This window comes from Rhinolophus ferrumequinum, chromosome 2 (genome assembly GCF_004115265.2).
Source record: "Rhinolophus ferrumequinum isolate MPI-CBG mRhiFer1 chromosome 2, mRhiFer1_v1.p, whole genome shotgun sequence".
In the NCBI taxonomy this organism is placed as follows: Eukaryota; Metazoa; Chordata; class Mammalia; order Chiroptera; family Rhinolophidae; genus Rhinolophus; species Rhinolophus ferrumequinum.
In genome coordinates this window covers 61,018,584-61,124,515 of record NC_046285.1, presented here as the reverse complement: position 1 = coordinate 61,124,515, position 105,932 = coordinate 61,018,584, and the positions used below count along the sequence as shown (strand labels likewise).

The 105,932-nt window shown below is 42.6% G+C and overlaps 2 protein-coding genes across 8 annotated transcripts; one reads left to right on the top strand and one right to left on the bottom strand.

Annotated features, from left to right (window-relative positions):
- Window positions 1-9,171: 9,171 nt before the first annotated feature.
- On the bottom strand, window positions 9,172-88,884 carry ABCC5 (ATP binding cassette subfamily C member 5). Of its 5 annotated transcripts, XM_033091054.1 has the most exons (33): window positions 88,782-88,884; window positions 85,381-85,564; window positions 67,013-67,170; window positions 66,647-66,802; window positions 65,834-65,981; window positions 63,378-63,453; window positions 61,655-61,742; window positions 61,485-61,527; window positions 60,820-61,053; window positions 60,502-60,675; window positions 59,746-59,893; window positions 57,415-57,563; window positions 56,880-56,987; window positions 53,103-53,459; window positions 49,194-49,265; window positions 48,085-48,209; window positions 47,891-47,963; window positions 47,307-47,510; window positions 46,318-46,461; window positions 42,491-42,593; window positions 40,103-40,287; window positions 39,580-39,726; window positions 39,181-39,310; window positions 37,631-37,784; window positions 37,411-37,539; window positions 34,882-35,068; window positions 33,103-33,192; window positions 30,210-30,399; window positions 26,842-27,001; window positions 21,537-21,615; window positions 12,469-12,582; window positions 11,777-11,941; window positions 9,178-10,626 (listed from the first exon to the last, which is right to left on the bottom strand). In XM_033091054.1, exons 2-33 carry the CDS (start codon window positions 85,507-85,509, stop codon window positions 10,525-10,527), a joined length of 4,521 nt encoding a protein of 1,506 aa, XP_032946945.1. In that variant the 5' UTR covers window positions 85,510-85,564; window positions 88,782-88,884; the 3' UTR covers window positions 9,178-10,524. The 5 variants fall into 5 exon arrangements, with proteins under 5 accessions (XP_032946913.1, XP_032946945.1, XP_032946938.1 ...); XM_033091022.1 differs by lacking the exons at window positions 61,485-61,527; window positions 61,655-61,742; window positions 63,378-63,453 and having other exon boundaries at window positions 9,172-10,626; XM_033091047.1 differs by lacking the exons at window positions 61,485-61,527; window positions 61,655-61,742; window positions 63,378-63,453 and having other exon boundaries at window positions 53,103-53,573; window positions 88,782-88,831.
- Window positions 88,885-98,176: 9,292 nt separating this feature from the next.
- LOC117012163 (5-hydroxytryptamine receptor 3C-like) lies at window positions 98,177-103,236 on the top strand. Of its 3 annotated transcripts, none has more exons than XM_033088139.1 (9): window positions 98,177-98,243; window positions 99,412-99,578; window positions 99,954-99,998; window positions 100,452-100,561; window positions 100,833-101,002; window positions 101,180-101,340; window positions 102,140-102,344; window positions 102,494-102,709; window positions 102,845-103,236. In XM_033088139.1, exons 1-9 carry the CDS (start codon window positions 98,177-98,179, stop codon window positions 103,072-103,074), a joined length of 1,371 nt encoding a protein of 456 aa, XP_032944030.1. In that variant the 3' UTR covers window positions 103,075-103,236. The 3 variants fall into 3 exon arrangements, with proteins under 3 accessions (XP_032944030.1, XP_032944022.1, XP_032944037.1); XM_033088131.1 differs by having other exon boundaries at window positions 102,494-102,717; window positions 102,853-103,236; XM_033088146.1 differs by lacking the exon at window positions 99,954-99,998.
- Window positions 103,237-105,932: the final 2,696 nt, after the last annotated feature.

The following is a 105,932-nucleotide window of genomic DNA, read 5'->3' as shown; positions in this document are numbered from 1 at the left end:
ACAGCATTGGCATAAAAGTGGAGCCCAAGCAGGGTGGGAGAGAAAGGTGGCTAGAGAGAGCTAAAGAAAAGGCTGGAGGGCTCTTGAAGCCCTGGGACCAGGAAGCGAACGGGTGAGGGGAGGCCCAGAACTGTTCTCCCGGCTCAGCGGGCTAGCTTTCCTGGCTGTCTCCTTCCTCCTCTTGAAATTCGGCACCTTCTCCTGGGCTGTTTGAAGGTGCGCTGAGACAGGTACAGGAAAGTGCTGTGGATGATGTACCATGCTAGCGCAAACGTTGTTGCTGCTGCAATTTCCACAAAACGGATCCCTTCTGTTTTTTATAAGTTGCCCTCCTCTCCCCAACAAGTCTTGTTCCTTCTTCCTCAAACTGTTGCTTAAGAAACTACATTTCTCTGAGAGCTTCTCTAGCCAACTCCATCAATCTCTAACCACTACCTCCAAATACCCCAACCATCTCCCATAGTGGTCCTTGCCTTGTTCTGGGTTGAATCCTTGGCTCTGTTAACTACGCTGGGTGTCCACCCCATCTTTTCCACAGTATGACAAGCTCCTAAGGGCAGATGGCAGGTCTCCCTTTCTTTGGATTTCTCTGTCACCCAATTGTTTGGAGTCCCAAGATGCCATTGAGTAGTGTAGACTTACAGATAGGAGAACCTGATGGGCCCCCAAGGCCCCGTCCCCCAGTTCTCAATATTCTTCTTGATGGGAGCTCCTGTATGGCACTCCTTTCACTCATGCCCAGACTCTCTTTCATACATGTCACCTCCTTTCCCCACTGCAATGTGAGCTACTCAACGTCAGGGATCATTCTCAACGGAAATATCTCACACATAACCTAGTGTGATGTTCCAGCCTTCTATTTAATTCAGATGGTTTTGAATGTGAGAATGGTCGTTTTTGGGGATGCTGGGATGGGTGGTGCTGATGGTAATGAGGATTTAGAACAGGTGAAAGTAGTTGGGCAGTGGCTATGATGGTGACTGTGGTTTTGGAGTTGATGGTGACATAGAAAGATGGGTCTTTCATCTGACTTGTGACCCACTGACCATATTTCATTTGGCTCCAGCTGTCATTCAGGGTATCTTGGCCAGGTGTGCTTCTCAGATATAAGGCACCTGAGGCCTTTTCTTTAAGACACAGAAATGTGTTACCCTAGTGGGACACTTCCTGCTCAACATTCCTAAGTGAGTTGAATGTTGACAAACTTCCTCTCCTCTCTCCCTTGCCCAAGAGTCACAGTGCTCTGGCCGCTGAGGGTGGGATATGGCTCCGGGAACAAGACACACTCAGCACACAGGGTCAGGCTGTAGTTGGAGTCCAGGAATGGCAGGTCCAGGACACAGACCTGGAAAGGAGGCCCCAGGGCCATCTTCATTGCTTAACCAAGGTCCTCAGTGTCTGATGGTGAGATGCAGGCAATGAGGGAGATGGTGGAGGCAGGCCACAAGGTTTCCACTTAAAGCGAAGTCCCCAGGCAGAGTATGTCTACGAGTACCTGTGGGAGCCCAGTCTCAAGCTGTACTTTCATAGGTGGTCTTCCTGATTCCAGCCATCAATGCCACCCAGGCCATGGGGCTCCCTCTTTAGACTTCTAGGCCAAGGATGGACAAAACTGTGACCTGTCTCTTGCTCCTCTCAGAACAACTCAAATCAACTACGATACCCTTGCTGAGGTATTTTTACATCAAACTTCTCAGCCAACCCTCTCTACAATACTGTGAAGGATGTTACTGCTTCCACTTTACAGACGAAGAAAGCAAGGCTCAGAAGCCTGAAAAGATTTGGTCAAGAAAGTAGTAGGGATACAGTTCTAAGTCTTCTGTCTCCGAGCTCAGTTTTCTCTCTTCTCTTTCAACAGCTGCCTCCAGCTGGGACAAGCCAGTATACTCAAAAGGAAGTTTACTAAAAGCTAATAGAAAACAGATGTGAGAAACCCCGAGCTAGTCATGCTTCCAGAGGTTCTCGTGCAGCTGTAGAGGCCTCCTTAGAAAGGCCCACACTGGTCCCAGATCTGCCCATTGCATCCAGTCTGATGCCGCACCCAGAAACCTCATCTTCAGATCTGACATGCCCTTTACTCTTCCTTCTCTGCCTGTAGACCCCCATCCAGAGGAAGGGAGCCTTCTGTGGCTCTGAGAGAAACAGTAGATAAGGAGTACTTATCACAGCTTCCGCCAAGGGGGCTGTGTCCGGGCAGGAGCCATTTCCTCGGAACACATTGCCCCTCATTGTAGATCCCTCCACCCTGCCCCCAGCCCCTGCAATGGATGGATATCATCAGATGAAAAGACTGCCTTCTCCCACCTCCAGACCTACCCAAATCGTGCCTAATCCATGCTCAGTGCCTGCAGGGTTTGGGGCTACCTGTAGCACTCCGCCTCTCCACGTCTCCCTCCAGGATGAAGGGGAGAGGAGATAAAAATAAGGAGATACAAAGACCACTAGAGATGGAAGAAATGAGGAGATGTGAGGCACACACCTGAACAAAGAGAGAGATTTTTATTTCTTACGTTTGTGTTTAATTTGCACATTGTGCTCCAGTGTCTCATAGGAGTGAATGGAACAAACACAGGAGGCATGACTGCCCCTACACAGTTAGGTGAAGTCCCCAAAGGACTGTAGCTATTTCTGGGGGAGGGTACGAGCCCAGGGAGGGGAGGGTCAGTCTCAGAGACCACAACCAGGCAGCAAGGGCAAGAGCCCGGGTGAGAGGACGTGGCCCTGCTTTGCACATTTTAGTACTAATCACGCCTTCTTTCACTCTCCAGAGCATCCCATTTTGATTGTTCCCCATCAACACTCTATAACCACTGACTCTGTAAGTCTCCAGGCTTTGTAGGTGGGGAAATGATGATGTTATGTCTGACAGTTTGCAATGAACTCGGCATCTAGAATGCTGCTGAGTGTTCCAGTGAAGTTCCCACAGATACCTGCTTCCTTTCAACCTCTGCTTTGAAGAAGGGGAGTGGGGCAGCAGAAGACACTCCATGCCATTGCTGGGCCCCAGGGAGTATTAACCCGGGGCTCAGTAGGAGGCTTGGTGTCTGAAGACTGTGGCAAAGGCCATCCAACACCCTCTCCACGCACACGCAGGCACACCCACACACCAACGCATCAACCTTCAAAGAGCTCCAGGCAGTAGACTTATTCATCAAACCAGAACGATGTCTTTATTCTGCTCAGCCGAGTCCTCTTATCTAAACAAGATTTATGCAGCTTTTATTAAAAAATATTAGCTATATTGAAGACAGTCAAAAGGCCCAAAATCTTATGAAGGATAAGGAAAATAAACAGATAAACGTACTTATCTAGTGCAAGTGCCCAAGCTTCCTGTCAGCTAAAATAAGAAGGGAGAAACGACATGTTCCAGAACGCTCGCTGAGAAGCAGTGAATTTTCCCAATACCACATTCTGAAAGGGATTTGTTGTGTGGACTGTTATCTAGTCGACATTGTTGTCAACAGATTTTCTGGGAGATGGAGCAGGAGCTTTCTTCACGCATCCTTTTCTGAGTGACTCCAGTACTGGCCAAGGACGAAGCACTGAAACCAAAGGGGCGGGGGTCTTTCTGTGACTGTAACATGGCTCTACTGGGGTGGGGTGATTATGGGCAGAACCCTATCATACTTAGGAATGGGCAGATGGTATGTACCTCCCGAGGTATCACTTCTCAGCCAAACACTGCTTTGCTTATCTAAAGATGAACGCCAGGGGCTGTATCACATGGCATGCGGCCAGGACACAGCCCTTGTGATCTTGACCAGCTCCTGGGCTCTCAAAGGAAATGAATACCGAGGCTGCTCTGGGCAAAACCCTGTCACTGATTTCTTCAAGGCTTTGGCCATTCCTCCCTGAGGACAGTCTGATGCCTGAGGACTCCTATCTTTGGTCTGGGGGAGGCCCAAGGCCCCGAGACCTTTTTGGCAGCAGCCCCTGGGCCCACATCTTTATATTACACCTTTAGATCTTACCACAATCAAGATGAGAACGAGTGACACCCCCTTCCCCCCCAGGCAGAGAACACCACACACAGGAGGAAAGGGTGTCTCTATGACCTGGGGCAGAGCTGGTCCAATCACCTCCCCAGTAATGAGAGGTCCTGGCTGCTCTCAGCATGCTGGTTGCATGGAATGAGAGATAGACAGTCATGGAGGAGGAGGGAGGGAAAGAGACAGACGCAGAGAGCAAATGTTTCAAGTCTCTTCTTCAGCCATAAGCTCCATGTCTGCTTTTGGTCTCCAGTGCCCAGCATAGTGCCTGACACCTAACAGATGCTCCATAAATATTGTTTTGGGGGAGGATAAGATAAAAACATGAGGGGACTCAGGTCCAGGTATCGGGAAGCTGGGAGACAAGAGATGGCTTGGCTCAATAAGACGTGAAGGAGAAGTGGGTGGCCAAAGTTTCTAGAGGGCTTGGAGGGAAAGCCTCTCTCACAGGCCCATGGGGGTTATGGGATGAAGGTGGCAGAGGACCCAAGGGGGGCCTTTTGACACATTTTCTCTCACCAGTGGTCCGACTTGCCCGAGGACCGCAGCCCACAAGATTCTTTGTCAAGGACACAAAAGGTAGGTCAGAGCCGTGTTCCATAGTCCCTAGAACCAACTGTTTCCAAGGTGAGTCTCTTTCCCCCAACAACTGTGTGCCCACAGTCCTGCCTGGGCGGGTGATGGGGTTCCCTTCAGGAAGATGGCTGTGCCACAGCTGTGTGAGACCAGTTACTAGCTCTGACAGTTCTCACTTGGGCAGCAGCTGGCTTCGTCTTCCTAAGCCGAATCCACCTGAGGAGGTGGGAGGGAGCTTGCCTGAGCCCAGGAAGAATGCTGAGCCTGGCCAGAGGGAGAAGATTCCAGGAGAAGGGGTAAACCAGCCCCTCCCCACCCTACCCCACTATCACCCCAATACATACCATCTCCCTAATGGGAGGTGGAAGGAACGGGCATTGTTCTGGAGCTATGCTTCTAATGAGCTTATCAGGAGCCAAGTTTTTCAGGTCATATTTATCAATCTACGTAAGTCCTAGAACTGGAGCTGGAAGATCCTGAGAGACTACTTGGTTCGGCACATGCATTTACTTCTGAAGCAACTGAAGCTAAAGACATGAGATGAGAGAGAACCGCTAGAAGTCTGGAATCAGGCTGTCTAGGTTTGGATTCTATGTGCTTTACTACATACTTCATACACGCCTGTTATCCCAATAGAATGTAAACTCCATGAGGACAGGGATGTTTTCTGTTTCACTGTCACCGTGGTACTGTCAGTTCCTAGAACAGTGCATGTCATTTTCTAGATGCTCAGTAAATATTTGTTGAATGAAACAAATAAGTGAATCTCTACAAGAGAATATTATAAAACGATTAAAATCATGTTTTTAAAGAATATTTGACATGAGAAAATATTCATATGTTGAGATCATACAAATTGTATATATGTTATCCCAATTTTATTTTTAATGAATATTTTAAATGTTGTTACGTGTTTAGAAGAAAAGCCTGGAGAAATATAGATCAAATTGTTAACAGCAGTTGCCTCCTTTGTAGGGTGTGATTAAGATGCATTTCCACTCTCCAGATTTTCTACATTTAAGTGCTATTTGGATTTCTAACAAAAAAAAAGCATGAATAATGTTTTTGATAACTAAAAAAACATATGCTTAGAAAAAGCTAGAAAGAATATAGCGATATAACTTCAGCTACTTGAGGGTAATAAGTGCTTCGGTGGTGTTGTGTAACTACCCTAAAATGTAGTGGCTTCAAAAAACACCATTTTATTTTGCTCAGGGATTTGGAAAGGGCTCAGCTGGTGGTTCATCTCTGATTTATGTGACATCAGCTGGGATGGCTGAGGCTGGAGGTTCTAAAAAGGCTTCTCCACTCACACATCTGATGCCTTGGTACTCCGTGGCCTCCCTCTATCTCCATATTGTATCTCATCCTCCAGGAACTCTCAACGTGGCTTGTAAATCTTAGTATGGTGGTCTCAGGATAATTTTACTGCTTACATAGTGGCTGGCTTCTGAGAGGCAGGAAGTGTGAACTGCTCCACAAAAGGGCTTTCGGCAGAAGTGGCACCGTGTCACCATATTTTACTGGTCAAAGTAGTCACAGAGTCCACTCAAATTCAAGGGGGTAGAGAAACAGACTCCACCTCTAGATGGGAGTGTCAAGGTCACACTGTAGGAAAGCAGGTAGGGTGGGAGATCCTGTTGTAGCCATGTTTGGAAAATACACCGCCACAATACAGTGCAGGCAGGTTTTGGTTTCTTTATTGTACCTTTCTGCGTGCATTATTTTTATAATCAGAAAAAAAAAGTTATTAAAAGAAATATGATGCACAACAGTGCAGGCAACCATTAGTGCAAGATAAGGTTTCAGTCAGCTGAGCCTTTCTGTGCCCCCGGACTCATTTATTTTCAATGTTAGGTCCTATTTCTAGGTGACCAGTCAGGAAGAGGGTAGGAAAGGAGCTGTCACATCACTAAGCCATTCCCCAAATTCTGGGCATTCTTATTTTCAAGCTTTCCTAAAGTCATTTCACATAAAGGTTTCTTCTCAATGCCATTTTTTTGTCTTTTGGAAGCGATCAAATTTCTTTTCGCCATGACCTCAATGAAATAAGTCTACAACACTGATTTCTCCAAATATTCATTGAGCTTCATGTATAAGGCACTATCCAAGGGTCGACTGAGTAGTGTGATACTTATTAAGCACCTACGCTACGTAAAACATAATACTTAGGCCAGGAATGATCAAGTATACAAAAATTAGATGATTTATTTCTTTCAAGACATTTATATTCATAGGCAGAAATATAAGAAAATAATCAAATATAACATGCAAAGCAAAAGGAAATAAACCCTAAAATAGATGTGTAAGCAAAGGGCTGTAGGAATGCAGAGGACTTTGCAGAGAAAGGCTTTGCCGAAAGGATAGCATCTGAACTGAGTTTAACAAGAAAAACATGGCTTTGTTTGACAAGAGAGGACCAAGGGATTCCAGGCTGAGAAAAAAGCAAAGATTTAAAGGTGTGAACATATTGACCTGTTTTTAGGAAGACTGAGTAGAAAAAGAGGGCTGGGGTGGGATGGTGCGTCACCCCAACTGAGGACCTGGGGGCACCGTTGTTCCCGCCTGGAATGCTTTACAGCAAAGCCTGCTTCTGCGATGACCATCCCGTGTCTGCTCCCCACTCCACCCCGATTCTCACAGAAGTGGGAGCCCTTCATCACGGACCGGACCTGAACACACACCTGGCCTGGAGGTTGCAGGAGCTGGAGAAGGAGCTTGCTGAAGGTGGAGCAGGTGCAGTCTCCGTCACCGCCTCACGACTATGAGGTATGTATGCCGATGACTCGTAAGGACAGTTCTGGGCCTTTTAGGATACACGCTGTGGCTATTACATGGACTGACAGAGTTCTCCCCTCATGAACATGGCTTATTCCTTTTGGTATTTCTGCCTTGTTATTTAGCAACCTTCTAATTCATGTATTTCAGCCACGAGTAACATATATTGCAGGCTGAGAGGGCCAGCTGCCTGTGTTATTTAATATGCTTCACATTCACTCCTCTTCATTTATATCTGTGCTACTACTGCTGGTCACAATGGCATCTATTGGGGATTTCTCAGCAAACCTAACTGATGTGATAAACTATTTTTATTTTGTAGTTTCTATTTGGTCTGCATTATCAATGATAGGACTACTAAAACCGAGATACCAGGAGTCCAATCTACCTAGACCTTATAAGGTAAAAGGGAGTTCTCTAATTTTTTCTGGGTGAAATAAAATGTATTGAATATAAAAAAAGAAAGAAAAGAAAAAGAAGAGGGCTGGAGCCAGATAATGACCACCCTGATGGCCAAGTGAAGGAATACGGGTCCCTCTATAGGCACCTGTCCCCTGAAGATTTTGAGAGGGTAAAGTACTTGACCAGCTTGCATTTTTGGTCTGCACATTGGCAGTAGTATATACAGTGGTTCAGAGAGGGACACCAAGGCAGGGAGACCAGTTATGAGGCTGTGAACTACAATATGAACGACAAAGGGAGGTGGCCCTTAATGAGGGCAGAGGGAGGGCGAGGGGGTCATGGTGTGATACATGGGACCTAGAAGTGACTGCGTTTATCGGGAAGTGGAGGAGAGTTACAATACTTCAAGTTTCTAGCCTAAAAGACTAAGGAGTACAGTGGTACCACTAGTTAACACAAGGAGCGCTGTGTGATTTTTGAGAAGCTGTTTGAGGCGCCTGGTAGATACCCGGTGAAGGCATTCAGCAGGCAGCTGGAGACTGGAACTAAGGAGAGGCCCAGCTCACAGTCGATTTGTCACTATACCTGGGGGAGTGGGAGAGAAAAGCGAGTGGGCAGAAGGCAGGAAAATGCCTCCTTACAAGAGGGCAAGCAGGTTGAGAGAGGCGGGAGGGGACCCAAGAGATAGGAAAACAGAACTGAAAGGAGAGGAAGTGAAGCATCACTTGGACTGTAAATCCAGGACATCAATAAAAGCGGTTGTTTACATCAGTTTTGTCCAACGGAACTTCCTGCAATGATGGGAGTGTTCTATATCTATGCTGTTCAATACGGTAGCTACAGGCCCCATGTGGCTACCGAGCACCTGAAATGTGACAACGGAGGAACTGAATTTTTAACCTTAAAGCCAAACCCCTGTGTTTTCAAGACAGTAGTTTAATAAAAGGCTGGATTTAAGATAATGAATTCATAGGCAGAAATGGTCAGCAGAATCAGTACCAAAGAGTTGAAAAGCTTTTGAATGGGTACTTAATTCTCAATGCGTTAATCTGAATGAATTGGCTGAGAGGGCAATTATATTGTTTGAATTGTGGCAAACCTTCAACAAACTGTTCATTTGAAATATATTTACCGCAACTGCCCATTTCATCACAACCATTCACCCTTCCCATACCCGACCCTCTTATTTGCAGCACAGGAGCTTTATTTGGTGACCATGCCCGAGAACACAGGCTTTAAGGACCAGGACCCACCACAGATAATCTAGGCATATTGGGCTCCATGCCCCTTGCAACCAACCAGCTCTGCTCTTGGCCGTTCTCAGATGTAACGCCATCGCTGTATATTCAGATCCAGGCTCCGGTGTTCCAAAGTCATTCAAAGACACCTTGCTCCCTTCCCAGAGAACTATTTTATACACCAAGAGTTTTTACAAAATCCAAAATAATTTTATTCACTTTTTCAGATTTTTGCTTCCACAAGGTGTTCAGCAAACATGCTAAGGCGACAGAATGTCTAGTTGGTCACGACATGCAACGCTGACCATTCAACTGATGACAGCAGCGACCACGCCCACCTGAGCTACTGGCCCCACAGCACAAAGGGGGTTTGCGGGAACACACCGAACCACACAGCAATCAGCAACCTGAGGTAGGTCTCTTTACAGTACAAAAGACTTCTACACCAGTGTCAGACACTGATTAGCAAGAGCTGCTTAAAGTCGCAGACTTTGGAGAGAGAAAGAGACTGTGCGACAACTGCAGTGAGAAAGGAAAACAGACCCACAAAATCCTGAACCCTGTCACTGAACTGTGGAGGTGTGGGACCAGGCAAATGAAAAAGTACCACCGAAAAAAGCAGCAGTTGGCTTCCAGGTTTGGAACCAACAGGTCTAGGAGCCGGAGAGCTCTGTGCAGTGGCCGGCGTCAGGAACCTGAGGCAGTGGGATACTCGGACTGGATTCTTGTTTAGAAACAACAGCAAAAAAAGGAAGGCAGGAAAGAAACTCCCCCTCGCCGAGGAATGTTTCTGATTCTCATTCCTGACAAAGGGAATGAAAAATGGTCTGGGGCGTTGCCCCACTGCTCTCCTGACAGAAACAGGGAAGTGACACCAGGACAGAAAGCAGGAGCCCTGAGAATTCACGGCACTCTGCATGGCCTCTAACGGCCCCTCTTCTACTCCACCCTGCCCTGGAGTGATTGTGGGGAGGTGACAGAGGGGGCCGACAGAGGGCCCCCTATTGCCACACATCTTCCTTTTGGACACCCAGAAAACCTGGCACCGTGAAACAACCAGCTAGTAAGGAACAATATGCTACCCCTTCCTATAGTCTAATAGCAAAACCAGACCTCTAGTACAGCAAACTGTACAAAAATGATAGAAAGGAATTGCACTGTTATTAGCACAGTGCTTATTTTAATATAAAATAAACAGCTTACATTTTCACTGTAAATATAGGCTATGTACAGAATTATATATAGATATAGCTACACGTATAAAGCTTCATTATAGGCCTCTGATACATTTATAATAACGGTTCCCTGAACCTTTTAGAGTGCAATTAAGAACAAAAACTAAATTCTGTTTACATGAATATGGAATAAATACAATAATCAAAATATGACTCTCCCTAAAAGTGAAACACACAAGCCAATCCTGAACTGCTGTGCGAAAGATAAAATCGGGAAAGGCAAGGTTTCGGCAGGACAGGAAGAGCGGCCCGCCCTGGGCAGGGAATGGCAATGCTCCCAAGGAAAGACGCCGGGGGCAAGAGGAGTTAGCCCTTGACAGCTATTTTGTTCTCTGTAGCAGCAAACATGGCATAGAACCGGGAGCTGTCGTTGGACAGAAGGACCGATGGGGTGTCAAACTCCACCACCTGCAAAGGAAGGAGACGTCATCAGCATGTGACTCAGGGACACTCAGGGTGATTCAGAGGAATCCACTGCTCAGGAAGGGGGGCAAGCCCAAAAGGCCCCTGAGGACGGAATCAGGGTGACAATTCAACTAGCCCTGCCATGCCCAAATGGGTTCCTTTTCTTTTTTTTTTTTTTTTTAACTAACCAGGGTAAAAGGGAAAGGTTCTACAGAGAGACCTCCAGACCTCCTCCACATAATTCTTTCAGCCTTAGGTATAAAGGAATCAATCAACAAGACACTATAAGCTGCAGGGGGAAAAATTGCAGCTCAAGTCAAAAGCATAGCAGGCAAACGTCATCTTGTTGTGCAAGCTGATCTAAACCTATAGATGGAAAAGGAACAGCTCAGGATACCAGTTGGCAGGGAAAAAAAGGAAGTGAGTAAGGGATGGACTCAGTCAATTTTCCATGCCTAGGATGGATTTCTATGCAGTCAATGAAAATCATATTGCAGTAGAAAAGTGAACGATATGCTGGCAGAACCTGCCTCCCATGATGGTGGCTGACAACGCCACATACTTTCCCAGCCTCCCTTGCTGCCAAGGTTGTGTCCCATGCCTTTGCCCTGCAAGGGGATGGAATAAATACAATAATCAAAATGTGATCATTGCAAGATTGTCTATAGCTAACAGCACCTGCAAGGAAAGAGAGGGAAATGAAGAAGGCTAGCCTGGGCCAGATTGTAGGAAAGCTTGGAACAGCAGGATATGAAATTTGTCACCACATGGTTGTAAAAAGCAAGCAACACATGGTGGCTAGTCTCAATACACCTCGGGCAGTTCTAGTCTCAATACACCTCGGGCAATTCTAGTCTCAATACACCTCGGGTAATTCTTGTGTATGTGAATGAATTACTCCGTACACATGCTCTCTGACCTAAGTCAAAGTGCAACTGTTCACAAGCAACATGAGAACCCAAGAGTGATTCTGACTCTGTCCCTTGATTGGGAGGGCTGTATCCCTGCCAATAGCAACCAGACTAGAGCCGCTATGGTTGCTTATCTGGATGCTTAGAACCACGCTAAGATGCCAATCAGCCAAGTCCTGCCAGGGGCCACTCTTCGTCCCAGACAAGGTCACATAGAGCCCAGGTCCCTCGGGGCTCAGTACCTGTCCCTGGGCCAGCACCATAATCCTATCAGAGCCCAGGACTGTATGCAGGCGATGGGCAATTGTCAGCATAGTGCAGTCAGCAAAAGCTTCTCTGACGGTCTCTTGAATCAGTAAGTCTGTCTCCGTGTCCATGGCAGCTGTGGCTTCATCTAGAATCAGAATCTGCCAGGGAAGAGAGGAAAAATGGGATCTAACCAACTCCTTAAGCATTCTGGTTAATTTAGGCTTTACTAAAATGTATTTTAGTATTTGAGTTTAACACCATATATTGTTTTTTCTAAGTAGGTTACACACATATGTAAAACTACTGTTTTGCTTAGAATTGATGTAACTTCAAACCCATGTTTGCCTTGATGCCTATAAATAAAAGGATATGCATGTAATACTCATCTAACAAAATGCTCACCCTATTTGCTCTAACTCTGAACAGTATGATAATCTCATTGGCCAGAAACAAAAGTCGCCCTTGGACACTGAAGGTCCAGGGAAGTTAAAAACAAAAAACATCCATATACCCAAATTGTGTCAGGGTTAATCCAGAAACATCTCTGGGCATTCTCTTAAAAAAGTGCCACTGGGCTCAGAGCCAGGAATGCCTTTGGACCTCCTACCACAAGGAAGGGCTGTTCGTCTACCTTCCCGCTCTTTTCTGCTGCTCCCCTTCCCCAGCACCCCCCCGACTACCTTACCTTACAGTGACGGAGCAAAGCTCTGGCTATACACAAGAGCTGCCGTTCCCCCACCGAGAAGTTCTCCCCATTCTCCAGCACTTCAGATTCAAGTTTCAGAGGTAGCTGAGCAATCTGGGGAGAAAGAAAGCAGAAATTAGAAGGGTAAAAAAGTAAATTTTGAAAAAAGATCCATTACATTTTGTCAAAAATCCAGTAGTTAAGGTAAATTATTCTGAAACAGATGAAGGAAGTACTAGCCAAGAACCTGGCTCGTCTGGAAAGAAGGTACAGGTGGGATGAGCATGTGTAGCCGGACCACATTTCCCAGGACAGTCGCTTCTTCAAATATACTATTCTGTTAGCCTCATACCGCCAAAATGTCCTGAAAATTCCAATTATTTTCTGTTTTGTTTTTTTTTATTGATTTCAGGTGCACAAGACAAAGTAATACTTGGACGTTTATCATTTATATCCCTCACACTGTGTGAACCCCCCTCCCCCCATCCACTATCCCTCTGACATCGCACACAGCCATTACATTTCCACTGTCTCTATTCCTAATGCTGTACTCCGCTTCTTGTAAGTATATACATACATATATATACATATATATATATATATACATATACATATATGTATATATAAAATTATAGTTGACATTCACTATTGTTCAGCTTCAGGTGTACAGTGCAGTGATCAGGCATCTACATCATCCCTGAGGTGGTCTCCCAAATAGGACACATGTCCATCGGATACCCTACAAAATCTTTACAACATTGTTGATTACGTTCCCCAAATTAATTTTCAAAACCCCGTGACCATCTTGTGGTTACTGATTGTTTTCTAATCCCCTCATCTTCCCCCTTACCCCCACCCCCCCGCCCATCTAGCAACCCTCAGTTTTCCCTCTATGTCTCCAAAACTGTTTCTGATTAGTCCATTCACTTATTCTTTTCTTTAGATTCCACATATAAGTGAGATCATATGGTATTTGTCTTTCTCTGACTTATTTCACTTAACATAATGTTCTCTAGGTCCATCCATGCTGTTGCAAATGTTAAGATTTCTTTCTTCTTTATGGCTGCGTAATACTCCGTTGTATAAATGTACCACAGTTTCTTAATCCAGTCGTCTACCGATGGGCATTTCGGTTGTTTCCATGTCTTGGCTATTGTGTATAGTGCTGCAATAAACATAGGGGTGCATAAAGATTTTTGAATTAGAGTTTTCGATTTCTCCGGATAGATACCTAGGAGTGGAATTGCTGGATCATAAGGTAGCTCCATTTTCAGATTTTTGAGATACCTCCATACTGTTTTCCATAGTGGCTGCACCAATCTGCAATCCCACCAACAGTGCACAAGCGTTCCCTTTTCTCCACATCCTCGCCAGCACTTGTTTGTTGATTTATGGATGATAGCCATTTTGACTGGGGTGAGGTGGTATCTCATTGTGGTTTTTATTTGCATTTCTCTGATGGTTAGTGAGGTTGAGCGTTTCTTCATATGTCTGTTTGCCATCTGTATGTCCTTTTTAGAAAAATGTCTCTTCATGTCCTCTGCCCATTTTTTAATTGGGTTGTTTGTTTTTTTGGAGTTGAGTTGAGTGAGTTTTTTATAAATTTGTGATATTAACCCCTTATCAGATATATCATTGTCAAATATCTTTTCCCATTCAGTAGGATCCCTTTTTGTTTTATTGATGGTTTCCTTTGCTGTGAAAAAACTTTTTAGTTTGATGTAATCCCACATGTTTATTTTTTCTCTTACTTCCCTCACGTGAGGGGATATATCAGTAAAAATCTTACTCCGGGTAATGTCTGTGAAGTTTCTTCCTATATTTTCTTCTAGGAATTTTATTGTTTCAGATCTTACATTTAAGTCTTTAAGCCATTTTGAATTTATTTTTGTGTATGGTGTAAGGAGGTGGTTCAGCTTCATTTTTTTGCATGTGTCTGTCCAGGTTTCCCAGCACCATTTATTGAATAGACTGTCTTTACCCCACCATACATTCTTGCTTCCATTGTCGTAGATTAAATGGCCATATAGGCATGGATTTATTTCTGGACTCTCTATTCTTTTCCATTGATCTATGTGTCTGTTTTTATGCCAGTACCATGCTGTTTTCATTACTGTAGCCTTGTAGTATAATTTGATGTCAGGTATTGTTATACCTCCCACTTTGTTCTTATTTCTCAAGATCGCTGAGGTTATCCAGGGTCTTTTATGGTCCCATATAAATTTTAGGATTATATGTTCCATTTCTGTGAAAAACGTCGTTGGTAGTTTGATAGGAATTGCGTTGAATATGTATATTGCCTTAGGCAGTATGGACATTTTAACTATATTAATTCTTCCTATCCATGAACATGGTATGTGTTTCCATCTATTTGTATTTTCTTTCATTTCTTTCTTCAGTGTCTATAATTTTCTGAGTACAGATCTTTTACTTCTTTGGTTAAATTTATTCCCAGGTATTTTATAGTCTTTGGAGCAATTGTAAATGGGATTGTTTTTTTAATTTCTCCTTCTGATGTTTTATTATTGGTATATACAAATACAACTGATTTCTGAATATTAATTTTGTATCCTGCTACTTTACTAAATTCATCTATCAGCTCTAATAGTTTCTTGGTGGAGTCTTTAGGGTTCTCTATATATAGTATCATGTCATCTGCATATAATGACAATTTTACTTCCTCCTTACGAATTTGGATGCTTTTTATTTATTTTTCTTGTCTGATTGCTGTGGCTAGAACTTCCAGCACTATGTTGAATAGAAGTGGAGAAAGTGGGCAACCTTGCCTTGTTCCTGATCTTAAGGGGAATGGTTTTAGCTTTTCCCCATTGAGTATGATGTTAGCTGTGGGCTTATCATATATGGCCTTTATTATGTTGAGATATGATCCTTCTATTCCCACTCTCTTAAGGGTTTTTATCATAAATGGCTGCTGGATTTTGTCAAATGCTTTTTCTGCATCTATTGATATGATCATGTGATTTTTATTTTTCATTTTGTTAATGTGGTGTATCACATTAATTGATTTGCGGATGTTGGACCACCCTTGCATACCAGTGATGAATCCCATTTGATCATAGTGTATGATCTTTTTAATGTATTGCTGAATTCTGTTCGTTAATATTTTGTTGAGGATTTTTGCATCTATATTCATTAGAGATATCGGCCTGTAGTTTTCTTTTTTTGTGGTGTCTTTGTCTGATTTGGAGATCAGGGAGATAGTGGCTTCGTAAAAAGTGTTTGGGAGTCTTCCCTCCTTCTGGATTTTTTGGAAGAGCTTGAGGAGAATAGGTGATAATTCTGTTTTGAACGTTTTGTAAAATTCACTTTTAAAGCCATCTGGTCCAAGGCTTTTGTTTGTTGAGAGATTGTTGATTACTGATTCAATTTCCCTGGTGGTAATCAGTCTATTCAGGTTTTCTGTTTCTTCTTGAGTTAGCCTTGGAAGGTTGTACACCCCTAGAAAATTGTCCATTTCTTCCAGATTGTCAAATTTGTTGGCATATAATTGCTCATAGTACTTTCTTAAGATTTTTTGTATTTCTGCGGTGTCTGTTGTCACTTCTCCTCTTTCATTTCTGATTTTATTAATTTGGGTCCTCTCTCTCTGTTTTTTAATGAGTCGGCTAAAGGTTTGTCAATTTTGTTTATCTTCTCTAAGAACCAACTCTTGCATTCATTGATCTTTTGTATTGTTTTTCTGGTTTCCATTTCATTTGTTTCTGCTCTGATCTTTATTATCTCCTTTCTTGTACTCCCTTTGGGCTTATTTTGCTGTTCTTTTTCCAGAGCCCTTAAGTGTGAAGATAAACTGTTGATTAGTGATGTTTCTTGTTTCTTTAGGTAGGCCTGCAATGCTATGAATTTCCCTCTTAGGACTGTTTTCGCGACATCCCATAGATTTTGGGTCGTCGTGTTTTCATTTTCGTTTGTCTCGAGATATCTTTTGATTTCTTCCTTGATCTCCTGCTTGACCCATTCATTATTTAGTAACATGTTACTCAGCCTCCATGAATTGGTGTGTCTTCCAGTTTTTTTTCTGTAGTTCACTTCTAATTTCATAGCACTGTGATCAGAGAAGACAATTGGTATGATTTCAATTTTCTTAAATTTATCAAGACTTGTTTTGTGGCCTAACATATGGTCTATCTTGGAAAATGTTCCATGTGCGCTTGAGAAGAACGTGTATTCTGCAGCTTTGGGGTGAAATGCTCTGAAAATATCGATTAAATCCAAGTGGTCCAATGTGTCATTTAAGTCTGTTGTTTCCATATTGATTTTCTGTCTGGAAGACCTGTCCCTTGTTGTCAGAGGTGTGTTGAAGTCCCCTACTATGATAGTGTTACTATTGATCTCTGTCTTTATGTCAGTCAATATCTGTTTTATATATTTAGGTGCTCCTATGTTGGGTGCATAGATGTTTACTAGGGTTATGTCCTCTTGTCGGATCGATCCCCTTATTATTATATAGTGCCCATTTTTGTCTTTTAATATGTTCTTCATTTTAAAGTCTATTTTGTCAGATATAAGTTTTGCAACTCCAGCTTTTTTCTCATTTCCATTTGCATGAAATATCTTATTCCAACCCTTCACTTTCAGCCTGTGTGTGTCTTTTGATCTGAGGTGAGTCTCTTGTATACAGCATATACAAGGGTCTTGCTTTCTTATCCACTCAGCCACCCTATGTCTCTTGATTGGGGCATTTAATCCGTTTACATTTAAAGTGATTATTGATAGGTACATAGTTATTGCCATTTTTAAATTTGTAGTTAGATTGTTTTCATCTTTCTTCTATTTACAGAAGTCCTTTTAGTATTTCTTGCAATGATGGCTTGGTGGTAATAAATTCCTTTAGCTTATTCTTTTCTGGGAGCTCTTTATCTCTCCATCAACTTTAAATATTAGCCTTGCTGGATAAAGCAATCTAGGTTGTAGGCCTTTGTTTTCCATCACTTTGAGTATCTCCGCCACTCCCTCCTGGCCTTCAATGTTTCTGTAGAAAAGTCATTTGATGTAATCCTCTGTAACCCCTTGTATGTAACCCTCTGTCTTTCTCTTGCTGCTTTTAGGATTCTCTCTTTGTCTTTAAGCTTTGCCATTTTAACTATAATGTGCCTTGGTGTGGACCTGTTTGGGTTTATCCTGGTTGGAACTCTCTGCACTTCCTGGGCTTGTATGTTGGTTTCCTTCATCAGGTTAGGGAAGTTTTCGGACATTATTACTTCAAATATGTTCTCAATCCCTTGCTTCCTCTCTTCACTTTCTGGTATTCCTATGATGCACATGTTGTTGTGCTTGATATTATCCCAGAGGTCTCTTAAACCATCTTCATTGTTTTTAATTCTTTTTTCTTTCTGTTGTTCTGTTTGGGTGATCTCTGCTAACTTGTCTTCTAAGTCGCTGATTCGATCCTCTGCTTCATCTAACCTGCTGTTAATTCCTTCAAGTGAGTTCTTTATTTCAATAATTGTGTTCTTTAGTTCTAACTGGTTGTTCATTAAAATTTATACATCCTTCTTTATGTCCTCTCTAAGCTTCTTAAACATTCTTATCATCAGTTTTCTGAACTCTGTCTCTGATAGGTTGGTTACCTGTTTTATTTGGTTCCATTTCTGGAGGTTTCTTCTGTTCTTTTATTTGGGACATGTTTCTTTGTTTCCCCATTCTGGCTGACTCTCTGTGTTTGCTTCAATGTATTAGGTAGACCCGTAGAGTTCTTAGTTCTTGCTGGGTTATCTTATGTAGTATATGTCCTTTGTATTTGACTTGCACTACTTCGTTCTTCTCCTCTGTTTGTGCTCCAAAGGTGACTCTTGTGTTGTGTATATTGTCCTGTTAAAGAAGATCTTTAATTGCTTTTCACTTGTGAGTAGGTGGGGTTAACTCCTAGGCTGACTAGTTGTGAGACTTGGCTCTGCCCACCGCAGGGTGTTCTGCTGTGTGAGGGTTGACCTGCTAAATGTAGTTTGGCATCTATGGGCTCTTGTGCCTGTAGAGAATTCCCTCTGGGTGTGTCACTTGTAGGTCAAACCCGGTAGTACTCTGGTTTGGTCGGGAGTTGGCCTCTGGGTGTGTTGAATCTTGTGCCTCTTAAGCTGGGCCCTGGTAGGGCAATTTCAGAACAAAGCAAATCACCAAGCACAACAACAAAGAAAAACCCAAATACCTCCACATGTAAAAACAACCGACAACCCCCACTCAACACAGGCAAAGATATCAAAGATATAAAGACAAAACAAAACAAAACAAAAAGCAGTGCCAGTTTTGGCTTAAGCCCATCAAGTAATCTCCAGGTTGTCCTCTGCTGTACCAAAGAGTCCTCTGCGTATTGTGCAGGCAGAGCTGGTCATCTGGTGCCCAGAGTGGCACTGGAACTGCAGACGTAGATGCGTGGGGCTGAAGGGTCTGGATGGTAGTTTCTACAAAGTCAGTGCAGTTTCTGCTCTTGCCTGCACATATGCACACTGAGAGTAGCACCACGAGCCCTGTGTCCAGTTCTCCTGAGTCTTAGGGCACTTCTTCTGTGTGTGTGTGTGTGTGTGTGTATGTGTGTGTGTGTGTGGCGGGCGGGAGATTTCTGAGCTGCTGAAAGCCCAGAGCTGCGTCTGCCGCTTACTGCTGATCCCTGGGAGTGCCTTCGCAGTTGTATTTGCCCCGCCCTAGGCAGGCCAGAAAGCGTGGGGGCTGGGGATGGAGGGGTCTTCTCTCTCCTAGCCCAGCCATGTCACACTCTTCCCGCAGGCCAGAAAAGGTGGTGGCTAGGGGTGGAGGAGTCTCTTCTCTCCTAGCCCAGCCAAAATCACACTCTTCCCATCCTCTTCCCTGGGTCAGAGCTGCACGCCAGTCTTCCCAGAGCCTGATCACTAAGGCTCCTCTGTAATCTGACACTACTCCTCAATTCAGGGGCCAGTTTAAGTCTCTGGAAGGGCGGGGGTAGGATTGGAAGAACGGGGCAGGGGGGGCCCAGGTATGGAGTTTGTTTGTCCTTTGTCCGGCCTAGGGCCCAACTGGAGGTCTCACTGAGGTTATTGCCTCAAATGCTGGATATGCTGCCCCCTCGGCAGGAGAGATCAGCTGTGGGATGCAGGGAAAGAGCCCACCTCCTGGCTTTTGTGTTCTCTGTTCCATCCTGGGATCCCCTGCGTCTCTGCAGCTGCGGATGCCAGCAGTGTTTCCACCGCTGCAGATGCGGGTCGCGTCTCCAAGACTTGGGCTCCAGCGGAGGGACAGTGACTCTGGGGGCCTTGGGGGTATACAGGGGGCAGACTGAGGAGTGTGGCATCAGTGGGAAGACTGGAGGACAGTTGGCATTTTCCCGTGAGGGATCCTCTATCCAATTATTTTCATGTCTCCAAATCCTAGCAGAGAGTGGCCCTAATTTTTGGGTCACTGGAGATGGGGTAAACAAGACTGCTGTCTTTCTGATGTGTAAATCTTGACAGGCCCATGGCTGTCAAACTTCTCTTTTCGTAAGCTATGGAACCTATTCTTCAAATGTAATTGTTTGAGGACGCCCAATCTGAAAGAGGTAAAACAAGGGACCCTGAGCTTCACTTAGCACAAGGGCGTGAGAGCACCTCCTCCAGGGGAGGGGTACTGATCTGTAGACTGGCCCCTGGAGGGCACCGGCTGAGCTACCCTAAGAGGTCTCTGAATCCATATGCATACTGCATGTTTTCCGCAGACTCAATCAGTGATATATCTTTTGCACATATATAGATGCTTCAAAAGCCTGCTATACTGTTATGATTAATGAAATACAAATTAATGTACAAGCACTAGTGAGTGCTGAGTGGTTGTCATTTATATCTTCGCAATCAATGGATAGTAAAAAGGGCAATTTGATCATGGGCTTGGGCGGAGAGGCGAGGACCAGGAAATATCAATGTTTATGTCCTTTCTGAAACGCCTAGGAAACCCTGCTCTAAAGTGCTCCTCCACAGACATCCTGGAAGCAGAGGGTCATGCCAGGCTGGACAGAGGCAGCCCAAGAGGGCTCACGAATGACCACAGCATCGCTGCATTTCCACCCTTGAAATTCCAGCAAAGCTTGCCCTCAGTTCTTTACTTACACATTCTTCTTCGTGTTTTGTTGTTGTTGTTGTTGTTGATGTTTTACTTATTTTTATTTGCTTAAAGTAAGAAGAGGTCCCAGACTTTTAAATGCCTCAGGTCCCAGAATAGCTACCTCCAGCCAGGTTTCAGGGCTATGAAGTAGCCACTGGCCTAAACAGGAAAATTCCACCAAAAGGAAAAGATTGAATTTTTTCCCTCAACATACATTTTTGCTTTAAGGTTGTCAAAATGATGCCATCTAAGAGGAGTGGTTTAAATACAAGCAGAAGCTGATATGGATTAACTCTCACAGGATCATCTTTTTTGCTTTCTAAGAAGCCTTGAACCTTTGCATCTTATTTCTCTTCAACTGTGATGGCAGTATCTTAGGAGAGATTTCTTAGCTTACAGCCACAGGATAGGAAAAATAAGGAGTAACATGGTGTGGGCATCCTGGTATTTCTAGTCTTGTACATGAAGTCTTTATATGTACACACATCCTGGGACAGAGAATACTTGGGGAGAAACAGCTTGCCATTGATAACTCGCGTCATACAATATCCAGCACAGATGGTGGTGTTGATGGTTAGGCAATAAGCATATTCTTTCCTTTTGACGTGTAACATATTCTCAGTTGGAATACAAAGAGACACTGCTTGCCCACATGCAGGGCCACAAAGCACGGCCATCAGGAAGATAGCACTCGTGCCCACAGTACACGAGATCACATAGTAAAGCTCCTCATTCCAAGTGTCACTTAGCTCCACTGGGCAGTGAAATGGCAAGCTCGCTGACAGACTCACGGGCTCTGAGGTCCAGCGCTGGGGCAGCAGCCCGAAAGGTGCCAGGGACACACAGAGAGAAACCGAACCATCCGGCTTCAGGGTGAGGGCTGGAGGGGCAGCCCTCTCCCAGACAGGGCAGAAGCCATTGCCCCTTTGCCAACACCCCTCCGTCCCCACATGTTGACACAGGCGATAGCCATATCTGAGTCTCCATCAACCTCTACTTACACATTCTTTCATGTGTGTCCTTTCCAGGGCATCCCAAATCTGGTCTTCAGTGTACTGGTTGAAGGGATCCAAATTTGATCTAGGGAGAAACATAACAGGAATTTCTCAGTGACCAACATGTAAGCGACCATACTGCAAAGGCTGTCTGAGATAAAAGTTTAAACACGCATGGAAAAAGGAGGGCTTAACTCCCGTTAAGTTCACAGATGGCTCATTCCCCAAATAGCCAGAGATGGAAGCACTGCTTCTGAGAACAGACAGGGTCTCCCTTGCTTTTTTATAAAGCTTTGTTTTATTTTAACTTTTATAACAGTTATATAGAAAACATTAAGAAATATAGATATGCAAAACACAAAACAAAAACCAATACGTTTTAATCTTTAATTAACCTCTAATCACACCCCTAAAAACAAACACTGTTAGCATTTTGGCATATATTCTAGATTTTTTCCTATGCATATACATATTAAAAATACATCTCTACGTACAAACTTAGGAAAATGCCCTTTTTCTTTCTGATATACCAGAGTGAGAACAGGGACCCGATAACAGCTAGCTGACCAGGAAAAGAAGCAGATCCAGGAGAAAGGCAGAGGGAAATTAGAATAAAGGGCAAATGAAGAGGAAGGATTTCACTGGTTCAGAAAACCAGCTTGGGAACTCTTCTTGCTTACTGTCCCCACAGTATCTGCTACACAGAAATCAAGGACACCGAAAGAATAGGACTAGACATTTTTGGAAATGTTACAGACAGGAGAAAAAGATCTTGGTCATGAAGGATGAGGGTGGAGAGGTAGTAGTGGAACAGGTATTTGGTGGAAATTGGGATGTTACATTAATTTGGGGTGTCTTGTCTCAATCTAAACATGATATTTATGACGCTAGTACTCTGAAAGGTATTTGGTATAATTTGCTTTGCTCATAAATTATGCTTGGCATATGGGAAAATCTTTTTAGCTCTGTGCCTCATTTATCCCCATGTCTGGGGTTACTAATTGCAGGCATGCACAGACAAGCAGGTCACCATCACAGAGGGGCTCACCTGAGTCCAGGAGGAAGGCTGACACCTGCTTCGCCACGTCCTCTGGGCCATCTCTGGAGACTCAACCTGACCCTGCTCTCTTGTGCCTCTTGCCCTTGGCACATGTGCTTCCCCCCAACATGGAACATGCACACTTCTCCCCACCCTTGTACTTGAGAGACAATGGTAAAAGCAAGGGCTCTGGAGCCAGGCTGGCTGATTCCTCTACAGCTTGTATCAATGACAACTGTGTGAGCCTGCCCCAGGAGCCTACCCATGCTTCCGTTCCTCATGTGCAAGACAGGATAAAAGAGGACCTCATCAAAAGGCTGTTGTGAGGACTACACATCACGTGTATAAAGCACTTGTAAGAGCACCTGCTTCTGGGTGAGCACTGTGAACATGAGAGTGATTGCAAGGCTGTTATCATTACCATCATTGTTATTCCTCGGCCGTGATTCCTCCTTGTCCTTCGGGGCTCATCTTAGATGCTTCTTTAGGAAGCGTCTCCTGACCCTCCAAGCCTGGATGAGCTGTCCCTCTGTCACCCTGACTATGGCACTCATCACTCTGTTCCTTCGTCTCTCTGCCCCATTGGATCAGGATCGCTATCTGGATTTTATTCACGGCTGTATCCCATGTACACCATCTAGTATTTTTTGTATGAATACAAGAACTTATTTCTCTCATCCTCATTTGACTTCCTGATAAGAGGTCACCACTTAAGTATTTGGGTAATAACAGAAGCAAAGAGCCGTACAGTGGAGAGAAAGTGTTACACACACAGGATCTGAGCAGACTGGGCTCAAATCTCTGCTCTGCCTCTTATCACCTACATGCCTTTGGACAAATTACGGCTCAGCTGTAAAATGGGGATGCAGTGAGATGGCATGGTAGGTTGCTGTAAACAGTAGATAGTGTATGTACAGTGCCGGGAACACGGTGGACACTCGATAACTGGCAGCTGTTAAACTGACAAGGGACATCTGGACATGTTAGATGTCTGGTTCCAACGCTTGGTGGTTTTCTGACTCATGTATTCATGCATTTTCCAAGTGGACACGATAACCCAGGATCCTGAATAACCAGGATCAGAAATTGTTCTGATGAAGTCCTATCTGTGACAGGTCTGAATGGGGAAGACTGATCTTCAAAGGCCTGACATTTAGGAAGAGCCCTCTTTTTTAAAGAAGAAGGTGGTCTGATTTGTTGATGACCTAAAAATTCCTTAGAGCTCTTTACAAGAGTCTTTTGGAAGTTCTTACCAGTTCCACTAAGACAAAGAAAGAAAGAGGAGAGAGAGAGAGAGAGAGAGAGAGAGAGAGAGAGAGAGAGAGAGGGGGAGGGAGGGAGGGAGGGAGGGAGGGAGGGAGGGAAAGAAGGAAGGAAGGAAGGAAGGAAGGAAGGAAGGAAGGAAGGAAGGAAGGAAGGAAGGAAGGGAGGGAGGGAGGGAGGGAGGGAAGGCTCCCCAAAGCAATAGAATAATTTAGAGACAACTGAAAGACCTTTGGACTCTAAAGAACTTGCTTCAAATTTGGAGCAACTTCCATTCCATCTGGAGTGCTAGCTGCTTCTGTCTGAAGGTGCTTGGGCCCGGAATAAACCAAAACAGAAAGAGTCACTTGTGGGCTCAGTCATTGTTGCTGTGACCATGAGCTGAGAGCTAGAGATATTCCTTTAAAATAATAATAATAATGGGCAGATCAAAAAGGAGTGAGGGCATCGGGAAAGGAAGAAATGAGGACACTGCTTCTTGCTAACAAATGGACACTAGGCAGAGGTGCTCCAGGGGATGAGAAGGTGCTCGTCTCCCCACAAGGAGACTGAAGAAGACTCAGACACAGACTGCAGTGACAGCTGCGGTCAGCTAGTCTCACTGAGCTAGGCCGCGGACAGTCTACAAGGATGGAAAGCGCTCCAGCAGGGGCTGCTTAGGGCAGAGTCAGAGACAGGCTTCCTGACACCAGGAAGCACAGGGCCCTCTGGAGGAAGAAAAGGATTGCCAAGGCCATGAACGAAGGAAAGTCGTGTGTTTAGTGCTGGATGAAAAGGGACCTCTCTTCTTGGAGCCAACTATCAGGGCAAAAGGCAGAGGAAAGGCACTGGCCACAGCTATTGGAGTGGACTGAGATTCTGGCTAATCTGGGGTGGAGTGTGCCCCCATATGGTCTGGTCTATCATTTATATTATAGGCTGTCTGTATGCAGAACTATTCCGGCACTTTTATCTTGTGGCTTTTTCTGAGTTTTGTTTGTTTCATTTTGGTTTTTACCTTGCTTTCCCACTAAGAGGTCCTTGTATGTTTTAATTGCATGTTGGTATCCCAAGAAGATATGCCCATCCTCAGTGCTGGTTAGTGGTGATGGAGACAGTCTCCAAATCTGGAGTATCTAGGAGGAAGCTGAGGAAACAGCTGATCTATCCCGCCCTTGCTTTGGGAAACTCATTATATAGGCTTTCTAATTTTCTAAGAAAAGCAAAAGAACTCCAAAAGCTGAATGTTCTTTGGGATCTCTAAGAAAACTGAGAGTATATAGGAGGATAGAAGGTCTGGGACTTTGTCTTCAGTGTCTACCACTGGCTTAAAAAGCCAAAATTACAGCTGGCAGAAAATGAAACTTACATAATTTCCTAAATTTGCACAGCTGAGCCCAAATAGCACTCTGAGCTCCATAACTAAAAACCCAGGGCATTGGCACACCAGAGACTGAGCTTGTTCACCAAGTGGCAACATGTCTATGGAGCTGATAACAAAAGGCCCAACTCCCACAAAAGCTGTGCTTCCATGTTCTACAAAGCCCAGCGGCACATGCCAGCAGGTCAATTCTTTACCATTAACTCCAGAAGCTCCTGGTTCACAGACCCATAGGAAGCACTGTAAACTTTTGAAATGAACACTGAGGCTTCTTGGTGGCAGCATATTCAAGGGAAGTCTAACGTTTAACATGCCCTTACTTCCTCACTTCCAAATGATGTTTTAAAAAAATGAAGAAAAATATGGTTCTTTTGTCCTGAGCCAAAAATGACGAGGCCAATTTTATTCTCAGAGGTGTTCCTGTGGCATCTAAAAATAGAGCTCTATAGGAAAGAAGAACAGATTTGGTACTCTTTCCATTTCTTAATTTTAGACCTGAATCTTCAATAAATTCTAATTCTCTTCTGATGTTGCTTATTTGACCTTGTTATCTCAGTACCCAAAGGGAATGACTTGTTATCAACAAGTCCAGGTGATGCTGTCCAAATTCATTAGTGTTTTAAAGAAATGCCACAATAAACACACCCAAGAGTGCTGTCCCTACATGAATGTATGTGAGAATTCAGTTATCTACCAAACTTCTCTGAATCAGGGAGTTCAAATGCCATTTCTAAAGCGAAGGGATGGGGCTGGGGGAGGACCTAGTTTTAAAGACAAGTGTAAACACTGCCCATGGTTATTGGAAATTAAGTTGGTACCAATTGTTTTTGGAAACTGCTAAAAATTAAAGAGGAAATGGTAATATTACTTTTAGAGTGATTTTAAAAAAAGAAGTCCTATTTAGATCAAGTATACAGTTAAAGCTGTTTTTATTCTGACAGAGGCAACTTGAATAGGAATGGACACAAATTATGGAGACCCATTGTTTTTAGGAGGGGAAAGCTTAAGGATAAAGTATAAGGAAAGATAATGGGATTAAATATACTTCCTTCTTAGTTACTATTTTAACAGGTCAGGAAGAGACATTTTATCTTTGGCTTGCTGACAGATTTCAGAGAGAGGCGTCATTCAAGGTATCAAAGATGGGGGAAGATACAGGAAAATGGAAAAACGTGAGTGGTAACAATGCCTGAAAACCACCTTAGGAAGGCGACTTTGAGTGTACCTAGGAGAGACGACAGCGTGGAGTGGGAGGACGACGGAGGATGACGGTGATGAGGCTGAAGAGGGCTGTTACCGTTTACCGAACGCTCCCCATTTCCCAGGCTCTGTGTGTGCATGATTTGTATAAATGTATTCAATCCTCACAACAACAGGTCTTAATGAGATCCCCATTTTATCTTAGGCGTGGTCATGCACTTGTTCGAAGTCACAGAGCAGAGATCTGAGCTCAAATCACCACACTGCAGACCCCATTCCATTACTGAGGCGCCCTATACAGGGGAGCGCCCCCTACCTATGCAATGAGAAGCATGCAGAACAGTGGGAAAAGCATCAGACTAGAGTCCACTCAATCTCAGGCCCACATGGAGGCTCTACCAAGCCCATCTGGCCTCGAAATGAGGCATGAAGCTCACTCAGGTCCTCACCTGACAGTGCCGCTGAATAACACTGGCTCTTGAGGAATGATGGAGAGTTTGCTTCGGAGGTCAGCAAGGCCAATATCACTGATTCTCAGTCCATCAATCTTGATGCAGCCTCCAGATAACTCCACCAGGCGGAAGAGAGCCATCCCCAGAGAGGACTTCCCTAATGAGTCAGAAGACATGCCGAAAAGTAGCTCATTAGCAAATTCTGTGAAGACAAAACTGGTTTATTCTTGGGGCCAAATCATCTACTTTTCCATTTCTATTCAATCATTATTTCAACGGATCCACTCAGATAATGTATAAAATGACAGCAAGAAACAGAAAAAGAAGAACTTTACTGAGCTACTGAGCATATACATTTAAGTCACACCGTTTCAACCTGAGAAGGAATGAGAGGGATCGTGACACCTCAAGAGAGTAAAATGGAAAAATGCTTCCTTTGCCCTTAGGAACAGGTACACAGCATTTAACACTTCTCAGGTAAAGTGAGGAAAACAGAGGTCTTATAGCACGGAGCTAATGGCAAACTAGAGGACAACATGTCTTCTCTCTCTTTGGTTCCCTTAACGTAGCTGAGAGAAAAACGAGACAAGGCCTCCCATTGCCGCAGCAACAGCTGGGGAAGGGAAGAAGTTCCTGAGTAAATGAGTGGCTGAGGGTGACTGCACCATGACAGGGAACTGTCGTAGAAAAGCAGGTTCGGGGGATAAAATAATGAGTTCAGTAGCATGGTGATAAGCCCAGCAGCTTATCTTAATTGAATCTTCACGTTAAGAGTCACATGCGTAATTCAGGGAGATGGCATCAATCTGCCATAATCTCACTGTTACTTTGGACACATTTCCTTTTAGACTTTTTCTCAGAGTTGAGATCATGCCAGAGATATGATGTTTTAACTGCTTTTCCCACTTAACATTACATCATAAGCATGCAGCCATATTATTAACGTTTCAAAATAAAATTTCGGTGGCTGCGATATATATTCCATCACGTGGATGTACTCTCGCTCATCCAGTCCTCTAATGCTGGGACACGTAGTTTATTTAAAACTTACTATAACAATGTTAGGGCGTTTTTCTCTGAAAGTAGAAAAGGTTGCTAAATCTATGAACTCAAGGTTAACAACTGTATAACTGTGGTATTGAATAAATGGCAAAATAATAATAATAATAATAATAATAATAATAGTGTGACAGCATACGTCAGTGCTCAAACTTTGCTTCTACCTTAGATGATCTCCTTGGGATAGATTCTCAGAAATGAAACTACTATGTCAAAAGATATAAACATTTAAAAAGCTCTATCTAGTGCCTCTACTCCCCTAAAAAAGTCTGACATAGTCCTATCTATCTACCTTTCTGCAATTCAGACCCATGGTTTAGATTTAGAACTACAGGATTTTAGCTGTTAGACCACATTTCCTTGGCTGGATGCTGGGTGCCTCCCTCCTCCTGCTTCCCTGTTCCGAAAGACCTCTCATGAGAGAGCTTCATGACTACGTCTATTCAGTGGTCACTGAGCGTGCAAATATCCTGCCTTGCTCCAGGGTCTCTAGCCATACATAGGTCTGCTGTTGGAATTTGTCCCCTGGGCCGACCCCGATCAAAGAACCTAATGGGAACCTAGAGAAACGTCCACCTTCCTAAGGCAGGATTCTTCAAATCCATCTACCAGAAATGAGTTGGGAAACACCCAAGTCCACACAGCAGGACAGTTCTTAATGAGGACTTCCCCTCCTAGAAGTGACTGGCTTTATTCAGGATTGGGTGATCTGGTTAGTGGTCCCGTATCTAGATATAAGGAAGGGGAGGGAGACTCTCCCTCAATGGTGAGGCCGTTGTTTAAGATCCAAGCTAAGAAAGGAATGGTGGTCAAATAAACAGGTCGAGTTGCTCCACCTTAATAAAAGATGCCTAGGTTTGGAACACCTGGATTAGAAGACTTTATAGTTCTCTGAATCTAGACTACCTTTGCACTGATAGAATATGCTGGTAAAAAAGGCAATGAAGCCCTCACAGCCATGGCAGAGCCAGGGTCTATGAGCCTCAGAAGAAGCTTATTAGGGTCAGAGTTTAGACTTTGTAATTATTTTATTTTTCTTATTTATTTCTCTTCTGTCAGTACTTACAGTTTAGTCAAGTCTTGGTGAAAATTTCGGTCTGTCTTACCCATGTGAAAGGGAGGTCACAGGAAGGGACATTAGTCAGAGCTTCCAGGAAAGCAGGGTACCCCTGGGGGCCAGTGTAGCAGAGGGAATTTGAGGGAGAGAGCCAAGTAAGAGTCTTGAGGACAGTTACCCTCCTTGGCTGAGCATTCTCTTTCCAGTGCCAAAAAAAGAGGCAGTATCTTGTTTTGACATGAAATAATTCCTTCAAAGAGGGAGCAGGAAATGACTGTCTTTTCTTCTTGGCAAGTTCTTTAAAGTAAATTGGCCAGGAATGATAAAAGGCTTTTTTTTTTTTTTTTTTTTAATGACAAGAAAAAAAGAAGAGTTTCAGTGAAAAGAGAGCATGGAGCCCAGAAAAGAGGGAAAGAAAGAAATTACTGAAGTCTTGACCCTAGAAACCTAAAGGGAATATACAATACACTTCCAAGAAGGAGTGAAGTAAAATGCCTAAAACGAAGGTCTATTCTCTAGTTCTTTGCAACTGACATCAGATCAAGAAAATAATTTGTCTTCAAAGGAACATAGATTCCTTATTTAGAGCTGTGTTAGCTTCTAATAAACGTGAGGCTACACTGGCCATGTATCACAGACTTTAGATATTTTGACTTCCTAGAAATAAGAATGTGCATTGCAGTGCTCTTCATAACAGGAAAACATTGACAGCAACCTCAGTGCCCTATGATCGGAGCTTATTAAATATAAATTATGGTGCATCCGTAAAATAGAATTTTATATCATGCTGCATAGAAATCATATCAGAGAATATTAACTGACATGGAAAATACCTGCTGGTTTTAAAAGCAGGCCATGAAACTGTGTGTGTAAAATGATCTCATTTTTGTAAACATATCTGTTGATAGAAAACAGCTGATAAGACATCCACCAAAATGTTAAGAGTAATTAGCTCTGGGTAGTGGGGTTATGGGTGCTTTTCCCCTTTGTACTTTGCCACATGTTCCATGCGTTTTGCACTGAGGACGTATACTTTTATGATTAGAAAAAGCATGATATGTTATAAAAGCAGGGTTGAAAATAAACCTAGAAAACTGGTTCCACTGAGACCTGAGACACTAGTCACTCACCGACAGGGACTCAGTTTGAAGGGATGAGGGTAATATTCAATAAACAGCCAATCGTGGGCCCCAAACTTAAATCCAGTGGGTTCAAACGTTTCTCTGCGGAGGCCTTGGCATAGCCTTACCTGATCCCGTCCGCCCCACAATGCCAATCTTCTCCTTGGGTTTGATGGTAAAGGACACTTTCTTCAGGACCAGAGGCAGGTTTTCCTGGTACCTCATCTCTGCATTCTCAAAGGTCACCTCTCCTTCCTGGGGCCAGTCAGGGGAGGGAGCTTTGTTCTTAATTCTGGCAGGTGCTTCCAGAGAGAGAGTCTGGGGACACAGACGTGGCTTTGTCATAGAGAAGAAAAACCAGGAGAACCGTAGCACCACCCAGAAGTAGCTGCCGCCCTGGTCCCTTGCTGGGAAAGATCCATTAGCAGTAAACGCTTATTACCACTGAGCTAGACAGAGACAGAGTACAAAGGCTGCTGAGTTGACGACACTTAGCAGTTTACAATGGCTACCAAGCAGCGGCTTGGGGAGCTCAGCGACTTTCAAACTACCTTCTGTCTTAAGGAATTCTTCCACAAAATTGCCTCGGAAGCCAAGGGTGGGGCACAAGCCCTTCAACCTCTCTTCAACCCAGCAGTTTTTACTGGAAATCTCTGAAAATATTCCACTCAGAACAGGATTCCACCACTTGAAAATCATTGGCCTGAACCCAAAGGAAGGCCACTAACATTGATTGAACATTTAATGAGATCCTGGCATTCTGACGTATCTCAATCAATCCAGGAGACTCGGACTCAAATCCCAGTTCTCCAACCAACAGCTGTGTGAACTCGATGTCTCCCTTCTTCACTCTAGGTCTTAGTTCTCATCTGCAAATTGTGGGGACTGGACCAAACAATCTTGGGAAATCATTCGAGCTTTAAAATTCTGTGTTTAATATAACTGCTTGTAATTGTTATCAATAGTCGCACCTCTCAATGTCTTAAAACTCTCTGGCAACTAGTCATAGGGCTTATAGCCTTATAGGGAAGAAAGGGCCAAAGACTGTAGGGGTCTGAGGGGTCGAGACTGAAGTCTAAAACTCCGTGCTGGAAGGACTCCATTCTGGGACAGGCATCCAAGTTGGGGACTGGCAATGGGGAGCCAGTCCGCAGAACTGTGGCTGGTTTGGGCAGGGTCCACTCTACCTCGGCTGACCACACATCTGACCTCTCTAGGAAGAGACTCTCACCAACAGTGATACTAAATCAAACACTGCACACCCCTATATACACCCTTGTATCATCCACAGACCAGACCACTGGGCAAAGAGACTAATGTAGAAACATAAAGAACGGCTATTGGGGCATCCCAGTTTCAGGTACCCCCTCTTCTAAGAAAGTGGTACTTCCGCTTTAATAAAATAAAATCTTTGCTCCTCTACCTCTCATAGAAAAAAACAAAACAAAACAGCTATTAGCAGATACATTAGATCACGATCTGCCATTTCTCAGAATAATCATTGTAAGTCTGAGAAATATCCTATGAGTAATGAAATTCATTGTCAAAACAAATCAGGGAAACAAGTCTCTGCTAGAAAATGCAGTTTACATAATACACTAGTTCTCAACTGAAAGGGTAGTTTTTCAACACTATGCGTGTAAGTCAATTATTTGGAACTTGGAATCTATTCTTCCCATGTAAACAACGATACAAATGCTGATGGAGTCCCTGGGCATTTCACAAAATAGGTAACTTCTGAGAACTGAGTTACATTTGAGAATCCTAACTACTCATGAATCTACTTTTCTCTATAAAAAGCTGCTTTCAGAGTTCCAGCTAGGACATCAGCAAGATGTTTCCCCATGGCAAGACTGCAGGGGTAATGGGGGAAGGTGGGAAGAGCTCGGTACCATTAGCAGTGGCAACTAAATTAACTGGTTTTTAAACTGTGAATGGAGGTTACAATTAGCGATGGAGCTCTTAAAACCTCAGAAGCCTGGCGCCCACCCCAGACCTACTGCATCAGAATCTCCAGAGAGAGAGACTCATGTTAGTCTTTGCCTAACGCTCAATAAGGAGTCTTAATGTGCATCCCTGGTTAAAAACAAGTGAACTAGACTAAGATTTAAAACAGTACATGGTGTGGGGCGGCCGGTCTGCTCAGTGGGTAGAGTGCAGTGCTCATAACACCAAGGTCGCCGGTTCGATTACTATATGGGTCAGTGAGCTGCGCCCTCCACAACTATTAGATTAAAAACAATGACTTGACATGGAGCTGATGGGTCGTGGAAAAACACTGTTCCCCAATAATTCCCAATAAAAATTTTTAAAAAAAACAATACATGGTGTCAAACAGTTGAAGAAAAATGTTACATTAGTCAGACTAACTGAGCTAACATGATTCTGAACATTTTGGAAATTAGCTGATGAACATAATGTTAGGTCAACTACGGGCATGGTCAAAGCGGCCGGGAGCCAAGTCAGACCCCTCTGCCAAGTCAGACCTCTCCTCACATGACAGAGACTGAGGCCCCTGGCGTTTCCCAGAAAAGGCAGCAGACCGCTGGTACGATAAGCAATTCCGGACACAGCCGCTCGCACCTGACTTGCACTAGGGGGGCCTGCTCATCTGCCACCTCACTCAGCCAACCCCCACCCCAAAAATCGCATATATGCCTCCTTCCCTCTACCCTGGGCGTGACTTTGCCAGCCCCCATCTGCGGGACCGGTGAACCTCGCCCGGGAGCGCAGAATAAAGCACTCACTTTCCTCAACCCGCCTGACTCTCAGAGCCTCGTTATCTCTCCTCAAGTCTTACACATAAGTTCTCGATCACACAATTCCCAAACACACTTAGAAACTCTTATGATATTCTCCTCTCTATTCCACATGCTAGAGAGACTGCTGGTCCTCTCCTGTGGAGTAAGAGAAGGCAGAGAAAAACATGCGTCCTCCCCCTGCACATCTACCTGAGGCAGTAAAAGGGTAAAAGGACTCCAGGGAGGGTCGGATTGCAGTAAAAGGGTGTAGCAGCCTGACCTTGATGTAGTGGTTGATCCTTTCCACTGAGGTGAAGCGAGCTTCTGTCTCGGATGCCAGTCTGACAGTAAACTGGAACAGCCCTGTTAACTGATCATGGAAAGCAAAAAATCCAAGAGAGAGTTCATTGTCAATATGTGCCAGGCCAACGCTAGAAAACCTCTTTCATCTAGGGGACCACAACTCCATCATACGAATGAACTGGGCACCTGCAGAAGCTGGTTTTAGGAACTGAGTCATTCTCTGAACATTTAAGGCCATGCCTATTACCACCCAATCCTCTATAATTTTCAGCGAATGCAGGTAGCATCACGGTACTGCTGACACTAACTTCCCGTATCCAAAGGCTTTCCAGCTGTCTTTACATTTCCAAGAACACATATGTATAACTAATTAACTCCTGGCTTCATACTTGTATTTACATCTGATGTGGCAGTCACAACAAATGAAGATATATGCATGTCAACCTGTGAGCAACTTGTGAGAATGCTTTTAGAAAAGTCAACTATGAGACATAAGGCCGGGCAAAAAGCGCTTGCAGAGCCCCTGTGCGTGGCAGACTGAGGATGCTGAAACACAGCATATATAAGGCATGTTTTTGCCCATCCAATAATCATGTAAGTTTGCACAATGTGGACAGACATCTTTGGGAATCTGTGAAGATACGTATCTCTTCTCGGGTTTCCTTTGACCAATTATTATCTTTCCAATATGGAAAAATGCCACGCATATACAAGAGGAGAGAGGACAGTATAATACACTCCCATGCACCAAACATCCATTTGAAAAATTGTCAACTCCCAGACAATATTGTTTCATCTCTGCACGCCACCCCTCTGTATTATTTGGAAGCAAATCGCAGGTATCCTATCATTTTATCCATAAATATCCTAGCTTTTCTCTCTCTAAAATATATATTCTTTAAAAACACAATGCCATGATGACACCTAAAAACATTAATATTAATTCCTTAACATCTTCAAATACCTAATCAGAGCTCAAGTTGCCAGTTTTCTTCGAGCTATTTATTTCCTTCCTTCCTTCCTTCCTTCCTTCCTTCCTTCCTTCCTTCCTTCCTTCCTTCCTTCCTTCCTTCCTTCCATTAAAGTTTTCTTTGAGCTATTTAAAGACCTTAAACCAATAGGTTTACTAGAGGGTAACAGTGTTGGGAAAAGCAGGAGCCTGAAAATAAAATGCACATAAAAAGCATACTAAGGATATACCTAGTATTTTTTAGAAGACGAGGAAGAGGCCAGAGATGACAGGGTGGTGAATACAGAAACCTACAACTAAGAAACTACGTATTTTCAAAATCATTACTTATGAAGAAAATAGAACCTGTTTCTTTTTTTGTTTGTTTTGTTTTGTTTTTTAAGCAAAAAATCCAGGCTTTATTGACATTTTTAAAAATCATTCTTTTAAATTGTGATAAAATACATGTAACATAAAATATACCATTTTAACCACTTTTAAGTGTCCAGTTCAGTGGCATTAAGTACACTGACACTGTTGTGTAACCGTCACCACCATCCATCACCAGAACTCTTCATCTAGGAAAACTGAAACTCTATACCCATTAAATGATAACTACTCATTCCTCTCTCCCCCAGCCCCTGAGAACCTGTTTCTTAAACACACGCAACAGACAGATTCCCTTATTCTTGTGTACCACTTCTACCTCTCTCCTGTCCCCCGGCCCCAGCTGAGCTCAGCCTCCTCTCGGCCACCATACAAAGGACTCGAATGAGCAAAGGTGATGCCTCCATCCCAGAGACTGACCTGGACAGCGTAAGAGATGGCCAGACCCGCGTAGGCCGGTGGAATCTGGCCGTGCATGAGAACGACCATCAGCCCGGTGGTGGTGATCAGGGCAATGCTGATGAGGTCCAGCCGCACAGCCAGCCACCGCATTGCGCAGGTGAACAAGAAGAAAGGACTCTGGTTGTTATCCAGGAGCTCCTGGTACCTGTGAGGAAGGCAGAACAATAAGAGGCAAAGGAAGTACCACACAACCCTGGTCACGGAGGACGTCAAAGTTCTGGTAAATTATGGACAGAGGGCTAATATTTAAGTAGTTCTTGTTTGTCACTGGGAGAACGATATGGAAACTTAAAGAGTGCAGAGTATTCCAGGCTCCACACATAGGAGGACATGGGGTTTTCTAGTTTTACCCTTTCAAAGAAACATACTAAAGATGTTAGGGAACAATATCCACTTTAAGAGCACAGGGAAAGCATGGGGCAAGAAGACCAAATAAAGAGGCTGTGCTAAACTTTAGAAAAACGTCTTAGGTTAGGGGTCATTTGCTCAAACAAAGAGAGGTTACAAAGGCAAACTGCAGAAAGGGCCCAAGGTCAGGAAAAAGAAACTCTCAGACTGAATACGGAAAAGTGGAAATTGTCTGTTGACATACCACCGTTGGGCAGAATGGTACCCGTTTCCCAAGGCCATGGGGCAATGAACCAGGAGCCAAACCATAGCAAAACGGATGTTGACAACTTTGCCACTGAAGGAGGGAGACACTGTCACTAGAGAGCAGACCAGAACCCATGTGAAGGCGCGGGTGCCACACATAACTGGGACTCCAGAACAGGAAGTCTTGCCCAGCCAATGTGCTCTGCTTTAAAATTACAATCACTTTTCCTCCTTACAATAAGAGACGTGCTCTTTAGAGAAAACTTAGAAAATCAATAGAGAGGAAAATGTAACAGTCCCGTAATCTTACCAGCCAAAACCAAAATTAATATTCTGCTGCATTTCCTCCCAGCATTTTTCTTCAATGTATGTATGTATGTATCATTGTATATTTTATTTTTTTTCACTATTTTAAAGTTAGGATTATTTTTCTGAGTTGTTTAACCTAACCTTTCTAGTCTAGATTTTCTCTTTAAAATGAATTACTTCATGTTTGGAATAGACAATATATGCACAGGACAGAGTATGTAAAAGTTACAAAAGTTTTTACCATGAAAAGTCAGTCTTTCTCCTGCCCATCCTCCAGCTACTCAGTTCCCCTCTCCAGTGGCAACTATTAGTTTCTTGTGTATCCTTTCAGAGATATGCTAAATGTCATATATACAAACACACACTAAAAAGGTAGAATAGCATACACATACATCTGTACCTTGCTCTTTCACTAATATATCTTTTTTTTTTTTTAATTTATTGGGGTGACAATTGTTAGTAAAATTACATAGATTTCAGGTGTACAATTCTGTATTGCATCATCTATAAATCCCATTGTGTGTTTACCACCTGGAGTCAGTTCTCCTTCCATCACCATATATTTGGTCCTCCTTATCCTCATCTCCCACCCCCTACCCCCGTTACCCTCTGGTAACCACTAAACTATTGTCTGTGTCTATGAGTTCTTGTTTCTCATTTGTTTGTCTTGTTCTTTTGTTGTTTTTGGTTTATATACCACATATCAGTGAAATCATATGGTTCTCTGCTTTTTCTGTCTGACTTATTTCGCTTAGCATTATACTCTCAAGATCCATCCATGTTGTCACAAATGTTCCTATATCATCTTTTCTTACCGCCGAATAATATTCCATTGTGTATATATACCACAACTTCTTTATCCATTCATCTATCGAAGGACATTGTGGTTGTTTCCATGTCTTGGCCACCGTAAACAAAGCTGCAATGAACATTGGAGCACACGTGTCTTTATGTGTAGATGTTTTCAGATTTTTTGGGTAGATACCCAGGAGAGGGATTGCTGGGTCATATGGTAATTCTATTTGTAATTTTTTGAGGAACCTCCATACTGCCTTCCATAACGGCTGCACCAATCTGCATTCCCGCCAACAGTGTATGAGGGTTCCTTTTTCTCCACAGCCTCTCCAACACTTGTTACTATTTGTCTTGTTGATGATAGCCATTCTAACTGGGGTGAGGTGATAGCTCATTGTGGTTTTTATTTGCATTTCTCTGATGATTAGTGATGTTGAGCATTTTTTCATATGTCTATTTGCCATTTGTATGTCCTCTTTAGAGAAATGTTTCTTCAGGTCCTCTGCCCATTTTTCAATTGGGTTGTTTTTTTGTTGTTGAGTTTCATGAGTTCCTTGCATATTTTGGATATTTCACTAATATATCTTGGAGATCATTCTATTATCAGACTCCAAACCTGTGTTTTTATCTTCTCATTTGTTCACAAGGGAGTTCCACCAAGCAAGTGAGTTTTAACCAGAGACGAGTAAATCACTAACACTCTTAGTAATGAGTTTTATAATCCCCCATTCTCACTACATTCACGGATGGTGGCTCCCCTTTGAGCCCTCTGGCGCCCTGGCCACTAACCTGTGCAGGAACTCCTGCCCTTTGTTGTAGGCATGGATGGTGGCAAGGCCCTGTATGCTGGATGTGATGTGGGAGAGGAAAGGTGACTGTGTGATATTGTCCAGACGCTTCAGCTCTCGAATCAGGACCCTGGAGAGAGAACGAGCTCTATGTCAAGAGGGCAGACGAGCAACTCTGGCTCCATCCTCTGCCCAAGAAGACATGAATCCTTCCTTTTCACCTGGACACCATGTGGAGAATTGCAAAGAGGAGGACGAGCGGCCCCACCGCCACCAGGAACCACGGGAAAACTCCTGCGATCATTCCGACACAGAAGAAGACCAGGATCACATTTTGGATGAACATCTCAGCCTGGAACGGCAGGCGCACATCGACTAGGGAAATCATGGAGGGACAAATGTCAGGCTGCGGGGGTCCACAAACAGGGAAAATGGAACCAAATATTTTAAAAAAAACAAAAAAGAGGGTCCCTAAAATCCCTATCTGAAATTGGGTGTTGCCTTTTAAACAATCTGATCCAAAAAAAAAAAAAAAATATCTAGAAACCTGGTTGCTCTAACTTTCCTGTCCCAAGAAAATTTAACTATGCTTTTTCCTTGTACTCTCTTTTTGGTTCAACCACTTTTAAACATTTCCCCCCATTTAGAAGATAATATAGGCTTGCTGTAAAATAAATATGCAAAAAAGAAAATACACATCATCTTTATCCTTAGCAAAGCCAATGAACTGCTGCTAACATTTAAGAAATTTTTCATCATGGAAAGTTTTAAACATACACAAAAGTCAAAAGAGCATAGATCCTCCAACAATTGTCAACATTTTCTTAATCTCTTTTTTAGCTATCTCATCCCCCTATCCTTTTTTTTGAAAAGGTTGAAGTATTTTCATGCAAATCTCAGACATGTCGATGGCACTGATTTTTTTTTTCTTTCAGTCTTTTCTCCATTTGTGCGTGTGTGAGTGTGTGTGTTTAGCAGAGATGGGATCATGTCATGTGTCAGTTCCGTGTATCAGTGATAATTTTGAGTCCTTGATACCTCTGGCCATGGCTCTACACTGCTTATCAACATCTAAAATGAACTCCTTCTATGGAGCCAGCACTGCGCAGTCAAAACAGTAGCATTGGGATCAAAGAGATCTGGGCTCAATTCCAGCCTTGTTATCTAAGAGCTGTGTGATCTTGGGCAAGTTACTTAACTTTTCTAGACATCAGCTTTCTCATATGTTCAGTGGGTGAAACAATACCCTCCTCACAGGGCTGCCCTGAAGATTAGGACAAGGCAGGCAGAAACTCCGCACACAGCAGCCCTCAAAAAATGCCAAGTGGCACTAGTAATATTCTGGGCTCCGGGAAGTATTTAAGTCCGGTGCTGGCACAGCCTGTGCAACATCCAGAAAACCTGGCAGAGGTTGTGGGTGTCCAGAAATCAATGCACTACCTCCAAAGTAAATATATGTGTTGCAATCTCAGATGCCCCTGTCCAAAGCCCGTGCTAACTCAGTCCTCTGCACTTGTTTTCAGGTTAAATAAGATCGAATGAAAACTTGGATGAAAGGTGAGAAATCAGATGGGCCCTCAGCCTAAATATAAGTTGCGACCTGAGGAAAAATGCCAAAACTCAAATGTTCTTGGTATGAACACCCACAGCCACTGTGCTCTCAGAATCAGGCTGGACAGATACGCGTTATCTAGTGAGTCATCTAGAAGACTGGAGGGCACAGCCAGCTCTGGCTTGTGTTCCAGGACATAAAAGAAGCAGTGAGAAATACCTTCATCCATGTCTCTGGAAAACCTGTTGAGAATCCTTCCTGTGGGGGTAGTGTCAAAAAACTTCATAGGGCTTCGAAGGATCCTTCGGAAAAGCTCATCGTGGAGCCGGGAGGAGGCTCGCAGCGTGCCCTAAGGAGCAGAGTGGTAAGGGCCCAGACGCCCAGGGACTCAGGCAGGCTCAGTTCTTACCCTGTAAGTCACAACTCCACAGGACATCTATTCCCAAAACTGGAGAAGGGCAAATGGCCATGGAGGAAGGAGGTGGGGAAAGAGCTAATACGAAAAGGCTGAGGCTACGGGGATTCTGGCCATTTCAGCACGGGCCGGCATGCTGCAGAGGAGCCGCCCTCCTCAGAATGAACCCGAGGCCATACGGAAGCCTGACCTCCACCGCGTACCTTGACGAAGACCACTCCTCGAACGGCTTTCAGGATCAGCATGACAGCCATGGAGAGGGCGTAGATGCTGGCATAGTACCGCATGTGAGGATTGTCCTTCATGCTGCTGCTCACAGAGGTCTTGTTCCCTTGAGTCACTGTGGTGTTCTGTGTGAAGGCAAGGCTCAATGGGCAAGACTCCTAAGAACTGCCAAGAACCCTAATTCAGGGACATTCTCAGCTCAAGGGAACGTGCAGGATAACGACTCTGGGGTCTGGTGTGAAAGGTCCTTCTCTCTTTTCTAACGGACAAGGGAAGACAGCCTACAGGTGTGCTACTGATAAGCTCTACCACCCCATGACTTGGTCGGGGAGTAACCATCTTGTGAGGTTATGTTAGGGACTCTTCTTTTCCATCCTGGGTGACCCTTGTTCGTTGTGTCTTTTAATAACAAACGAGAGCAGTTTCCTTAAGAGTGGCCAGGGAACATGGCGAGATGACCACACGGTTAGACCTAATTTTCCCATCAATGAGTAAGCTTACCCCACTTCCTTCCTTGATCCAGTAACTTAACCACCAGTTGCTGAAGGCGGTACTGCCCACGTTCAGCATGAAAAGAGATATAATGACCAGGAAAGCCAAGGGGCCCCCAGCAGCCTGGATGTAGACACCATACACTGACCAGGGCACTGAACCCTGCCCCTTCTCTTCCACTTGCACGAGCTGCCCTAGGTAAGAAAAAAAGAAACACGAACTTAGAAGGAAAAAGCTACTTTTCCAAAACGAAGTCACTTATAGAAGAGCAAAATCAAAGAGAGCCTAGTTTCACAGGACTCTAGATGAGAATTATTTCCGCTCTATCACTCATCCATTTCACATTTACTAAGCACCGCCTATGGACCGGGCCCAGGACGAGGCCTGGGAGCAGTAAAGAGGATGAAGACCACGTCCCTGCCCTTGAGATCCAGCTGAGGATGCTTCCACAGTCTACGAGGATAGACAGATAAATACACCCATGATTACAATAAAATGTGTTAAATGCAATGCCACAGCTATATGCAGGGCAGCATGGGAACATCCAGGAGGTGTATCTAACCTACTTAGGGGAGCTGTGGGGTACTCCGCAGAGAGGTTTCAGGGAAGACTTTCTGTGTAGTCCATACTGCATCTCGAAGGTAAGCCAGAGTCGGCCAGGTGGGAGAACAATGAGCAGAGGAGGTAAAGTGAGCACCAGCACAGGGGTGGAGAAACAGCAAGACGGTAAGTACAGACAACCAAGGGAGCACGGCTGGGGCAGTATGTGAGCCCGCAGAGCAGCAAGGGCTCAGAGGATAAAGGGCTCTGAACATCATCCTTCAGACGAGAACATCTCAAGAGTACGGGCTGCAGGTGTGTGGAGATCTGACTCCTGGCCCTACTGGGCTGAGATGGGCCTGAGATGGCCAGTCCGGTCACCTCTGGCAGTGAACAGCCTCTTCCATGCATCACAGTGTCCCACACGAAGCACGGCCTTTCCTCTGTGTGCCATGTCAGGGAAGTGATTAGAAAACACTGCTTTGAAAATGGGAGGAGGCCACTGAAAGGCTCCCTGCAGGAAGGTGAGTTGGTTGGTCTCCTGTTTTCAACTATATGTCTCAGCTGTCTGCATGAAGGGCGGACAGCTGTAACGCAAGGTGTCAGATGATAAAGGACAGAACCAGGGTCATGGCAACGGGATTGAAGTTTTAGACAGGAAATTCAGTAGGACACAGTGATTACTGTAGGAGGAGAGGAAAGATTCAAGGATAGCTCCTAGGGGCTCCCTGGTGTGGCCAGGTGATTGATGCTGCCAGGAGAATACAGAGAAAGGCCCCTCAGGAAGCCTCTGCCTCTTCATCCCATATGTTTAGTTATCTGGCAACAAGCCACACAGGCCATGAGCGCTTTAACAATTGTGAGTCTCCAGGTTAGAGACTCCTGTAGATAAGAACAAATGTTCCCTAAGGATATTGGTTTTTTGATTTTTACTGCCTCTGGCAGTAACTGACAGCTGTCTCAGCCTTCTGTGCCATGTTTGTTTAGTGTGTGTGAGTAAGCTATCTTAAATCATACCTGAATTCAAAATTGCTTTGTGGTTTACTAAAAGAAAGAAAAGAGGCAAGGAGTGGTAAATCAGGATTGTTGACTCCTAACACCACATATCTGCTGCAGGTTTAAGAACAAGGAAGTGAAAACGGTGGCAAACCCAGAAGAGGTCCTTGATTCAAAACCTCAGGTGAGGTGGTGACACAACAGAAAGCAAGCTTTAAAACAGGACAGCATTCTTTTTGGGAGGCAACCTGACATGCAGCTTAAAATTCACCAAGGTCACCCAAAGTCTTGTAAATAGCTTTCCTAACTACCAAGATTTGTTTCAGTTGATAAGATAAAGGGTTTAAAAAACAGGACCGAGGACTCCGGGTAAGGAAAGTCAACTAGGAAAAACCCTGGCTGTAACTCTTTGCCCCGGTTCTGCAGCAGTCTCTGAGGAGCGTACCTTCTAACAGGGAGCTACTGAGATCACAGGCATTCTTGGAGCTGCAACACCTCAGCCTTGCGGGGCACTGACTTGTAAAGAGCAGAGGTGAGTCACAGGAAGGAAAGGTATACCTCTACCACCACTCAATTTTTGCTTCCTCAGGATGACTCAGCTGTGATTACCCACCTACAGCCGACACCACCTTGCACAAGAAGAAATAAGATCAAAGGCCAATCTTATTGCCTCAGTCTGTTTAAGCAAACAGAAGGTGCCTTATGGTCTCCCGATATCATACAAGAATTTTGTTATTCCTGGAATGTTAAGGCCAGATACTCTGCAACATGCAAATATTAGCAAACATCATGAAGTAGCACATGGCTGAATTTCTGTTATACTTTAAAGACAAAATCTAAAATCTCAAAAAAGGTCATTACCTTCCTCTGGCTTCACTGCTTTCTCCTTCTTTACTGATCCTGTCTTAGGACCTTTGTCTTGTGATTTCTTCTGGGAACCACTGGTTTCCTTTTTTGAATTAATCTAATATTAACAACAAAAAAAGTGTCTCCAGTTATGATATGGCCATTCAGACAAATGTCCACAGGACACACTAGAGAATCACCTATGAACCTGCCGCTATTATGTAAGAGACATATCCAACTTTACTCCGATGAGTAAAAGGGCCACCTCTCCTCTTGTCTTGTACTTCCTCAACTCCTGCGGTCTTTGAGACCTGGGTTCCCAGCCTGTTAGTCCGCTGACAGCGCTCTCCCAGAAGTCACTGAAGACCTAACATAGTCGCCTTCATGTTGTTCGCATCCACTCCAACTGGTCCAAAGTTTTAGGGCTGGGGTCACTTCCATGCCTCCCGCCTGTAACCCCCAAATCACTCAATCAAATCACAGCACTGATCATTTCCCACGGCTACCACAGGACACCTAGTTTTGTAAGACCTCCACCTTCCGGCCCTTGCCTCACTCTGCAAGTTCGTCTGTTCCTGTGGCCCTACCCTCCTGCCACACTGGATTTCCTGACAGTCCTCGTACCACACTGATTTCCCACTTCTGTACCTTTGTTCAGACTGGTTCTTCACTTGGAATGCCCCTCCCCTTGTCCCAACTCAGTCACAGTGGTCCCCATTCAAACAGCTTCAAATCTTACACCCTGAGGCGACTCAGATTCCTCTAGAACACAGCTCGCCCCTCCCCTGTCCTCCCAGACACTTTGTTAGCAGTGCTCCATTATCGCAGGTTGCTCTAAATGTGACCCGGTGGAAGCGCACAGTGCCCTGGTCTTCCCCAGGAGATGGTGAGTCCCTCAAGGACGGAGATGATGTCTCCCTCAAGGTTACAACCCACACAGGGCCTGACACCCAGAACTGCCCTTAACAGGCCACAGAGGGACTTAGTAAACATTCATCAAATTGAAACTGATATATTAGAAACTACTTAATGCTCTCCTTTCCAAGTTCCTCTTATATCTTCATATAGGAAATTCTCTTTATATAGTTTATCACATTTAATTTTATGTCATAGTCAGCCTCATGACCCCAATTTGCTCTCCAGCTAGACTTTTTAAATTGACAGTAAAAATAATATAACACATCTGGAACATAAGAAAGGACCCTAAATTGATGGATGCAGTACATCAATAAATGCACCGTCTAAAGAGAAAATTACCGTTTGCTGACTACTTGTTAGGGTAAGAACATTACATATTATTTAATTTAATTGATGCAACAACTCTAAGAGGCACGTACCATCCCCATTTTTTTTTTTAAGTTCTCCGCCACCCCTCTCCCCGCAACTCCAGTTCAAGCCGTTGTTCTCAGTCTAGTTGTGTAGGATGCAGCTCCCTGGCCCATGTTGGTATTAGGAGCCTTGCATTCCACGTGGCTGAGGTAGTCAGTTGCCGGCCACTCACTCTGGCTGCCGGCTGCTCACGCCGGCCACTGGCCACCAGCCACTCACAGCCTCTGGCTGCTCACCGCAGTCCAGCTCCAGGTCGAGCTGTTGTTCATAACCTTAGCTGTAGAGGGCGCAGCTCACTGGTCCATGTGGAAATCAAACCGGTGACCTTGGCATTAGGAGCACAGGGCTCCAACCACCTGATCCACCGGGGCCACCCCTACCATCCCCATTTTTAACAGGAGGAAACTGAAGCTGAGGAAAGTTAAATGACAAACTGAAAGTATGCTCCTCCACTAAACTCACTGACTCTCAAAGTCTTTTTATTCCTTGGACAGTTCATATCTTAGCTTCTCTCCCTCTCATTTTCCCCTGCGGTGAGGAGGAAATAATCTGAAGAGTACTGAGAGTCATAGGGAGAGAGGTCATAAACCCAAATCTGTATCAGGGTATTTCTATGGAACATATTGATGGCACTTGGAATATTTGAGTTATCCCAAAAGGCCAAAAACATGTTGATCATGTACCTGAAACCACAGAGGATGACACCCAAAGACTCCCAGAAACAGGTCCCAATAACTTTCTGTGTTTATCCCTCTCGGACATAAAAATGAACTGGTAGCGAAGAAGTAGCTTTTAGCCCAGCCTGAGTGCACCCCCAGAACCCAAGGTGACCACAGAATAAGTTCATACGTGAGCAGGTTGGCAAGAAAGAAGGAAAAAGAAGCTCTTTGGCTAGCTCTAAGTAAGTATGCACTTGTGTTTACTTAACTGAAAACTCAGAGTAAAGCCATGGAAAGCTGCCATCTTTCTGTGTTGCCACAGGAGGCAGGGCAGCACAGCAGATAGAACACTTTGGAGTCGAAGTGCCCTTGTTAGCATTAAAAAGAAGGAACAGACCCAAAATGGAGTCACTTTTGCTAAACCACACCAAAATTTAGTACCTAACCTAACTGCAGTTTCAGACTCTCTTAGGAGTATAATTTTAAACCACTCAATTCTGGAATTTCCTGATCAACACTAGTGAGGTAATCTGCCTGGTAAAACCTGCTTTACCCTAAGGAAATGTGACTTTGCCAGAAATAATCCGCTCTTTTAAGCTTCTTCTCCCACCCTCCTGCTGCCTATAATAATCTTCCATTTTATACAGCTGTTGGAGCTCCCTTCTATTTGCTAGATGGGATGCTGCCTGATTCATAAATAAATTGTCTCAATAAGGCCAATTAGATCTCCAAATTTACTCAGCTAAATTTTGTTCTTTAACATTAGCAAGCTGCTTAACTTTTCTGAGCTTCCATTTCCTCAGCTGTAAAAGAGCGATAATCATATTTTGCCACAGAGCTCTGTTAAAATGATTAATAGGATGACTTCTATGAAGTGCCTAATCCAGTAATTGGGACACAACAGGTGTTAGTTAATGAGTACCAAGTCAGCAGCCAAGATACCGGGGTCATTTTTCAATGTATGCAATATTTAATTTCTCTTCCTTGGCTCCTTAATCACTTGTTTATTTATAAAAGTAGCTTCATATGCTTCAATCAGGATTGAAGGAGTTTTTGGAACTAAGCTATGACTGAACCACACTGTGGGTGGACAAAAAGGAAGAACTGTAATAAATCTAACCTGCAAAGCAGACAGCAACATCCTTGAGCTGCTCTCCAAAGTGGCTGCTTGTCACGGAATGACAGAGGGAGAATTGACGGAGGTGATCTGATCATAAATTCCTAACTGGGCAGGTCATGGTGGGTAGTCACGGCCAGGTCTACAGCTTCTTTAGTAAAAGGTTTAAGCAAGCCCTGTCCATTGTGTTTGTGCATCTAGCTTAACACACCTTTGAAATGCCAAAGTAGTCCTCTTTTCTGGACCCCTGGAAAGCGTAACTACCCTCCGGAGAACACATAATCTTGTGAACTATCCTGTAATCCAATCCCCTCCTTGCTTTCTCCCACCTCCATGTAATCTTCCTTTCGTCCCCTCCTTAATTACAAATGTATAAAAGAAACTGCAAAACTTTCATTCTCTGAGCATTTGGTATCTTGCTTCCCAGCAATGTCAACAGTTTGGCTCAAATACATGCTTATAAAAATTCTCCACAAGTTAGGGTGTTTCTTATGTTGACAACATACTGAGCTCATATCCTTCTCCCTGTCGTTGCCTTATTAATAAGTTCTCAGTGACAGAAGTCCTTGGCTCACCAGCCCCACAATCCTGACCTAGAGCAGAACGAGTATGTGAACTAAAACTCTGCAGATAACATGCAGACACGGAATTGAGCTGAGATCTCGTCATCACTCACTCTGGTCATGCCTCCCTTGCTAGAGAGGAGGAAATGCATGCAAACGCCACATGAATCTTACCTCAACTGGCGGAGTCTCTCCCAGCAACAGGTTATTAAAAATGGTAGCATAGTCACCGTTTAGATTCATCAGTTCCTCATGGGTGCCTCTTTCTGTAACACAGCCCTCTTTCATGAAGATCACTTCATCACAGTCAGCCAGGTACTAGCAATAAAGGCAGGGAGAGCACAGGGTTGCTGATATTTGTGTAGCTACATCCAATCACCCATACCTTAGCTCAGCAGTTCTCATCTGGAAGGGACTGAGCACCCCCAAGGGGCATTTGTCAATATCTGGAGACACTATTGGTTGTTATAATTGGGGGGAGGGGCACTAGTGCCATCCAGTGGATAGAGGCCAGGGATGCCTAGGACAGCTCCCCATAATAAAGAGCTATCTGGACTGAGAACCTCTGCTTAAGTTCTTTGTGCCTTGTGATGTAGTTCAGTTCCTCCAGTTTTTGACATAAATCTGCTGGTGGAGCCACAGGAGCCTTGCATAATTTCATACCCGTTCACATTGTACTCAGAAGTACACACAATTACTGACTTTCCGTGGCAGCATGAGGGCTTCACCCTCTAAACTCCACAATGTAGGCAAAGCAGATGGCAACATCCTTGAACAGCTCTCCAAAGTGGCTGCTTGTCATGGGATGACAGAGGGAGAAGACCGTGTCTTCCCCAAACAGTTCCTACTTGTATATAGATGCTAACATAATGCTTTCCAAACTATCTCAGACCCAAACGCCATTTTCAGCCTGCCCCTTTTAGTCACTGATTTATATGCAGAAGCTAACACGCTCCAAGGACCTCGGATTCAGATGGCAATCGGGTACATGGCTACAACGAGCTTTATTGGAACAAGTGCTGGGGGGCTATGTGCTGAGAACACGAACAGTGAGGTTTCCAGGAATCTCTAGGAGCCCGTGAAGGTAACTAGAAGGACCAAGCCCACCTCCCTGCCTGACTTCTCAGGCCCCAGCGGGCAGCCTGGGGAAGAGAGCACCGTACCTGTAACTGGTGGGTAATGAACAGAACTGTCTTGGACTTGAGGTGCTTCTGGATAGCACTGTTGAAGATGTGGTTGCCCACATGGGCATCTAAGGCACTGAGGGGGTCATCCAGGATGTAGATGTCCCGGTCACTGTACAAGGCCCGGGCAAGGCTGATCCTTTGGCGCTGCCCACCACTCAGGTTGGTTCCTCGCTCACCAATCTACAGGAGCCCAGAAAGCACAGTGAGAAGGTTGACAGAAAGGGTTGAGGAAAGAAGCTCAATGTGCGTATGCTGGACTGATGGTTTCAAAAATGGAGAGTGTAGAAAACATTAACTCTGAACCAACAATGGGATTTTGTTTAAAATCCACCTGACATGAAATATTTATATGCTTAAAACAGGTAGGATTGATATCCCTGCCCTAAGGCACAAGTGCTTTCTAACATGGATTCCTGGTGAAAGTGAATCTCGCTGGGTAGGTTTTTCTCCCGTGCATTTAAGATGGACTCCTAGGAGGTGGCTCTGGCACAGCCCTGCCACCCATCTTCCAGAATCCTCTCTGCTAAACACATTCGCCATCAGGGGCAGAAGGCTTATACCTCAGTCAGGTCACTGTTGGGGAGAATGGCCAGATCAGGCCTCAGGCAGCAGCTGTTCAGCACAGAGTTGTATCTGAAGGACATAAAGAGACCCAGCATCAGGGACATGGTTGGAGTAGAGCCTGCTGACGTGGGCTGCCTTGCATCTCACGTGGTCAAGATGGAAAGCATGACAGAAACCAAACATTCCTTGCCTTTCTTCATCAAGTTCCTTCCCAAAGAGGATGTTGTCTCTCAGAGTGGCATTGAGGATCCAGGCCTGCTGGGCCACATAAGCGAAGGTTCCACTGGCTGCAATACTGCCCTCTAGAAGTGTCATCTAAGAAGACAGACACCATCCAATGGCATCATAACGCAAAACCATCACGCTAAGCCAACAGAATCCCCCACATTCCACAATGGAGTTGAAAGTTTTGGCAATTTCTTCAGATGCTTTTTGGACCCAAATCCAGACCTCACCTTTGTTCCACAGAGAGCTATAGCAACAAAAAAAGTCAAAGTTCTCCTGGCTTATGCGTGATGGGAGTCCAGCACAACCCATGACTTGAATGAACAAACACTTCATTCAGCGACCTATAAGCTACTTTATATCCTTTCTTCCTAATTGCAAACTGTTTTATTTAAGGGAAACACAAGTGGAAGGCCCTTTCAGAGTCCCCTGGGGAGGATGCTGTAAGGATTTAGAGCTAGTCCCCGCCTCAATTTGAGGGCAGGTCAACTCATCTGCAGAAATCCAGGCTGTTGGCTAGACCAGCTGCTTCTGTAAAATGAGGATTAAGGGGGGAAAATTCCAGTTAGACATCAACGAGTATTATAGAGTGTCCATACAATGATGGCGGACCCTCCACTCCAACATGAAGAGATTACACGATGAGCCACGTACTTTGAATTGTGTTTCAGGTTACAGTGACTGACATGTATTGATTTATCCATTTTATCCTCTTTCAGGGTTCTTTTTGGGGCTGACGGTTGACAATTTGTCTTAGGTAAGGGATGCTATAGTTTAGAACAAAGTTTCATTAACCAGCCTGTTAGTACTTGCACACACAAGCTTGTACTCTCAAACACCACAACACACAGTGTACACACACAAGTGTCCATTACGCCCCCTTCCGGACACAATTCTATTAAGGGGTGGATATGCAGTGGGGATGGGGGAGAAAGGAGATGTTAGTGAAGGGTTCATTTTGTTTCCACCTTTCCTGACTCTCTCTAGGAAATAAGTTCATTTTTCCTGAGACCCTTGCTAAGCCGAGTTCAGAGAAAGAAGCAGAAAATGTAAAGGACAATAACAAAATCTTACCTGGCCTAAAATGGCTGAAATTAGAGAGGTTTTTCCACTTCCCACACTGCCACAGATTCCAACCAGTTTACCCTGGAAAAAACACAGAGCGAGAGGGAAGCTCACTAACGGGTGACTGACCACTCATCTCTAGAGACTTCCTATTTCTTTGAGGAAAAAACAACACATTAACTACAGTCCATCAATATGGGAATAGCGTTCCTCATCACCCAGAAAGTCACTTACTTCTTTTCTCCTTTGTCAGCCACCTACTTCATAGGATTTCTGTGGAGATACACTGAGGTAACAGATGTATAAGCTTTTGGAAAAATTAAATATGCCACACATGTTAAGGTATCCCACATCACTTTTAGAGAGAACCAGCCGCTTTCCTACTTTGTTGGTAATCTGTGTTTTTTGATTATTTGTTCATTTTGTTGTTGTTTTGGAAGAGAGAACAGCAGTCAAAAAATTATTATGAGTTTTTTCTCCAGGGTCTATAAGTTATTTTCAGCAAAAACCATATATACTATTGCTTCCATTTTTGTACAAAACATTCCCAAGGATCTGAGGAATATCCATACCATCAATTCCACATACAAGTGGAAAACCAAGTCTGTGATTAACTGAAATGTCCTCAGGCAAAATAATGAGTTCTCAATGGACAGTGTTAAAAGTTTTCAAGGACAGACAGATGATTTTTTAACAAGGCCACTTGTTTAGTAATCTTGTACCAGCTCAATTCTTGCAACAAAGGAGGGAATAAAGAGTAGTGCGGAAGGAGCATGGATTCCAGAGGCAGGTTGGTCTTGATTTGAATCCCATCTCCAATAGCACTTCCCAATTGTTCGATCTTGGCCTTGTTACTTAAACTAATACTGTCTCTCTCACTGGGCTTTGAGCAACTCAAGGGAAGGAATTATCCTTGTAGAACCAAGTACAGTATGTAGTACTTAATAAAAGTATGTTGGACAAACAGTTTTTTACATGGCCCAGGAGTTTGAAAGATTATAGCATGGTGGTAATGAAGAGACCGAGTTCGTTTCAATCTCTGCTCAGGTCAGTTAGGTTTACAGAGAGAAAACTCTGTTCTGGTGACTTAAAAGAGGTATCAGCAATGAAGCAAGTGAAGACATCAAGAAACATTAACTTCCCTTCCCTTCCATAAAGACAGGGGCTGGGAGAATTATGGTCTCTTCAAATAGCTCAAGTTCTGTCATGTGAATATGGGCTGTAAAGGGCAGAATGAGGATTATAGCTAGAAAGTAAAAGGTAAATTTCCACTGACTTTGAGGATGAATCCTCTAAGAGAGCTGATTAGCAGTGTGATAGAGCTTCCTCAATCATCAAGATAATCGTGATTAAATATGAAGTCTGTTGTTATGAGTGAACTGAAGTAAAAAACTGACTTGAATGCCCTCCAATAATAAAAACACTAGTTGTTTCTGGTGGTCTCACCAAGGATCATCTCTCCCTCTTGGTTATAGCTTTCAAGAGCTGGGAGCTTCCTGTTCTCTCTACAGTCTAGCCATGGATCTGTGTAACGTGCCTTTCGTCGGTTGCAGACTTGATTATCTACCACATTAGAATCCAATACTCCATACTTCTAGTTATGTAGGTAAATATTTCTTACCACCACCCTTGGTCCAAGGTACCCTAATGTTTCTCCTTGGTTAACTGTTCTCCTTATTTCCTTCCTTGTGTCCCTAAAATAATCTTCTCAGTCCAGAAGCTAGAATATTTCCCTTCATACATAAGTCAGATCACAACAGTCTTCTGCTCCAAACCCTCAATGGCTCCTCTTTCCACTCAGTGTAGAGCCAAAGTCATTACAGAAGGCTCTGGCACCTGACTCCCTCTCTGCCCTCGGCTTCTGCTACTCTCTCTCCCATGCTCATTCAGTTCCAGTAACAGGCCTCAGGGTCTTTGAGCTTCTCTGTTCCTTCTCTTCTTCCCCCAGATATCCACATGACTCATTCCCTTACCTCCTTCAGGATTTTGCTCAAATATTACTTTTTAAACGAGCCTTGCCCTCAGGCAACCTATTTAAATTACAACCGTACCTGCTCCCTGACCCAGTACTCTCTACTTCCTTTTCTTCATGGCCCTTATCACCACCTGACATACAACGTACAGTAAGTACCCCCATCCACAGTTTTGCTTTCTGCGGTTTCAGTTATTACCTGCAGTCAACCGTGGTCTGCAAACACTAAATGGAAAATTCCAGAAATAAACAATTCATAAGTTTTAAACAGTGTGCCTCTCTGAGTAGTGCGATGAAATCCATGCCATCCTGCTCAGTCTTGCCCTGAACATGAATCATCCTCTTGTCACTATACGCTCCCTGCCCATTAGTCACTTAGCCGCCATCTTGGTTATCAGATTGCCTGTCTCTACATCATAGTACTTGTGTTCAAGGAACCCTTATTTTACTTAAAAATGGTGCCAGAGGGCAAGAATAGTGATGCTGGCAATTTAGATATGCCAAACAGAAGCTATAAAGTGCTCCCTTAAGTGAAAAGGTGAAAGTTCTTGACTTAATAAGGAAGGAAAAAAAGTGTACTCTGAGGTTCCTGAGATCTATGGTAAGAAGGAATCTTCCGTCCTTGAAATTGTGAAGAAAGGAAAAGAAATTCATGCTAGGTTTGCCGTCACACCTCAAACTGTAAAAGTTACTGCCACAGTGCATGATAATGTGTAGTTAAGATGGAAAAGACATTAAATTTGCGTGTGGAAGAGACGAACAGAAAACGTACTCTAATCAGTATTGTAGGCAATGTGTGAGCCAGAAAGCAATGAGCCTATAATGAAAACTTGAGCAAGGGATCTCCTGAAACAAGTGATACCAACCCATTTCCTGCAAGTAAAGATGGTTACACAAATTCAGGAATAGGTTTAGACTGAAAAAGATAAAAATTACTGGAGAGAGACCCCATTCATACAACTTTTATTATAGTATATTGCTATAATTGCTCATTTTATTATTAGTTATTGTTGTTCATCTCTTACTGTGCCTAACTTATAAATTAAACTTTATCATAAGTATGTACATACTTACGAAAAACATAGTATATATGTTTATACATAGTATATATATGGTTCAGCGCTATCCATGGTTTCAGGCATTTACTGCGGGTCTTGGACATATACCCATGGATAAGCGGGGACTATTCTATTTTACTTGTTTACTGTCTGTCTAGAATGTAAGTAAGCTCCACGAGGGCAGGGATTTTTGTCTGTTTGTGGTTTTTTGCTGCTATGCCCTAGCCCAACAACAGTGCTTGGCATAGAGTTGGCATTCAAAAAATGGCTGTTAAATGAATGACTATATTACTACACCTAGGACCCGCTGGACCATATAGCTCTCAGCATGGTGCTGGGTCCGACTCATAGTCTGTACTTTAAAAGCCTTGAACCTGGAGCCAATCGCTAAAGGAGGGCTTCTGAGAGCCCGAAGTCCTGTGCTACCTGGGATGTGTGACATCATAACGATACCATAACGATCCTTCACTTACATTAAAAATAAACAATTACAACAAATCTGTCAATAATAAATAGCAACATTAAGAATACTTGTTACGTGCCAGGTTCTGTGCTGTGTATAGCCTAGTGATAATGAGACGTCTATACAGAATTATTATAACCAGAAATAATTATTACAACTCTAATAAACAGAAATCTATGCAGGGCAAAATTTTGGAAAGTCCACTCGAATGCTTATAAAATGAGTGTCTCATGGGATCAGTTGTTATTCTTTTCTATTGTTAAATGCCTAAATATCCTTTGTAGAGGTGGAGCTGGCCAGATTTGCTCCTTAGTTTAAAATCACTCCCAGCCACAAAGTACTTTGCTAAAAGGAACGGCAGTATCCTGCTCTTGCCAGAATGGCACCTGGTGGACAGACGGGGAGCGGGGAGGCGGAGGGGTTACCTCTTCGATTTCCAGGTCGATGTTGTACAGCGTCCTCTGTAAGCGGAGGTTCCCCAGGTGGATGTGCTTGCCCTCTTCCTCCTCAGGACTGGGCCGTTCGTCGCTGTCCAGGAGGAGGTGGCCCTTCTGCTCTGCCAGCACCGCCTGATGCTCAGTGTGCTCCAGCTGCCTCACCTTCTCTTTCTTGCCCCTGGCAGCCCTCTTGTCTTTTTTCGTTTTGGGGGTCAGCTTGGGTGAGTTCTGGATACTGGAGTGGGAGGAGTCCCATGCCAAGGTGGCATTTTTCATCTCTATCTTGATGTGAGGACTGGCTGGTTTTTTCTTTATCATGTGAACCTCTTCCATCAGAAACAAACTCTGATAGGAGTTGTGAGAGAGGTGCAAAGATGAGACACTGGATCAAGACCAGTGAGACTAGCCTAGGGCGCACCCTCACGTAGCAAAACACGTCAGCTATACAGTGGAAGGAAGCTGACGGGCAAAGGTAACTCATGAGTGTAGCCCCGCCTCAGGCCCAGGGAGAGGTCGCGGGGGTGTGGGGACACCCTCAGGAGGGACAAGGGCCTTGTCAGTGGCCCCGCGTCTACACCACCAGCTACATGCCAAACTAGCTTTCCTTTTCCACCAGTCTCATGTGACCATTTAACTAACCCATATACAGCGCCTTGTTCTCACCCATGAGTTGCTGAGTAGCTGTGGCAAAATGCAAACAGAAAAGCCAAAGGGCAAGCCACTCTCCTCTACAGACCCTCATCACTCTGCTTCCCTCCCAGCCCACTCCTGCAGAACCTCAAAGCCCGTACACTTCCTTCACCCACGACGTGGCACATGTCTGGGGGGAAGAGGCTGAGCTGAGACTGTGACTAGCCCTAGCTGGCTCAGGTTAGAAAGGCGTACCCAAGGTTTTCTCGACAGGAGAATACATCTTGCCGATAGGTTCTCATGTCTTCAAAGTCCTGCCTTAGAACTTGGGAGAATTCAAACAACCCAACGAACAGACTTGCGTGGAAGTGAAGGGTATCTCCCTCAGAAACATCCTTGGGAAGAAAATAAGACTCTTTCCTCCCACTCTTTCCCAGAGTCCCACTGAATTACGCGAGGGAAAGAAAACTGGAACGCTCGAAAAGCGAAGTGTTTCTGAAATTAGATCTGAAACACTGACCAAAATAAATCTCATCCCAGGACTTATATGTGCCCATGACTTTGAACGCACTTCTGACAATTCTCTTAAACCAGTGATCTTCTCTATAGAATGCTGTCCCAGCTGCAATCTCTATATGACAAAAAGGTTTTTTTAAATAAAAACATTTTAAAACATTAGAAAGTCTTTAGAGAAAAGATGACTTTTAGGGTCAGAACTCTTCACAGTTACTGAGAACCCCCAACTATTTTAAAGTTTGCAGGTGCTATTAAATATAACATATAATCCTTTTCCCCAAGGGTAGGCTCTTTTCTGCTGGATCCTACACTTCTAAGCTTGCTCTTTTCCTCCCTTAAATCACCATGCCTCCTATCCATTCCTAATCCCCAATCTTCCCAGAGTGTCATAATTCTAAATCTCCTAGATAATCTTCACTCTTGGTTAATCTTAGATTTAGTTTCTGAAAACAGCTGTTGGTTTCATTTGTTCAGGGCCTTTCTGAAAGATTGAGCTAAGAATAGCATGCCAAAGATTCTGACCACCTTCACAAAGTAAAGACATGCTGACAGAATTCCCTCATTTCTCTCTCCTAAAGGACCTTTTAAGCCTCAGTGGATTGTTTAAAAATGTGCGCATGCTCTAGTTTGCACAGCTTCTTCCCCACAGGCTCCCTGCAGCCCTGCACTCCTCCCAGGAGGATTTTAGCTTCGGTTCATTCTGCCATGACTTGCTCAGAGGCATACGAGGGCTTCCCAACACTTGAATTTACGTGACCTTGGATTTGTACCTGCCAGGACAACAGAATCTTAGAAATGCATAAACCATAAACCTCAACTTTACCACAGGACACTGGCCCTCAAAACGTGATTCTCATTCACTGCAAACATCAATATAATCAGAATGTATCTGTTGAGCAGAAGAAGGGACTGACTACTCATAGGGTAGCCAGATAAAATACAGGGTGCCCAGTTACATTTTGATTCCAGATAAACAAAGAGTAATATTTGCATGTAAGTATGTCCCACGCAATTGTTAAATGGGAGTCCTGTGTTTTTATTTGCTAAGCTGGCAACCCTGTTGACAATCTTATCAGAAAAGTCACAAGCTGATTTTTCACTGCCTTCCTACAGGTGATCATCCTCAAAGCAGGAGGAGGAGGAGGGGGAGAGGGAAGTGGAGGTGAGAGAGAGGAAGAAGGAGGATGGGGGGTGGGGGGGCGGAGCAGATTGCCAAGAGGAATAAGAGAATGAGACTGAAGTCTCATGGGCATGCATTAGAGCTGTGATTAATTTTGCTTCCATTGTTAACTCTGAAGCTTCCTGGATCAAGGAAGGAGCTATGATGAGAAAAGCCACCTGCTAATAATATAAGTCCTCGCTAGCAAGTGAAGAGAAGAGAGCTCTCGAGAAACAAGGGGAGAACAAGTCTATACTATAAATTCCTATTTCTTCATCCAAAATGCCAACAATTCTGTTCACTAACAAGAACAGGGGGACAAATTTAGAGTCAAAACGTTTGCTTTCTTCCATGATTGGATACTGTGGGTTCAGCAAAATAAGTCTGTGGTTACAATTAGATCATTTCTTTTTACATGGTTCTGGCTGTTAGCCTTCCAGCAGCCAGGTTGGGGTGAAGGAAGGCTGGGAGTGCATTCTTCAGGACTAGCTTTGTTGACCAAACAAAATTCACCTAGTTAATTGTAAATGAGTAGAATACAAATAAATCTGGGAAAGCTATTGTCCATTCTTCTTAAGAGGAAAACCCAGTTTGTTTTTCTCCAGAACATCTAAGGTGATGATATTAATCCCTCAAACACCTGAGCCGCAAGCCTTCAAGCCACCGGCATTGCTTTGGTTTTGCTCCAGGTAGGCAGGAGATACTCTATGCAGTGGCTTTGTCAAGGAGTCCCAGCCCATACAGGTGTTTTTGTTTGTTTGTTTGTTTGAAGTAGTGACCACTTTCAGATATCTATTTCCCTCCACCCCCCCCCCAATATATCTCCCTCTTGTAACATGTATGTGTATTATTCTGGAGAAACAAAGAACAGTCACGACATGATAAACGAACCACCTTAAAAAAAAAAAACCAAAAACCTGATACTTAACTGCACTTCTCAAATGTGGTCTAATTTTATGACTATCCCATGTCACTGCCATCCCTGCATCATGAGTGGCAACCACAGGCCAGGAAAAAGAAAGTATCAAAAAGGCTTAATATATTGACCAATCAAAATGAGGATAGCATTTTGGTAGAGGTGGACGATAGATCAAGGTGAAGAAAAGCTGATGGTCATCTGACAGTTCTGATCTTCTGGGTTTGAATCACTTGAAGGCCCAGTAAGTTACACCACGTATCCACATCAGGCCCCGGCAGAAGGGCCTAGATCTAAAGGGAAGCACTAAAATCCTGCAAGCCCAGAACTAAGTAGGCTGTCTACAAAAGGTAAGAATTCACGTTTATTTGAAAAGGTAACTAGTTCTATCCCTTAATTCAGTCTCCTCCACAGCCCCTTTCTTACCAACTTGCCAAATGGCTCAAGGTGAACAAAAGCCAAGTGTGTGGCCCATTGGAATTAAGGGAACAGTTAGTTTTGCCAGGGATGGCTCCTGACAGGGGAGGACAAGCGAGCCACTTACCTTAAACCGGTCGACAGCAACCGATGCTTCTGAGAGGGATTTTACTGAGAACGGAGTTACTTTCAAAGCAAAAGTCATAGAATTGAAGACAGTCACCACTGTAAAGGCCTGAAAATAAGAAAAGAGAAGAAACTGAGCCTGACTAGGTTACGCCACCCAAATAACAAGACATCATCAACTTCCTTTCAGGTTTAAGGAAGGCTGCAACTTGACTGTCAAATGTTGGTATGAGTCAGATACATTGTTTTTAAAGGTATAAAGATACGGGACATTCAATTAAAATTCTCAGTACATCTGAACCACAGGATGATCTGTATTTTCAGAATCAACCCCAAAGTCGGGCTGACTAAAAACCACCCATACATTATTTGCATATTAGGGCTGCATCCTCCCTCTTCCACTTTTCAGCTTAATCACGTGAATGAAAAAATAGCTTCCGAGTATTGGGAGAACCTCCAAATCCAGAAACAAGAGGACCAGAGCATCACTGTGTGTGGTTTTCCTAAATCTCCCCAAGTCCTGAGGGCGCACTCACCTGTGCGGCTGTCAGATCAAAGCCAAGGATCATGTGAACAGAGAATGTCACCACGCTGGCAATCACCATCACGATGGGAGCCACACCGACAGTGATGCTCTGAAAGTACCCAGCTTTTTCTAAAATCCGCCGTTCCTCCTCTCGGGTTTCTAAAAATAAAAGGCAAGCCAATTTCTAAAAAGCAAGCCAAAAGAAACCTGTGATATTGCTCCTCTGCTACCAACCAAGACTTGGTAAGTTGTCAGCGACACATGGGTTTTAAAACAACCCTTTAACACCTGTGATGCTAAGACTCAGTCACTATGACTATCAACTCCTATCGTTAGAGCTGGTACACAAGCCTGAGGTTTGACACGGATCGAATCACAGGAATGAATCTAAGCAAGCAGCACTACGTACACAGTATGACGCACATCTTCTGCCTTAGTCTGATTCATCTTGCAAGTGTCTTACGTTTAGAAGATACACCAATTGTATCTGCAATTGGCAGGTATTTTTGCTTATCTGGCTGTTGTTTATTTCTTGCCTAGATACTTATAGGAAAGACTGTACAACTGTAATTAGAATTAAAAAGGAGCTAAGATTTATTTATTGTATGTTGGCACTAGCATAGAGCCTTCACACAAAAAGCAGGAAGGGTGATCGGAAGAAGATGAGCGAAACACAATTTCTATAGGCAGAATAATTTTCTTAAATATTTGCAAAACTGACACACTTATTAACAGAGCAACCCTACAGGAATTAGACCATGACATAGGAAATGTGATAATAAAGTGGTGACATGTTTTCAAACAAATGTTTAAACATAAAAGAAATTCTTCTGAGAGGCTATGCACTGATCTTAAAGGTATTACCACTGCTCAAGACATTGGGAACTACCTTCAGTTAGCTCATTTGTCATATTAAAAAAAAAAAAAAATCCAAGCCATTGCTGTAACATTTATCATACACTTTGTCCAAGGCTATAATGAAGAAGAAGGCTCTTTTCAAACTAAAACAGGTAAAGACACCAAAGTCAGGGGATGAAGGATGAATGGAATCTCAGAGAAGATTATAAAAACTACAGAAGCTAGAGCCAAAAGGGACCACCAGCTAACAACCACCTACACTTGGCAGATGTCCAGTTAGTATCTATTTGTTCCACACTGTTGGCAACGAACTCACTACTTAAGGAAGCAGCCTCACCCACTGCTGGATACCTCTGAGTGGTCACGTTCTCTGGATGACCAGTCACACATAATGTTTATGAACTAGAGACAATGTTCCTGCAGGTTTAATTGACAAGCCGAGCAGTGAAAATGAAACAGCTTCCTTGATCTGAACACTGTAGTTCTACTCCACCTAAAATTGCATGAACTTTTTAGGTGCCATATATTCAGGTCAGCTCATTATGAGGTTATGGTCAATTAACAGCCCATATCTTTTATACTGAAATTAAGTTTATATAAACAGCCCTGTCGTGCAGACAGGCCAGGATGTACACATGCCTCCTGTCTTTCTCTCGTCAGCAACAGGGTTCTCACCCTGGCTGCACAGCTCCAGAGCTTCTTTTGGAAACTCTAAAGTGTCTTCTAATATATCCTTCTTAAATTTCACCTGTTTTTTAAGGCCTATCATTCCAACTTTTGTGGAGATCTTTTTGAATGACCAGTCTGTGCTAATTAATTATCCTTCCAAGCTTTGTGGCATTAACATATCACAGGACTGCACTGAATTTGCAGATCACGATAGGGCCAGGCACTGAAAACCTTACGACTCAACATAAATCAATGTTTTGAAAAGATTAAAAAAAAAACAAAAAGCAAAACAACAAGCCATGAAAACCCTTATAAGCGAGTAATGGAGCTAGGTCCAGAGTCCAGCTGTCTTGATCCCCAGACCAGCGCTTCTCCCAGCAGCCCCCCGCCCCCCGCCCCTGGGATCTCACAGCTAACTACCTCTGGTACACACACACCCACAGAGTGCAGAGGGGAGAACTTGACCACTGGACTGTTTTCTGTGATGTCCTCATGGCCAGACCAGAAAATTATGGGCAGGGTAAATATAGATAGGGATCTTTGCAACTAAATGAATCACTCATAACCAGCTGAGTTATCTTGGGGGTAAAAAAAAAAAAATCACAATTTTCTCAGGTCTAAATTTCCTCATCTCTGAGATGAGGTCATAGGTTCAAGTCTCTAAGATCCCTATCAATGTTAAGCTCGTAAAATTGTATTATGAGAATATAAATTATGCTCCTACGACATGGAGATTCCCGGTAGCTAATATGCTTAGGAAGCAAAGAAGCCAAAGTCCTTCTACCACGTACACGAAGGAAGTCTGTACACTTACTTTGAACACTTTGAGAAAATGCTTTGACCCAGGCATACATTTTAATAAATTTAATGTAGGTGAGGACTTCATTCATCTTCTGGACACGGTCATCTGTAGTGGTTACACATTTTCTCCTGAAATAGGCAGTGATCCGTGAAACAAACATCTGAAAGGAAGAGGAGACGCCATGCCAACTCACAGCTTACCAAACTTAAGAACTGTCTAGTCTTTCTGGGAAATAAATTTGCTTAAGATTATAATAAATAAAATGAGCACAGTGTAGTTGTACTGTTTTTAATGAAAAAGTTGTCTATGAAATTATAATCAAATATTATTTAATTCTTATCCCCTTGTACAGAAGTTAAGACAAATAAATATTTGCTCTCAATAGAAGCGCAGATAATGAATGTGACCAAAGGAAACCACGACAGCTGTGTCAGTTAGCAACAACTTAGATGGACTGACTCAAAAGCTCCCATTACCTGGAGGCAGGGTCTACCTGCTGGCCTTCTCTTTCACTCAGACTCTCTTTTTTAATCTCATGAGGAGCTACTGCCTTTATTCAAGTGATACCTTATTTTCTCTCAAGTCAAAATTCTGCCTGTATAGACTGAACACTGTCTAGCAATTCTAGACTTCTCCAAACCAGGCAACTGCTTTGAGGAAATTTCCAGTAAGAGATGTGATACCTCAGTGGTACCTACTATATATAACCCAAGAAAAGTAACTCATCTGAAGAGAAGCTGCCAAAATACAGCAAGGAGGCTTACTCACCATTGCTGGATAAAAGAGGATAAAAACAGCTGATCCTAGGAAGCCCGTTGGTCCCAGAATAATTACATTATAAATCATGCCCAAGATGGCAACAATGGGTCCTCCAGCCAATAAGCTGCCAACGGCGGCTGCCTCAAACATCCTCTGCCCATCGTTGGAGCACAGGTTGATGAGCTACAAGACACAAAGAGCGGTGAGAAGACCCTGTAAGAACACAGGCCACTTGTCTCAGGAGGAAGATAAAGGACAAAGCAGGCACCCAGAGGAAAGAAAGCTGGGAGCATCCTCTTTGCCCTGAAGCAAATAGCCCTTACTTACCTCACCCACGGACTTCTCTTTAATGTTCTTTAACTTAAGGATCTTCTTAAATGCCATGGTGAGGATGGCCCCCCGCAAGCGGACACCAGTTCGGTAATTCAATGCCCAAGTCAGTGCAAGTGACCAAGAGCGCACAATTTCTGTCAGGAGGAGGCCCAGGACTAACAGCAAGCTGTACTTGAGGTTAGAATCTGTGGCCTGGGAGTACTCCAGGAGGTGTTTCACCATGAAGGCCTACAGGGAGAAACACACACCACTCTCAACATCTCCACGGCACCCACACACCACACCACAGTTTTATGTTAAGTTAGAAAGAGGAGGCAGCTTCACTGTTCAGTGCTAAGTACATAAGCAGAGAAAAACCTCGGTGGACCAAATATTACTGACAACTTGCCTGCGGTCATTTTCTCAGGGCATTTTGCAGGAGGTAGGACTAATTTGAAACTTTCTTCCTTAAGGACACCACCAAAACAATTACTCTTTCTAATGTAACATAAACCTGTCCATGAGCTGAAATTAATTCTAAACACGTGGTCATTAAAAAGTATATATTTGACCTTATTCCAGTATCTCCACACATGGATACGTTTCTTTAAATGAAATTAAGACCTTTTTTTGGATCGTTTCAAACGTGCTTATTTGATAAAAAGGAACAGTGTACCTACAGTTGGACTGGGGAAGAGTGAGAAGTGCATTTGCAAAACATTCCTGAAAATAAACATCAGCAGTTTAATAGCACAGAAGGGAGCAAACAAAGCAGACTATCACAAATCCAGAGACCCTCCCACGGGCCCTCCCCTCTCCCCGCTCCCTCCCAAAAACAAAAACATGTTACCTCAGGTAGCATATGTCTAACACCACCTGCAGTGAGGAAGGCAGCCAGCCCCCAAGAACCACCGAGTGCCACCTCCAGCTCTGAGGTCCTGCAACGCCGGAGCACACACTCACACAAGGCACATTCAGCAACAGGATTAAATACCAGGAAGTGGGAGGTAATGTACTTTTATTGAAAATGAAAAAAAAAGTACCATCTTCAAAGAGCATCGCACAGACACTGTACAACAGGAGGAGCATTGTGGTAACATACATGGGAACATACAGAGTCGAGTTATACAAGGCTAGCCATCTAACAGGTCATCTGGCCTCCGACCGTTGTTTTAGCTACACAAAGTGGAAATACAGAATAGAACCAATATCTGTTTCCAGAGTCCGGAGTAGTACATCAAGCTGACAGCACTTAATCGGTTAGGGCTCCTGACGTTGCAGTGAGTCTGCAATGGAGTAGATTCTCCAGGAATAAAGACCTTGCTGCTAAGGAAAGAGAATTAAAAAAAAAAAAAAAAAACACCAAAAACTTCCCAAAGAGGTAACTGCATAAAATCGCTGATGCTATTGGTTCCCTAGGCGGTGAGGAATAACTTCTGCTCAGGACAGAATATAAAAATCTAGGCCTCAAGGAAAAACAGGTGGCATCCTTCAGAGTCTTTTCAAGTCCTTGCAGCTAAAACTGATCTTGCCAAAAATGAAACAAAACAAACCACAACAAAAGAAAGCCAAACCAATCCCCCACCCTGAAGGAAGGAAAAAAAAAAAAGAATGAAAACCCATCCACCCATCTATCCCAGGTCCTTCTAGCAAAGGGTACTGTAGCTGGAAGCCAGCTCTGAATGACAGACAAAAATGGAGGCCACACACAATTGTCCTGAGGCAGCTATCGCTGAATTCCAGAACCCAGGCCCTCTCTGGGTTAACTGGTATTTCTCATTTTTCCTGAGAGGAAATTAATACCAGATAGCCACTAGATCCTAAGAGATCCCCACCAATCAGATTTATGTCAAGTCTCAGTAAATAACCTGATCAAATAAATAGGAGATTTCAGATTCCAAGAACTATTGTATTCCACCTCACCCTTCCCTTAGATTTTTAGGTTTATATCCATTGTTTGGGTCACCACTGCATACAGCTGGGTTGTTGGTTTACTAGCAAGAAGATTGGCTTCTTTTCCAGTATGCAATCCAAAATGTGGAACTGAGTCACTGAGTGGCAGGGTCAAAACCCCATTTTCCTCACGTGAAGCAACTCAGTAAGATGGCGGTGCAGTAAAGCATTTTCTCACACACCTCGGCACCGATGGAACAGTCTCCAAAGGAAGGCGTGAAAGGACAGCAGGTTGTAGTGTGGGGTTCCTTCCTTCCCATACCTTTAGAGTGCCATTTTTCAGCACAGATAATAGCATTAATATCTCCCACAGGGGAGGAGCAGAGGGAAGGTAAAAGACATAATAAATGCTTACACTATGCAAAACTTTCAAAGGGGGGAGAAAGAGGAAACAGATTAAAGAATTTCCAACACATAGGGTTTTTAAAAAACAATTACATTTCAAACCATTTCGCATGGGATAAAGAAAAAAAGGTTTTCATGGTAAATCCAACCAAAATTTAGTTTTATAAAGTTACAAATTTATCATGTAAATTTATACAAACTGGGAGAAAACTTGAGATTGTCAGCATAGCTGTCTGGCTGTGGAAAGCATTCCCAGTGAATAAACATTACCTTACCTGAACTCTTGGCGAGAGATTCTGCCCAGCTTGACTCTCTCATTCTGACCGCAGAATACAGCCAATCCTGAAAATTCTAAAGAACAGCTTCTGTCACTGGTTCCACTACAGAGAGACTCCCCCCAAATCCAGATTCTGACAGCACCAAGCAAGCTGCAGCTGGAGAGAGGTTGGAAGGGTGGAAAACTTACCTCTCTAGAGGTTTTTCACTGTCCTTTCCCCAAAAAGCCCTTGAGCAGAGTTAGCATTCACCAAGAGATAGCACTGCAGGAGGTACCCTTCTCTTGCAGATCTACAGGGCGGATGCTAATTCTTTACACACCAATCATAGGTCAGGCCTGGTCTTTTAAAACTGTTTTAATCCAAGAAGGCCACAAATCATATCTGTAGGTTTGGCAATTTGGCCCCTCCTCTTAGCTCAGGACCGTACCCTTAGAGATTCTGGTATTCCATGGACATCATGGTGACCCTTGGACATCCTGCACAGAGAGCTGGTCCACTGGCATCACTGAAACCTTGGATCATCTTGATCATAAACTGCTGTCCTTGGCTGGTCAGCAGTTTAAAAACAAAATACAATAACTCAATTGTGTTTTACTAGTTCTGCATACCAAGGTTCAGTGACGTCTGAGGGAAGATAAGAAATATGCCATATTTGGGGAGTGGGTTCTTATATAGATTTCTGTAAGAACAGACAAAGCCAGTTTTAAAGTTGTGCCATATTAGCAAATGTGCAAATATCTAAAAGGGGTGTTCCTCAAAAGGATTTAAATCCACAAACAAGGTAGGCTCATTGCTAGTAATAATCTCAAAACCAGCCTGATTCTTCAATTTCCAATTGAAAAGAAATTTATTAGAATGGGAGCTTCAAAAAAACAAAAGAAGTTTGCATTGCTTACAATTTTAAATCTTTGTATTAATTAGAGAGACTGTGGACAGGACCAATGTTTTCTCGACTATTCTAGGATGCACTAATACAGGTCTTAAGGTGCTCTTCCCCAATAGGGTAGAGAGAAGGAAAAGCGTGCTGCTGTTTCCCATTAAAGGAAGACCCTGTCAGCTTTCCCTGGCATTTAGAAGAGTTTACTAAAGATTAGCATTCCAGTGGGCTGTGCCTTAAGAGAGATTAAGGAATATACAGATGCTCAAGGGAGAGAGGCCCCCGAAGTGAACATGCATAGGTAATTTTTTTCCCAAGTAAAAAGTTAAAATCCCAACAATCTGTGGAATAAATTTTTGGTTTTTGGGTGGGGGGGGAGCCAATGAAGTTCTTGCATTGGCCAAATGCAATCAAGAAAGCCTGCGCAGTGTGCTACCCAGTTTAAAGAATTCTATGAAAGATCAGAGCAGCCACCAGCTCTGTAGTGAAACAATGACAGAAGCTCTTCTTGGGGGAAGCTGGCCCTATGAAAACGTTTGCCATTTTGGTCAGTGACATAATATTCAGTTACATGGTCCCCCTTACTTAAAACTTACACAAAAATGTGTTAGTTGGTCAATTAATGTAGAAACCCAATACCAGAAAAGTAGAGTTCTCTGCTTCAGAAAAGAGATCAAAATTTTTAAAAAGGCATCAAACATTAAAAGAAAAAGAAAAACAAACACACAAAAAAAAACCCAACGGAAAAATTACAAATTAGTTTTACCTAATCACCATGCATCTGAGGCACGTACTTACCACACCATGAACCTCCAGCTTACCCACACACGGAAAACGCACAGTATAGTAGCACTACTGCTCCGATGCCTCAAGGCAAATATGTAGAGAATAGATTTAATCAAAGTCTCAAGTGTAAGGCAGCACAGCGGGTGTAAGAAACAGATGTCCAGAAAACAGTGTGAACGTCACTCTCTTAACCTACTCTGCTTAGGTACACACTAGCAAAACAACCACGGCTGCCACCCCAACACTTGCCACACACTGTACACTATAAACCAAACTTAAAATGGACTCCAGGTTATGCTCTAAAAACCTCAACAGTCCTCTAGTTTCTTCAGCATTCATTTGCCACAGAACCATCAAACATGTGACAACTGCCTCCAGGCGTTTGGTACCGTCCCCAGCAGTAGTTCAACAGCCTATGTCACACAAGGCTGCTCTCGCCCACTCACAGCACTGAGAGACACACCTTTCTGAACCAAGACTGTCCTTTCACGTCACCACACAGCAAAGGAGCACAGTCCTGTGCAGAACCAGAATCATTCAGTTTCACCCCCACCCCAGGAAAGCAAGCCAGTTCCATTGCACACTGGCAATGCGGCCCCTTCATCCTTCCAACTTCTGACAAGCCACCATTCACTCCAAAATCAACTGTTCCCTTTCAACAGACCTGAAGGCATCTCTAAGGCTGCTAACTAGCCCAAAGGTGAGCACAACCCCTGCAACAGAACAAGAGTGTTAGAGCTGGCCATGGCTGGGCCCCTGGAGACTGCCAGAAAGGATGGTTAGAACTTACTGGTCCACTGAAGCCAGCCAGCTGCGTGATCATCAGGCACACGATGGAGAGGACGAGCCTGGTGCGGCAGAAGATCCACACAACCCTTCGGAGGGAAGCAGCGTCTGGCCCAACTTCATTCAGTTCTTCTTGCCACAGTCTCTCTAGTCTTAACAAGGGCACATGTCCTACGTTACACATCTCCTCAGAGAATATACACATCCTAGCTTCCCTCCTGACATCACTTTTTGTCTCCAGCCTTTGATACCACTTGCGCAAGTCTTTCCTTTAAAATTAAGTCCATAGTCTTCAGCTTCTGAAAAAAATACCCTTCCTAGGTGACTACATATTTACCCTGCATAGCGAGCCTCTCAGGATACAGAAACTGATGAGAACAAAAGTCCACCCAGAAAGATTACCCCCGAATAGAATTTGTTTGTGGATAAGAACTTCCTTTCTCAAGGGTCCCCAACCCTTTCTCAAGGATCCTGTGGTGAAATGTAAAGTTGTAAACTAGATTTTAATCATGATAATCAGCTACCACAAAAATGTATTCTGTCACAAGGCAGCAACATAATCTCCCTGCAGACTCAGGAAAAGAAGCGGGGCTGAGAGAGAGAGAGAAAGCCCGTGGTTAAAACAGGATTAAAGGTGAAATAGGAGATAAAGCAGAAGAGCAAAGAGAAAGTCATCCCCAGGCTACCCGCCCTCCATCAGCTAGCTCAGATCCTAAAAGGACACAGAGGTGAGAACTTCACACTGCTGGACCCACGCTCTAGCTCAGGCCCTACGCATCCGGTATGTGGGAAGCCAGGGTGGACCAGAGACGCCTACCTTCTGCTGTTCACGTCGGAAGACTCGTACTTGGACAAAGACCACACGTCCTCCATTGAAAGCTCCCGCTTCTTGTGGGCCAGGCGGGCCAGGGGAGAAAGCCAAGAAAAAGTCATACAGGAAAAGAGCCCTGCATTGTCCACTGGGTGCTGGTGTCTAAGGAGAGAAAACCCAAAGCACAAAACTGTCAACACACATGGAGAGGCCAGCTGGCATTTATAGTACACTGTTTAGTAAACAGAGCTCCTGACTAAAAACCGGGCTCCCCAAATGGTCTCATCTTAGCCTGAACTTTCGAAACTGCTTATGGTGCTTCACAGGAAGTCATTAACCAGCAGAGCTTGGAAGTAGTCCGAATGGGCTTACTTGGAAGTGGTCCGAATGGGCTTCAGAGCACCTAAGCTGTGATGGTACTTTCCTTTGGGGTGTTCCTCATCCAGGATTCTGAGCTGAGAATGCGTGGAGACATCCAGAGAAAGGCCCTCAGCTCGGGCTGCTGTTTCCAAGGCATCTTGGCATTCCAACTGTTTCAACATGTGGGGAGAGAAGGCCAAGCACAGTTAGTGAACATCAGAAAACAGACAGGAGCAAAGAAATCTACCTGACACAACAGCTCAAACTGCAAGCCAGATTCATCTTAACTGAGAAACCTCAAGGATCAGGAGTTAAGCACTAATGTGTATGATGTGAACTTGCTAAGAACATTACACCAGATACTTAAAACTTCTAAGCTAATACTTTTGTGTGTGTGTGAGCATTTTAAGGTTCAGAAAAATGGAGCAGAAAGTACAGAGTGTGCCCACATACCTCCTCACCTGCCCTCTCTCCGCCCTGTCCGTTTCCCTTTATGAACACCTTGCATTAATGTGGTACATGTGCCACTGCTGAGCCAATACCAGCCCATATTAACTGAAATCCACAGTTCACCTTTAGAATTCACAATTTGTGTTGTACATTTCAAAATTTATATTTAATCGCCAAAGTGTTTTATCTTACACTTCCCAATGTGGCCTGATCGTCAATTACTTCACCACTAACTACAATGTCTTTTGCCCATTTTCTATGACAAAAAATTCAAGATCGCCACCAATTAAACAGCCCTGTCATGCGGATAGGCCAGGATGTACACAGGCCTCCTGTCTTTCTCTCTTGTCAGCAACATGGTTCTCACACTGGCTGCACAGCTAAAGAACTCCAATTCCCAGATATCTGCAGCACGAAGCAGAGGGTCTACAAAGTTGTACATATTTGCTACAAAGCTTATAAATACCAATTAACCAGATTAACAAAAATGCATGTAATTCAATGTCTGACTGTGGCAGAAGAGGGTAGGCCAAGAACCAGGATACGTCTATCCTCATTTACTCTAAATGTAACTCAAAGTATATGCCTTCCTGGTGCAGAAGCAGAAGCATTATTTTCCTCAAGAAAGGATTATAAATTCATCATCCTTTTCTTGCATTATCACAAATATTTCCAGCAATTATTGTGAAACAGAAAGTAAGCCTAGATCCCCAAATCAAGAAGGAGTTGAGAGCTGCAGTACCTAACACACCGTGCCTTACACAAAGTAGAGTCTCTATTGTGGCCTACCACCCAGAACAGAGGCAACTCAAATATGAGCTGAACTGAAAGGGCAGAATTCATGCATGGCGTCATAGACGTCCGTGCCTAGAGGGATCGCTCCTCAAATATGACAGCTTTAGCTCACAGCATAGTTACAGCTAGGCGCCCTGCTTAGTATCGGGGAAACTGGGAAGCACATTCCTTTCCTTCTGTCAAAGGCAGGGCAGACTAACACAGTAAACACAATGACAAATGAGTCAACATCAAGAAAAAAATTAACTTGTACAAAGTCCTTAGGTATAAGGTGAACATTTATCTAGTGGTTAAGGACATTGGTACCTAATAATGAACTAAATAAATAAAGACTGCTGAGATTCAAGTACTCGACAAAGGTGTCTTGTTGCGTTTTTAACCTTTAGCTCCCTATAACCACAGGGAAGAAAAGAAAACCATTGTGTTGGGGGCAGCCGGTTAGCCTAGTTGGTTAGAGCGCGGTGATCTTAACAACAAGGTTGCTGGTTCCATCCCCACAAGGGTCACTGTGAGCTGCGCCCTCCACAACTAGATTGAAACTACTTGACTTGGAGCTGATGGGTCCTGGAAAAACACACTTAAAAAATAAATAAAAGTTTTAAAAAAAGAAAACCAGTGGGTTGATAAAGGAGAAAGTTACACTAAAAATACAAACACCTACTATAATAAGGAAGGAGAAACTGGGAATATGTACAAAATAGGCACAGAATGTTACAACGACCAGCCTCATTTGGATATCCAAAGCTTCAGAGGTGACAAAAAAAATTAAAGTAATACCACTTCAAGGGCACATTGGATATCTGCCAAAATGGATTACATGCTGGGCTATAAAGCAAACCTCAACCAATTTCAAAAGACTGACATTATACAGTGTATGGTCTCTGACCACGTTGGAATTTAATTAGAATTCAGTAACAAAAATAACCAAATATTCCAAATATAACCAAAAATAACCAAAAATATTCAGAAATTATGCAACACACTTCTAAATAACACAAATTAAAGACATCAAATGGAAATCAGTAAATATTCTGAGCTAAATGGTAAGAAATTATAACACCATCAAAATTCGTGGGACACAGCTAAAGCAGAGCATAGAATGAAATTATGGATGCTTTAAAAACATATATTAGGAAAAAAAAGAAAGTGAAAAATCAGTACTCAGCTAGGGCTTAGCAAAATTTTCTAAAATGGGCCAGATAGTAAATATTTTAGGTTTTGTGGGCCATGGATATTATGTAGGTACTTACATTACAAAAGAAAACAAATTTCCACAAAATGTTTACTGACAAAATTCAAAATATAGTAATAATAACTGACTACTTTTTTGTGTGTGTAATACGGGTCTACTAATGAGAAGAATTCTATTCTTTTACACAGGGAATAACATTTCATTTAATTGAAGTTTAAAATGGTTTTCCCTTTCATCAAAATCGATTGCAAATCTTCATCGGTTAATGCCGATTTATAACGAGATTTTACAATTTCATCTTTGAAAATGTCTTTTCACATGGATAGGTACTGCCGAATACTGAAAAGCACTCCATGAGTATATGAGTTAGTTGAGCATATTCATCTCTTTGAAAGCATTCTAGAATTCTATTAGATTTTTCTCTTGACATTTACCTTTATCATGATATTACTCGGCAGATTAATCGCTTCCAATTGAAAGTTGGGTGGAAGCCACTGAATGCCTCAATTAAATGGATTTTTTTATCATGGCAAATATATATAACATAAAATTAACCATTTTTACCATTTTTAAGTGTACAATTCAGGGGCATTAATTATATTCACAATGTGTACAACCATCATCATTATCTACTTCCAAAATAAATGAATATTAAAATATGCAAATTTCCTTTGTACTTCACTGAAAAACACTGCTAGAACTGTAATTTAAGTTCTTATACACAGAGGATGCCAAAAAAATGTATACACATTTTAAGAAAGAAAAACTATATTAAAATTGTAATAATATATACCGATAAAAAAAGATGAATGTTAAGTCACGTTTGATTTATACAATTAGAAGAGGTGCTCAAAGTGGTTACCATCAGCATAATTTTAATACAGTTTTTTCCCTTCTTAAAATGTGTATACATTTTTTTGGCACCCTCTGTATATATCCACTACAAATTTACATAGGAATGGAGATCTCACTTCTTGTTTTAACTTTCCTGTACAATAAATATATAAGGTAGCTTGGCATTACTTATGCTTCAAACATTAGCTGTCATGGAATTTACTTTATCACAGTACCAATTTATATTCCCACCAGCAAATGTATGGGAGGCCCCGTTTCTCCATATCCTCGTCCTCACCTCTGATTGTCCTTCTTTTTTATATTAGCTATTGGAGTAGGTATGGCTTGGTATCTCATCCTGATTTTAATTTGCAGGATTTTAATTTAATTTAATAAGATGTTAATGATGATTAACATCTTTTCCTGCGTGTATTTGCCACCCATGCATACTTTTTGGTGAAGTGCCTGTTCAAATCTTTTGCCCGTTTTCTTTTTTTTGTTTGTTTTTTTGTGCCTGTTTTCTAAGTGAATTATTTTCTTAATGTTGAGTTTAGAGAGTTCTTTTCTATTACAGATTCAAGTCCTTTGTCAGATGATTTGCAAATATGTTCTCCCATTTTATGGCATGTATTTATCCTCTTACTTAATAGGGGCAATCACAGAGCAAAAGTTTTGAACAAGCTTAATTTATTGACTTTTTTTTTTTTAATGGATTGTGCTTTTAGGGTCACGTCTAAGACCTCTTCATCTAATCCTAGGTCATGAATAATTTCTCATGCTTTCTTCTAGAAGTTTTATAACTTTACATTTAGATCTATGATTCACCTTGAGTTAATTTTTGTATATGTAAGATTTAGGTAAAGGGTTAAATTTTTGCCTGTAAGTGTCCAATTGTTCCAACTCCATTTGTTGAAGACTACCATTTCTCCATTAAAATGCCTTTGCACCTGTTAAAGTCAGCTGGTCAGACTTGTGTGGGTCTATTTCTGTATTCTATTCCATTGATCTATTTGTCCATCCTTCCACTGATACTACTAATGTGATTACTCTAGTTATAAAATAAGTCTTAGTGTAGGGGTGTATGACATCTCCAATTGTATTCCTCCTTTTCAAAATTGTTTTAGCTATCCTAGTTCTTCTGCTTTTCCAGAAGAACCTAGTTCAATATTTATGTAGAGTTTTATGAACATCTTTTGACATTATAGCATCAGAAAAGGAAAATTTGGTATGCCACCGATTAGTATTCTTACATGAGAATGGCATAGTAGCATGAAGAGGAAACTAAAATCTTCACATCTTCATTCATTGTTTCAACAAATCACTTATTAAGCACCTGTGTGCACGACTATTCCAGATGCTGGGACTAAGAATATGCCAATTGCTATATGTATAATACAGAAATTTCATTTTCTTCACTTCCATAATGCCTAGTTATAGTTTTCATCAAAACCTATGAACAAAAAAGTGAACAGACTTAACAGTATTATTCCTTTGACTCTATATATAACAATGTCATGTTCCACAACCTCCTGCGTAGGAAGTTATTTCCTGTGCAGGAGAATGCCAGATTCAAAGGCTCTTCAAATGAGAGTTGGCAGGCAAGGTTTCATTCTCCCAGGCATATCATTAGTACTATACCAGCATTATTAAATGTCTGTAAAATAATAGAGACCAAGGGCTTTTGTACTGTTCTTTTATTTTAGAACAAGGCACTCAGTATAATTTTATCCTGGCGAAGATAAACCCTATAAAAGTGTTTGAAATAGCACTAATCCTCCAATTTTCATAAAATAAAACATAGAGTAGGAGTTCCCACGTAAGGGCATAGAGAAGTCTCTGTTGTTGATCTAAGAAAATCAAAAGTTGCCACTCGAAGCAACCAACTTTCCAAGTCACATCCCATTTTTATTCTACTTCCCAAATTGTTAATTTTGTTGTCATATCTTACTCACTGCCTCGGTGAGAACAATGAAATATCTATGGAGACGAGAGGATCCATGCAGGATCCTCTGCTTTGAAGGAAACAGTGCTGCTCCATATCTGCAGCTACCATAGCTCCTTCAGAGATCTCTCTCTCAAGACAATAAGCAACAGGTATAATATTTATTTAGCTGTTGGCAAGAACTCTTGTCTGTTAAAATAACATCATCAAGAAAATCAAGAGAAAAATCTCCTTCCTATTTTCTCTATGGTCTTAAAGTATCAATACCTCCATAGGCAGAATTTTCCGATAGTTGGAGGCTATCATGCAGTATAGTGAATTTGAACATGGATTTTAGAAGACAGACATGGGTCTGCATGCTGATTCGACCACCAACCTTCAGTATGTTAATGAGTCACCTTAAGCACTAGTTTACTTATTTTCACAATGGTGCATGCACCTACCACATAGTGTTGAGAGGAATTAATAGAATAATGAAAAGTGCTTAGCAAAGTATGGGATATATAATAAACCCTTAATACGTATTTACTATATTACCCCAATTTGTCCATCTGATAAACTAGACAGCCTATCTCAACTATTTCTTCTTTCCTTTAGATTTTTGAGATTCTTTCAAGGTTAGGGAATTTATTTCCTACTTCTTAGGTATTCCCTGCACCTATACCACTGCAGTGGGATGCTTCTGGTAAGAGTTCCTGGAGGGCAGGCTGTCTTCCTGGCCTAGCACAGAGTTTGGCACCTACTATTCAAATGTCAACTAAAATATCTTCATGCTGCCTCATTATCTGCAACAGTGTCACTTCATGCTGCATGATACACCACTGAGTTCTTAACCATTACACTTCTCTTTAGATTATCCACTCTTTTGTTTATTGTTAATAATATAATAAACAATTATCATTTGTTTGTTTTTCTCTTTTTGGATTAGTTAGGATAAATTCCATCCGTGGGATTACAGGATTAAAGAGTGTAGTTTCTAGCAATTAGATATCTATCTAGTTTGCTCAATTAAACTTATTATAGAATCTATACTCCAGTAATACTGCAACAGAGAACTGCTATTGGCTTTAGGACTCACAGTTCTCTTTTGTTGACCTGAGGCTGCCTCTTTCTCACCTACTCTGGGACATTAGCAAGAAATAGAGGAAGCTTGGGCAATCTTCTTTGTCTATATAGCCAGATCTCATGACTAGCAAGTTGTCTGTAAAAGCAAACTTGCTTACTCGAAGGTGACAGGAAAATTTGTTCAAATTAATGTATAACTAACATGGCATTTACTATGTGCCAGGCATTGTTTTAAATGCTTTACAGATACTAACTCATTTAATCCTCATAACAACCCTATGAAGCAGGTACTATTCTTTCTCCCATTTTACAGCTCGGGAAACTGAGGCACAGAGATGTTAAACAGCAGCAAGGATTTGAATCCAGGCTCCAGAGCTGAGGCACTATGTTAGGTGTTTTTAAAAGAGAAAAATATTAAATCTTTTAGACAGCTCTCCACTAAAATAAACTACGACTCTCTAACTCTGACTATCCTAATTAACCTTATTATAAGCAAATGGTAGTTTCCAAAGTCAGAATCAAAAGTACCTGAACACTAAAATGTAAATAAACTATTTTACTTAAGTGCAAAAATGCACTTCCTGATTGTTACTAAAACCAAAGATGACTAGATGCTAAAAGATAGATACATTATAGACTGATATTTAAATACAAAATAAAAGCATCTTTATACTACCCCGGCAGCAACTGCACAGATGTCTCAGACGCATAATCATCTGGTTGGATGCCTAATTTCTCTTCCTCTCTAGGCTTCCTAAAAAAGCTTACCTGGCCAAGCATGCCAGGAAAAAAAGTAAGTCTGTTTAAAGGTAAAAATAAATTTATCCTACCACATTAACATTCTGTCAAGTGAGTTATCAACATTCTAAGGCTGAATGGATTAAAAATGGAAATGAACCAAGAGAAAAGATTTAATATATTCAAGCTATAAGGGCTTACTATAGGAAGACATAAGTAACATAACAGGGTAGGTGCAAGTTAGTCAGTGAAAATTGTTGGGACCAATAAATACCAGATTGGAGATGAACTAAGTGATACTCAGGTTTCATACCATACATTAATCCATCTGGAATTCACCCCAAAAAGTTACATAAAAATGATAAAATAAATAGATGAGAGAAAATTAAATGGCATATGTAGTTCAGCTATGGAAGGGAGATCGCCTCCATTTTTTCCGAAAGCCAGAAACTATCAAAGGTAAGATGGATGGGTTTAAATACAAAAAGGAGGGTAGCAGGTTGGTTCAGTTGGATAGAGAGCAGTGCTCATAACACCAATGTTGCCGGTTCAATTCCCACATGGGCCAGTGAACTGCGCCCTCCACAGCTAGATTGAAAACAATGACTTGACTTGGCTGATGGGTCCTGGAAAAACACACTGTTCCCCAATATTCCACAACAACAACAACAACAAATTTAAATACAAAAAGGAAAACTTTTTGAATAATGAAATTAATACTAAGGGGAAGAGGAATAAAGCTAAACGAGTGACGAGGTAACTAATGTATTTTGAACAGCCAGCTTTTTGGAAAAAGACAAAATTTTATAATCCATCATTCAACAAGTATTTGTTGAGGGACCTACTGTGTACCAACCAGGTACTGCTCTAGGTGCCAGGGATGCAGGAATGGACAAACAGACCCTGCACCTCAAAAATCACTGCCTTCATGCTGGTTACATTCTAGGATTTATAAAAGGTCAAAATCCAGTAAATAATCTACTAAATTGGTTCAAAAGCTTTTATTTCTCCACCTCAAATTCAATGTCACCAACCAAGCAATATAAATTAAATTTTAAAATATAACTATATATCTTAATAAAAATAGAGATAAAAATCCAAGAAAAGGAGAGAAATGTAAGAAATGTATCTTCTGAACACTGAACCGATTTTTAATACACCACAGTACTCAGGAGAGCAAACTGGTAATATGTCATGTTTTTCATACTCTTTGTCTCTATAACTCTACTGTATAAAGGAAAATTTTCCAAAGAAAAAAATAATTTAATCCAGTGGTTTACTGGGAACTAAATGCCTAATACAAGATTAATGGCTAAACTAGATTCAATTTGCTCTCTAGCTCAGTGCTGTCCAACAGAAATACAATGCAAGCCACAAGTGTCATTTAAATTTTTCTAGTAGCCACATTAAAAAAGTAAAAAGAAACAGGTAAAATTAATTTTAATAATATATTTAACCCAATATATACAAAATCTCATCTGTTTAATGTGTAATCAATAAAAAATTATTAATGAGCTATTTTACATTCTTTTTTTTGTACTAAGTCTGGCTGGCTAAACAATAGGCTCACCAGGGGAAATCCAGTGTGTATTTTACATACACAGAACATCTCAACCTGGACTGGCCACATTTCAAATGCTCGTTAGCTACGTGTGGTTCATGGCTACAGTACTGGACGGTCTAGTCTAGCAGTTCTCAAGTGAGGGTGATTTTGCTTGCCTAGGGGACATCTGGCAATGTTTAGAGACATTTTCGGTTGTCACAACTGGAGAGGTGCTACTGGCACCTAGAGGGTAGAGACCAGGGATGCTGCTGAACATCCTACAATGCACAGGACAGCCTGCCCGTCCCCCCACCACCAAACAAAGAAGTATCTAGCCTCAACTGTCAGTCATGCTAGGGTAGCCCTAAATAGTTAAACAGCTAACACAGTACTTGGTACACGCAAATCTGGGAGAATGTATTTTATGAGACCTGGTTTTTATGTTACGGTGCTTTAAATCCTTTTTAGAAGTAATTTTTTAAAGCCTCTTCTGAGAACGGATGAGGGCACCCATTACCCCTTCTTCCTCTTAAGGGGCACTACAGACTGAAAGGTTTGCCACCGCCAGATGACACAGTCACAGAAAGAGGTGTCTGCAGCAGTTGATTCTTTCCAAAAGGAAAAATACTGCTTGATCCGGGAATTGAGAAAACATTAAACAAAGAAATACTACTACTGTTTATATCTTCCTGAGGACTACATGGCTAGGAGACACTGAGCATTTCTTTCCTACCAAGGCGATGCCGATGGAGCAGGGTGGGGACACTGGGGACAATGAAATGCAGCTTCTGCTACGGTTCAAACAAGGGTCAAAGAAACATAGTCACATACGTGCCCATCTGGTGAGGGAAACATGGTACATTCAATCCATAAGCAAACAGAGATGCTTGCACAAGAGACTGCCTGCTCCGTGTGCACCACCACCATGCCCGTGGCTGTGACAATTAGTGCACCTACCACACTGCAGGGACTCTGCTTATCTGGTTTGTCCCATCTCATTTTCACAGGCAGCCAGAGCAGAATATCTGCTGACAGGTCAACAACCATGGGCTTTCCACTGCATGGAGGCCGTCTGGGACAAGATACCAGGGGCCAGAAATCACTCTCCAGACTGAACAATCCCTTCCTGACAGCAGGACAACAGCAGGGTAGCTTCCTAAGCCTGGGGACTGAGGATTCATCCAAGTTGTTCCTGAATGCAGAGATGGCAAGCGTGGACTGGTAACGCACAGGCGCCTCACAGCTTCCAAGGGGATTAAAGGGCAATACCCCTGTCTGGCAGGCCCAACAAAGAAAGCAGTCCCTGGGGCACTATCAGAATAGACCAGGCCTCCGATCCTACAGCATATTCTGCCTCTCCCCTCCTTAATTCACAAGATCTTAACACAAGTGCAGAATGGGCAGCCTCTTCTTACAAACCTTTCTGGACCAAATAAAAGCTCTTCTGCACATGTCCCAGTCCTAACAGCTGCCTTTGTGACAAACATCTCCAGACACTCATTTTTAAGGGGAACTGTTGTACAATCAGATACAGGTTTCGAGAGACTCAAAATATTAAAAATTAAATGAAAAGGAAATTAAAGTTTTCTTTTAAATTAAAAAAAATATAAAAAGCTGATATCGTACTAAGACCAGCTGACATCAGGCTTTCCCATCTTCCCTATCTCCCACAAATTAAAGAAACCTACCAAGGACATTTACTCTCCCAATTCTCATCTCATCCTTACTCCAGTGAGTTATTAACATGATCCTGACCATCTCAAGGTCGTCCCTTAAGAACCTGCATGCAAATAGTGGCCACTTCAATCAAGAGGGACAGCAAAATTCTGGAATGTAACCTTCATGGGGAGGAAGTGGAACAGAGTAGAAGGAATCTACTATTCAGTCAGGGACCTACCGCTCAGCAGCTATGAATTCACCTGGGCACCTCATCTGTAACCATCTGTTCACTCATCTGTAACTATGCTGATAGAAGATCAGCCATTAATAAACCAATGGCTTTATCTGCCCATCACCACCACGGGTCACACAGGTATTTTCCCACAGTTCAAAGTCTAGCATTACCCTATAATCAGCAAGAATTGGAGTCGTTTCGTAAGCTAACTTCCAAGGAATGTATTCAAAGTTCCTGTTATACTGGGGTGTGAGATTAACTCTGTTATTACAATAATAACGTTTCAAAATATTAAAATAAACATGAGTCACAGGGGAAAAAAGCCTTACAGGAAATACTTAGGGTCCCCTTGGTTGAGAGGATAGAAGAGAGAGTATTCCATGAGTTTTAGGACAGAGTTTCTCAGGGCTAGCTACACAACAGGATCACCAGGGGAGCTTTTAAACAGCACAGATGCCTGAACCCCACCCCAGAGATGGATTTAACGGGGCTAGGATAAGACCCTTTATCGATACTTTTTTTAAGTTTCTTCAAGGATTTTAATGTGCAGCGTGGATTGACAACCATTGATTTAGATAGTAGAATGTTGGTCTTTTGTATTTGACAAAAATCCCTTCAAGACTTTCAAGCTTTAGCTTAAAAAAAAAAAAAGCCAAAATGTAATTTATAAATAAAACTTCCTTCAATGCTTAGTACCATGTGGGTGCCCGTGTCAATGCTTATTATAAGACATCAGTGGTTCCAACATGTGACCCCTTGTATTGCAGAGGCTGGAACTGCTGATAACGGTGAGAAACAAACACAAAGGGGAAGATTTGGGCAGTGTGGCTATTTTTCTACTGTGAGAATACAACAGTAAAGAAAACTAAGCGACTGCTCAACACCGTATCTGCTTTGGTAAACAGAAGTTTTCATCAGATATAACAGTTAAGTCGATTCTTTGAACAGCAAATTCAAAAAATAGTCTCAAGTAACTTAAATATACATATAGTAGGTTGGTGCAAAAGTAATTGCGGCTTAAAAGGCTAAACATAATTGTAAAAACCGCAGTTACTTTTGCACCCACCTAATAACATTTAATTATCTAAACAGGCTAACTCTCTAAAAAGGGGGTGGGGAGGGAAGGGAGAGACCAGCTTCGTTCTGCTAATTAGTGGACTTCAGTGCAGCAAATTAACTTCACATCAGTCTGCAATTTTGATATTAACAGGTCCGACCATTGCAAAACCTTCCGGAGGCCCGGTTTCCTTTTCTAGCATTGATTGACCTTTGTATTTTTGATTAAGAGAACGAGGGAAAGAATAGTGAGTTATTATTAAAGAAAGCATTCATAGAAGCCTACCTAAAAGCAGAACTAAGATTTTATTGAAAAAGTTTTCATTAACCATTTGTAACTTTCAAGTTATCTATCTTAACAAAATAAAGACTTAAGTATTTAAAACTACTTAAAAAACAGGAAGCTAGTTCTAATACTCATCTTCCTTTTTAACAGAAAGCTCTTTTAACTCATGCTAGCAGGCTATATTTATTTCCCTTAAGCAGCATTTCCTAGGAGAGCAGCAGCAGCCCGGCTGCAGATGGCGTAAAAGAGCTCATGACCAAGGCCAACCTCAGGAGACCCACGGCACTGGAGATTCAGTCACCACGCACTAAAGCCACTTGGGCTCTGCACCAATAGCATCACTGTTGTCATCTCCACCAGAGAGCTCTGGACTGCTATTGGAGACCAACACCTGGCACCGGGCCAGATACTTGTATCATAGCCATACTGAGTTCTGTAAGGCTTTATGGATGTCTACAGGGAAAAGAACAAAAAAGCAGGTGTTCTTACTCATCCTGTCACTGTCCAGAAAATTTGCTGAGTCACTAAGTACCAATCAACAGAAAAATAATGCAGAGACTGCAAATTCTAATCTTCATCCTGCCCTCCTTCCTAACAGCAAGCAGACTCACAGGTAATATTTTTGACTCTGAAAACACAAGGGCATAGACAAATTCACATATCCTTGGTCCCTAAATAAAAGCTTTCAGAGTCAAATTCTCTAAAAATGTACAGTACCAGACAAAACTACTTAATAATAACACTTATCTCTGAGTAGAGGGGTTAAGGGTGATTTATTTTTTCTGTAATATTCTACAGTTTATACATTTTCTATAATGAGATCATAATTCTTACATAATAATATATCTTAGAATCATATTTTTTGGTAATTAAGAGATAAGACCCATATCCTGATCTCTATAACTTCAGCTCACCAAAATATTTCACGTCACTAATTATGAAAACTCCAACTAAGCTTAAAGGGTCAGCCTAAAATGGAACTAAAGGAAACACTAAGTGAGGGTCACCTGACTTTGTGAATACTTGCATTGTGACTTTTCCGAGAGGAAGAATATTCTATCTTGGTAGAAAGAAAATTCCACCAATGGTATACACTTTGGAGCGAAGGGAAAAAAAGAGTGAGCAGTCATAATGACACATGAACTTTAGTTGACTTCTGCTTATTTTCCATTCTTCCTTTTTTTCTAGATTAGACATGCTAGTGAAAAACAAGTCACCCTTGGCTTTGGTCTAGAAGCAGTAAGAAAACAACCACCACAATAAAAAGGTTTATGAAAGCATTAAATAGCTTTGTCTTGCTTTTGCTTAAATTTTAATTTAAAGCAACTAAAATCCAAATTCCTTGGCCTATAATTCAAGGACACACATCATCTGAAACTCACTGACCTCTACATCTATCGAGTTCACTCTATGCTTAATGCCAACAGGACCTACTTGGCCCTACCCACAACTCTTTTTTCTGCTAGGCATGTTCCTCCTTTCTCCAAATTCTACTTATTCCTCCAGTCTCCAATCAAGTGCTACCTCCACTTGAAGTCTTCCCTGATCACAAAGGCTGACGCAACTCTCTCCTTCTTAATTTCCATAGCACTGAAATGACAGTAATCTATGCACACACCTATGAGTTTAAGCTTCTATTAGAGGGCAGACAGGCCCAGCACAATTGATCTTTATCTGCATTAGACCACTTCATTCAGTGCTGTGCAGAGTGCTCAAATGTTCGCTGAATTAAAAAAAAAAAGAAAGAATAAGCATCACATCTTAAAAATAAACCAAAAACCAAACCAGGGCTCGTGGAGTTACGTGATCCACATGTGCATATATGAGTATAATTATAAGAAAAGGAGCTGTGCCTGGAGAGCCAGGCATCAGACACAGTAATAGTGTTAAGGAGTGATCTAGACACAAATCTTCATGTCTGCTGAAATAATGGTAGCCTAACACCAGCCACGGTTAGTACTTAGGCTCAAAGAACTAACAGCAACAGAAAGCACCTCTATTAGCACTTCAGGATTAAAGGATGCCTGCTGCCGCATCAAATGGTGTATGGCCACAAGCATTAACTTAATAGTCCTAAACAATGGGTAGGTGTGAAAATGCATTGTTTTTACCTTCATTATCTTTAAGCAGATGTGATACAAATACGTGGAGATGTGATTGATTAGAACAATTTTCTCAGAGTATTCCAAAAGAAAGATTTAGCCACAACACCAAGAAATGGGCAAACTGTACATTTTGCAACTTTGCTCATAGCTTGGGAAAAAATAATCACTGGCCTGCTTAAAATCAGCATTTGTTCCTTGGCACTTTGCTTCTCAACTTCCGTTTGACACAGTTTCCATGCTTCCATGTCAACTGGACCTATCAAAGGCTGATGGTGGTGAGTAAAACCTGTTTTCCAATTAAGAGCCACACATGTATTATCTTTTGTTACTTGGAATAGTTTGTTTTTTCGTTTTTTTGGGCTTTTTTTTTTTTAAAGATTTTATTGGGGATATTTCCAGAACTTTATTGGGGAACAATGTGTTTTTCCCAGGACCCATCAGCTCCAAGTCAAGTTGTTGTCCTTCAATCTCAGTTGTGGAGGGCGCAGCTCAGCTCCAAGTCCAGTCACTGTTTTTAATCCAGTTGCAGGGGTCGTAGCCCATCATCCCATGTGGGAATTGAACCAGCAACCTTCTTGTTACGAACGAGCCGTCCGGCTGCCCGCAGCAACTCAGTGGCAGCTCAGTGGCAGCTCAGCAGCAGCTCACCTCAAGGTGATGTGTTCAATCTTAGTTTTAGGGGGCGCAGCCCACCACCCCATGTGGGAATCGAACTGGCAACCCTGTTGCTCAGAGCTCACGCTCTAACCAACTGAGCCATACAGCCGCCCCTTGGAGTAGTTGTTTATTTCTGAGGGACAGGAGGTGTACTGTGTTTCCCCGAAAACAAGACCTAGCCGGACAGTCAGCTCTAATGCATCTTTTGGAGCAAAAATTAATATAAGAACCCGTATTATATTATATTATATTATTATTATTATTATTATTATCATCATCATAAAGACCGGTCTTACAGTATAGTAAAATAAGACCAGGTCTTATATTAATTTTTGCTCTAAAAGACACATTAGAGCTGATGGTCCTGCTAGGTCTTATATTCGGGGAAACATGGTACCTGGCATCTGGAATGTCCTGTCCTAAATTTCCTCTCTAACAATAAGGAAATGAGGGTTATGATTATGTGACATGAAATTGTAATCTCTACCCAATTATGTGCTTACATTTTAAAAACTGTATGCTTATTTGGCCATTCTGCTTCCCAACTATTTAAATTATCCATTTTTTATACCATCTCCAAACCAGAAATATTTTGTCATCTTGCTGGTTCCTCAATCAGCAAACTATTAACATATGAGACAAGTTCAAGATCAATAAATCTAAGAAATTTTGGGTTTTGACAGGTAATATACAAGAACATTCTACGTGGTATGTGAACTTTTAAAAAACTTGATAGTTATGCATTCACTTTAATGTGTATAAAAATTTGGTTGCATCAACCTATGATTTTATTGCTTAGGTCAAGGCTGAGCATAAAGAAAAAAATACAGTTGATTAAAAGAAACATTTTAAGTAAAAAAGAAAAAATTTTCAGAGGTTACAAGGATACGGTAAAAACCAGAAAAACAGGACTCAAAAAGTTGAGGAAACATGAAAGGATAACCAAAATGAAATTCATATGGACTCCTGAAATTTTATAAAAGTGGTATTAGCCATCCTGTCTCTTCAGGATAAAGTTTGATCACATGAAGGAAACTTGCTGTCTGATGCCTGACTTCCTAATTTCGGGTACAAAAGGCACAACAGTCACCCTATTTCCAGTTCTTTTCCACCTACAGAGGAAGAGCTCGCCACTGCCACCACACATCCTAATGTCAACTGCACTCTAACCAACTGGACAGGGACCCTGTCCCCAGAAGTTTCACAGGACCACACACTAGCTTCCCAGGTTCTACCTTTTCCTGCTCGACAAGCCACCCTTGGGAGCCTGCCCAGTCCTCAGGCTCCACTTACATGGATGCACTAACGACTCTAAAATGTTTTCCTATTCTCCTTGCCTGTGCTGATCATTTTACCAGGATGCACTTCAAATTCAACATGCTTAAAAGCAAACTCGTTTTTTCTACCAATCCCAGCCACCCAAAGCATTCTCCTCTCCCCTCCTCCACATCACTGTTATGCGTGGACACACACCCACTCTCACAGGGGCCAGCACGGAGCCTCCTGACTGCTCTCCTGTACATTTTCTCTCTCTCCTATACAGGTTTTTCCCAGAATTGCCTCAAAACTAATCTTCTTAAGATAAAATCAAGTCTTAAATATCCCTTATCAGCTCAACCTCATTAGACACTGGGTCGCTTAAATTAAGACTACAATGAAATATCAGACATACCTATCAGAATGGCTAAAATATAGATAATGGTAACACCAAATATTGGCAGGAATGCAGAGAAACAGAATCAGTCATATACATTGTTGGTAGGAATATAAAATTGTACTGTGGAAAAGAGTATTGATGTTGCTTATGAAACTAAGCATGTGCTTATCATATGACCTAGCAATTGTATTCCTGGGCATTTCAGAGAAACGAAAGCTTGAAAGCTTATTCACACAAAATCCTAAACATAAATGTTCAAAACAGCTTTATTTGTAATAGCTACAAATTAGAAATAACCCTAATATCCTTCAATAGGAAAATGGCTACACAAACTATGGTATATCTATAACATAAAACACGACTCACAATTAAAAGGGAAGAGATGTTGATACATATAACAAATTAGATGGATCCCAAGGGAATAATGCTGAGTGAAAACAGCCAATCTCAAAAGATTACATACTATATGATTTCATTTATACAGCATTCTTAAAAATGACAAAATTACAGAGAGGGAGAACAGATTCATGGTTGCCAGAGCTTGGTGGGGGGTGGTGGCTGTGGCTATAAAAGGGCAGCATGAGACATTCTTGTGATGGAGCTGTTTTATATGTTGACTATGGTGGTGATTCATACAAATCTACACATGTGAAGAAAACTGCACAGACTACACACACACAAATCAGTGCAAGTAAAACTGGTGAAGTCTTCATCAAGTGGATGGACTGTATTAATGTCAATCGATATCCTGCTGTCATATTGAACTATAGTTATGCAAGAAGGTTCCTTGGGGGAAGCTGGATAAAGTCCGTAGGGGATCTCTGTATTATTTTTTACAACTGCATGTGGATCTACAGTTATGTCAAAATAAAAAGTTAAAAGAAAACAAAAAACAAAAAAACCTCCTCAATAACTTCCAATAGTTCCCCAATGCCCACAGGAAAAGATTCCTTAACATGGCATGCAGAATTTTCTCTTACACATCCTATGATCTAGATAACTAGTTCTAAGGGCTAACATTTATTGAACACAGGCTATGCAACAGGTACCATTCTAAGCCATTTAATATGTGTTATCTCATTTAATCTTCAGCGACTCCATGAGTTAGGTTCTGCCGTCAATGCTATTTTATTCATAAGGCACAGATGACTTAAGTAGCTTGATAGCTTCCTCATCCAATCATCCTTCAAAGCCCGGCTCCAATGTTACCTGTGTGACTTTTTCCGGATTTAAGTGCTATGCTAACAGTGTCAAACACTCACAAGATATTCAATAACTTTTTAATTAATAAGGCCTAGACAAAAGGACACAAAGAAGTTACAAAATTGGCACCTTAAGGATTTGACACTGATTACATTGAATCTATTTCTCCAAAGTTAAGCTTGAATGGGAAAGTACCGTATAATATACAATGGGGAGAGAAAATACCTGTTAGTGAAAAACGTTAATTAATAAGCTAGCCAAAGAGGAACAGGTAATGTTAAGCCAATGAAACACCAGTGTCAGTTGCAAAGCCCATACCTTTCTCAAGTTTCACATAACAAATACATGAACACAAACCTGACTTCCTAAACCCAGTCACCCCCATTTCTCCTTATTAGTTACTTTTGCAATTCAAGAAAAGGTATTGTTTTTTTCCTTAGAAGAAAGATATTACCTTGTGTTTAAATGTATATTCGTTATATCCCTTGAAGGAAACTAGATTATTACATTCATGGATTTTCTTGAAAAACTTACTGATTATCCTACAACAATCTAGAATTGTTCCAAGTACTCTCTGAAATCTGAACGAGTCTTTCCAAAGGAGTGATTTTAAACACAGACACTAGAGGCAGAGAAAAAAACAATGATAAGTACACGAATGAAGCTTAATGGTTCATACTCCTGCTCCATCTTCCCCCCACCCCATCCCAAGTTATCTTCTCTTAAGCAAAATCTTTTCAGAAGGCACCAAAGGTGAGCATACGCAGCAGAAAGAAGGCAAAGGGAAAAAGAGGTGAGAGGCTGAGAACCAACCTCTCCTCTTTCATAAGTAACTATAAATTCTTAACAGTGACCAAAAGCCAATAAAGAAAGATAAACTTCTTTTTCCTTATGCATTATATGAAGGTGTGGTCTGGTACAACAAGCAGATAAGAAAAGCGACTAAGGAAAGGAAATACTGACCAGCCGAGACCTCTTGTATTTGGAGCCCTCGGGGTCTTTGTCCTGTGCAGACGTACTGGTGCTGTCTCTCACATTTCTATAACCAGGACTGGGGATGATATACTCTTTTCCTATGTCGATATCCTTCATCTTCTCTGAATGGAGGTGCCAGGACTCATAGACTCCTGGTTTCACTTGAGAATTTCTGAAATTAAGAATTCATCAAGAACATGTATCTCCTAAATTGTGTTTAATCATATGCAAAAGTGCTTTAAAATGAGTAAAAGGGCAAAAGCATTAAAATTTTCTACCCTCATATCTATAAAAAATATTTTTTAAAAAATTTTAAGTACCATTTCATATTTTAAAGAAAAAAAATTCATTATAATAGAATCAAGAATTATCTCCTCCCACTGCTAAGGAAAACAAGTAAGATTAAAAAAAAATAAATACACTGGTAAAGAGATACCCACTCTCTTCCACTAAGTTCAAACCCAATGTATAAAGCATTTAGATAGGTCTTTAAAAAGAAAATGACTTTCTGGAAACAATTTAAGTTTGTTCCAAGAATTACAAATTCCACAATTTTAAAATGCGTATCATTTCTCCTACTAAGTCTTACTAAAGGAAAACTTACAAAACACTTATACCAACGACCCATCCCATTTCTAAAGGTTCATAATTAGGTAGTGGGCTAGCTGATATTATTTTAAAGTGCCATGGAGTTACATAGCTAACATACAAAACAATGTCATACCTTAACTTTAAAACAAATTCTCCTTGGGATACTGAAAGTATTCTAAAATTAGATAGTGGTGATAACTGCACAATTCTGTGAATTTATTAACAAAACACCGAGTTGTATACTTTAAAAGGCTGAATTTCATGGTATATAAATTACAACTCAACAAAGCTATTATTAAAAAACAATAACCAAATTGTTATCCTACAACAATCCCCACCCAAAACAAATTCCCCACCCTGTCCTATGAAGTCTTACCTGGTATGACCTGAAATGACACTCTGTTCTAAACTCCCGCTTGCCTGGCCAACTCTAATCAATATCTTAGAAACTCTGGTTACTTTTGAAAAAATAAAACACATACACACCTCTCTGAAACATTTCCCCCACCCTAAAATGGTTCCAAGCTTCCCAGGTACAAACTGAGTAAACTTCTTTCATACCAGCCTCACTAGAAATTTAAGTGTGGCCGTGTTGCCTTTTGAATTCCATAAATTCTTAGCTATCGCTGTAATTTAAAAGTACTACTCTGCAGACAAAATTCTTACAGCTACAATTCATTTTTTAAGGTATCAGCAAAAAGGAGAACACTGACTAATCCTCTAAATAGAAAGGACTAAATCTCCTCCGTAGATAATGTTTCCAGCACAAAGAAAGCATGACTTCTTGCCTTTCAGAGGTCTGATTCAAGTACTCTGAGTTGATACAGCTAAGTTACTTATCTCAAAAGAGAAAAGTCACCTTGTCCAATGACAAACTGCACCATAAAGAACACCGGCTTACAACCAAGAGCACAGCAATCATGTCACTGAGACCTCATTAAGCCTAAACTATAAACAGACCTGGCACCTGCCAGTGTCCCCAGTGTCTGGGTGCAACTGCAAATAGGAGTAATCCTTCTTGCTACAGGGGTCACAGAAGTCCAGCCTTCCCTTCCAAAGGTTCCCTAGCCTAGCTAATTTCTGGAAGCTGAAAAGATTAGTCCTACTTTGAAAACAAGGCAGGAGGAGGGGAGGGAATTTGAAAAGGAGGAGGCCACAGGAACTCATTTACAGTATCAAATGCCATGTCAAGAGGAACAGAAAGATCACCTCAATTGTCTAAGAACTCACGACAACCAAAGTTTCTTTCACTTTATTGCAAGTTATTCCACGTATAAAGGGTGTGGGGAGCAGTTTTCCATCACCTCTAACACTTCTGCTTCTTTCATTTCCTGGGGAAAAGAGTCACAGCCATGAGAGTAGGCAGGCCTGCTGTGGGCACAAAGTTACTATCTTTTGGCCTTGAACCCACAAGAGGACTCCATCTTCTGTGCATCAGAGATATAAGGCCGGGCCCTCCACATGGAGGCCGGTCAAAAACTAGGAAGGCCAATAGGTTTTGGAAAGAAACGAGGCCCAAATCTGAAGAAAGCAACTAAGGAAGAGTCACTAGACTAGACTATTTTGAAAAACACGATTTGCATAATATTTCTCTCTTCTGTTCTCCCTTAAAGTTGTTTAAACGTCTTTTGTAAATGCTAACTTGCTGTAGCTAAGAGAGGATAAAAAGGAAAGGATTTTTGTTTATGTTTGAGCCAAGCTATGCAATGGCACTAGCAGAATAACCAAAGTGGGAGAACCCCAAAGAAGTGCCAGACTAAAAATCAACAGAGTTGAGGCCACTTGGTCAGCTGCCTTTTTTAAAAATCAAAACTGCTTCCAGTAATAAAAGTGTACAATGAAGCAGACGAAACTGCATGGGGGTTGCACAGGTGTATAACTACACAGACCGGTGTTTCCAAATTGCCTTCATTGTAACAAAACTTAGGTTTCCAACACCTCAGGAATCTGATTCCAGGCCCTGAAGCTGCAAAAAACGGAGCTAAAACTATTTACCCCCCTCCTGCCATCCACTTGTTGTGCCTTCAGCCTTCTGCACCTTTCACTTACGCTAGAGACCCCAGTGAAACCTATCCATCTCCTCCTTCAAAACCTTCTGAAACTTTGCCAATCTTTCCTGTGGCTCCTGCCTCTCCCTCATCTGTACATAATCAAATGACCTTTGTGTAATAAACACAACGCATCGTGCAGCTCTTTGTGGTGGAAGTGGAAAGGGTACTGATGACAGTCGAGAGATCTGGGTTCCATTCTAGGCTCTGCCCAGGGTTTGCTGTGTGTGCTTAAGTCACAAACCTCTATTTACCCACTTGTAAAAAAAACCGAGAGGTCGCTGGCAGCTCAGAGTCTCCAGTGTGCGGCATGAGCTGGGGTGCCCCAGGCCGCCCAACCCACTATCTTGAGGATGGGGACTTTTCTCAGGCCAGCTTCGCCTGGGATGCCCTGGACGAAGGGCGTTCCCATGGCCAGTTCGGGCCTGGAAAGCGGACAGCGACCCACACCCACGGACGCAGCACCCCCTGGTGGCCGCAGCCGAGAATGTAGCCAGCACCCTTGGCCGCTCATCCCACCCTACCTGCCTTCCCACGCCAGTACCTCACCACGCGTCCTCAAGGGTGGCGTCCCAAGAAGGGGGCGGCGGGAAACCAGAGGGAGGCCAGACCCCATTTCTCAGGACTTCAGCTTCCCCCGAACTGCTCGTATCCCCGATCACAGCCCGCCAGCCCCAGAGGAAACACACCGGGGTGATCCCTGTGCCAACCGAGGGAAAAGGAAGAGGTGCGGCGGTAGCCGCTACCTACCTGTGCCCCAGCTCCAGTACCGCCGCGCCGGCCACTCGACCACGCTCCCGAGCATCAGCTCTGGAGCAAAACAAGCCTTTATAGCGGCATTGGCCGCCAGACTGCGCAGGCGTGCTGCACAAAGACTCCCCATGACTGAAGGGAATTGTAGTCCCGCTTCCAGGAGCCCGAGGCTGAACACGCGGCAAAGGACTCAATTTCCCAGAAGCACCGCAGAAGCCCTGGGGGAGGTGCAAGCTGCTCCCCCTTTCCACTGCACTCCTAGGTCTGCACCATCCTTCCCAGGACTTCTGCGAGCCTGTCTAGAATCTTCTCTGAAGCCGTGTTCCCCGGGGGTTGCCGGGAGGGTTGACAGTAGCCCTCTGTGGGCCGGCAGCCCGGTGTTTGTAGGCAGGGAGGTCCCGACTGTGTGCAGCCGTTTAGACACCAGAAAACACCGTGAAGGTCATTGTAGCCTCTATGTCCTTGTCGCCAGCCAGCCCCAAATCTTATCTGTTGTGCACTTAACATTTGACTACTGCTTGCTCAGGAATCCACGCTGCGTTCTGTTAACACCTTTCTCACTTGTATCCCACTGCCCAACACGGAGTGTGTGCTGCCTGGTTTCTAGATAATAAAATGCCATGATCACAGTTTTTAGAGTGGCAAGAGCCTTAGAAACAGTATGCCAATTCATCCCTTTCTTTTTATAAATGAAACTGAAGTTCCAAAAGAGATTGGTCATTTTATTTCTCTTTGTGTTTCATCTGTACCTTCAACATGATCATAATATAATGTAACCACTCTCTGTTGCGCGCCTACCTACTCTGTCCCTGGTGCTTTACATACAATTCTTATTTCTTTAATCTCCATAACCACCCTATGTGGAGGTATTATGATTATTCATTTCAGAGATTAAAAAAATAAAGGAAGGTAAAGTGATTTGTCCACCTTTATACAACTAGATAGTGTGAAGACACTAACGTGTCATAAAGCTGGAATAATTAATACAGTGTTATTGCACGAGGATGGATTGATATATCAGTGCAATAGAATAAAGAACCTAAAAACAGACTCATGCATATATGTAAACTTGATCTGCAACAGAGAAAACATTACAAATCAATAGGAAAAGGAAGATGATTCAATAAATAGTGCTGGTACAATTGGTTATCCATAATTTTAAAAATTCAAGGATTACTACTGCATACCACACAGAAAAATCTATTTCAGGTAGATCAAAGGCCTAATTTGAAACGGAGAACTTTAAAACATTTAGAAGAAAGTGTGAAATATCTTTGTGAACTGGAGAGTAGAGAAGAACTTCTCAAACAAGATACAAAAATAAGAAAGGAAAGACTGATAAATTTTTACAATATTAAAATTTAAACTTTTGTACATGGTGTCATAAGTGAAAAGATAAAGCACAAGTTATAATTGACAAAGTTTTTAACATAAACTATAAAATAATTTCTACAACTCAATAAGAAGTGGCAAACAATCCAATGGGAAAATAGGCAAATGGTATGAACAGACAGTTCACAGAAAAGGAAACCAGAGCAGCCACTCAAATATGTATGAAAAGACACCCAATCTCAATAATAATCAGGGAAATGGAAATTAAAATACCAGTGAGTTACCATTTTATGCCCATCTAACAGGAAAATGTAAAAATCCGACAACACCAAGTGTTGTCAAGGATCTGGAGAGACAGGCTATTTCACACATTGCTGGTAGAGTATTAACTGATTGAACCACATTAAGGAACAGTTTGGCCAAATTCATTAAGTTGGAAATGGACTGTATTGTTAAACCGCAAATAGACTCCTAAAATTCAGTGCGTAAGGGTCCTAGGTGAGTATATCAGATCAGCAGTGCAGTTCTGCTTCTTGCAGTCCGTCAGAGACCCAGAGTGACAGTGGCTCTGTCAGATTCAACATTTGGCTCCCAAAGTTGCTCTACTCATTCCTACCACCAGTCACCCAGGTGTGAGAAAGGAAAAAGAGACTGGGGAGGTGTGAGCTGGTCTTAAGGCACCAGCCAGGAAATAGCATACCATCATTTCTAATCACATTCAATTGGTGACAATTTAGTCAGATGGTCACATTTAATTCAGTTGGCAGCTATGAGCCAACCACAATTCTGTTACAATGCAAGAAGAAAAGAACGATTTTGGTAAAAGCTAATGCTTTTTGTCGTATGTGCCTATCCTTGAACCCAGCAATTCCACTTCTGCATATATGCTCTAGACTAGCCTTTCTCAGAGGGGGCTTCTGCATGTGAATTAAGCCTTACACAAAATTATTTGAGTGACTATTTTCTTAATTTTCCCAAGGATAACATAGCTAATATCATTTTAGGTGTCCAGGGAGAAGTTTATTCATTACACACAATGAATACTTAGGGCATTTGGGCTTAATGCCATTAGCTGAGGAAAGTTGCCCCTGAAGTATATCTCACACATGTGCACAAGGAATATTCGTTGTGCGTTGTCTGTAATAGTAGAATCTAAATGTCACTAGCAAGAGAACAGATAACTAGATTATGGTATTTGTACAATGGGATATTATTATACAGCAGTGAAAGAACAGGGCTATTATGTATCAATATGTATAAATCTCAAAAACAATGTTGAGTAAAAATAAGTTACAAAAAGACTCAAATTGTATGAGTCCATTTGTATTAATTTTGTAAACATAAAAATATATGTTATTTAAGGATACACACATAGGTATGGGGCATGATAAACAACAATTTTAAGGTATAGTTACCTCTGCTATTGGAGGGAGGGAAATGTGATCAGAGAGGGACACACAAGGGGCTTCACCTGTTTCTGTAATATCTTATTCCTTTAAAAAATGACTTGTAGGGCCTGCCCGGTGGCTCAGGCGGTTAGAGCTCCATGCTCCTAACTCCGAAGGCTGTCGGTTCGATTCCCACATGGGCCAGTAGGCTCTCAACCACAAGGTTGCCAGTTCGACTCCCACAAGGGATGGTGGGCTGCGCCCCCTGCAACTAGCAATGGCAACTGGACCTGGTGCTGAGCTGCACCCTCCACAATTAAGACTGAAAGGACAACAAATTGAAGCTGAACGGCACCCTCCACAACTAAGATTGAAAGGACAACAACTTGACTTGGAAAAAAGTCCTGGAAGTACACACTGTTCCCCCAATAAAGTTCTGTTCCCCTTCCCCAATAAAATCTTTAAAAAAAAAAATGACTTGTAAATGTTAAAATTTATGTAAAATAAATGTCAAAGCGTGGAGGTGGGTACATGGGTGCTTCTAATATCATTTGTTGTATTTTTGGTAGCTTTTATGTATTTCATAATAAAAAGTTTCAATATCATAGGAACAAACATTTCTCCTCTCGGTGGATACATGCAATTTAACCAAAGAATCTTAGTTTCTACTGATAAAAATTCCTGAAGTGTCTCTGGCCGTCTGGTTGGACAAAGAAAACTTTTCCTCAGCACTCCGCAAGCCACCTCGCCAAGGCATACTAGTACTTCCAAACATGTCTCAAACACTGTAGCACCCTAAAGCTACATATCTGATACCCTAATATAAAATAAAAAAGCTTCTAATATCTCTCTGAAATACTTCAAATATATTGATTATAGGTAAAAAAAAAAAAATGGATGAGCCGTATGCCACCCTGGTGCCAGGCTTCAATACACTATGGCACTATTGCAGTCCCCCCCAAGGATAGCCTAGGGCACAGACTTACCTTATTTACATGATCTTGATTGCAAAGAATCCCCTCCAGGAAACGTGTTTGTGATGTGAAGTGTTTTGGGGGTGATACTCTCCAACACTCAGGCAAGGAGCTAGAGAAGCTGTCTCAATGCAGAATTGCATGTATTTTTAAATAGCATTTATGTTAAATAATGTACTAAATATACACATGCATTTAGTATTTGATGGAGATACAGTGGAGATAAAACAGACGTGTCTCCTGTTCTCATGGAACTTAGAGTCCCAGATAAATATCAATCTAAATCTACATTATACCTGTGGTAAGTACTAGACAAGGAGGTTATATGTTACATCTGAAGGAGGATACAAGTTAGCAAGGTGAAGACAGTGGAGGTGGCAGAGGAGCGAATACTCTAGTCAAAGGGAACAACAAGTCAGGCGGTGGGAGAAGGAAGAGAACGTTTCCAAAGGCCTGTAGACTACGTTACAGGTCATTAGAGTAAGAGCAAAAGGCAAGCACTGCAAGGTTTTAAAAGGTGAGTGGTTAAGGGTTGAGAAATCAAATTTGCATTTTGAAAACTGCACTGCAGCTGGCAGAGTGGAGAAAGAATTAGAGGCAGCTAGAATGGAAGAGAAGAATCTAGCTAAGAATCATTGTTGTCCAGGAAAGAGAGGACGGTGGCTTGGACCAGGATTGTGGTGGGAAAGGGAGAGAAGTGCATGGACTCGAGAGAGATTTAAGAGGTAAAATCAACAGATCTTGTTAATGGATTATATGTGGTGTTATGAGCAAGAGAGGTGTCGAGGGTAACACCTAGGTTTCCAGTTGCAGAACTAGATGGATGGTGGTACGTTCATGGACACGAGAAATGCTGTACTGCCCTACTCTCCTGTCACCCTCCTCTCCCCGGCTGGTCAGGCTCTAATGCCAAGTGGTAACGATCCCCGCACATCTGCTGTGGCACACATGTTAAATTCTTCTGCACTTATAAAGACAAAATTTCTTTCTTGCAGATCAATCTTGCAATGAAAGTCATTTTCGCGAAAAAAGACATTTGTTAAAATTAGTGAATAAATTGAATCTTTTATTTGACATCACGGAAACAATATGTGATGCGACAGAATAATGCACCCCTTGAATGGTCTCAGGCAAATTAAAAAAGAAGGTTTAAGATGTAAACAAGGCCAAATGAAGGCCAAATGACATCATAGTGTGTATGCAGATGAAGGTTTCATAGTATTGTCAATAGAGAACTGCAGTGGGATTAGCAGAGTTCATGCAGTATAGACTATACAGTAGTCACATTATAAGTCATGTCCCACATTCCCTTTATGGAGGAAAGTATTACATACTTCCCATCTTTGTAGCAATAATTCCCCAAGCTCATTAGCAGTAAGGCCAGTTCTTAGAATTAAATGAAGAATTGCTTTAAAAATCTTTTTAAGTATTGTTACACTGAGATACACTATCAAATTGCCCCCAAAAAAGAAGATTGGTGTCCAAAAATTAATTCCTTGTTAAAAAGAGAAAAATAATTGACAGCAAGTATCTAATTTTAGCAAAATAATATCATCCAAATTAGTGTTGTGTTGATTCTATAATCTTGTATGTACATACTTTGTAAATTAATTTCAATTTTTTTTTACAAGAGCTGTAAGTGTAAGAACTTTATACATGGTTTTATGAATATACATATTTAAGTAATATTATAATGTAAACAATTTAAGTCAACATCAAGGGTTTAGGAGAATTATTTCCCTTAAAAGAGGTATGAACTTTATGCAAGTTGGGGAGACACTGGGCATTAAACCAAACTTTTGCTTGGTCTACATGGCCTTCTGTGATCTGGCCCCACGAAATACCACAGCTTCATTTCCTACCACTCTCCTACTTAAATCTGAGGTTCTGACAACACTATAATTTCCATGGTTTTACTGTAGCTATTCTTTCCACCCAGAACAACCATCTAAATCTACCCAGTTAAAAACAAGCATCACAGCCCATAGACAGGCCTTGAGATTTTGAATCTCCCAGAATAAGAATTAAGGATTGTTTACTCAATTGAATAAAATGGTAGTGTGTCTAACATCTGTAATGGTGAGATGTATATGGGGTATTCCCCACATTATTGAGAAGTATGGACTGAGCACCTGTCAGGCCACAACAGGGGAGGCAACGGGGCCCCACTAAGAGAAGCTAGAACTGGTAGTCCAGCCTTCCCATTAAAACAGGTCTAGGCACTTCTCAAGTGTTTTGCTTTATAAATATGGGCTTTTGATCAGAAGAGATAAACAACTGTAGTCTACGTTGGTGATAACATTTTCAGCACGAATGTCAGTTCAGAAAAATTAAAATCTATGCAGGCTGCATTTATTTTTCAATCAAAATAGTTCCTTTATTGAGTCCCAGGATGAAATCACATGAATTCTTAAAACACAAATTATATACTTTATTGATTACAAGACCACCAAGGAGAAAATGTCCTACCACTTTTCAGTTACTAAAATCTTATTTTCTGAGCATATTTGAGAAGTAACAATACCAAAGCATCTTTTTAAACTCTCATCCTAAAATTATATCTAGGTGGATGACATGTGGCCTGCAACTGGTAGGCTATTGATCTAAAGGAAAAGAAAAAAACAGATTTCTCCTTGAGTCAGTCTAAGTTTATATTGCTCAGGGATTCAGAAACAGCTTGCAATTCATATTTTATTATACTTTCTAGTTGCTTGTACATTCTTACAGTTCTAATAAAATTTCAGGTTTTAAAATACTTACCTAGATTTTAAAATTTTCTTGATTTATTTATACATAAGCTGGTTGCTTTCTATATTCTATCTATAGCAAGTTTAAAACAAATTTTTTAAGTTTTTTTTTCTTTTAGATTTATTCTAGTTACCTAAAGCAGTATTTCTCCAGAATAATCCATGGAGTAGTGTCCTACAAGATATTCTGAGAAAAAGAAATTTGCAAAGTCAAATAAGTTTGGGAAATTATGTATATGATATTCAAGTCACATCAACATGTTAGCTAAATACTCAGAAAAATCCTACAATAATAAAACCTGTTTAGCTTTGTTTAATTCAGCATTTCTTAGACTTTTTCGAATCGAAATAACCAAACTAATTTTTTAGAAACAGCATGTAACACCCTGTAGCACTAGGGTTCGCAGAGAATGCTTTGAGATATGCTTATCTAAAGTCATCTTTAAAAAGAAAACTTCCCAAAGAGGAAGGGATTCTCGAACGATGAAGAGTAATGCTGAGAAGAGCAGAGGGATGAACCTTATCAGTATCTATCTAGCTGAGTGGGGCTGAGAGAAAAGGGGTCATCGGAAGTGGGGTTGCTTCAGTCAATCGAGACAGTTTAAAAGTCCAGAAGACTCCATTCAGAACTGAAGCGACCTGAGCAATCTCAGGTGAGCCAGAAGAACAATAACAGCTGTTATTACTGCCGTTTTTACTGTTACTTCTGCTTCAATTCATTAACTGCTCAGGACGGGAAAGGCACTGCACATACATTATCTCTAACCACATAAACACCTGCAAGATAGGTTTTATCCTTCCAATTTTAGAGATGAGGAAACCGAGGCTGAGAGAGGGTGACATGATTCCCGCAGTAACGGGATCTGATCTTAGACATTTCTTACTGAATCACACCAACTCGGTCTGTAAAACTCCTTCATTGAAGCAACTGCTCTTCCCTTGTTCTCTAAGTTACTGATTATCCTCCCTGGAGCCTTCCCTAACAGAAATAATTCTCGACTAAAACAGGTTAAACCGTTGATTACTTTGACCCACTTAACCTTACCATGTCTGGTTTCTGCTATGAACCAAATATTTGCACACTCTAAATCTGATGAGACCTCTGATTACCTAGGCATGAAGTGGTGTTTTGAAATTACTGTTCAAGTCTCTTTAAGAATCACACAAGAAAATTCCTCTTACCAGTCAAAGACAAACTCAAACACCTACAGAGGCTAAGCAGGTAACATAAATGAGGGGGGCTGGGCAGGAATAAGACCGCAGAGACGGTGATGCTCTAAAGAGAATATGTTCCATCCAAAGGCCTTCACCGTCCTTAGCTTTGGCACCTTGTTGTCAAGCACAAACGTGAGCCCAGTATTGATGATCTGATTTTTTGAAGGAAGCCAGAAACGCAAGTTTTTATGTGAAATCTCCCAATTCTCAAATGTTGACAACTAATCTCTTTAAAACATTCGCGGGACCAAAAACAACATAAACGGGGCCCGCCCGGTGGCTCAGGCGGTTAGAGCTCCATGCTCCTAACTCCGAAGGCTGCCGGTTCGATTCCCACATGGGCCAGTGGGCTCTCAACCACAAGGTTGCCAGTTCAATTCCTCAAGTCCCGCAAGGGATGGTGGGCTCCGCCCACTGCAACTAAGATTGAACACAGCACCTTGAGCTGAGCTGCTGCTGAGCTCCCGGATGGCTCAGTTGGTTGGAGTGCATCCTCTCAACCACAAAGTTGCCGGTTCAACTCCCGCAAGGGATGGTGGGCTGTGCCCCCTGCAACTAGCAACGGCAACTGGACCTGGAGCTGAGCTGCGCCCGACACAACTAAGACTGAAAGGACAACAACTTGAAGCTGAACGGCACCCTCCACAACTAAGATTGAAAGGACAACTTGACTTGGAAAACAGGCCTGGAAGTACACACTGTTCCCCCAATAAAGTCCTGTTCCCCTTCCCCAGTAAAATCTTAAATAAAAAAAAATAAATGTACAGGCTGATCACTCGTGAAGTCATAAGTCAACCTCTACTAAAAACAGCATTCCCTCTCTACCAACTCTCCTCTACCTGCCGGTCACTCCCTCCATCCAGTAGGCCTGGGTCCACATTGCTTTTGATACACTCAAAACAATCCAAAGCTAGGACTTGTCAGTACTGAAGTCATGTTTCAAACCTTAGAGTCTGAAGTTGATCCTAAAAAAGGAGACAGGGCAGCCGGATGGCTCAGTTGGTTGGAGTGTGAGCTTTTCACAACAGGGTTGCCTGTTCGAGTCCCGCATGGGATGGGGGCATTAAACTAAGATCAATCCCTGCCACTAAGATTAAACACAGCACCTTGAGCTGAGCTGCTGCTGAGCTGCCAAGGGGCGGCAGGCGGCTCAGTTAGCGTGCCAGCTCTTAACAACAAGGTTGCCAGTTCAATTCCCACCAGCCCCTCACCCTTCACAACTAGATTGAAGGAAAATGACTTGGAGCTGATGGGCCCTGGAAAAACACACTGTTCCCCAATATCCCCCCCCAAAAAAGGAGACAACCAATTGTTTTTTGAAAACTGGCAAGAGGGTTAAAATAAATGTCTGTGCCATTTGAAGGCAATGGCAATCCTTATGTGCCTTTTCTAGGATGCTTCATATGCCAGAGTGACTCCACCGTATGAGGAAGCCATTAGCACTGCTCCAGTGACCAAATATTTTTGCTTCCTTCTCTCCAAACTGATTTTCAAGATTACTTTTGGAGATTAGATTCAGGTCCAATTACTCTCCCTTTGTTCTCCAAGTCACTGATTATCAGGGTCACAGGGTGGGTAGTCCTCCATGACATTCTCTTGGCACCAGGGGTGCTTGTTAGAAGGGTGGCTAATGCCACCCGACACCTGTATTATTCAAAGCTAGGGCTCAAGGTGTGGCCTCTGGTCTTTTAAGGTCAACATCATCACTAATTCCCCAGAGAAGAGCCAAGGAAAGGATGGAAAGAGGTTGGCTCCATCAGGAGAGATTCCTCCTCGGCCTCATCCTCTACCTGCTGCTTCAAGGTAAGATGGGACAAGAACAAGAGCAAAGCAGACAAATAACTTTTGGGAAACAGAGAAACCAGGGTAATTCTTGTTATTCCTAGACAGTCAATACTGGATGTTCGTTTTGGTAAAAAATGGAAATTTACAACACTGACAGCTCTGTACCTCTTTCTAGGATCGTACTAGTTACTAGCTGACTCTTCTCTTTAGTTACTTCTCCACTCCTGTTTCTATTGGCCTCTTGTCCTTCTACGTGGCTTTCTCTTTCCAGGCATAGAACCTATCCCCACGGTTTCTGAGTATCAGGTGAGGCTAAAAAGAAGATAATTATTTCTTAGTTTTCTTGAAACAAATGAAATAGAACAGGGAAGATGCTAAGGGGAAGGGCATAGATGAGGAGACTTGTGAAAGAGGGAAACTTTTCCAGTATAATTTTCCCAGTCTAGAGTATTTTTCTTGTTCATTATTTAAAATGAGCAGTGCAGGATACTACAACATCACAGATAAAAATAGATGTTACCACATCATTCTCTGTTGCTGCTCCAAAAAGTATGACAAGAAAGGAGTTAGGTATAAGATCAGTATCAAGAATCTCTCTTTAAGATCATCTCAGTGGTGATGACTACTGAGTTTTAGAAGACAACAATCACAGCACATAGTAAAAACACAATAAATACTCATCAAATTAAAAAACTGGGTTCTTCTTTAAGGTCTAACATATCTCACTCTACCTACCCGATTACTTCCCTTATCATTAATTCATGATCATCTATGCCTTATTCACATAGTGAGGAGGAGAACTGTGATTACAAAATTTGTCACTGACATCACTCAGATGGCTCAAGGACAGAGATCAGCAATGGAAGGATATTGAGTGAAGGCGGAAAGGTCTGTGGTTGAGTTTGGTAACACAGCAGGACACTGAAACGCTGTGGTCACGGCTGAGTTTGCATACACATTTGGACAAAGTTTGCATGGAGACAGAATCAATGGAATTAAGGATGGACGCTGACTCAGCTCACCTTCATCGACTTCCACCATTTGCCTACCGGCCCAACCCATGCTCCCTGGCTAAGGAAGGAAGAGCTCACATGCTTCTCCCATACCCGCCATTTTCTCTCTGCGCGGAAACACTCTCTAGGACCCAGTCTGGGCACTCCTCTCACAGAGTCTCTGCTCTTTACAGGAAGAGGAGACTCTTTCACCATCAATTGCTCAGGCTTTGACCAGCATGGGGTGGACCCTGCTGCCTTCCAAGCAGCGTTTGACAGAAAGGCCTTCCGTCCAGTGGTCAACTACAGCATCCCCATACAGGTCAACATCTCCTTCACCCTGTCTGCCATCCTGGAACTGGTGAGTCCTGACCCAACACTGCAATGGTCTAGTGGTAAGCAGTGGGTTTCCTGACTGGATTTTGTAAAATTAAGAGCTCATTCTATGGGGTGGGGAGACATGACAGGGAGAGCTACAGTGGCATCACTGCAGGTGAAATCTGTTCTTTCTTAGAATACTCCACAAGAAACATAATCCCAGTGGACTATCAAACTATTTCTTTTCACTCATATTTCCCATGTGCCTTGGATTATTTGACCTACATTTTTCAGTGGCTTATGATTAAAAATTATAATTGTCACAGAGAACAGCCTTGGAAATGAGTAAGAGGTGAGTGGCAGCTTTGGACCTGACTTCATAAAGTTAATGATCCTGGATGAAAATTGTTTTTTCCAGAATGAACAGCTTCAACTGATGACATCATTCCTGTGGCTAAATATGGTATGATAGACTCAGTTTCTTCTTTACTGTTGTACCTCCATTTGTCTACTCCTGGGTGCAATTTTGCAGATTACAATGGATAAATTAGAATACTCATGAGTTAGACAAGTTCAAACAGAGCCAGGCCAACAATGAAACCACAAAACTTCCTGACTATTCTGCCAGTTTAGGAAGGCAGAGATAGGGCACGGGGAGAAAGTAGCATAAACGAAGGTCATGAAAGCCAATATTTAAGTGGCCCCATCCAGAGAATTTAAAGCCAAGCTCAAGGTCTCCCTTGAGAGCACTGAGAGAGAAGTGGAAGTAAGACTCTGTTAGTGACTTGGTGACAGCTGTCACCAGGGAGGGGTGGGAGAGTGAGGAAATGATTGAGAAAAGGAAAGGAAAGTGCAGGAGATAGAGCAAGACTAAAACTGACTCACCCCATTTGTCCCATGCTGTGGTCTCCTCTAGATCTGGTACAATCAGTTCATCAGGTGGAACCCAGCAGAATGTGGGGGCATCAGGACGCTCAGCATCGTAGCTGAGAATCTGTGGATTCCAGATATTTTCATCCAGGAGTTGTGAGTATGAAGGATGAGAAAAGCGTGAAGGAAACCGTATCTCCTGGGAAGAGCATGACGTAACTAATAGGGGCCACACAAAGACTCACCTTAGAAAGGAGCATCATCTGAACTGAAGAGCTTACAAAATCCCCAGAACATGGTGATATGTGGGAGGGGGGAGTCAGATGAGTGGGGCTGGAGGACAGGAATGGGGTGACCTGAGAGAGAACGCAGGCCAAGTCTGATGGGGATCCCACAGCACCCACTTCCCTGTCCTTCTCACATACAGCATGGATGTAGATCAGACACCCACAGGTCTCATGGCTTATGTCAACAGTGACGGGCGCGTCAAATACGATAAGCCAATGCAGGTGGTCAGCATCTGTAATCTGGACATCTTCTATTTCCCCTTTGATGAACAGAATTGCACACTCTCCTTCAGCTCTTTCATCTACACAGGTGAGTGATGCTCATATATAGTAGTCTGTTGAGAGGGAGAAAAAGGGTTTTTGAAAAAGAGGACAGAAAGTTGGGAACAGTGTGGGCATCTCACTGAAGGGGCAAGAAATCCAACAGTCTCTGGGCAAGGAGGGTGGGCGCATTTGGGGACACTGAGTTGTCTGGATCTCTTTGCAGTGGAGAACATGGTCCTGGGCATGGAGAAGGAAGTGTGGGAAATTTTGAACACCTCACAGAACCTCATTCAGAGCAAGGGGGAGTGGGTGCTTTTGGGCATCCACCAGAGAGCACTGAAGATGACTCTGGACACCGGCCAGTACGACCAAATCATTTTCTATGTGAGCTTCGGGGCCCTGGTTGTGATCTTCTAAGATGCATAGCTTACGTTCCCCACTAGAATGTGAGCTCGCCCACTAGAAAGTAAGTTTCACAAGGGCAGAGATTTGTATTACTTTTTTCACTGATAAATCTTCAGTACCTAGAACAGTATCTGGCTCAGTAAATATGGATGGAATAAATCCTCCCTGAGGAAGAAGCAAAGTTCCTGTGATGGTGATTCACAGGGAAAGCGAGCTTCCTGTCCCCCAGGGTCATCAGAACTTTTTAGAGGACTGGAATTTTTAGGTTTATTTTTAAAAAGAGATGGTAGAAAAGTTATGAAGCACTGTCTTAGGGACATGGTGATTCCAAATCCTGGAGATCCCAAAATATCTGCCACTGTCTTGCTTTCCCTCCCATTGATTTAAAATTCCACTAGCAAAATCACTTGCAATTAAACCTTGATGAGGAGAGCAAGCAGAAATACAGGATAAAATGCATATGATAACCTACGGATCCGGTCCCTCAGTCCTGTGAAGAGCACGCTGATAGGGATAAAATTGTACGTGGAGAAAGTTGACCCTTTGGGCCAAGAAGGAATGAGGTATGTTTCAGTGGTACGCAGCACGGCAGAATCAAACCCTGGGAAGGCAGACTGTGGTGATTAAGATGACTTTGTTGGAGAGAGAATAGTGAAAGGGACTTAAAGTAATGTTTCCTTACCAGACAGTTTGTTCTGGGACAAATCTCAACTCTTGCTCTTAACTGGCTTGGCAGGCTCCCAGCCTACTCCTCGCTCGCCTGCTCTCTCCTCCCCAGGTGGCCATCAGGCGCAAGCCCACCCTCTACGTCATAAACCTTCTGGTGCCCAGTAGCTTTCTGATTGCCATCGACGCCCTCAGCTTCTACCTGCCGGCAGAAAGCCAGACTCGTGCCCCATTCAAGATGACACTTCTGCTGGGCTACAACGTCTTCCTGCTCATGATGAATGACATACTCCCAGACAGTGGCACCCCCCTCATCAGTATGGCCCCTACCTCCTTCAGAAGACTAAAAGCAAGGTTGGGTGGGGGTGGGGGCGCAGATGGACCAGTGGAATCGGTTCCTGAAAACGGACCCTGTGGGAAACTAGGAAACAGGAAGTCCTAGAGGTGCCTCTGGCCTTCCTTCCAGGTATATACTTTGCCCTGTGCCTGTCGATGATGGTGCTCAGCCTGCTGGAAACCATCTTCATCTCCTACTTGCTGCACCTGGCCACCACCCAGCCCCCACCCATGCCCCGATGGCTCCATTCCCTGCTTCTACATGGCACCAGAGCAACAAGATGCTGCCCCACTGTGCCCCAGAAGGGAACTAAGGGCCTGGACCTCACCCCTGCCCACCTGCCTGGTAACAAAGTCAGCTCTGCTCACACTTCCTCTTCTAACACCTCCACTGCTCTGCCCCTGCCTCCTTGCCTGCCTCCCCCCCACCCCATCCCGGGTGACCTTTGCAGTCCATGGCTGGGTCTCTGTCTCTCCTTAGGTCTGAAGGAGCCCGTGGAGCTGGTAGGGACGGTGCCAGATCCCCGAGAGGCAGACTTACGTGGGTGCCCTGGGTCAACAGTGGCCCGGCAGGAAGACGAGGCCCAGAAGCTGCAGTTGGTGGGCCTGTGGGTGCAGTTCAGCCACATGATGGACACCCTGCTCTTCCGTCTCTACCTGCTGTTCATGGCCACGTTTGTCATCACGGTCATTGTCCTCTGGAACACATAGGGAGTCATGCACATCTTCATGCTCCAGCCTAGAGCTTCTCTTGGCTCTGGAAACTAGCCAGGCTCTCATGCTCATCCAAATTCCAGTCTCACAGCCCTGCCAACCACCTAGTTTTCAACCCAGTCCTTCTGTGCAGTCAGACCAGACCTGGATGGTTTCCTATACCCTCCCAGCGTTAGGTCCTTGCTCCTGCACTCCATCAAGCCTTCCCAAAATCTTGTCTGTCTGGCTATTGAGGGTGCAGTTTCCTGGAATACTTCTTTGATTGAATAACCCCAATAAACCCCTTTGCAGAAAGCACTGGCTCTTCCCTGCATTATATTATAGCATAAAAAATCTCGGGATTAAGAGTCTTCTTCAGAAAATTCTCAATACCACAATACCAGAGCAAAACGGACTTTTTTTTTTTTTTTTGTCTAGCAGACAACATGTGAAAGTGGGAGAGGAGCCAAAATCTATTACAAGGAATTATAATAAAAGAGAGATTGACCTCCTAAATCCAGTTATCCTAGAATAAGCTTCAGAAAGTAATAAATGCCAGAACCAGGCATCTCTTGCTTAAAGAGTGAAGCCTTTCACCTCAGCCTGACATATGATTCATTCATCATTAAGCACTTAGAAGAGTGTTAACATAATCCTGAATTACTGTTAACTGTCTGTGTTGCAATGAGTTGATCTGCCCTTAATGATGCTAAGAAAACATTAGGCCAAGGAAAGTATATTTGAAAATGGCATCTGCTTTACTGGAAGTAACATAAACGCCCCCATATGAACTGGAAATTTTCCCTTCCCAGCACTTGCCTTAGGATTTTGAAAGTCTTTGTCTATTGGTTGTCTCTCCCACTGGTTGCCACTGTACGTGAGAGCCATAGTATGATTTGCTGGGCATCCCAGCTTCAGAAAAGCACAGATTTGAGAGCAATTTAATTAGAACTGAAACATAATCTTTTGTTTTTAGCAACCCTTTTTTTTCCTTTCTTTCATTTATTCTACTTTCTATCTGAAGCCAATATTTCCCAGGTCACCACAGGCTAGGAGTAAAAAGAGAGTCAGAATATTGTTTACTAAACAGTATTTCCCTGGTTCCTCCTCTCCACTGTTCTTCCTCAAACACCTTTGGCTCCCTCCTGTCACTGTACATGCCCAAAGGGTGGCAAGGCTGCCAATGTCCTCTAGAAGTGCTGCTGCTAGTGGTACAAGCTTAAGGTCCTACCCCAGTGTCCTCTGCAGGAGCATCTGCCCTCTCGGAGTTCAAGCCACTGGAGGCTGAATCTTGTAGCACAGATGTTCCCAGCTGGATGCTGAGTCACTGGGACCAGCTGTTACTTGCTCTTTCCTTGCAGTCCCCTTCTGCAGGCAGAAGTCCGTGGGAATCTGGAGTATTGAGGCAGAAATACCCTGCTCAATTCTGAATCGCTCCTTTCTGAATCGCTCCTGGAAGACTCAGGCCCCTGGTCTTCCAACTAAACTCATGTCCCTTAATTCTGCTTCTTTTTTTCTCTGCATTATTTTTCCAGGAAGATCTTTGGCTCTTCAGTTTCTAGAACTCTGTCAAGTTCTAGACTCTAGGTCAACTCCCTTGACCACTCCCAGTCCTCTACGCATGTCCAAGACCTAGTGTATACACAATCTAGGTTCAGACCAGGAGCCCTGATATTCACCTACAGAAATTACTGTATCTGGTATTATTTTGGCAGTTCCTCAACTCACAGCTTTCTACAACGTGGGCCTCTAGAAAGTACGCAGTATAGTAATAGTAATAACTAACATGTATTAATATGTGGCAGGCACTCTTCTAAGTGCTTTATATGAATAAACACAGTTAATTCTTACAGTAGCCTTATGAAGTAGGAACTACAGATCAACAAACCCTTGGAGCCAAATAAATGTGTTTTGGAATTTGGAATTTTTCAGATTTTAAAAAAGTAACAATTGTGCATGTGCTGTATATTATGAACAGCCCAAGGGCGGGATGAGGCGGCACCTTATATCAAACCCATGAATATTTCTGCCCTGAAATCTATGAACGTTCACACTAGATAGCAAAAATGAAACTGAATAGTCTCATTAGTTTCATGTCAGGTTTTGCCACCAAAGGATGTCATTTGGTTTTCAAAGCTCTTTAGGTTTTAGAACTGAGGTTTTATAGCATTATCCCCATTTTTATATATTCAAATAACTGAGATGAAATAAATGAGAAAAGGAAGCACAGGGAGACGATGTCATAGCCCGTGAGCTGTCTGCCAAGGTTCCACAGCTAGTGAAGTGGCCGAGCTGCAGTTTGAAGCTGGGCAGGCTGACTCTAGATACTGAACTCTTACCCCACAGCCCTCCAAGATGAGGCTGAGAACCAGACAGGTTCTCTAGGAGTCCCATGTGGAGACATCAATACCACTTCAAGTCTTTATCGGTTAACGCTTTAGGAGAATTAAAACAGAAAGAGCAAGGCCCTGATCCGGGTCCCAATGACAAACTTTCTTTTAAATTTCCTTTTCCTCCCTCCCTCAGTTTTTCCTACTCCTCACCCCTTCCCTCCCCGCTCCCTTCGTAAGTCATAACACCCAAATTCACTATTCGTACTTTTTCCATTCCTTGCTGGAGTGTATATTCCCTAAATCTACCCTGGGCAATTCATCTTTCCTCGGTATTCTCTATGGATTTAACCTTTGCCGCTGATACTGCTTGTCAGATACTTGCAGACCTTTCAGTTCCCGGCCCTGTCCTGAGACAGTCATCTCCTCTGGAAATTCATCCTTGACTTTGTTGAGGAGCTCGCTTACCCAGCGTTTGATGAGTTCTGAAATTATTTTAGATCAAGTTGCATAATTTTATTTTTTTCCACACATATTCATGGTACA

Coding starts and splice junctions, on each gene's coding strand:
- LOC117012163 (XM_033088139.1), top strand. CDS start 98,177: ATGGAAAGAGGTTGGCTCCATCAGGAGAGATTCCTCCTCGGCCTCATC. Junction 98,244..99,411: donor CCTCTACCTGCTGCTTCAAG/GTAAGATGGGAC, acceptor TGCTCTTTACAG/GAAGAGGAGACTCTTTCACC. Junction 100,562..100,832: donor GATATTTTCATCCAGGAGTT/GTGAGTATGAAG, acceptor TCTCACATACAG/CATGGATGTAGATCAGACAC.
- ABCC5 (XM_033091054.1), bottom strand. CDS start 85,509: ATGAAGGATATCGACATAGGAAAAGAGTATATCATCCCCAGTCCTGGT. Junction 63,454..65,833: donor TGGCTGGCTTCAGTGGACCA/GTAAGTTCTAAC, acceptor GCTGTTCTTTAG/AATTTTCAGGATTGGCTGTA. Junction 53,460..56,879: donor TTGCTGTCGACCGGTTTAAG/GTAAGTGGCTCG, acceptor AACTCCTATCAG/AGTTTGTTTCTGATGGAAGA.